Source organism: Falco biarmicus, chromosome 16, assembly GCF_023638135.1.
Source record: "Falco biarmicus isolate bFalBia1 chromosome 16, bFalBia1.pri, whole genome shotgun sequence".
NCBI classification, from domain to species: Eukaryota; Metazoa; Chordata; class Aves; order Falconiformes; family Falconidae; genus Falco; species Falco biarmicus.
Genome location: NC_079303.1, coordinates 3,253,487 through 3,376,275, shown reverse-complemented (window position 1 = coordinate 3,376,275; position 122,789 = coordinate 3,253,487). Strand labels below are relative to the sequence as shown.

At 53.4% G+C, this 122,789-nt stretch overlaps 6 protein-coding genes and 1 long non-coding RNA gene across 7 annotated transcripts; 3 read left to right on the top strand and 4 right to left on the bottom strand.

Moving 5' to 3' along the window:
• Window positions 1–1,426: 1,426 nt before the first annotated feature.
• Window positions 1,427–45,106, top strand: ITPR3 (inositol 1,4,5-trisphosphate receptor type 3). The gene is given in 59 exon segments (XM_056361615.1): window positions 1,427–1,737; window positions 9,748–9,818; window positions 13,684–13,805; window positions 16,985–17,071; window positions 17,256–17,414; window positions 17,547–17,645; window positions 17,767–17,850; window positions 18,777–18,923; window positions 19,302–19,397; window positions 20,514–20,564; window positions 21,146–21,288; window positions 21,457–21,556; window positions 21,889–22,049; window positions 22,737–22,878; window positions 23,121–23,282; window positions 23,435–23,607; window positions 23,736–23,811; window positions 23,813–23,856; window positions 24,019–24,201; window positions 24,286–24,537; window positions 24,826–24,970; window positions 25,121–25,268; window positions 25,579–25,775; window positions 25,921–26,050; window positions 26,350–26,407; window positions 26,620–26,785; window positions 26,941–27,105; window positions 27,291–27,359; window positions 27,836–27,961; window positions 28,136–28,258; window positions 28,446–28,646; window positions 29,014–29,265; window positions 29,364–29,489; window positions 29,783–29,908; window positions 30,025–30,145; window positions 30,881–31,065; window positions 31,202–31,350; window positions 31,531–31,639; window positions 31,811–31,901; window positions 32,140–32,309; window positions 32,983–33,157; window positions 33,240–33,424; window positions 33,785–33,985; window positions 34,399–34,509; window positions 34,791–34,886; window positions 35,152–35,253; window positions 35,531–35,617; window positions 36,224–36,334; window positions 36,810–37,002; window positions 38,012–38,137; window positions 38,609–38,781; window positions 38,912–39,076; window positions 39,570–39,762; window positions 40,248–40,343; window positions 40,788–40,912; window positions 41,182–41,347; window positions 42,107–42,267; window positions 42,798–42,959; window positions 43,261–45,106. Coding segments are annotated over 59 exon segments (7,995 nt in total). The 5' UTR covers window positions 1,427–1,648; the 3' UTR covers window positions 43,330–45,106.
• A 150-nt stretch (window positions 45,107–45,256) lies between these two features.
• Window positions 45,257–49,626, bottom strand: LOC130159720 (ubiquinol-cytochrome-c reductase complex assembly factor 2). Its single transcript, XM_056361616.1, has 4 exons — window positions 49,452–49,626; window positions 46,574–46,648; window positions 46,157–46,226; window positions 45,257–45,435 (listed from the first exon to the last, which is right to left on the bottom strand). Exons 1-4 carry the CDS (start codon window positions 49,587–49,589, stop codon window positions 45,341–45,343), a joined length of 378 nt encoding a protein of 125 aa, XP_056217591.1. The 5' UTR covers window positions 49,590–49,626; the 3' UTR covers window positions 45,257–45,340.
• Window positions 49,627–49,975: 349 nt separating this feature from the next.
• LOC130159921 (uncharacterized) lies at window positions 49,976–51,279 on the top strand. Its single transcript, XR_008825885.1, has 2 exons — window positions 49,976–50,117; window positions 50,148–51,279. It is a non-coding gene; the product is annotated as an uncharacterized LOC130159921 (long non-coding RNA).
• IP6K3 (inositol hexakisphosphate kinase 3) lies at window positions 51,113–61,361 on the bottom strand. Its single transcript, XM_056361981.1, has 5 exons — window positions 61,048–61,361; window positions 55,956–56,178; window positions 54,757–54,929; window positions 53,940–54,115; window positions 51,113–52,692 (listed from the first exon to the last, which is right to left on the bottom strand). The coding sequence occupies exons 1-5, from the start codon at window positions 61,244–61,246 to the stop codon at window positions 52,222–52,224; spliced, it is 1,242 nt and encodes a 413-aa protein (XP_056217956.1). The 5' UTR covers window positions 61,247–61,361; the 3' UTR covers window positions 51,113–52,221.
• An 11,650-nt stretch (window positions 61,362–73,011) lies between these two features.
• LEMD2 (LEM domain nuclear envelope protein 2) lies at window positions 73,012–86,047 on the bottom strand. The gene is made up of 9 exons (XM_056361586.1): window positions 84,449–86,047; window positions 83,083–83,123; window positions 82,300–82,375; window positions 80,951–81,027; window positions 80,221–80,300; window positions 77,705–77,850; window positions 76,563–76,664; window positions 76,369–76,471; window positions 73,012–75,193 (listed from the first exon to the last, which is right to left on the bottom strand). The coding sequence occupies exons 1-9, from the start codon at window positions 85,986–85,988 to the stop codon at window positions 75,043–75,045; spliced, it is 2,316 nt and encodes a 771-aa protein (XP_056217561.1). The 5' UTR covers window positions 85,989–86,047; the 3' UTR covers window positions 73,012–75,042.
• A 543-nt stretch (window positions 86,048–86,590) lies between these two features.
• Window positions 86,591–94,987, bottom strand: MLN (motilin). The gene is made up of 5 exons (XM_056361847.1): window positions 94,853–94,987; window positions 93,898–93,906; window positions 93,215–93,316; window positions 91,698–91,806; window positions 86,591–86,688 (listed from the first exon to the last, which is right to left on the bottom strand). The coding sequence occupies exons 1-5, from the start codon at window positions 94,970–94,972 to the stop codon at window positions 86,591–86,593; spliced, it is 438 nt and encodes a 145-aa protein (XP_056217822.1). The 5' UTR covers window positions 94,973–94,987.
• A 15,402-nt stretch (window positions 94,988–110,389) lies between these two features.
• On the top strand, window positions 110,390–116,674 carry LOC130159916 (green-sensitive opsin). Its single transcript, XM_056361978.1, has 5 exons — window positions 110,390–110,971; window positions 112,808–112,976; window positions 114,518–114,683; window positions 114,800–115,039; window positions 115,240–116,674. The coding sequence occupies exons 1-5, from the start codon at window positions 110,611–110,613 to the stop codon at window positions 115,369–115,371; spliced, it is 1,068 nt and encodes a 355-aa protein (XP_056217953.1). The 5' UTR covers window positions 110,390–110,610; the 3' UTR covers window positions 115,372–116,674.
• Window positions 116,675–122,789: the final 6,115 nt, after the last annotated feature.

The following is a 122,789-nucleotide window of genomic DNA, read 5'->3' as shown; positions in this document are numbered from 1 at the left end:
TCATGCTTTTTTTTTTTTTTCCCTCCCTGTCCGACATTGTTTTTGCAGCAGGCAAGTTTTAATTAAAGTGAGGAACTAGGGCACTTGTGCTGTCCAGAAGATGCTCTGAGGATGTGGTCCTTTTCCACCAGTGTTATATTGAGAGCCTGGAGCTGGGCTGACTGTGGAAGGGCCCCTTATGGGCTGCAGTGACTGGGTGGGCTTCGGAGGGGTGGGGGGGCTCCTTCCTGTTCCCAGCTCCCAGCGTGATGAGTGGGATGGGTGCAGCAGCACTGGGTGCTGAGTGAATCCTGCAGCACCATCAGGTTGGACAGGGCGGGGGACGGTGGCTGGGGGGTCACCCTGGCTTGGGGATGCTGCCGAGCAGGGGGGTTGGGACGATGGGGCAAAGGCACGAGGGTGACGGAGGTAGCGAGATGTGGAGCAGGCATTGGGAGCTTGGAAGTGGCAAGCTGGCAGGAGGCAGCTGGGTTTCGGGAAGCCGCAAGTGCTCGCCTGGGGCAGAAAAATCCAGTGGGAGCTGCCTTGTCCCCACCTGGGGCTTTCCCCGCTGCCGGCGCTGCAGGATGCTGGCCTGCAAGGGCTGGGGGATGCGCTGGCCGAGGGGCAGCCCTTGGGGTGGCCGTGGGGATGGGGACCTGCCGGGGGTCTGGCCCTGCTGCAAAGTGAGGAGGGGGACGAAGCGAATGGCAAGAGCAGGATCTGGGGGGGCAGCCCCGGGCAACCCTCGGGGTGGCAGTGGGGACGGGGACCTGCCGGGGTTCTGGCCCTGCTGCAAAGTGAGGAGGGGGACGAAGTGACTGGCGAGGGCAGGATCTGGGGGGGCAGGGGAGGGGCTGCGTGGGGCAGGGGCTGGTGCTGGCAGCTGGGGGCCTCAGTGTCCCTGTGCCACGCGTGGGAGGGCGCAGGAGGGGGGTAGATACATCCCCCCCGCATCGGCTGCTGGTGCCTCGGTGGGGGGCGAACACCCCCCGGACCCCCGCACCCCCAGAGCCCCGGTTGAGGACAGGTTGTAGAGACCCCCGACGGGGCGGGCTGGTGTGTGTGTGTGTGTGTGTATGTGTGTCTGTCCTGGGGCTGCCCGTGGGACCAGCATCCCCACGCGTGGGGCAACGGGGCGTCCGCCCCCCCTCCCCCAAGGCGGGAGGCGGGGAGGGGAGGGTGGGGCCTCATTTTGGGCATCCCCCCCCCCCCCTCCCCCCCGGTCCCAGGCGGCTCCGCTTCTCCTCCCAGAGCAAAAATATTTGCATGCTTTTGCGAGCAGGACTTCCTGATCGCTCTGCATTGGCTGCAGGTAGAAAGCTGGGCAGAGCCGGAGGCACGGCCGGCCGGCCACATCTCCTGCAAACCTCTCCTGGAGCTTCATCTCCCCCCCCCCACACCCCCCGCCTTCCTCCTCCTCCTCCTCCTCCCCCCCCCGCCCCGTTCCCCTGGCTCCCCTCCTGCACGGCACATGTAAAAGTTGTGCGCGGGGCTCCCGCTGCCGTCCCGCTGCCCGTTGCTGCCCGCAAGGAGCCGGGCTGGGATCGGGATCAGCCCCCCCAGCAGGGATCCGTCCCCCCGCCAGGCTCCCCTCGCCCCATGGTGGATTTCGGGACGGGAAGGTGACTTGGGGAAGCAGCGGCGCTGCGCCGGGGCCGGGGCGACCATGAATGAGATGTCAAGTTTCCTGCACATCGGGGACATCGTCTCCCTGTACGCCGAGGGCTCCGTCAACGGCTTCATCAGCACTTTGGGGTGAGTGGGACGCTCCCCTGGCTGCCCGCCAGCCAGCTCGGCCACCGGGATGGGACAGGATGGGATGGGGAGGTGGTGCTGAGAGTGAGCCCGCTGGGGAAAAGGGGCTGGAAAGCTCTGGGTGCCCACCAGTGAGCCCTGCCACCAGGATGGGATGGGATGGGACGGTGGTGCTGAGCCTGAGCCCGGTGGGGAAAAGTGGCTGGGAAGCTCTGGGTGCTGCAGCAAGGGGGGGCACAGGTGCTGGGCAGGGGAGGCTGTCTGCCCCCGGGTTCTTCTCCGACTCCAGTTGCTGCCAGGGGCAGGATGTGGCTCTGGAGGGACCCTGCAGCCCACCCGCTCCGGCAGCCTGAAACTGTTTCATAGAATCATAGAATGGTTTGGGCTGGAAGGGACCTTAAAGACAATTTAGTTCCAACCCCCCTGTCGTGGGCAGGGACACATTTTCCCCGTTAGGGGCTGGGGGAGATGAAATGGGCTTACGCAGCATGAGGGGTTGGGGGGGTGTTAAGAAGGGGTTGGGGGTGGCTGAGGGTGATGGCAGGGGCAGCCGGGGTCCCTCCTGGGGCACGGGGTCATGACAGGCTTCCAGCTCTGTCCGGTGTGGCTGCAGGCTGCTGGCCCTGGGACAGGCAGTGATGGCTCTCACTGTCCCCCCTTGGGATCCCACACATTTGGTGGTCAGCAGGAATGGCTGCAGAGCCACCAGCATGCGGGTGCCCATGGCCACCAAACGCTCCTTAGGGCTGGGGGGACCAGGGCACTGCTGGGTCCAGGCTGAGCCAGCTCCTTGCAGCCTCCTGGACATGTCAGCACGGGCGAGGGCATCTCACAGCCCCAACCCAGGGGGATGAGCGGAGAGCTCGGAGACCTGTCCTGGATCCCTTCTGTTTCCGTGCAAGCCAATGGTACCCAGGCAAAGCCAGGCCAAGACGATGCCCTTCTCCATCCTCTGGCTGCTTGCTCCCATTGGGAGCGTTTGCCCTGCGGCGCGGGCAGAGGCTGTGTCCCCACGGTGTGAGGGCTCCAGCAGGGCTGCTGGATGTCCTGGGGCACGGGTGGGTTTTTTCCTTCCGCCGAAGCAGGGACCCAAACCTTGGCCACAGCCCCAGGCGGGTGGACGTGGGGCTGTGCCAGCGTGCCTGCCCCATGCTGCATGTAGGAGAGGCTGAGCTCAGCCAGGAATGCTGGCTTGGATGGGATTCCTGGGGCAGGAGCTGCCCGGCTCTGTAATCTGCGATGAATGCACTTGCTCCCACATGCCTATGTATAACCAGAGACGTACATACCTTCGCCTACACGTGTTCGTGCATCCACCGCTGGGCACACGCAACCTCTGGCTTAATACCCACGGAAGCCTTCCTCCAACTGGCTGCGGAATGCTCCCAGAAAGGGGCTGCTGGCTGCAACCGGGTGCAGACCCAGGCCCAAAATCCCAGTGCATGCATGCATGCAGTTATACGGTGCTGGGCAAAAGGTCCTGCACGTGCAGGATGCAGCCTGTCTGTGCCCAGCCCTCCCTGGATGGGTGGGAAGACATCCCAACGGTCCTTTTTGGAGACGTCTCCCTGTAGCTGGGCTGTTCCCCCAGTGCCAGAGCCATCCCGAGGCAGGGGCTGCAGCCTTGGCAGCTCAGCGCTGAGCACCCCTCCAGCCTGTCGGTGAAATCAGGTCTGGGGGAGGCTCTGCTGGGACCCGATGCTGGTTATCAGCCCATGGAGCATGTCCCAGTGGCTCGCTGGGAGCTGAATTAAGAGCTGTGTAGACTCTTTGGGGCTCCAGTCCCTTTGCAGCTCTGGCCCTCGGGTCCCCCTTGTTGCCGGGTGCTTCTCTACATTTATAAGCATCTGAAAAAGCAGGGCTTGCCTCTTCTTGAGGCCCCAGCCCCACTTTTGCTGGCCAGCCCCACTTTCCCGGGGTGCTGCTTTCTCCAGATTGTTTCCCACCCTCTGAAATTGTTTTCCCTTGTGCCCTGCGACCTGGGAGACCCAACCACACCTTAAATCACTCCTGCGATAAGGGACTGGGTGACTCACTGAGAGTGCTTGTCGTCCCTAAACCCTCCTGCCACAGCTTGGGACCTTATTTAGTTAATTTGCAAGGCAAATAGCTCTGCCAGCCCCGGGCAAGGTGCTGTGTGCCTGGCTGAGCACCCTGCCAGGGATGCTCCTGCCATCCTTCCTTGCAGAGGGACTGGGTTTGGCTGTAGAATCACTGGGGGTCTGTGGTGGGATCCTCTGTTTGTATGGGATGATAGGTAATGTCACCAGGTGCTGGTCATAAGTGTCACGTTAAGGGATGTACCCCAACGTGCCGATGCTGTGGGGTCCATGGGGCGTCCTGGCTGATGTGGGGGTGAATGTCAACTAAATACCGATGTGGTGATGCTTACAGGCAGTGCTGTGGGGCACGGGGCTCTGCCCGTGGGCGCTCGGGATGCGCTGCTGGTGGGAGGCGCAGCGGAGTTTGGAGCCTCTTGCACCAAGCTCCTCCGCAGCCGCGTTTGCAAAATGCCTGGAGAGGCTGAGGAAAGGGAAAAAGGTCTGACAAGGGCATGGGCAGGGAGGTGGGCTACACGCGGGGGATGCTTCCTCTTGCCTGTCTCCACTGCAGCTCCTGTGGCGTGTTAAACTCATTAACCCCAGTGCTTTGTCACTGGTGGTGCCTGGCCCGGAGGCAGTGGGGCTGGGAGCCCAGCCGCTCCAGTGGCAGCATGGAGCCCTGCCCTGCTCTGGGCTGGGAAGGGTTTCATCCAGAGGACACCGGCTTCTCTGGCCACCCTCGCCTTCGGAGGGGCCGGGTACCATCGTTTGCAGGAGCTTGCCGGGCTCTTACCAGCTCCACCACAACAGCAGCAGCTTTCCCTTGAGCCCCGGCTGCATGGGGGTACCTGGGGGCTGGACTGGCTACCTGCACAGCACCAGCCAGGTGGCCCCCGGTCAGTGGAATGCCTTGAAAAGCAGCGAGGAAGCAGAAGCAGGCCCCTTATTAACACTAAGTCTCGATTTAACTTATTTTATTTTACTTTTTGAGGTGCTTTCATCCTTTTTGTACAGGGAGCTTGCTGGGGATGGCGGAGGGGGTTGGTGGCAGAGGTGGGGGGAGCCCTGCCGTCCCTGGCTGAGCCTCCTCTGCTCCCAGTCCCCCCCAAATCACACTGTCGAAGGCCCCCAAGCACAAACCCTTCCTCCTGCACATGCTGTCCGCAGCGGGTGTTTGCTTGGAAGGAGGAAAAACATCCCGCCGAAGGGTGGGGAGCACTCCTGTGCGCTCCAGTGCTGGCCTAGGTGGGGGAACGCTGAGCCAAAATATCCAAACTAGCTAAAATGCTAAAGACAGCCCAAAAGGAGGAGGTTACTTAAGCAGTCCCATGGGAAGGCAGGGCGAGAGCTGGCTGCTGGGAAGCAGCAGCACCCTGAGGTGCTGGTGGAACTGGGCTGAGGGCAGCCACGCTGCTGGTCGCATCCCTTGGCTGTGCTGCTCTGCGCCCTGGGGGTGACATGGTCTATTGGAGGAGAGGTGGGGGACAGGACGGGTGTATCAGGGGTGCCAGAAGTGGTTCTGGGGACATGGGAAGGTGCCCAGAAGGAGTTTGTGAGATGCAGGGACCCAAGGGTGGGTTGGTCTTCCCTCTTGGCTTGATTTGAGGCTACTCCTGGCTGGGAGGTGGGACAGGGCTCTGCGGGGCCGCCCGACTTGACTGCCGTGGCTTTGCTACTGCAAATTAAAGGTGTCCGAGGAGATGGCAGCTTGAAAGAGTTTGGAGCAAAAGCAGCCACCTGGGGCAGGGATGTGGGGTCGATGCTGAGCAGCAGCTTTGCCGGGGCACGGCACCCCCCGCGGGGAGGTCATATGTGCAGCTGCTTTGGTGCTTAGGGACAACTCCAGGGAGATCTGTGCTTGGGGAGAGGGAGCTTTTGGGGCTGGGGTGGGGGGGAAGAACCGCTGGTGTGGGGTGTGCTGTGGGGATCATCCAGGCAAAGCAAACCAATGGCCAAGCAGGGAAAGGAGCTCAGAGACCTTGACGTGGCTCCTGCGCCAGCGTGACGGATGGGGTGATGCTGGGAGCCCTGGGAGACATTGCTGTCATGCCTTCCCATCACATCTCATGTCCCTGAGAAGCCAGCACCAAATGGCTGGAGCCAGAGAGGAGCAGAAATGCAGTGCAGGTGCCTGTGCTTGCCAGGGAGGTGTGTGCCCCATCTCTGCCATCCCAGGGGGGTCCCAGGACCTGCCGGGAGCTCGGGGACCGGCACTGTGGGCTTGCAGCTGGGAAGGGCCGGTGGCAAACCTGCCGGAATGGCAGTTGGCTGTTTAAGGTGAAATAACACCTTTGATATCTGTAATTGTGATTGCAGGTGGATTTGCGGGGTGGAGCAGTTCAGGGAAACGCAGCTGGTTAAAGGGTAACTCCAGCATTGCCGGGTCAGGATGAACTTGTCTCTGCAGGGAGGAGAAGCACACGGGGCCAAGAACGGCTTCTTCCTCCCGGCACTGGGACGGTGGGGGAAAAGCTGTATTTTTGTGGCTGCCCTGTGTTCCCTCACTTTATTTTTATTCCTCCCTGTCGGCTCAGTGCCCATCCTGTAGCCTGAGGCAGAGGGGCTGAGCTGGCCCCATCCCCAACAGCGAGCTCTCCTCATCATCATCCTCTTCCTCACCTCCAGAGGTTGGTTGGGCTTTGTGGGGATGCTCCTGCCTGCCTTGGGGCTCCCCTTCTCCCACAGCACTGCAACCCCCCGCACCCCTGGACCATGGCGTGCTGGAGCTCCCCTCGGCATCGGCTGTGCGGCAGCCGAGGAAGGCTCCCTCCTCTTCCTCAGCCCAGGTTTGCATCGCAGGAGCAGTGCATCCCTGTCAGCCCCAGCTGGTTGCCATCGCTGGGGAAGCTCGGGGTGTCTGACCGCCGTGGATCGCAGCGCTGGATGAGCTGCTTTTCCCCTGACCTCCGGCGAAGGCTCTGCCTCGCACGAGGCCAAGCGCTCTGGCCCCGGGCCAGGGAATCACTTTGTGCTCAATATTTTAAAGCACGCAGAAAGCTCTGCTGGAAGCACAGCCATGACTTGCATGGCTTAAAGCTAACCAGATGCTTTGCCCGCGTTTTGCTGGGCTGTGGGCAGCAGGCTCATCGATGCCCAGGGTCCAGCCCCTCGTGCTCCCTGCGGGTAATGGGATAAGGCAAAGCGTGAAATTTTCATCGCTGCACCCCGCCTGTTGCTTCCCTCCTGATCTTCCTCCAGGTGCACCAACACCAGCAGCCTGTTTTCTCATTAACACCTGAGACATGAAAGCAGACCTCCGCATGCCCCACATCCTCTCGGCAGCGAGTGCCCCTGCATCCCTGCTGCTCTAATAGCAGAGGGAGCTTCCATTTGCCCCATCCCGCTGCAGTAATGCTGGTTATTAGCAGAAGCTGTCCTGGCCCCCGCAGTCACCCAGGTGACTCATGTCCACTCTGTCAGAATCCTTTTTCTTTTCCGCGATTTTTAACTGAAGAATGTTAGTCCAGAGTATCAGTTTAATAAAAGTAACACTTGGCGTTCCTGCAGAGCGTATAATCCTAGTATTAAAGATGCTGAAACTGCCATGAGATCATTAACTATAATTAAGACTTCCAGCCTGGCAGGTCACTATCTCTAATCCTGCCTGGTGGAGAGGTAACGCCGGGCACTGGGAAGCAGCAGGCGAATGCTGCAGGAAGAGCTGGTGTGGGTGGGAGGCCTCTGTGCTGTTTGCTTTGGCACTGGAAATGGGCCACGCAGGTCAGGCGCTTCCTCGGAGACCCCTTGCCATGACAATGGAGGATTTTTTATTTTTTCATGTGCGCAGGTGAGTTGGGCGCTCTGCTTTTGTAGGCACTGGTGGGAGCTGGGCACGTGCCTGGCTCCGTGAGCTGGACCCGTGGGCTGGTCAAGGCTCAGCCTTTGGTGGTCTTCGTTCCCAGGCACATCAGAAGTGTTTGTTCCTCCCTGTGTCCCATGAAAATACTAGAAATAGAAACCAAAACCACCTACAAGTGGCACCGGAGCTGGGCTGAGGCTTTGCATATGCCCTGCAGGGTGAGATGTGTGGTACATTCCCTGCCCCCAGCTGTCTCTCCTCTGGTTTTTCCCCTCTTTCCCTGTCCTCCCAAGGCTCCGCGCCCCGCAGGAGTTTGGGAACGTGCCCGACTACTTCCCTGCTGTTATGGTGCATGGAAAAGGCATTGTGTTTGGGCAGCCCTTGGTCGGGACCCCAAACCCCCCCCATGCTGCTGACCATGAGTGTTTGCAAAGCCAAGGCAATCCTGTCTGGCAAACAGCTCACTGTGTGTTTACTGAAACCTTGTGGGTTTGGGGTTTTTTGTGCAATCTTCTAGGTCTTTGCTAATTGTTTCTAAGCTTCTGCTGCCACCAAAAGCGTTACAGAAATTGCTTTTCTCTCTTTATTTGAAGTCTAAGGTTAATCTCCCCCAGCCCCTGGGAGCTTTAAAGATAAGAGGGAGCTGGTGGCGGGGGCAGTGGCAGTGCTGGGTGTTCAGAGCACCCTGTCAGCCCACGCCTCCGCTGCCAAGGACGCAGCAGCACTGGGGTCCCCCGGGGTCCCAGTCGGTCAGCACAGAGGCCAAATTCCTCTCTGTGGAGCTATTGAAAGGAATTTTCCCCTCCTCCGGAGAGTGGCTGTGCTGGGGAGACTGGATCTGTGAACAAGGGATCGGTCTCTTTTGCCAACCCTCTGCAGCGCAGCGTGTTCGTCTCCAGCAGGTTTGTGGGGGGTGTTGAGAGCCCCTTGGGGAGCAGAAGGAGCAGCATGGGCTCCGCTGTGCCCTGTGCTGCCGTGCTACATGCATGCACCTCATTTCTCTAGGCAGCATCTTCCCTCCTGTCCCAGGGACAGAGCTGCCCCCGCCATGGGTGCTCCCTGCCGGGTCCTGGGTGCATTCCTGCATCCACCCGGCTGCCTGAATTCAGCCTCCGCAGGTGGGGACACGCTTCTCACTTCCTTGCCCGTGGCAGGAGCGTAGTTTCTCTGGCTGCATCGCTTCCCAGGGGACGGGAGAAAGCGGGCGAGCGGGTACAGCCTGTCTTGCTGGAGCACCAAGTTCCCTTGAAAGCCTCCCGGGTGGTGCAGACGGGCTCCTGGTGGCCCCGGCGCCATAAGCTCCTCGGGCGATGCTCATCCCCCTGCGCTTTGGGTGCCAAGCAGAACCCCATGCCCGCGTTGTGCTTTGCTGTTCTTGGTAACTTTGAAAAGCAACATCCCTGCCATCCCGAAATGGGTCCTCAGCACCCGAGGCCAAGCCCGTGGGGTTTTGCTCAACGCTGGGAAAACAAAGAGGTGGTCAGGGAGGAGAGGCACAGCCCTTTGCATCTGATGGGCAGAGCCAGCACCCCTGATCAGATAATAATTAATAACTGGTTTTTGGGGGGCCCCTGCCACCTCCATCTGCAGCAGCTACACCCTCCGTGCCCCTGCGGGGCGAGCTGCCAGCCAGAGAAGGAGAACCATTGAATGAAAGTTGAACTCATCACATTTTTGCCAGATTAACAATGAAATAAGACTGCAGCCAGTGTGCTGTGCAGGGGAGTGGATTCGGCTCAGCCGGGAGCTGGGCAAGGCAGGATTTGCTCCAGCAGGGAGCAGGCGTCAGAGCCTCCCACACGGGTCACCGAGCAAAGAGCCCGGAGCGTGGCTGACATGGAGCATCGTGGTTCTTCGCTGCCGATTTGTATCTGTTTGCCCCAAGGGACAGGGATGGAAAATGCACGTGAAAGAAATGGACGGTGGTGAACAAGGGGTGACGTGTTCGGAGCAAGCACCCAAGAGCGGCTGCTTGCTCCGGGAGCTGAGCATTGTCGTGCTAAATATTTATAGAGTGCAAATGGGTGGGAAACAGGATGATGTTGTCGCTTTGGGCCAGGTGACAGTGGCACGGTGCTGTGGTTTGTGGTGAAGTCGCACGGCTCACTTGGGCCCCGCTGTCGTCTCATCATTTCTGACACCCTGCTTCTGGTTTTTGTCCCCACGCAGGCTGGTGGATGATCGGTGCGTGGTGGAGCCAGCCGCTGGCGACCTGGACAACCCACCCAAGAAATTTCGAGGTGAGGCTGGGACTGGGCTGGGGCAGCTCCATCACTGCCGTGAGCATCCTCAGTGACGATGCTGGCCCCGAGCATCCATGCCAGGGATGGGGAGAGGGGTCCCAGCTAGCCTGGGGCTGGGATGTGCTGCTTGTCCTTTGCAGAGGAGCTTGGAGGGTTCTGGAACAGCCTCCATAGCCTTATTTCTGTGGCTTGGCCAGACCACCTACACTCCTCTGTTGGCCTCTGGGGCTATTTATTAGAACCACCTCCATGGTGGGATGGTCCTTGGGGCCCCTTAGCCCAGCCCTAGGGAGCAGGGGTGGCTGGAAACCATCTTCTGCAGAGGTGGGTCCGACCATCCTAAAATGCAACCCTAGGGATACTGATATCCTGGGTGTCTACCACCAGGAGCCAGGGACAACAAGGGACAGACAGAGGGGCGGCTGCAGCAAGCAAACCATTTCAAGGCAAGCCTGTTAGCACTTAGCACTAATTACATCTGCTGTGCTTGGCTGCACCTCAGAGAGAGCCAGGGGATTAAGCCGCCCATTTAAGAGGCAGGCAGGGTTTAGGGAGTGATGGTGAATCCCCATCTGTCCTTGGCCCGTCAAGTTTCATGCTGTGGCGTCTCCTCCGGCGCTTGGGGCTGTGCTTGTTGTTTCCCATTTGGGCGAGGGGCAGCCCCAGGCAGAGCAGGCAGGTCCAGGCGGAAAAGAGGATGAGTCAGTGGAAGCTGGGGCGGCTCCTGGCCTGTGGAAACGGTCTGGAGAAGTTAGGACCAGTTGCTGGGAAAAGTAGCTTGTGCCTCCTGCTTCCCTGATTTCAAGCCCTGGGGCTGGCTGGCCGGGTTGCCTCAACCTTCAGGCTCCCCGGGGAGCCCTGGGGGATCACGTCTCTTGCCCTGGGGGATCACGTCTCTTGCCCTGGCATCGCATCTCTGCCCTACGCTGCACCTACCTGGGGAATGCTATTTTTGTGCCTGGCTGCACCGTGTGCTTGTCACGCTGCAAATGCAGCATCCCAGGGAGCATCCCAGTTGGGTTTGAGTGCTCCGGGGCATGGAGCTGGGAGTGTACAGAGAGCTGTGAAATTTCCCCAAACCGGTGAGCACGGTGTTGGATTTGGGGTTTGGGTTAGGGCAGCTGTTCCTTTCATCCCAGCAAATGTCATTTCAGGCCCCCTTTTAAAAAGGAATCTTTTAAAATACTGGTTTCCCACGCTGCTTTGTGCCTTCTCCTTTTTCTCAGGGTTTCTTTAACATCCCGCAGTGGGGTGCCGTGCCGGCACCCTTCCCCACGAGGGTCCCACCTGAGCAGCCAGCTGCCTCTTCATGAGAGCTGTTGCCACTAATTTGCATGTGGGGCTGATTAACAAGCTACCCGACAGCTCCCCAGAGTCCCGCACAACCCGGGGAGCCACCCTGTTCCTGGATATTGGTGGAATTTCACCTGGGGCTGGATGGAAAGAGCTGGAAACAGGACAGCCGGTGCAAGCCTTGTCCCAGCAGCCACACCATCTCCCTGCCTGGACATGGGTGGGTGTTGGATCTCTTTTCCAGGCGAAGCTTTGGGCTCGACTCAGCCCTGCTCCATGCAAACCCCTATCAGGATATCCAGCTGCTTGTTTTAATGGCCGGAAAAGTAGCAGTCTGCCTTCTCGATAGCTATCACCGCAAGGGAGGTAAAAACAACGGGCTGCTGCTGTTTCCTTGCAGCAGCGGCAAGAGGCTTAAGAGGATTTTCATGTGCTGCTGCCGTCCCCGTATCCTGCGGCCGGACCCTGCCCTATCCTGCGCTGCAGTGAGACGCATGTGGGTCACGCCGGGGTCTGGCTCGGCTTCCCGGTGGGAAACAGGACCCTTCTCCCGGAGTCAGGTCCAAATGGTTTTTTGGAAATGCCAACCTCCCCCGGGAGCCGGTCCCTGCGGTGAGGGACACAGCCGCCTGCCTTGCACCGGGGCTCAGCCCTCCGAGACACCTGGCAGTTATTTGCTTTTTTTTTGCGGTTTCTTTCCCCCGGCCAAGGCTCTTCCCAGCCCTGCGTTCAGGCACGTCAGGAAAAAAGCAAATAAACCGCTTCGATCCTGTGCTGAGCCAGCACCGTGCTGCAAAGCCAGTGGGTGGTGAGACCCCCGGTCGTGCCACTGCCCCAAGTGCCCCATGGCCCCCGCTGCGGGTTTGCGGGAGGTTTTGTCTCCGTGGCTGTGTGGGGTGGTGGCAGGTTGGCCGAGCATCGCTCTGCTGGGCTGCTCCCACCAGGCAGTGCTGACATGGGAGTTTTCCTCAACTTCCCTCTTTTCCACCCACCATCCATCCATCTTGCAAAAAAATTGTCGGTGCTCAGGCCGGTGCCAAAATCTCCGGCTTCCAGCATGAGCTTTGCTGGAGACTTTCTGTGTGCAGACGATGCTGTGCCTCAGTTTCCCTCTTTGCAAAAGAAGGCTTAATACCAAGATGGGGATGTCAGGCATCCCCTCTGGGCAGGGCGTGCTTGGAGCCAGGGGTTTGATTTACACCTCTCTCTTAATAGCTATGTTGGGTTTTTTCACTCCCCCTTAGTTTCTACTTTCTACCAGGTCCTCTTGCAGCCTAATTAGCAATTTAATGCAAACGATGTAAGGTGCTGCAGGTGGCCCAAGCATTCCTGTAGCCCTGCTCGGAGGCAGTGGGAGAAGGCAGCCAAGCATTGCAGCAGCTACACTCGGACCCCGGTGAAAAGCCCGGCGTCACGGCCTCCTTGGCACGGGATGTGCCATTAGCAAATAGACCTGTAAAACGAAATGTGAAACTTGGCCCTTTCCCAGCAGCCCAAGCCGGTGAGAACTGTGCTCTGCACTTGTTTGTTCGTCACTCCCAGGTAAATAAATACGTGCTTGCCAGCTACTTGGGACCGGGGCCAGAGATGGAAGTGATTTTTTTTTATTTTTTCTTTTCTTTTTTGTGTCTGAAGTTTCTGGGCTGCTATTTCAGGCGTAATTAGGGCGATCCAGGCTGCAGAGCCCTTCCTTCCCTCGCCCTGTACGGCTTCCAGCCCTGAACGAGGGTTTAGATGTGTCTCCTTGTCTCCAGGCATCTGCTTCTCCTGCTTCTATTCCCAAAGCATGGACCTGGCGCCTGCGCTTTCTGCCCCTCGTTCCAGCCACAGCAGCCTGGGGAAAAACAGGCAAACGGGGGCAATCTGCAGAGCAGGGGCGCAGTGCAGGTGTTTGGAGGAGCTGGGCTGCAAACCTGTGCCCTTCAGGTCCCCAAAGCGTTTCTTGTAGGGCTTGGAATGTGCTTGTTGCCGTACAGATTTCAGGAGCTCGTAGCTTCCATAACCCATAGCAGAGGCTCCCCGCGAGCGGCCGCGGGAGAACAGCAGCGTGGTGGCAAAACCGGTGGATCCCGACGGGTGTCCCGTGGGTAGCGCAGCGAGGGAGATGTGGAGACGTGTCCTGGTCTCACAGAGCCTGTGTCCTGCTGGCTTCCCTTTCTCCCAGCAGGATCTTCTCCTCCTTTGGTACAGCTGGGCTGCATCAGTGCTTTTTTCTTCCCCTGAGGTTTTCCTTCCCAAATTGCACGGCTGTTTCTGATGGAAATAGTTCTAACCACGAGTCCAAGAAGCGGAGTCACTGCTGGACTCATTATTTTCCCTGATTTGAAACTAATCCACCAGCTAATAGAAGGTGACCAGTCCCAACCACGTCTCCCTTGGACCCCCAGCGGTGGACAGGGTTGTTGGGGGGTAGCAGGACCACCTCGCAGCGATGCTGCTGGCACAGGAGCAGGACCCCGGAGGAGTCCTCTCTCCCGCCCCTCAGTGACACTGGTCCCACTGGGGACACACTGGTGGCCGGTGACTGTACGGCTGCTGCAGCCTCATTCTTGCCGTCCTCTCCTCCCAGACTGCCTCTTCAAAGTATGTCCCATGAACCGCTACTCGGCCCAGAAGCAGTACTGGAAAGCCAAGCAAACCAAGCAGGACAAGGAGAAGATCGCGGATGTGGTGCTGCTGCAGAAACTCCAGGTGAGCCGACGTGAGGGGCCATCCCCCCCAGAGTGCACAGTCCCCATGGGGTAGTTGGATGATGACATCCAAACCTCTCGCTGTGCAAATCCTGGCGTGTTTTGCTTCCCAGACAACAGCCTGCGTGGAGGCCAGGACCTGCCCTGGGTTTTGGTGTCCTTGGGGTGTCCCCCTTCGCTCAGCTCTGTTGTCTCCTGTCCCACCGCCCTCCCCTCCCCATGGACCACTAGCCACAGCCACCGTTTCTAGAGGAACGGCTCCTAGAGCTGTCAGCTCTTAATTAATCACAGTGTCTTAATAAGGGGGTTGAGACAGGAGCTCTATCAGGTGTTTTGCACTGGGGTCTGCAGGGTGGTCCCCAGAGGGGCTGGCCCCCAGGGATGCAGGCTGCACCCTGGGTTACCCTTCTTGTGCAGCGCTCTTATCCAGCCTCGGATGTGGGAGGCAATTGACCCTTGGATCCTGCCGCTGGCTCCTGACGGCTCCTTTGCTTTTGTGCCATGCCAGCACATGTGCCCTTGGCGCAGCGGGGAGCCCTGGGCAGCGCGGCGTGGCCGTACTCAGTCCACGCTGTGACAGCACAGGGCGAATACAGCAGTGACCAAGAAGCCACAGATGATTTCGTTGCTCCTGGTGCAAGGGAGATGTCCCAGGGAGGACCTGCAGAAAAGGATCCAGGGGACTGAGCTGGTGGGGAGAGGAAGGGAGAGCAGCGATGCTGCTTTTGGGATGAGAGGTGATGCCCACCTGCCTTGCCACCCTTGCTGCCGTGCCCAGCTTTTGCCGTCTCAGCCCTTCTGATGCTCCTGGTGCCGAGGAGCCCGTGGCAGAGGTGCTGTGTGAGCACAGCCCCACACACCCCGCAGCACCCAGGGGTGCCTGGCGCGGAGGAGGAAGCTGCCATGGCCAGGTCTTGCTCCAAAGGTCTGTGGAAGAGAAAGGCTCTGTTGACTTCCACGAGGTTTGGAAAAGGCCCATGTTAAACATTGCATAATCGCCTCAGCTGGCGAGGCCCGAGGATGATTCATAAAACCGAAGCTCAGGAGAGATTCATTAAATCATCTCATGAGGCTTCAAGCCCAGCCCCACCAGTCCGGGTTTGCCTTTGGGGACCGAGGTCTGATGCAGTGTCCGGACGGGGTGTCCCAGCTTGGTTCAGAGATGCCGGTCGAGGGTCAGTGCCTCCTGCTGCAACCAGCCCTGTGTGGCTGCTGGTGTGGGGAAACACTATTTCCCTGCTCCGGTTAAACTGTAACTTGTAAGGTCGACAGCTGTACTGGCCGTGACTGGACAGTGAGGCTCATTTCTGAGCCTGATTGATTGCACCTTGGTTAAGATTTGTCTTAAAGGGATTCTGTCATTTCCTTGCTCCTTTCCGCCTGCTCCTGGTGTTGCCCTTTTGGCAAATGCTCCTCCGGGTCCAGACAGAGAGCTGGGGGAGCCCGGCCAGGGAGGGGGTGCTCGGCAAAGCACTGTCCCTGCTGCTGCAAAGCCCCTGGGTGTCCTGGCAGGGCACTGGGCTCCAGGCTGGAATTTATCAGCGTCTTCCGCAGGCTGAAAACATCTTCCAGCCCATGGAGATAATTTCCTGAAGCAGATGTAGCCCGCGTCTTCAGCGGAGAAACCCTGCTCAGCTATCCACGATGCCCACGGTTACCTTTCCGAGCTTGTGCTCTTGCACTGTTGTTTTTAAGTGGGTTTAAGGCACTTTTTTCTTGTTTTCTTGGCTGACTAACTGCAGGTGCAGCCAGATGCTGTGCCAACATTCCCTCCCCGTTCTGCTGATCTCTCCCCACCCTCCCTGCACCCTCCCAGGCTGCCCACCCCCACGTGTGACCCTGACACCCCATCCTGCCGTGGCTTGGGGACAGACTTTGTCCCATCCAAGGGAACATCAGCCCCCATGGACTTGCATGCTTGGGGCAGCCAGTTCCCCCTCCCAGCCCCACTGGCTTTCGGCAAGGGAGGAGCTCAGATCTGGACGCAGATTTAGGACATTCCGCGGTGCCGGATCTCTCACCGGCGCTGTATTGCTCCATGGGGCTGTTGTTAAATTCCCAGCTCTGCAATCGGTGCAGAATTTCTTGGCAACAGGTTTGTTTTCCTGATAGCAGCAGCCACTGCCACAGGGCTCACATCCCCGGGTGGCCCCCAGAGCTGCGTGGGGACGGAGGGTTAGCTGAAGTGGTGGCAACATTCAAAAGAGCAAAGGGTGCACAAACAACGTGTGCCAGGCGTGTTCAAAGCCCCAGCATCGCCTGCTCGGGGCTCACGGATGGACTGCCCCATCCTCGCCGTGCGGAGCTGCGATTTCAGCTGGTTCCCAGTTCCTCTGCTATCAAGCGAAAGGAAGGGAAAGCAGGATGGGAAGGGGTGGATGCTCTCCCAGCTCCATCCCTTGCTGCCGTTCCCCATCCCAGCCGCGGGGGAGCTGGGCTGGCACTGCCCAGGCTGTGCCCAGGCTGGCGCCGGGGTGGTTGGCGCGCCTTCGCCGTTCCCAGACGGATCTGCTGCGGGAGCAAGTTCTTGTCTTGCTCCATGTACATCAACATCACTCTGCTGAGTGTCAGAGTGTCATGGAAAATCTCTGGGGTTTTGGAGAGAGGGACTGCAAGCAGTGCTGAGCAATTCACTGTTGGGGCATCTTAGCCCGTGGGGACCCATCCTGCTGCATCTACTGCAGCAGGTCTGGACCTGCAGCCGTCTCTGGGCACAGCACCACCGGCACAGCGCCTTTTGCTCTTTGGTCTTGGTGCTGCCAGGAGACCCCAGTCCCCACGCCCCTGCTGCAGCGGGGCTGAGATGGGTGCATTGCCCCAGTCCCTGGTTTGTGCACAGAGTCCCCTTTTGGTGCTGCCCTGTGAGACCTGCTGGGGTTTTGGGGGAATTCCAGTGCCATTTTGTCGCTGTCATAATTTTTAAATCCTCGGTTTAAAGCTTGCATGGAGTTCATACAGCTGCTCAGGGCCACACTGTGGTCCTGGGCTGAGCTTTTGGATGCTAAGGACCATAGTGTAGCTCTGGCCTGCGTTGTCTGGGGGACAGAGTGATGCTGATGCTGGATCCCAGCCCTGTCCCACCCTCCCCGTACCTGAGGGTGCGGGTGGCCTCTCTGGGACACGCTCCCGCAGAGTGAGGAGGGTGCTACTACACTCAGCTCTCCTCCTTTCGGCATTCAGCATGCGGCCCAGATGGAGCAGAAGCAGAACGAGACAGAGAACAAGAAAGTGCATGGGGACGTGGTGAAATACGGCAGCGTCATACAGGTACAGGCGCGTCTTACCCCTCCTCCGCGCTCGGCAGATGAATTTTTTTTTGGGGGGGGGATGCACAGATCCAGCACATATGAGCCAGGCAGCTGCTGGGAAGCAGCTTGTGGGAGACCTCCTGGGTACGCCCAGCCTGGGGGGCTGTACTGCTGCAGCTCACCCCAGCATTTGCTTTTTCCAGCTTCTCCACATGAAGAGCAACAAGTACCTGACGGTGAACAAGCGGCTGCCAGCCCTGCTGGAGAAAAACGCCATGAGGGTGACACTGGATGCTACCGGCAACGAGGGATCGTGGCTCTTCATCCAGCCCTTCTGGAAGCTGAGGAGCAATGGAGATAACGTGAGCGCGGGGCTGAAAAGCCCCTAAATGAAGATGTGCAGAAAGCAGCGTGCGTGCTGCCTGCCAGAGCTCAGCTCCCCACCGGCTGCCCGGTCTCATCCTCGCTCCTCCCTTTCCCACTTTGCTCCCCAGGTAGTCGTGGGAGACAAAGTCATCCTGAACCCTGTCAACGCCGGGCAGCCGCTGCACGCCAGCAACTACGAGCTTGCTGACAACGCTGGCTGCAAGGAGGTACGGCGAGGCTGGGCTGCCTCGGCATGGTCTGGCTTTTAGGGCTCGCCTGGTTGTTTTTTTTTTTTTCTTCCTTTTTTTTTTGTCCCAGGGATCTTGACCGTGCTCTCTTGCTCCTTAGGTGAACTCTGTCAATTGTAACACCAGCTGGAAAATCAACCTTTTCATGCAGTTCTGCGACCACATGGAGGAAGTGCTGAAAGGGGTAAGGAAGGAGGTTCGGCTGCTGCCGGCCACCTGGGACATGACAGGCTCCAGGGACCCACCACTGGGTCCCCTGCAGGGACAGGACATGTGAACAGCCGTTTGGCTCTGTGACAAGGGCAGAGGAAAGAGAATCCTGCCTTGAGGACCTTAATTTCTGGAAGAATTCATCAAGTGGAGAACGTAACAGCGAGCTAGAGTTGGATATTTTAGTATCCTGGCAGCAGGTACCCAGGGGGGCATGCAATTACCCTCTGCCTTATTGTATTAAATTGGCTCTCGAGGACAATACGAGGCACACATAGTACCAGCAGCGGCTTCTAGCTGCGAGGACAATTTTCGGCTGTTTAGCCGTGCAGCAGGGCTGGCTGTTGCCTGGGAAAGGAACTTTCCCTGCAGAGCTATTGTTTGGCTCTGAAGTCCTCCAGGAAGCAGCTGGATGGATATTGATTGTTATGATCTTACAGACCCTCGTCCCCAGGCGCTGCACTTATCCCCAGCTTCCCGCATGCAGTGCATCCTCCTCCCTGGGGCGTTAATGCCTTAAACACATTGGTGAGCAGAGCCTCTGCCCGCTCCAGGGGTGTAAAGTGGTGGGTTTGCACCCATTTTACATCCCGGGGAGTGGAAGCAGAGGGAAGCGAGTAAAGGGAGCGATGGCATTGCAGAGTGCGGGGTGCCCCGTGCCCGTGCAAGGTGCCTTCCCCTGGGTTCAGAGAAGCATTTGTGCTGCCAAAAGCAGGTTTTAGCACAGCTTGGGGAGGTAGGACTGGAATTGCTGATGGTGTCCTGCCATGCCATGGCTGGGAGCTGTGCCCTGCTCTGGACCGTGTGGGGGGGCAATCCCATCCTGTGGGTCGTAGGAGAAGATGCATTGGCTTGTAGGAAAACCATGTCCCTGGGTCTCACCACCATGTCCTCATCCAGGGGGATGTGGTGAGGCTCTTCCACGCCGAGCAGGAGAAGTTTCTCACCTGTGACGAGTACAAAGGCAAGCTGCACGTCTTCCTCCGCACCACCTTGAGGCAGTCGGCCACCTCGGCCACCAGCTCCAATGCCCTGTGGGAGGTGGAGGTGAGCGGGGAGGGCATGGAACGTGTGTCTGCAGGCTTTCGGGGTACCTCCGAGGGCCACTGCACTTTCACCCGGGGGGGTTTGCTAGGAGGAATGGTTATCTCTATACATTGCCATCTCTGGTAGCCTGACTGCCCTGGTGAAAGCTGGCACGGAGCTCCAGGTCTTGTGAGGGTGCTGGGAACCGTGGCTGCTGATGGATGGGTGCTGGTGTCTGTCTGAGCTCCACACCCTGAGTACATTTGCTCGTGGCCGCCTTGGAGATAGGACGGGGCTCTTATCACCAGCGTGTTTGCCTGGGGTCAGCGGAGGCTGGGAGACAGGACCGGCATCCCGGCTCCACACAGCCCCATGCACCGTCACCTCTGCTTCTCCCAGGTGGTCCACCACGACCCGTGCCGAGGGGGAGCCGGGCACTGGAACGGCTTGTACCGCTTCAAGCACCTTGCCACAGGCAACTACCTGGCAGCGGAGGTAAGGGGGTGAGCAGAGGGATGCAGAAACCTGCCCTGCCCTCAGGAGGCTGGTGCCATCCCTTGCAAAGGCAGCGCCCCCCCTTAGGCAGAGCAGCGATGCTCAGGGTGGCCTCTGGCCCCACTCCAGTTTGATTTCAGAGTTTTCCTGCCCCCAGCCTCCGCAGCTCCTCCTTGCTGGCAGGAGGCATTGGCACTGGGGCTGGGAGCATCATCCTCATTTACTTGTTTGCCAGGCTATGTTTTCCCACCGCAGTCCCCCTCCCCACGGTGCAGGGGTTCGCTCACCAAATTGCTGTTCCTGGCACCCTCCTCTTCTGGCCTGGGGGGACAGGAGGGGGTGGCCGGGGGTTTCCTCTGGGCCAAGGGGCTGTACCAGTGCAACCTCCTGGTGCGAGGGAAGCAGGAGATAATTTATCCTGCTGTCCTTGCCTGGGGAGGGTGTGGGCAAAATCTGGGCCTGGAAACACGGTCTGCCAGATTTTTTTGCTCCCATTTAAGACCAGCTCAAGGCCTCCTGATAGAGGCACAAAGAAGTTGCTGCACTTAATATGATTTATTTGGTGCTATTGAGCTGCCATGACCAAGGGCTACACCCTGCTGCCAGGGGAGCAGGCATGTGCCGGGGGGTATCTCGGTGCGCTTCCCTAGCTGGAGAAGACAACCAAAGGCAGCCCCCAAGGCCCTTTCCACCACTGTAGGATGGAAACCAGCAAATACTGGAGCTCTGAAATGACTGCTTTAAACCAAAAGACACTCAGGTGACATCATCTGCAGAGGAAAGAAGATCACAGGTTGATCCCCATCCTGGGTTGCTGCTGCCCGGCTTGTGGTGCTCACTGAGACCTCAGCCTCGAGGGATTTACAGCAAGAGCTCGTCTTGCTGCAACGCAGAGCCCCGGGTCTGCTCGCCAGGGCTCACCCTGTCCCACTCCTTGGGGACAGAGCGCTGTGCACTGGGGGGGTCACGTCCTCCAGCCCCATCTGGGCAGGTTTCCTCTCTCTGTGATGTGATCGAGGAAGGCAGGAATAGAGATAACACCCCCTGCTCAGGGTTTTGGAGGGACCGAGGGGGAGGACTGATAGCTGTCTTTCATCTCCCTCTTTAACTTTTCAGGAAAACCCAAGTTATAAAGGAGACGTGGCTGAGCCCAAAGCAGCGCCCACGGTGAGCTGTGTGCAGCCTCGCTAGCAGAAATGCTGCTGCCGCTGCCTGAAATCATGCCGTCTCTTAAAATCTGCCTGAAAGCAGGGAAATGCCCCAAAACAGAGCCCGCTGCGGGGACAGTGCTCGCACCGTGCCGCCGGGTCCTGCTTGGTGCCGAGGCTGCGGCCGGAGGCTGTCCCACCACCCAGCAGAGCATCCCCGCATCCCGCACTGTAGAGTAGTATCCCTACATCCCGCTTGTGAGAGGACCCTGCCGCAATCTGTTGGAAGGGTCCCAGTGCATGTTGGATCCCCAGGCCACGGGGAAGTGCTGGTAGAAAAGAGATTTGGACTTCCAGGGGTTTTTTTTGCCTTGTTGCTGTCGGTGAGGTTTGGAGAAGGGATGGCCTCGTAGCTCAGGTGCATCGCGCCGTGCTTGTGCTCTTGCAGCCCCTCGTGCATCGCCGCGCTGCGAGGCTCAGCCCGGCATCTGAGCAAAAGCTTCTGCTCTGAGCGTAGCCGCTGCGTGTCTCCGACGCCGTGCGCGCAGGGAGGCTGGGCTCAGCCCCGCGCCGGGCTCAGAGCCGCTTTCCCCACTGCAGGGGGGCAGCAGCCGCGCCAGCCGCAGGAACACCGGGGAGAAGATCAAATACCGGCTGGTGGCTGTGCCCCACGGCAACGACATCGCCTCGCTCTTCGAGCTGGACCCTACCACGCTGCAGAAGACGGATTCCTTTGTCCCGCGGTATGTAGAGCACATGCTGCCACAGGGGGGGTGAAATGAAGGTGGGCTCGATTGCGTGGTGTGGAATTTTGGCAAGTCTGTTCTTACAGGGGCTTTGCTGGGTGCTGGGGGGACTGGTGGGGGCTGGCGTGTCTGTGTGGGGGTCGCTCACAAGGACACGTTTTGCAGGAACTCCTACGTGAGGCTACGCCACCTCTGCACCAACACCTGGATCCAGAGCACCAACGTGCCCATTGACATCGATGAGGAGAGGCCCATTCGCCTCATGGTATGGCCCCGCTCCCTGCTCCCGTGCATGGATTTATCCCCTGTGCCCCAGTACCTCTTAGCATGCTCCTTCCCACCCATCACCCAGCCTTTATGCAGGGACTGAAATACCTTGATGATGTAAGGGGGTGGCTATACACCAGCCCAGAGCCCATCCCGGTAGCCCAGAGCCCATCCCGGTAGCCCAGAGCCCATCCCGGTAGCCCAGAGCCCATCCCATCCCTTCTGATGGGGATGAACTGAGTCACTGACTTCACCTGGGCTGGTGGCAGATGGTGTGTCATGCTTGACGTTGCCCTGTCTGTGTGATGCTGCTTTCCCGTTGTTTCCCAGCTGGGCACTTGCCCCACCAAAGAAGACAAAGAAGCTTTCGCCATCGTCTCCGTGCCCGTGTCCGAGATCCGGGACCTGGACTTTGCTAATGACGCCAGCTCAATGCTGGCCAACGTGGTGGAGAAGATGAACGAAGGTTTTCTCAGCCAGAATGACCGGAGGTAAAAAGTCATTTCCCCTGGGGGATGGGGCCATGCTGGGCTCCTCCAAGGGCTCTCCAGCATCGCTGCAGGATGGGGCCCCTGCCTGGGTCTTGGTGCCAGTGCTGTCTTGCTTTCCTGCCCACAACCCAAATCCACGCCTGCTTCTCCCAGGAGTCTGGCAAGGAAACTAGATAACGCCGCAGCCCCGCTCCAGCCCCTCCTTTGCCGCTAGAAAAATATCCGAGGGGCTGAGAGATGGCCCCTTGATAGGGGCAGCCGGGTTAGTCACGGTATTATTTTTAGGTGGGTGGGTTCGTGGTGCTTCCTGAGCAAACACAGATCCCCCGTGGGACGGAGCGAGCTGCTTCCGTCCTGCCAGCCCGCCCTGCACGGGTCCCGCAAAGGTGACTAAGGGGGCAGAGGCGTTCAGAGCAAAATCCCTGGCATGAATCATGAGCAAAGGCCCCTGGCATTTACCCAGGCACATACAGTTTTCTTGGGAACCATAGGGGCTGCAAACCTCTTGCTTCAGGGCAGCCGTTTCCCTCTAGGAGGGAGAGGAGGATCAGCCAGCAGCTTCCCTGGTGGTCTTCTGAGCCCTGAACGTGGGCTCTTTGGTCCTCCAAAATGCGCCGGCATCGTTGCAGGGACCCAAGTCTGGGTGAGCAGCCTCCCCCTGCCCACTTGCACCATGCCCCTTTGCAGGTTCGTGATCCAGCTGCTGGAGGACTTGGTGTTCTTTGTCAGCGACGTCCCCAACAATGGCCAGAATGTGCTGGACATCGTGGTGACCAAGCCCAACCGGGAGCGGCAGAAGCTGATGCGGGAGCAGAACATCCTGAAGCAGGTGAGTGGCCCTGAGACTGCATCTGAGCAAGGGCGAGGGCTTGTGGAGATGTCCTGTTCTGCCCAGGGCCACGCTGGAGGAGAGGGATCTGGAAAACCCCATGGAGGAGGTGTAGCTGGTCTCCAGCTCACGGCCCAGTGGTGCGCCAAGCCCTCCTGGCCAATACTGCTGGTGTCTGGCCATGTGTGGGGGGTGACGGTGTGGAGGGGAACACAGCACTTACCATCTCTGCTTTTGGGCAGATCTTTGGGATCCTGAAAGCCCCCTTCAAGGACAAGGGTGGGGAAGGGCCCCTGGTGCGGCTGGAAGAGCTGTCGGACCAGAAGAACGCTCCCTACCAGTACATGTTTCGGCTGTGCTACCGCGTGCTCCGACACTCCCAGGAGGACTATCGCAAGAACCAGGTGCATGGTGGATGACGGGGGGAGCCCCCATCCCACCACGTGTTGCAGAACCCGGAGGAGTTGCTGAGCTTTCGGTGGTGGGGCAGGGGGGCATTGCCGGTCTCCAACACCCAGCCCCGTGTGCTCACCCACCGCCTCTCTGCCTGCTCCAGGAGCACATTGCCAAGCAGTTTGGCATGATGCAGTCCCAGATCGGCTATGACATCCTCGCTGAGGACACCATCACGGCCCTGCTGCACAACAACCGCAAGCTGCTGGAGAAGCACATCACGAAGACGGAGGTGGAGACCTTCGTCAGCCTGGTGCGCAAGAACCGCGAGCCACGGTGCGTGTCCACAAAGGCCCCATCCCAAAGAGCTTTGTGCTGCGTGATGGGTGGGATGCGCCTGGACCAGAGGAGGAGAGACCCCCCCGGGGACCCGCCTTGCACAGCGAGTTGTCTCTGCTCTGTAGGTTTTTGGACTACCTCTCTGATCTGTGCGTCTCCAACCACATTGCCATCCCCGTCACCCAGGAACTGATCTGCAAGTTGTGTGCTGGACCCAAAGAACAGTGACATCCTCATCAAAACGGAGTGAGTAGCCAAGGGGGGAGCTTTTCCACGTCGGGGGCTTGGTGCCTGGCCCTGCCTTCCACCAGCTCCCACAATGTCTTGGTAAAACCCCCACCAGCCCTGGAGGTGCAGCCACTCTCTGTCTGTGGGAGCTTCTCCGGTTTTACCCCTGTTCTGTCCTAGGCTGAGGCCGGTGAAGGAGATGTCCCAGACCCATGAGTACCTGAGCATCGAGTACTCGGAGGAGGAGGTCTGGCTCACCTGGACGGACAAGAACAATGACCACCATGAGAAAAGCATCCGGCAGCTGGCACAGGAGGCCCGGGCTGGCAATGCCCATGATGAGAATGTCCTCAGCTACTACAGGTGACGACCCTGCGGCATCTTCTCCCCAGGTGAGGGTGTAACGGTTGCGTGGCCTCACTCCCTCTCCCCCTCGTCCTTGGGCAGGTACCAGCTGAAGCTCTTTGCCCGCATGTGTCTGGATCGCCAGTACTTGGCCATCAAGGAGATCTCCCAGCAGCTGGGTGTGGACCTGATCTTCCTCTGCATGGCAGATGAGATGCTGCCCTTCGATCTCCGGGCATCCTTCTGCCACCTCATGTTGCACGTGCACGTGGACAGGGACCCCCAGGAGCTGGTGATGCCTGTGAAGTTTGCACGGCTCTGGACTGAGATCCCCACAGCCATCACGATCAAAGAGTGAGACATGTTGGGGCGTGCAGTGGCTTTGAGGGACAGGGCAGGAGGTGGGATGGCAGATGCCATCCAGTCTAGGGATTGGCCTGACTATAGCAGGGACTGGGAGGAGGGCATTTTTGGAGTGACTTTTGTGGGTTTTGGGCTTCAGAAGGAGGTAGGCTGCATCACAGTCATGAGCATCACTTCTGCCCACGATGGCTCAGCAGCTGCCTGGCCAAGGCTCCTTCCAGGCTGGGTGTGAGCAGACTCGCTGCCATCCACCTCACTCCCACCACCTTCCCTTTGCAGCTACGACTCCAACCTCAACGTTTCACGTGATGACAAGAAGAACAAGTTTGCCAGCACCATGGAGTTCGTGGAGGACTACCTCAACAACGTGGTGAGCGAGGCAGTACCCTTCGCCAACGAGGAGAAGAACAAGCTCACCTTCGAGGTGCGAGTCCTGCCAGTGTCACTGGCACGTCGCAGGGTGCAACTGTCCCTGAGATGAGGGTGGCCGTGCTGGCACCCCTCTCCCCTGTGTTTGTTTCTCCCACTCAGCCCCGAGCATGGCGAGGTCTGGAGTTGCCTTGTCCTTCCCCAGGTCGTCAGCCTTGCCCACAACCTCATCTACTTCGGCTTCTACAGCTTCAGTGAGCTGCTGCGCCTGACGCGGACGCTGCTTGGCATCATTGACTGCGTCCAGAACCCCCAGCTGATGATGCAGGCGGTCTATAACGACGAGGTGACGGGTGAGTCCCCGCTCCGTAATCAGGCATGGTCCTGCAGGAAGGTGTTCTCCATGGCCTGACCAATGCTTTCCAGTTTTGGCTGCAAGAAAACGAGCCACTGGTTTGCTGACATGGAAGCTTTGGCTGGGTCTGCACTGGGAGGTGGGAGGTGTTGAACCCTTGGCCATGCCAGAGAAATAGCCAGTCCCTCCTGCTCGTTCTCTGATTAGTATCTCCAGCATTTCCCAGTCTTAAGTGGGTCCTTCTGCTGGTCCTCTGCCACCTCCCTTTCCATCTGCGTTAACCCTGCCCACCATGGCTGCCTCCGCAGGGAAGAATGTGCGGAGATCAATCCAGGGCGTTGGGCAGATGATGTCCACCATGGTGCTGAGCAGGAAACAGTCCATCTTCAGCCCCCCAAGCCTCAGTGCCGGGTCTGCCCCAGAGCAAGTGGACAGAGGGAGGAGCGTTGAGAGTGAGAACATTGTGGTGATGGAGACCAAGCTGAAGATCCTGGAGATCTTGCAGGTTGGAGCTGCTGGGGAGGGAGAAGCTTTGTGGAGCTGTGGGTGGGATGGGGTGGTGTGGAGAAGACATGGTTTTCTGGTGCAGAGAGACAGCTGGCATGAAGAGGGCACTCACTTTTCCTTGCTTTCTTCTTTGCTGCTGCCAGTTCATCCTGAACGTGCGGCTGGACTACAGGATCTCCTACCTGCTTTCTGTCTTCAAGAAGGAGTTTGTGGAAGTCTACCCCATGCAGGACAGCGCGGCCGATGGGACAGCTCCAGCCTTTGACTCCACAAGTAACTCTCCCACTTTGCTCCTGGTACACCTTCAACTCGGCAAACCCCGCAGGCTGGGGGGACACCGGCGGTGGGGGGTGACAGCTCCAGCAGCTCTCCGCCCACCGCTGCCGCTGCAGGGAGCGTGGCGGGGCATGGAGTTTGGGCAGATGGGATGAGGTGTCCTGTGTCCATCGTGGATGCTGGGAGCAGGGGCCAGGGAGCTGGGGCCAGGGAGCTGGGCTGGTTCCTGCAGGTTCCTGCCAAGGTACAGGGATGACTTGGGCCATCCCGTTCATCTCCCTTTCCTCTCCCTTCAGCCGCAGCCATGAACCTGGACCGGATCGGTGAGCACGCGGAAGCCATGTTCGGTGTGGGGTGAGTCCCTGCCCCCTCCAGTGCATAGTTAGCCTGGCCGTAGGGCTCTTTCTCTCCTGTCCATACTGCCGAGGCTGAAGGCTGCAGGTGATGAGGAAGATGAGGCTCTAAAGGCTACTGCAGCTGTCTGCATCAGCCCCCAGGCGGGACTGAGTGCATGCAAGCTCCCGCCTGGCTGCTTGGTGTTCCAAGCGCTTTTGTCCCGGCTTCAGGAAGACGAGCAGCATGTTGGAGGTGGATGACGAGGGAGGGAGGATGTTTCTGCGGGTTCTGATCCACCTGACGATGCACGACTACCCGCCGCTCATCTCCGGCTCCCTGCAGCTCCTCTTCAAGCACTTCAGCCAGAGGCAGGAGGTCTTGCACACCTTCAAACAGGTAACCCTGCTGGCACGCTGCTCTGGGGCACCTCTGCACCCACCCTTGGCTCTGGGTGCAGGACATGGGATGGGTCCTGGCCCCTTTCCTTGGGAAGGAGGTCTGGGAGAGGAGGGGAATGGGGTTTGTGCCTCAAACTGGGAATGTCATTGCAGGTGCAGCTCCTGATCTCAGCCCAGGATGTCGAGAACTACAAGGTGATCAAGTCAGAGCTGGACAAGCTCCGCACGATGGTGGAGAAATCGGAGCTCTGGGTGGACAAGAAGGGCAGCAGCAAAGGGGACAGCACGGTGGAGGGGAACAAGAAGGAGAAGAAAGAGGTGAGAGCCCTGAGCAAGACCCTGGAAACCGGGGTGGGAGAGGAGTGGGAGGCGAAGGTGCAGCTTGCTTCGGTCCTCTCGGTGGGCTGGAAGAGGAGGGTCGGGGGGGTCCTGCAGGGTGTAGTTATGCTCCAGGCTTTGGAGAGGTGCAGTGGGATCCTGGTGCTGTTCCTGTCCCCTTGCAGCACACTGCCGACGAGGAGGTCATTGCTCCTGGAGAGAAGAGCAGTGAGAACTACCAGATAGTCAAGGGGGTAAGTGAGACCCAGTCTTGTCCCCGGGGCTGTTCCTGGAGGCACGGCCAGCGATGTCTGCCTGGCCTGGGCTGGCGTGGGGGCACCAGCAAGAAGGGAAAGGGAGAAATCATGGAGGGGGGGGGGGGGGGGGGGGGGGGGCATGATTTCCAAGTTCTCCTGGTTCAGTAAAAACGAGTCCGAGCGAGGTCTTGTTCCTGCCAGCTCGGGAGAAGGAGGAACCCTGTTACATCCCCAGGGCTGGCGAGTGAGCCTTGTACTGGGGGGACTGGAGGACAGGGGGGGTGATGGCTACGAGGGCTCCCTGCGTGGCACTGCAAGGAGGGTTTCTGAAGGGGGGGTGCCAAGATTTGGGAGCAATGCAGGGAGCACATCTGGGTTTATGGAGGGCACATCTGGATTGCAAGCAAGCCCGTGGTGCTGGTGGCCACGCTGATGGGCTCCCAGGCTTCCCACCATGGTCCTTCTCTCCCTAGATCCTGGAGCGACTGAATAAGATGTGCGGGGTCGGAGAGCAAGTGCGCAAGAAACAGCAGCGCCTTCTGAAGAACATGGATGCCCACAAAGTGATGCTGGATCTGCTGCAGATCCCTTATGAGAAGGTGGGTGGGCAGAAGCTGGCTGGTCCTGAAGTACCCAGGGCAAGGGGTGAGGGATGCGGGGGGACCCCTGCACGGCTGGGTCCTGCGGCTGGGCAGGGCAGAAGGGGCAGCAGCCTGTCGCTGCTCTCCATCCCTCGCCAACTCTGGGTATTTCTTTTCTCTGCCCTTCCTCAGGGTGATGCCAAGATGATGGAGATCCTGAAATTCACCCACCAGTTCCTGCAGAAGTTCTGTGCTGGCAATCAGGAAAACCAGGCTCTGCTGCACAAACACCTCAACCTGTTCCTAACCCCGGGGGTAAGGAGAAGGGGCTGAAGCGTGGTTGCAGGTGGCAGCAGCAGGAGCGACTTCAAGTACCGCTCCGGGGGTCAAGAGCAAGAGATACAAAACCCAGGCGGAGACCCCAGGAGAGGAAGGGTCAGGGCAGGAGGAGAGGCTGTTCCTCGCATCCCACCGGCCTGACTCTGCTCTCCTGGTCCCGCAGCTCCTGGAGGCTGAGACGATGCAGCACATCTTCCTCAACAACTACCAGCTCTGCTCAGAGATCAATGAGACGGTGCCGCAGCACTTCATCCACTGCGTGGCCACCCACGGCCGCCACGTGCAGTACCTCGATTTCCTGCACACCATCATCAAGGCTGAGGGCAAGTACGTCAAGAAATGCCAGGACATGATCATGACTGAGGTGAGCATCTCTTCCCCCCAACCTGTGGGGCATGAGCGGGGGGTGTAGCAGGGCACGGCTCCTGGGAGGGGCACCGGTGGCTTCTGCCTTGAGGAAGAGCCTTCCCAGCCGTGTTGGCTTCTCCCTGGAGTAGGAAACATCTCCAGGAGCTTAATGCAAGGTCCAAGAGCCGATAACCATTTTGAAGTCCCACAAACTGATTTTTGATTGCACTGCAAATGCCTGGTTTTCCCTGTAAATGCACGGCCCTTTCACCCTTCGCCGGCTGCTGCCTCTCATCGCCCCGCTGCAGAGGACACCGTTTTCTGCCTTGTGAGGTTTCTGACCCTCCTTCTCTGGAGCAGTGACCACTGACCCTTCCCTGCAGCTCACCAATGCTGGGGACGATGTGGTGGTTTTCTACAATGACAAGGCTTCACTGGCCACCCTTCTGGAGATGATGACAGCGGCCAGGGATGGGGTGGAGGAGAACAGCCCTCTGATGTACCACATCTCACTGGTGGACCTGTTGGCTGCCTGCGCCGAGGGCAAGAACGTCTACACAGAGATCAAGTGCACGTCCCTGCTGCCCTTGGAGGATGTGGTGCGGGTGGTGACACATGAGGATTGCATCACGGAGGTACGGGGTGCCCAGTGAGGAGGGTGCTGGTGGCTTTACACTGATTGCCTTCTCCTGATGGTGCCTGTGAACCCGCTCCACCCCTTCCTCCCCGGCAGGTGAAGATGGCCTATGTGAACTTCGTCAACCACTGCTATGTGGACACGGAGGTAGAGATGAAGGAGATCTACACCAGCAACCACATCTGGACTCTCTTTGAGAACTTCACCCTGGACATGGCCCGGGTGCGTGGGGAGGGTTGAGTGGGAGGGACACGGCAGCGATGGCTGCTGCATCGGCTGGGGACAGGTTGGTGTCACCGAAGGTCCCTCAAAGGCTGGGGAGCGGGGCATGGGCACCACGGGGACTTGTGTAGCTGCCCCACGAGGGGCTGGGGAGCAGTCAGGACTCTCTGGTGTAGACCCAGGAGCTGGGTCACTAGCCACGTCCTTCAGCTCAGCTAGGTGCCAGCAGCATCTGGCCAGGGTGCATGCTCCCCTCGCCCTGGTGCCATCATCGTCCTCCCTCCTCCTCACAGATGTGCAAGAAGCGAGAGAAGCGCCTGCCAGACCCTACGCTGGAGAAGTATGTGCTGACGGTGGTGCTGGACACCATCAACGCATTCTTCAGCTCCCCCTTCTCGGAGAACAGCACCTCGCTGCAGGTAATAAGGCGCTGCGTGGACAGGCCATGGCCGGGGGGAGGAAAGCTCCTCATCAAGACCCTGGAAGGTCTGGATACACCTTGCGTTGATACATACCTGCCTGCTTTCTCCTCCAGACCCACCAAACCATTGTGGTGCAGCTTCTCCAGTCCACCATGAGGCTGCTGGAGTGTCCCTGGCTGCAGCAGCAGCACAAGAGCTCGGTGGAAGCCTGCATCCGCACGCTGGCCATGGTCGGTAAGGAGCTGCGCCGCAGCGATGCTCTGTTCCCCACGATCCGGGAGGATGCAGCCACCCTTGGCTGCTTCTGCTCCGGCAGCGAGCAGGAGCCGCCGTCCCTACTGCGGGTCTTGGCAGGGCACCCCAGCGAGAGGCTGCTGGCCAGGAACGGGGAGCTCTGGCTCTGGGATGTGCTTTTTTTGAGCTACATCGCCAGGGATGAGCAGGGCGGGCGTGGGGACAAGCGAAGCCTGGACTTGGTTGAGAGATCCCTGCTGGTGAAGGGCTTGGAAACAAAGCCAGCGTTTGTGGTGGTTTTCCCTTCACCAGGACTTTGCCCTCAGCCTGCTTGTGGCTGCCTGGCTCAGGAGAAGGGTTGTTTGCACTGAGTCACCGTGTGGAAAGGATTGCTCGGTGGTTAGACGCTGGGTGGGGATTTCCCTTTGTAATTTGAGGCAGGGTGCTTACAACATCTTCATGCTGGGCTTTCCCAACCCAAAACTGGCACTGGGGCCTCTTTCCATCCAAAGCTGGGCTGGTGGGGCTGTGGGCGATGTGCTGCAGCGGGGAGGGATGGATGGAAGTACTCCACCCCTCACCAGCCTGCAGGAGTTTGCTCTTCTATTTAACCCAGACCTTCTCTGCTGCAAATGAAGAGCTGGTGGAGGGGTGGCCTGAGGTGGTGTGGTGGGACCCAGCCAGTGGGCTGGGCTGGGTCATGGCTGTCTCCAACTTGGGCCCCGTCTCCTGCAGCCAAGAGCCGCTCCATCGCGCTGCCCATGGACCTGGATGCCCACGTCAGCTCCCTGCTCAACAGCAGCTCCACCAGCACTGTGCAGAGGAACACCTCCAGCTACAAGACGGCGACGCGGACCTTCCCCCGCGTCTCCACCACCCCCAACCAGTGGGACTACAAGAACATCATAGAGAAGCTGCAGGTGTGGGGCAGGGAGGTGGGGGTGGCATGGGTCGGTGCATGATAGCAAGAAGGTGCTGGCGTTGCAGGGGTCCCTCTCCCACGCTCGTGTCTCCTAGGCAGGCATTGGCCCTAAAAGTGTGTGCTGTGACTTGTAGGACATCATCAGCGCCCTGGAGGATCGCTTGAAACCACTGGTGGAGGCTGAGCTGTCTGTCCTGGTGGATGTCCTCCACCGGCCAGAGCTGCTTTTCATGGAGGGGACGGAGGCGTTTCAGCGATGCGAGAGCGGAGGGTTCCTGTCCAAGTGAGGATGCTTTGCAATTGCCCTGGGATTGCTGGGAGGGCTGCGAAGGGCTGGTGACCTTCATCCTTTGTGGGTTGTCCATCCTGGTGTGTGCCTGCAGCCTGGAGGGATGGTGGGGATGCTTCCCTCGGGGGGACCCCTGTCACTCGCGGCTGTGTGACGGTGGCTTTGCTGTACCAGGCTGGTGCAGCACACCAAGGACCTCATGGAGACGGAGGAGAAGCTGTGCATCAAGGTGCTGAGGACGCTGCAGCAGATGCTGGTGAAGAGGAACAAGTATGGCGAGAGGGTGAGCACCATGGTCCCGTGGCGTGTCCTCAGCCCCGCTCCTTGGCTGTATAGCCCCCGTTTCCCAGGCTGGCTGTGCCCTCCCCGCCGCAGCCCATGGGTGCTCAGTCTCGTTCTGCTCTAGCGCTGGCCCAGGCAATGGGAGACTCATGGTATTTATTTGTCTTGGCAGGGCAACCTGCTGCGGAAAATGCTCCTGAACAATTACCTGCAGAACAAGAAGTCCAGCTCCAAAGGGGAAATGGTGGATGCTGCTGGGGGAGGTGAGTGCCCCTCTCCTGCACCTTTCCCATCTCTCGGCGCTGCCCACACATCCCTCAAATTCCCATCTCCTGAGCTGTGATGGGATCAGGTCTGTAGCTGGTTGCCGTGCTCCTACCTCCGTGGGAGTAAAGGATTTGGGGAGGCGAAGGGATGGGACCGAGGTGCCCCTGGCAGTGATGTAGCTGTGCTCACTCTGTGCTACCACAGCATCCCATCTGCCTGTGTCCTGTCCTCCAGGCCAAGACCAGGACTGGTCCGCTATCGCTGCTGTCCAGTGCCGCCTGGACCGAGAAGGGGCCACCAAGTTGGTGGCTGACCTGATCATGAGCACCAAGAATGAGAAGATCTTCCAAGAGAGCATCCTGCTTGCCATCCGGCTGCTGGATGGAGGCAACACCGAGATCCAGGTGCTGAGCCCCAGCTGCGTGGTGGCACCGGTCCCAGGGGGATCGGGCAGCCGCGGGTCGATGGGTGCAGTGTAACGGTGCAGGCACTTGGAAGATGTTGGTGCAGGGCAGTCCTCAGCCCTGGGGTGGCCCCGGGGCAGCAGGTTTTGCCAAAATACTGTTTGGTTGCATATGTTTGCTGGCCATCCAGAGGAGGAGCTGCAGAAATCCGTCTGGCTTTGAGTTTTCCAGTTCGGTGGCTGGATGGAGCTGGAGGGCTGGATGCTGGGGAAGGGGCAGGTTGTTGCAGGTTGTTTCTGGAATAATGCTGATGCCCTCTGCCGGGTATTGCTAAAACGGCTCAGGGCTGCAGCTCCTGGGTCATCTTGAAGCCTTTATCACAGGGAGGTTGAAAAATTGTGCGTGCAAAAAAACCCCAGTGGGGTTCCAGGCTGGGGGTGCTGTTATTGCTGCTGCTCTGTCCCTGCTTAGGGTAAAGGAGAGCACAGTGGCAGGGGACGGTCCACCCCTGCACATCCAAGAGCGCTGTGATGTCCGGGGCTGTTGTATGGAAGGAAGCCTGCTCCCCAGGTTATCTTGGCCAAGGTCTTGAGTGCTGGAGGCTCAGAGGGGCAGGCAGGGACAGTTTGGACCCCGTGGGGGACACCTGAATGACTATCCTCCCTCCTCCCAGAAATCCTTTTACAACCTTATGACGAGCGACAAGAAGTCTGAGAAGTTCTTCAAAGTTTTGCACGATCGAATGAAGAAGGCACAGCAGGAGACCAAGTCTACAGTGTCTGTGAACATGAGTGACATTGGGAACAAGCCCCGTGAGGACAAAGACGAGCCTGACCCTGGCACCAAAGGTATGGGGCCGTGTCCCCTTGGTAGAGCCAATGTCTGTCTCGTTGGATAGCCCGATGCTAACGAGGTTGGGTTGCCCTCTAGGACGAGGAGACACCTTCCTGATGCCTGGCACCCCCTCCCGATACCCAATGGCCATAGGGTTTCGGAAGGGCCATGACACTGGGGAGCAGGGCCAGAACAACGAAATGGGAGTGACGGTCTTGATCATGGAGCCTATCCTGCGCTTCCTGCAGCTGCTCTGTGAGAACCACAACCGGGACCTACAGGTTGGTTATGGGGGCTGCAAGGGTCTGGGGGCCAGGACAGAGGCCATGGAACTGGGGTGTAGGATTTTTTGCCCCAGTTTTGTCCAAAAAACCCATTGCACCAGCCACTCCGTGCCTCAGTTTCCCCATCTGCAAATGCACCATCCCTTATGGATAACTTGGTATTGTGGAAGGAGCTGCCCATGGCACCACTGTGTCCGTGGGACCGAGTGCTGCTCTCGGAGGTCTGTATGTTACTGGGGTGCCCCAGCCCAATTCCCCATGGAACTGGGGCTGGAGTGGGTGTCAGGAGGGATCGGGACTGCCCCCTGGACCGGAGCGGTGCCGCTCAGCCCCGTGACGGCAGGCTTTGCTCCACAGAACTTCCTCCGGTGCCAGAACAACAAAACCAACTACAACCTGGTGTGCGAGACGCTGCAGTTCCTCGACATCATGTGCGGCAGCACCACGGGGGGGCTGGGGCTCCTGGGGCTCTACATCAACGAGTACAATGTGGCCCTCATCACCCAGACCCTGGAGACCCTGACCGAGTACTGCCAAGGGCCCTGCCACGAGAACCAGGTATCCCTGTGGTCGTTCCTGGCACGCCTGGGCTGTTCCACCTCTGATCTGGGATGCCCCAGGGAGGATCTGGGGGGGATGCGTTGGAAGGCAGCATGGACAGGGCCAGCTTTTGAGTTTAGGCTGTGAACAGGAGCAGGATGTGGGCAGCAGAGGATGCCGGGGTGCACGGGGATGCTGGGTGGGTTATGAGCTACTGCTTGGCTAGATAATACGGTGATGCGAATGGGGGTTAAATAGCAGTGGTGCAAACAGTGCCCTTTCCAGGGAGAGGGGGATCTGGGGATCCTGGGGTGATCGGGCAGGGTCAGTGCTGTGGGCAGGACTCTGTTTCAGACCTGGGCTGTGTTATGGGGTGAAGCGGGGGGGGACTGGCAGCATCCCTGGGATAACACGTTGCATTGCTCCCCCAGAGCTGCATCGTGACCCATGAGTCCAATGGGATCGACATCATCACAGCCCTCATCCTTAACGACATCAGCCCCCTCTGCAAGTACCGGATGGACCTGGTCCTGCAGCTGAAGGTAGGCAGAGCCTCCGGCTGGGATGTGTGTGTGTGTTGCTCACTGCGTGGGCTTGCTGGCCTGGCCACGGGGTGTGCTGGGGGTGAGGTGGCCGCTGTAGCGTGGACTGTGCACGTGTCAGGTCCTTGAGTGTGTGAGCACGTGGGCTTGGTGGGTCTGGGCTGGTGCATCACGGCCGTGTGAGGCTCGGATGCTTCTAGCACGGGGGAGTTACAGCTGACTGGGGCACAGGGGGTCTCAGCAGGGCACAGCTCGCCTCAGCAAGGGCTTCTCCTCACCAGGATAATGCCTCCAAGCTCCTCTTGGCCCTCATGGAGAGCAGGCACGACAGCGAAAACGCCGAGCGGATCCTCATCAGCCTCCGCCCGCAGGAACTGGTAAAGGCTGACAGTGAAAGACCCCCAGCCTTGCCCCATTGAGCCCCCCCAGCCTCCCCCCTGGCCCGTTGCTGAACCTCTTCTGCCTGTGGGTCCTGATGCAGTTTCTGGTTCGCAATCCAATAAAACCATCTCATCTGCCACGCTGCTGGTCACCTTCTGCACAGGCATCCTTACCTAATAGTTTTCCCAGAGCCATTTGTGGCCAGAGAAGGAAAACAAGGTGAGGAGATGGGGAGAATCTTACTGTCCTGCTGCCTTCCAGGTTGATGTGATTAAGAAGGCCTATCTGCAGGAGGAGGAGTGTGAAAATGCTGAGGTTTCCCCCCGGGAAGTTGGCCACAACATTTATATACTGGCGCTGCAGGTACTGAGCTGTGACAGCAGGGTCCCCGCCAGGGTGGGCTCCCTGTGCTGCCCTGGGCTCCCACTCACTGATTTACATATTTTTCTCTATATTTATCTACGTTTCCTCCAGCCAGGCTGGCCTCCTTGGGGAGGCACGGCTGGGAAATGTGCTTTTGGCTCCTGAAAAGCCACCCCCCAGCCTTGCCAGCCATCCCGCTCCCCATGCCCTGCTCCCGTGTTCACTGGTGGCTGCTCACCAGCCTGTGCTCACCTGGTTATCACTGTCCCTCTTCCAGCTGTCCCGACACAACAAGTCTCTGCAGCAGCTCCTGAAGCCGGTGAAGCGAATCCAGGAGGAAGAAGAGGAGAGCATCTCATCCATGGTACGGAGAGGCTGCGGGAACGGAGGCAGAGCCCCTCCAAGCTGCCCTGATCCTGACTGGAGGCTGGAAAGAATCTCCCACCCTTGCTGAGCCACCCTGCGTCTTGTTGTTGAAGATTTGATGGATTTTGGTATTCCCCAGGGGGACTAAAGAAGGAAAGACTTAACAGTGCCCTTGTAGCCAAAAATATAGGGTGACATCCAGCTCGCCGCAGGCACAGGCTGGTGGCCCTGGTCGGGTGCTGCTTGTGCCTTTCTCCCTTCCCCTGCAGAAAAGGAAGGGCTGAGCCCTTTGCTGTCATTTCTTGCCCATGTACCTTAGATCCCAAATGAGATTCAGCAGTAATATGATTTCCCTGGGGTTTTATGGGCATTGATTTGTAATTTGTGGATTAGCAGCATTTGGATGTAATTATTGCAGGGAATTGAATGTCTGTCACCTCGGGGAGGGCTCCTAACCCTTTAGGAAGGTTTAATTCATTTGCTTTTCCCTGAAAACCTCATCAGCTTTGGTAGATTTTGAGGAACGCTGTTGTCAGTGCAGAGCTAGAGCTGACTCCCCCCGCTGAGGCCACTCTCATCCTCTCTCCCTCTCCCCACATCCCAGCTCAGCCTCAATAACAAGCAGCTGACACAGATGCTGAAGTCGACAGCCCCAGTGCAGGAAGAAGAGGAGGATCCGCTGGCGTATTACGAGAAACACACATCCCAAATTGAGGCAAGACCCGTTAGCTGTTGGGTTGCATGTGCATGCACGTGGTCAGTGAACCCCACCTGCGCTCCAGCTGCCTCGTGCCCGGTTATTTTGCCCTATTCCCACCCTTGTGCTGGCAAAAAGCAAATGGGTCTTTTGCTGGAGGCGTTAGCAAAGCTTGTGAGGAGCTGAGGGAACAAGCTGCCTCCTGGACCCTTGCTTTTGCTGCCAGCAGCAGTGGGGATGCAGCCAGTTCAGCAGCCCCATCCTTGCTCGTCAGCATGGATCTCCTGGTGGATACCCAGCTTCCCTCTGGCACAGCCCGGGCTGCCTTTGCCAGGCCAGCTTCTAGCGTTCTAGATGAGTGGCTGGTGATATTTGGATCTGGGTGGAGTGGGAGGGAGGAGGGGAAGGCATATCTGGGTCTAGGAGAGAGGAAACCAAAGCGTGGCAGGAGCAGGATCTGACGGCACCCTCCCCTGCGCCCTGCTTCCTGCAGATTGTGCGCCTGGACCGAAGCATGGAGCAGATAATCTTCCCGGTGCCTGGCATCTGCGAGTTCCTCACCAAGGAGACCAAGTACCGGCTCTTCACCACCACAGAGCAGGACGAGCAGGGCAGCAAAGTCAGTGATTTCTTCGACCAGTCATCCTTCCTCCACAACGAGATGGAATGGCAGAAGAAGCTGCGCAGTAAGAGCAAACCAGACCTTCCCAGCGCCGGCTCCTCACGTAGCCCCTGTTGTGAAACTGGGGGGCAGCTTGGAAAGGGCTGCAAACCCTGGCAACAGCCTGGAGGTCACGTTTCTGGGCTCCTTGTGCCCCTTGCTCTCTGTAGAGCCCAACACACCCAGCAGCTTGCAGGGAGCGGAGGTTAATCAAGATCCCAGGGGTGATTTTCCTCCATGCCTGTTGGTGCAGCTCCTCAGTAGTCTGAAACGCATCTTAGAGCACATGCCCTGGGATTACGCCTGCAGGTGTTTTCCCCTAGAAAGCCCTCTCTTCATTTGTTTGCAGTTGCCTTCTCCTAGGCCAGAATCTAGAGATGATAAATAAAACTCGTTTCTCTGCACCCTGCAGACCTGCTTAGGTGCTCTCAGGGCTGCATCAGGGCGGAAATCCTGGCGTAAAATAACAGGAGCTCAATAGTCGCGCTATAAATACTGCGATGCAGCTAATGAGGAGTGCAGCAACTCTGAAAACACTTACAGATCCAGGCAAAACTATCTGAGGAATTCGGCAGGAAACAAGTTTCCAGTATGGGTGGGAAATTGCTGGCTGGGTCTCCTCTGGGACTGAGCACCAGCGCTGGAAACACAAAGACACTGTTGTTTTGAAGAATACAAGCATCGAGGCTGTAGGAGGTGGGTGATGGGGAGGAGGAGGATGAGGATGAAGCTGATCTGATTCCGAGGTGCCAGAGCAGGTCAAAGGGCTGAGAAGCCAAGAACTGTGAGCAGCAGCGTTTTGAGCTTGCAGTCCTATTTCAGCAGATGAGGAGGGAGCTTTTATTAACGTTCTTTTTTTTTTATTATTATTATTATTATTGTGATTAACATCGCTTCCTTAAGTGGGAGGCAAGGGTCCCTCCGGGCCTGCTAGCTGTAGTGAGCCGATCCCTGTGGATGTCTGGGAGGACAAAGCCTTCCCCGGCCAGCGCAAGGTTGCCTGAGGTTTGTGTGTCTGCCTCCTCTCCCTCCAGGCATGCCGCTGATGTACTGGTTCTCCCGCAGAATGACACTCTGGGGAAGCATTTCCTTCAACCTGGCTGTCTTCATCAACATAATCATTGCTTTCTTCTACCCTTACGTTGAAGCCACTTCCATGGGTAAGCGCCCCAGCATCTGCAGCTCCTCAAGATAGAAGAAAAAGCTTCCTGCACAAGCAGACCGGTCCCCTTACCCGCACGCCCCCCACCCTCAGTCTCCTCTTGACTCCTGAAGACCCCGGTGCTTTCTGCTGGTGCCAGCCCTCCCACTGCTTCCTCCTTAGGGAAAAGTCTTTTCCCCCTGGGCTGCACTTTCCCTGTTTGTAAAATGGGGGGAAGCAGCGACAGAATACGTACCTGCAAAGCCTCCGTCAGTTAGAGTGGTTTTGAGCTCTCAGATAAAAGACGTTAGGAAAACGCGTTAGTAAGAACGATCTTGGTCCATACCAGTCTTTGCAGCCAAACATAATTTCTCTTTTTCTTCCCACTGATAATCAGCACGTGAGTTTTTCTGGACAGCAGCACAGTGTCTGACTGGCAGCCCGCACTTCATCTCATGCCGTTTAATTGCTGTGGGTCTTCTCTTCCCAGGAGTGCTGGATTCCCCACTGATCTCGCTGCTTTTCTGGATGCTGATCTGCTTCTCCATCATGGCCTTGTTCACCAAGCGCTACGGCGTCAGACCGCTCCTTGTGGCACTGATTTTGCGATCCATTTATTACCTGGGGATCGGACTCACCCTGAACATACTGGGAGCTCTCAATGTAAGTTCTCTGTGCGCTGGAAAAGCAGCGTTAGCAGCCCCTGGCTCAGGAGGCTGCTGTGCATTCATGAAGTGCAGCAAACCCTGTTTCTGGTTGTTCCCTCCCCCCCCAATTTGTGCTCGTTCCCCAGCTGACCAACAAGATCGTGTTTGTGGTGAGCTTCGTGGGCAATCGTGGGACTTTCATCCGAGGCTACAAGGCCATGATCATGGATGTGGAATTTCTTTACCACGTTGGCTACATCCTGACGAGCGTCCTGGGACTCTTTGTGCACGAACTCTTCTACAGCATCCTGGTACAATACATGCAGATGTTTGGGGCACAGAGGCAGCCTGTGTGCCCTGTTAGAAGCTAGAAGGTTCCTGTGATACCTTGCAGGGGCTGACTGATAACAGCAGTGAGAACAATTCACTGTGTTCTAATCTTTGCGTAGGCTGATCTCTCTGCCTTCCGACAGTACCTATTACTGTCTCTTTCCTGGTCTTTTGCTATCTCTCTTTTTCTAATCTCTACTGTATACTTTATCTGGGTCAGCTGGGAGACAACGTGAGCTGGTGAGGGCAGAGGCAGGGGGCATGTGTCCTATTCTTGGCTTTCCTGCTGTGCATAAGTCACTTCATTCTTCTCTGCCTCCCTACAGTAAGCTGGGAAACTTAAATGCTTGATGTGAAAGTTAGTCAAGGTCTGCTGAGTGATCCAAGATCTCAGGATAAAAGGGGATATATGTAGGCCAGGCATTATCAAGAAAAGCACCCTGCAGCATTTCTTTGCTCCTGGGTCCCTTTCAGCTGTTTGACTTGATCTACCGTGAGGAGACCTTGTTTAACGTCATCAAAAGCGTGACGCGGAACGGGCGCTCCATCCTGCTGACAGCCCTCCTGGCTCTCATCCTCGTCTACCTCTTCTCCATCGTGGGCTTCTTGTTCCTGAAGGATGACTTCATCCTGGAGGTGGACCGGCTGCCGGACAGCAAAGCCAAAGGTGGTTCAGCCCTTGCCCTCGGTAGCTGCGGTGCTCGGGTCCCTTCTGCAGCTGGACCATTGCATGAGACCCGCTCCCTCCCCGCTGCAAAAGCACACGCGTGTCTGTGCATGTGCATGCATCGTGGGTTTTACACCCTTGTGCAAGCTCCTGGTAGTGCTGCTTTTGGGGCTGGCGGAGGAGACAGCCGCCTGTGCCAGCTTAGGGGCTCATGCTGCAGAGAGCAGGGCTCTAGTGCTAGGAGTGATGGCAGAGAAGGGGGTAGGCAGCTACAAAACAAAGTTTTAGCACTGCGGAGGTCTTACTGAAGCTCGAGCTGAAGATTCAAAGCCTAGAAGAGGCCAGGAGAATATGAAGCAACTTGGTTTTGAGGAGCTTGAAAGCTACAAGAAGAAGCAGTTGAAAAAAACACCCGTGATAGCAGCAAAGAGCTTTACTGAGGCAAGGTGATGCTCTGACAAGGCTGCGGTCTCTTTTACTTGCAGATGACCCCTTGGGGATGCAAAGGAACATGGAGACCTTCATGGAGTCATGCAGCAGTGACAAAATTAGCTGCTCTGCTGTGCCTACTGCCTTGGAAGGTAAGCGAGCTCATTAGAAAGGTTGACTCTGTCAGTGGCAGAGTAGGTTGGCTGCCTGGCTTGTCAGCAAGCTCAGAAAAAGCCTAGCTTTTCGAAGATGGAAACAACCAACCCACTTTCTGCACATATTAGGCAAGAGGCCTGCAAATTTTGCACTGACCCTGGCATAAAAAATAGTGAAGTAGATTCAATTTAGTCATAAAGAAAGTGGGAGCTTCGGGAGCACTCAGCCAAACACCTCCACAGCAAGAAGCAAGCTGGAGGAGCTGCTGGGAGGTTGCTGGTTGGGAGATCCACAAGGAGCACCTGCTCCCAGGAGGATTTGCCGCTGCATCACTGCAGCAAGACTTGTCCCCACAGCTCTGGACTCTTTGTGATCGTCTAGTACTTCAGCCCTGTCTGTGCTCTGAGTTTTTGCTTTTATTTCCCCCTGTGGTACTCTAGAAACAGATGCTGACCAGTGGGAACGTGCCTGTGACACGCTGCTCATGTGCATCGTCACTGTCCTGAACCATGGGCTGAGGAACGGAGGCGGCGTGGGTGACATTCTGCGGAAGCCATCGAAGGATGTGAGTTTCGGCAGCGCGTGGGATGCCTTTCTTCTACCCAGTCCTGCTGCATTTACCGCTCTGCAGCTGCCCTCCCTCCCTGGAACCCGTGATGCTTCCAGCTCTACGCCCCACACTGTCCTCCGGTGCTTTCCCCCTCTCTTCTCCTACCGCAGCCTTTATTCCTCCTCACCTGGTGCCCTCAGCCCGTGTAACAAGGCAGCGCGGCTGGAGTTGCTAGAGGAGAGGTGTGCATGGGACAGACATTTATCCCTTTCCATCCATTACAGGAATCCTTGTTTCCTGCTCGGGTTGTCTACGACCTGCTCTTCTTCTTCATTGTCATTATTATCGTCCTGAACCTCATCTTTGGGGTCATTATCGACACTTTCGCTGATCTGAGGAGCGAGAAGCAAAAGAAGGAAGAGATACTGAAGACCACCTGCTTCATATGTGGTGAGTGCTGGGGCCTCACTGGACAGGAATCGCCCCGCAGCTCTTCCTCTCTTCTAAGGCTGAGGGAGGGGAAAAAGTTTCTGCTTTTCATTTGTTTCGCAGCAAAACTTAAATCTGTTTAGCCATGGGTCACTGCAGTGTGAGGAGGCTTAAACAAGGACACAAACTGAGAGGGGAAATTATCCGTATTGTTCCTTGCCTTCTGTTAATGAGGTGTTAAACTAAACCACCACACTGCAGAAGTCTTGTGGCTGTGCATCTATCGCTCCCGAGACCATCGCTTAGCCAGTGGAAAAAAAGCACCAGATTACTAAAGAAATAATGTTCTGGAATACAGAAAATGTTCTGGAATGCTTTCAGTCATCGGAAGGCATCCAAAAAAAAAAAAAAAAGGAAAAAAGGAAAAACCCAAAAAATCTGGTTGCTTTTTTCTTAAAAAACCCAATAAATCTGGCTGCTTTTTTTCTAAAAAGATCCACTGGGTGCATTTTAGATACATAGGCAGGAAGCATAGCTAGCACTACTTTAAATAGAAGCCTCCTGAATACACAACTGGGTTATTTTCCTCCTGTTCTGGATGCTTGTTATGTGCTAAATGCCAACTAATTATTAAAAGCACTTCTTGAAAGTCACACCTGGGAGAAGATGCAATTATCTGTACTTCCCTTCACATTTGTTTGCTCGCTCACTTCTTACCTTCTCCTCCCCTCCCCATCTCCTCCCTCCACCTTCCTCTCCGTTCTTGCCTGCCTTTCCCAGGCCTGGAAAGGGACAAGTTTGACAACAAGACAGTGTCCTTTGAGGAGCATATTAAATACGAGCACAACATGTGGAACTACTTGTACTTCATAGTGCTGGTGCGAGTGAAGAACAAAACAGATTACACAGGGCCAGAGAGTTACGTGGCGCAGATGATAAAGGTACGTGTCCTCTCAGGGCAGCTCTGTTGCTGTTGCAACCTGCCTGCCCCAGGGAAATATCTGAGAACAAGGGGCTTGCCAAAGAAAAATAGTTTTGAGAAGCAGCTTTTGGAAAATACTTAGTAACGCTGCTGTGCCTTAGTTCTTTCTTAGCTGGTTATTTCCACTTCGCAATCTCAGCCAACAAGACATTGTCTATTTGATGTTTTGTACTGTGTGTTTAAGGACTAAACCAAGGGCAGAATCGAAGCAGTAGAGAATGGGACTTCAAGGTGATTTCAAGGCAAGGAGGGAGGGAAAGGAAATTAAGAAAGGAAAAACTTCTGAACTTGAGCCCAGAATGCTGTAAGAAAAAAACCAGAAGTGGGCCATTCGTGGAAAATTTGCAAAGATACAGACAAGACGAGCCTTTGAGAATGTCTTTAATCCCTAAGCACGGCCAGGCTTACTGTCAGGTCCTACCAGGTCTCTTCCCCTTCCCTCCTCCTCATCCCCTCTCCAACTCCCGTTCTCCACGGTCACCTTTCCAGAACAAGAACCTTGACTGGTTCCCCCGGATGCGAGCCATGTCACTGGTCAGCAATGAAGGGGAAGGGGAACAGAATGAGATCCGAAATCTTCAAGACAAACTCAACACAACGATGAAGCTGGTGTCCCATCTCACCTCCCAGCTGAATGAGCTGAAGGAACAGGTACTAGACACTTTTAAAAATAGGAACACCTGGCTGTAGAAACCCGCTGTCCTTACCAAAATAGACACTGATCGCAAGGAACGGGAGGCAGAACCAGACCAAGCTCAGTACAACTTCAGATACAAAGCAAAGGGCTCCTGCAGCTCTTTTTGGGGGGTCATGGACACGTGGGACATGGGCTTTTGCAGAGCTTTCTGGCAGATGCTTAGAGCAGCTGAGTCAGTCCCACGCTTGAGGAGCACGCTAGTGAAAGGAAAGGTGGCCTGGTTTCCTGCCTCACGTGTCCTTGTTTGAACTCTAGATGACAGAGCAACGGAAGCGCAGACAAAGGATGGGGTTTGTGGACGTCCAGAATACCATGAACCACTAAGACACAGAAGCAGCACTGGCTTCACCCACCGAGGGACTGCACATACGTATCAGCTAACAAGGCTGCTAATTCCTGGGTTCCACGCATGGACATCGCCGTCAGAGAGAGCCGGACCATGCAGAAGGGCTTCACAGTCAACATTTTCCTTAGAGCGCTTGTAAGCAATTCAGGAACCAGGGATTGGCCAGGATTCCTCACGATAACCTGGATCCAGATGTTACTCTAATGCCCTTGTAGGAAGATAAATTATACAGGACTTTCATTCCTCATTGCAATAACTCTTTATTTTGCAAATGTGGAGGGTTGTATCTTCATCTCCATGCGCTACATTCTGATGGCCTCCACCTTGGGTATAGTGTAACTAGCTGTAGGGCTGCAATATTTAACTTATTCCAAGAGTGGCACTAGTACACGTGGGTCTTTGCAAACCAGCCATCGTATTTGCTGTACCTGCTCCACACTGATCCCTCCCCATTTAAAGAATTCTGTTCATCACTGTGGTGCAGTAAAGACAAGCTGAACTCAAGGAGATGGATTTGTTAATTTAACTCACCAGATGAGGATGAGTATCCAAGCTTGTACTAGTGTGAACTAGTTTTTTGCCTTCTGTGGACCAAGAGTATCTGGGCAGTAGCAGTAGGAGACTGCAGGTTTACAGGAGTTCACTGTGAAAGGGGTGTCCTGTGTTTTAGTTTCATCTCTGGTGTAACATTCTACTTTTTTTTTTTTTTTTTTGTTATTGTTGTTACTTAAGAACTGAAGTGTAAATTGCCTTAACTAAATTAAATACAAAATCATGTTATAATAAAAACTTAAACATGGTAAAGAAAGCTCCCCTCCTGCGCACTCTGCTATGTAATGGGGCTGTCATAAATAGAAATACAGAACAATCCAAGGACATAAAGCCAAACCAGGGCTCTATTACCCAAGGTGCTCCACAACCAATGATCTCTGCTCCAGATGTTAAATATTAACGTAGCATGATGCTCCAGTCAGAAGATGAAGAATGCTACCATGAAGAACTACCTTGAACACCAGCCTCCTTTTCTGAAGTACTGGATTAGAGCCTGCAGCAAAGTTTCAAATTCTTTCACTACTTGCCAGGAAAACACTACAAATACATAAAAAGGAGCAGCTGTTGGTGCTGCCTGGAGCCAAGCTGAGTCCTGGCATCGCCGTGCTCTAGACACTCAGCCTTCCCAAGCCAAGCGGTGCTGTAGCCACCCCGGCTACAGCCCTGTGCCTCTGCCTCCCAAGAACAGACGCTGATGCAAGCATTAAGGCTTTAAAAAGGAATAAAAATAGGCCACAGCAACGGACTAATCACACTTGGATTTTTTTTTATGGCACTATATATACTAACACGGCATTAAAACCTATCTTTATCCCTCAGATATGCAGTAACCCATACGGAGCCTCCTCTTCATGCTGAGGGAAATCTGCACATAGCTAGCTCAACCAGCAACACACCACTGCAGCATCTCATTGAAATCTCAGTTAAACTCTTACACTGCTCCACTGCCACCGTGGTAGTCACCCTCAGTCCTCTCCTGCGTCTTCTCAAAAGGCGATGATTAAAGTTATCCCTCAATTTCCCTGATACCAGCTCTAACACACAGAAACACAAGCACAGCTGAGCTTTCACATCATCACTACTGCTATCTTCACAAGCAAATTCAAAGCTAACAAGGTTGCACCTACTTGCTCTGTGCATCTCCTGCTTGTTCCAGTTCTTGTCATACACAGGATGAGGTCTAACATCACAAAGTTCTTTCCTCTACACTACATTGCTCCAATACATTTTCAGCACAGATGCATTAAACTATGTCCTAGATTTTCAGGGGAGGGAAAAAAAAAAAAAAAAAAGAAAGAGGGGGCACAATATATGAAGGGTGTAAGGTGTAGGTCTGAACAAAAATACTGTTGCTAAGAGGAATAAATGGTTTTATTCATCATGGCAACACACAGTGCTTTAGGAATATATACAGTGGAGAATCTGGGAGTTAGCCTATCACTTTGAGTCCTCTTCAGGTTTCTTGGCATAAAACTTTTCTCGCAGTCTTCTCCATGTACCTTTTTTCATGTCTTCCATCTGTTTCAGAATGTCTGTAAAAGGAGAAAAAAAAGAGAGAGATGGGGAAAGAGGAAGAGAAACAGAAAAGCAAAGGAATGAAAGCCCTCTTATAACAGCTTTGCCTTACATATATTTTCCTTTTTTGACTTTTCATCTTAATGAATTTCTGTTTCAGGACCTGAGGCAAGTTTGTTTTCCCTTCCAATCAATTGTGTGGGGAGTCCCTTATCACTAGCAACTAATATTCCACACACTGCAATCAAAGTTAGGAACTGGAGCAGAACAAAACTGCACTAGTTTCCCATACTGCACTTAATAAATCATTTGGCTGACAGTATTTCTGCATCGTGGTATCCTGTTTTCTCTCATAGTCCAATAAAAAAGAAGAAATACTGAAGGCAATTTGAACATGGTAAAACAGAAGCTGAGGTACATTTTGGAACAATGTGGCAAATGTGCATCTCTTTCACATAGCTCCTGCTATGTGATCTCAAAAAGCCCTTACAAACCCTTTGCTGATCCTGGCCAGTGCAAAATACAATCGACTTTTCACCCTGGTAAGATTACTGAAGATCTCCTCAATTACTCCTAAACTTAGACCTCATTAAACATCCTAATATACTTGCATGGCAGTCCTATTCTGTCCTTTAGTCATGGGTATTTAGTAGAAGCGGTGCAGTGAACACCACGAAGCTTAGAACGTACTTTATCTCCTGCACTGACTTATTCTCAAATCAAGCACAGTATTGGTACCTGTTGCTAGTATCATCTTGCAATCTTCTACTGTCACTCCAGTGAAGCTCGTGTCTTTCAGGCGTGGATACTTCACAAGCAAGCAAGTAGATGAGAGAAGGAGAGAAAGACGTTACTTGCAGTGCACTTGAAAAGGTTAAAATGTCACCATACGGTAGAGTCCGAGCTCATTGTCACTCAAGCTCTAAGAGTTCTATCCATCCATACCAAGAATCTGCATTGTTCATATATGCCACAGAGGCCAAGGTGTTTGCAGCTTTCCTGGAGTGACCAAAGGCACCAGGTAGTGCTGCATCCCCCTGACCGCTCATCTGTCTGTCAGACACTCCCAGAAACACTGCTGGGACAAGGCAGCCAACTGCAGTGGGTGGTGACTCAGCCCCTAAAAGAGGGATGACGGCTAATGCCAAAGCTCACCTTGTTTTTGTAGTAGTTGGTATGGATTCTGACTAAGCTCTCGTACATTTGGTCACAGGCCTCAGGGTCAGCAATCTGGAAAGGGATAAAAGTATCACAACACTCTTATTTTAAACCTCCACAGCAAAAAACACCTCTCTTAAAGCCTGTGAGAAAGACAGCCGAGGAGCACCTTAGGTGACTTGTCAGTGCAATGCAGGACGCTGGTGACCCCTGCTATGCCGCTCCAGAATGCCGATCATTTTCTTTCCCCTCCACTTCTCACCAGCTTGGCCTACGAGAATAACGAGGCACATGATTTCCAGAATGGACCTTAAACTCCGCTCAAAAAGATTTGGCAGACCAATTGTGAATACGCAGTTAATGAGAATACTGCTAGACAGTTTTCTTCCCACATTTATTGGCTAGAGCTGTGAAATCTGCCAGACTTCTTGCTCAACGGCCACTTTCACTGCCTGTTTTATTCTAAAGCATCAAATAGGATAACATAGTAGAATGGAAGTTAGAAAATCCCGGTGCAGGCTAAAAATATTTATAACTGATTAGGGGAAAGCGGCATGAAAGACACATGAACAGCTTGTGAAGGGTAAATGTATTTCTATTTTGGTCTAGTAAGTTGGAAAGATCTTGCTAATACCTAAACCTCTGATAGGTGCCTCAGACAGGTGCACCTGCCTTGCAGAGCCATCTATTTAGCAGCGTCGATGGCACATCATCTCGTTTTTCTATTTTATTTCACAACAGGGGCCAACTCGACCAGAGTTCTGCATTGCTGCTCCATGACATCAAACATAAATGATTTAAACGGCTACACGAATAAGAATAGTATCAACAGAAACATGTCAGGATAAAATGACATGGCTCATTTGTCCTTGGGACACCAGCACAGGTTCAGCACAAGGCTGGTAATGCCTCCTCTGTGCAAACGAGGAAAATTAAGGCCAGGCTTTCGTTATTCAGTAGGTAATGGCTGCTGCAGGAGAGAGGATATAGGGACAGACAGACTGTCAGGAGTCAGCACCATCACACTGCAGGTGATCTGCAGCTTAATGTATCTTGCAGTCACATTTCAAACGACCCTCCTAATGTTTTAGTAATGATAGCAGAAATAGCTATTAAATGGGTAGCAGAAACAGTATTCCCCCACCCTGTAAAATCAGCAAATCTTATTCCATGTGAATAAAACAGACATTAGACTGATAAAGTATCCTTTATGGTTCTAATTCATTTCTCAGACGTTCCTCCTGCTGTCTGCCAGTACATTTCCCTTTGCTGTATTAAGCCTTTATACATACAAATTGACATCAGCGCTGCAGGCATCAATTTAGATTTTCAAGATGAGTGGCAGCTTTGGGATATTGTAGCCAATTGGTGCGGCATATTCAGCTGTCCCAAGCATATGAAAAAGCAATAAGCATTTTCCGAAATGTCTGCTGCAGACTATTCTGGTGACCAATATAGAATTAGGTGCTATAATGGCCCCTTGAAGTAGAAAACACATACCTGGAACAATGTTTTTATGCTAAAAAAGGGCCCATTTACATTCCACAGCAACACCTCCAAGGCTGTAAAGGTCTGCAGCCTAAGTCAAGCATTAGTTTCTCTAATGTATTTCAGCACCGAAGCCCAAACTCAAACACAATCACAACTGTAGCCAGAATCCAATTTTAAAACTGCTGCAACCTAACCATGTCAGGCAACGTTGCATTTCATGACGCACTCCGCACTGCATCACGCAATCATCCTATCCTATCATCATGGCAAGGAAAACACACTAATTAATTCAATTCCAGCACGGCGCTGACAAATTCACAATGCTTTGTATCTCACTTCTATAACCAGGGGAAGAGGGATGTCCCGAGCACGTAATGTACACGGTGCAAGAAGTGGGTATAAACCACAGCTTGTCCTACGCGAGGAACAAGGGACGTGGCTGATGGGGCTGACTCGGGCCTGTCCTGGGGGCAGCTCTGCGGGGCCTGAGGAAACCTGGAGAGACCCGGGGGCAGCTCTGCAGGGCCCAAGGAGACCGGGGGAGACACAAGGAAACCCGGGGGCAGCTCTGCAGGGCCTGAGGAAACCTGGAGACCCAGGAGCAGCTCTGCAGGGCCCGGGGAGACCTGGGGAGACACAAGGAAGCCTGGGGGCAGCTCTGCAGGGCCCAAGAAGACCTAGGGAGACACAAGGAAGCCTGGGGGCAGCTCTGCAGGGCCCGAGGAGACCTGGGGAGACACAAGGAAACCCGGGGGCAGCTCTGCAGGGCCCGAGGAGACCTGGGGAGACACAAGGAAACCCGGGGGCAGCTCTGCAGGGCCCGAGGAGACGCAGGAGCAGCTCTACAGGGCCTGGGGAGACCTGGGGAGACACAAGGAGACCTGGGGGCAGCTCTACAGGGCCTGGGGAGACCTGGGGAGACACAAGGAGACCTGGGGGCAGCTCTGCAGGGCCTGGGGAGACCTGGGGAGACCCGGGGGCAGCTCTGCAGGGCCCGAGGAGATCAAAGAGACCCTGGAGCAGCTCTACAGAGCCTGAGAAGTCCCGGGGAGACCCGGGGGCAGTTATGCAGAGGCCTGAGGAGGCCCAGGGCTGCTCTGCAGGGCCAGAGGAGACCCGGGGGCAGTTATGTGGGGCCTTGAGGAGACCCAAGGCGGCTGTGCGGGCCCTGAGGAGACCCAGGGTCACAACCTCCTCCTCAGCTCCCACCGAGCGAGCTCCGAGGCGAGGGAAGCAGCCGGTGGCCGGCACCAAACTGAGATTTGTGCCCCAAACCCTCCGCAGCCGCCTCAGAAGCGCCGTTACACCATCCCCCGCCGGAGGCCAGGAGCCAAGAGGCGCCTGCGCGGCCCAGCCCCCAGCCCCCAGCCGCCCCCGCCCTCACCTGCGTGCTCTCCCCCTCACGGAAGGCCTGCGCCACCCGCTGCCGCAGGAAGGCTCCCAGGTCCCGCTGCCGCTTCGTCTCCTCCACCGGCCATTCCTCGCAGAGCTTGAGGAACCGCCGGTACCGGCTGGCCGCCATGGCTGCCGGCGGCCCCCACGTGACCTACGGCAGGCGCGAGGGGCCGCGGCGCGCGCAGGCGCGGCGGGGCGGGCAGGGCCGGAGGGGGGGGGGGGGGGGGGGTCCGGCGCTGCCCCCCAAAAGGGGAGGCTGGAGACGGGGGAGGGAGCGAGAGGCGGCATCGTCCACCTGCCCCCCCGGCCCCGGGTGGGCTTTCAGTGAGGGCTGGGGGATCTGCCAGGCGAGGTCCGCAGGCCCAGGCTGCCACAAGGGGGTCGAGGCCTAAGGAGCGGCGCGGCCCAGGGCCCCCCGCAGCCCGGCCCCCGCTGCCCGGTGGCGCCTCACGGCCCGGCCCCGGTGGGGACCCCCCACAGCCCGGCCCCGGTGGGGACCCCCCACAGCCCGGCCCTGGTGGCACCTCACACAGCCCGGCCCAGGTGGGGGGCCCCCAGCCCAGCCCCCACCGCCCGGCCCCGGTGGGCCCACGACCCCCCTGTGCTGTTAAAAGGCAGCTGATGAGTGACCTGGTCTTGCCCATTCATTTATTAGGTTGTGATTTATTAGGTGGTTGTTTATTAGGTTGCTGTTTATTAGGTTCTGTCTGTGCTAAGGGGTCTCCCTCCCACGGCGCTGCAGGTTCCAGGCCAGGCAGCCGGCAGCGCGGCACGTAATAACTACCTAAACACTTTGTTTCTGGCCTTTTGGACTCCTAGGAAGCCCGGCCTATTTTTCCCCTTCTCCATATGGAGTATGTAAGCTTGTATGCTGGTTCAGAGCTCCTCTTCTTGACAGGCAAATGGTTAAATACTTGATAATTATGTGCTGGTGTACAAGGGGTGTGAAGGGAGGGAGGTGGGTGCCTTCTAGCACTAGTCCAACAACAGGTTGCTGTTTTCCTTCCAGGAGCGATGGTGGGTGAGGCATGAGCCACGGTGGGTGTTTTGCTCTGCTGACAAGGCGGTCTGGCTGCTGGTGTCATGCTTAGACCCTTCTTCATCCATCCCCACGCTTAGACCCTTCTTCATCCATCCCCACTTTCAGACCTGATGTCCCGGTGCACGCATCTAACAAGAGGCTGAACATCGACGCAGATGCTGAGGTGGGTCTGTGTGAAGCCCATCGGCAAAACCGTTACCACCAGCAATTGGCGCTGATTGCAGGACCATGGTGCACACGTGTGAGCCAAGGTAATTGGTGACTCAGTCCTTTCACTACCGAAGGAGAGTGTGGCTTGGTTTTATAGTCATCTGAGTTTGTGAGCAAGAAATACATAACACTGAGCAATATCCAGTAAATAATGAGGTCTTCCCAGATGGACTTTAGGCCAAGTAAAATAAGCAGCTGGGCCAGATGACTTAAATTTTCCAGCTATAAATTGTAGCAATTCACCAGCTGTCTGCAATAAAATACCAGTGAAGGAGTCTCCCTTGAGATCTGGTGTTTAAACCTGTGGAAATAACGGCTCCCTTCAAAACAAACAGCCCTAAACAAAAGATAATGTAACTTAAGGATGCTGTGGAAGTGAAAAAGAGATGAACAACAGGTGAGAGTTACTTAGACAATTTTATTTATATCCCCACTCCCCAGTAGTGGGGTTCTGTAGCTCGATTCCTTGTGTAAGGACTTCTCTTTCAGATTTCCCACACCATGCAGGAAGGAATTGTGTTTGTTTCATAATAATAAAATCTGTCCACAAAAGCTGTAAACATTATTTTGAGTCTCTTGTTACTGTCTCCTTCAAACACACACACAATATTTGTATCAAAGAATTGCTAGGTGACCTTTAGTGTCTAGTCCCTGACTCAATCTCACACTTTTTCCCCCCACTTTTTTTCTTCCTTTTTTTTTTTTTTTTTAAGCAAAAGTACCTTGATGTGACTGGTTTTTGTGACTGACATCTGACAGAATCATCGCATTCCCCTATTTCTAGCCCCTACGGAGCCCCTTGCTTAGAAAGTTTCTGAAACGTGCCCTGTTATAATCCCACAGGGATATTAAACCTTTGTGAGGTCCAGTGGTTGGTCTGAGGTCTCTCTGCTTTTACACCTTAAGCAGCACAGAACCTCCGCAGCATCTCGTACGCCCGTGTTTCAACACCTGCACTCTACAGAGAACACCTGACGGTCTTGAAGCGCTGGGCATGTGGAGCATGAATGTCAGGGTGTGCGTTTTTCCTCTCCTGCTTGTGTCTCTGTGTTCAGCCCGTAGCGTTGAGCATGAGTTGAAAGTAATGCTGCAATCTGTTCAGACCTGCCAGCTCGTTTTAATAGTCTCAGTCAAATGCAGAGTATCTCCTTAGCCCGCTTGGCTCTGTGAGTGTAGAGGTGAGCGGGTCCTATTTTATCATTAAGACTCTTTCCAGTAAGGCTTTCTTTTGGCTCACAAATAAATCAAGGACAGCAGTAAAACAAAAACGGAAAATAAATCTGATTGATTGCAGACAGAACAGATTCTTTCAGCTCTTTGCTTTTTACGCTTGAGTTCAGTAATGGCATGTAGCGGTTTTTGCGCTCTCCTAGCAAGCTGTCCATGCTCTCATTCCAAACCGTGCACGTGCCATCCAGCAGCTGTGAGGGTCCCATACAACTGACCCAATGCGGTGCTTTTCAGAGCTATCGGTCACTAGTAAATCCAGGCTATTTCACAGAATTTGTCATTTGCCTTCTGAGATATTCTGAAGGATTTTGATGAGATTCTCCAGGCCAAAAATATAGCCGTGGTCTGGCCCGTCGTAAGTCGTGTGATTGCATTTGGAACCTTTAAAAGTGGTGTGGGCAAAGTCTATCATCCGGACGTCAACTCTGGTGTGATTAGTGCTGTGTGACGAGCTGCAGTTTGTTTTTGGGAAGTGAAGGTGGTTATCCAAGGGTGCCATGTTCTCCTTCTGCTCCTGTCCATCATAAATGATGAGAAGTGAGCTGGAGTAGAACCTGTAAGAGCTTTGCTTCCTGATGACGGAAAGCAGAGCTTTTAGCCGCAGGATGATGGGCTCCAGCAGATCCGTTCGGAGGTAGTTGCCGTTGCACAGGAACTGGTGCAAGGTTTGCCTGAATCCCTCTGGTGAGAGTTTCCTGCCATAATACTTATCTTTGCAGAGAAAATGGCCAGTGTCCGCTTGGTAAACCTGGAGGAAAGAGCAACGATCCAGGTTCAGTTGTTCAGTTCTCCCAAAGCTCGAGATTTTGCCCTGATCAAAATAGTTCTGACCCAAGGTGAGGGACGGGACATAGATCCTCTGCAGTCTCGCAAAATCCAGCAGTGCTGGCAATGTACTGCAGGCTTCTCGCTGAATCCCATCTCCCGTCCTTGCTGGAGATTTAAACTATTTGATTTAAACCACTAGCGCAGATTCTTGTTGTACTGCCATAAATTACCTCTTTGTGAAACCAAATAGCTGTAAGTCATAGCCGTGTCACTAGTGATTTATTTACAGCATTTTCCCTCTGGCTATGGTAGGAGTTTGCGGTAGTACAGGAATACTCCAGCTTTGTACCTTCTCATAATATGTAATGCATGGGTAGCGATAATCTCGCTTGCTTAAACACAGAGAGACAAGATGTAGACAGAATTTTTTTTATGTGAGGCTCTGGTAACACTGAGTAAGAAATGAGGGAGTGAATTTCGAATCGGCTCACACGCCAGTTGTAATTTAAAGAATAATCTGCTCAAGAGAAGGATGTCAGAGAGCAGAAAGGGACACCGGTTTTGAACCTGGGTGTTTACGCTGCTGTATATGTGCTTTACAATCATCCTTCTCATAATTATCCTGCAGGCACAGCAGAACAACGTTTCGAAACGTGCTCAAGAAGTGTGAGTGAAAGAAATGTGTGGTTTCGGTTTCTAGGAGGAAGGGCAGTGATTCTGAGCAAGAGGAACCATCATATTTAGCGCAAAATAAAACCCTCACTCTTGCGGTGACAGGATGAGACAGCTCTGCAAAGGCACGACTGGGGCACCGGGATGCTTTTTTCGTTTTTCTTTTTTGTGCAGCAGCCAAGAGCTGAGCGTGACAGGGAAATCTGCGTTCCTGTACAGGCAGATTCTCAGCTGGGGTAAACTGGTTCCCAGCTGCTCATACTGGCGGCAGTGGGGTGGGGTGGTGCTTATGCTGCCACCGCTTGTGAAAGCAGCCAGATCTCCAGAAGTCAGCGTGGGGAAAGGGTCAGCCTGGACGTGCCATGTTCCGCACTCTTCCCTAAGCATCCTCTCCTCTTTGAGGATAGGACACACAGCTGAGCGGCCAGTTCTATTTGCTGGGAGAAGAGAATAAAACTGCTTCATTTTACACCAGCAAAGAGTCCCTTTAGGTTTCCAGCTTGGTTTCAAGCCGCCTGTTGGGCAAACACCAAAAGGACCGAGGCTTCGCCTTACCTGCATCCCGCAGATGCGAACGCCCAGCGAGGCAGAGGTGCTTTGTTCACACTTCTTGATGTGCCGGGCTTTTTTCTCCTCCGAGGCATCATCGCCATGCTGCCGGGTTCCCATCTTTAAGTCCAGGATGCAGGGATAGTTGTATTTTGATACCACATTTTCGAGTAATAGAAACTCTGAACATGAGTTAAGGGAAACCCCATACTTTTAAATTCTAATTGAAAGAGGTCTTAAATCAGAGCAACTGCTGACGCTCTCCATAATAGCTCACAACTGTAATGAGACTTTCTGAGCCAATTTTACCAACGTGTCATTGCTATAGGCCCCTTGCTGCCAATTTCAGTTAATTTACTGTGGTACAGTCCTACCAATTAAAGCACCAACAGCTCCATTCTGCAGTGACATGATAGCCCTGGGCTGTCAATCCAGCACCTTGCCTCAGCGCTGTACTCACTCCGGTGGGTGTGGGGGAAGTTGTTAAACCCTATTACTCACCTGACTGGTGGGTAATGAAGTGTAATAGGAAAATAAAAGGCAAGGCAGCTGCTAATTCCTATATAGTTGTGTTTTCAAATGTATGCCAAGGGGATCCTTGATTTATGCTGAATAGCCTTGATGGGAAGTGGGTTTTTTCCCTTTTTTTAATTTTTTTTTTTTTTTATGAACAGTGGGAGAAGATAACAGAGCAACTATATTCTGTCTTTTCCCAGAGCCTGGGCAGAAGAGGGACACATACTCCTGCAGTAAACCATACATTGATTACGGGCTGTTATTTGTAGCCAAGGCTATGCTGGAGGGGAGAGAGGAGAAAGGATACGATGAAGTTTGTTCTCATTATGCTTGGAGGACATGCGGTTCAGGTGCTGCCTGTGACAGTGCAGTCCCCAGGGGTTGTAGCTTTTTCTCTCTGGCTGGTTTCCATTTGCATCTTCCAAAAGTGAATCTGTGCGGTACTGAAGGTCTGTCCTCAATAGCACCTTCCCTGGGCAGCTAGACAAAGCACACAAAAGAACACGTTTGGTTTATAAACTCCAGAAGAGAATATTCCCTCCCCTCCTCTTTTGTAGAGCCTCAAACTTGATAAGGTAAATGTTCAGGGACTCCCAAAGAAAACATATTGATCATGTCCAACCTGCAGAGATCCTTTGTTACTCTGTAAAAGTAATTTTCAGAAAGCCAGCCATTGCTGGGTGCCAATATTTTCTTTCATTACAATTTCAAAGTGTGCTTGGCTCCTATGAAAAGTGCCATTCATAGCACCAACGACCAGGAATCTCTATTTATCTGCCTAACGGGCACAACATGGGCAAATCGTCCAACCACAGGAATGATTCCCAATTTAGAGCAGCAGCCTTCCAGGAGGGGAGGGAGGGAGCGATGAGATTTGTTCTCCTTGGAGGGTCATTCCTTGGTCTCGCTCGTCGAAAAAAACATAACTCCCATCGCATCGAAGGCAGCGGTTTCACGGCAGCGATATTGCACCCTTTAGCCGCAGCTGACCTGGGTCTTTTCTGAACCAGGCCGAGATGGAAGCGACCCGCAGAAAGCCTCTGCCGGGTCTGAGGTCACGGTGTGCTTGCAAGCACCGCCGTGCCTCTCAGAGCCAGCTCCCCCCTGGCACGAGGGCAGGATTGAACCATCCTGGAATGAGCAGTTCCCAGCAGAAGGGTGTTAGGTGCTGTGCGCTTGGTGGCCGTTCTCCTGGGGCCTCTCCTCCCTTTGGAGCCCGCTGTGCTCTGAGGGTGCAGGTTTAGAGCAGAGTTTGGGGCATGTGTTTGAGCAACAGCATCTCAGCGACTGCCAAACCTGCTCTGCCCCATCCGCGAGCTGGGGAGGAGGTGAACCACGAAGCCACCAGGCTGGGCTTTGCTTTTCCTCACCTTGGCCGGGCATTGCTTTTGCTGGCTGGGTTTTTGCTGGCCCACCAAACCCATCCCAGTTAGACCCTACCCAAAGCGACAGACAAGGACCAGGAGGAGGTTTGCAGGGAGCAGCCCGCCCATGGCAGACCCTCACCTGTCTTTGAAGGTCTTGGTGACCTGCGCGTGATTCCAGTTGACCAGCGTGTGCTCGGTGCCGGTGCTGGTGCTGGCAGCCCACTTGCATTTGTGCCATATCGTCACCGAGGAGCCGCCGATGGCGTTATCCAGGCGGCTGCAGCTCTCTGTCTGCAGGCTGGGGCTGGCGATCAGGGTCAGGTTGCCGAGGCTGTCCTTTTTGAGGTGCACAGAAACGATGCCTGGACAAAAAGGGGGGAAAAAAACAAATGAGGATGACGTTAACCCATGGGCCACCATCTGCACCAGCCCGTGGTGGTCCAGCCTTCCTGAGCGGGCTGGCGCTTAGCAGGACACCTGCCTCCTCGTGTTTTGGTGGCCTCTCACGCTGACCCCACTCTGGTTTGAGGCCAAATAAACACCATTCGTTTGAGACCCTGGGAAACAGCCACAGACTTTTCTAATGTTTCCTCCTCTCCAAGGCTCGGCTTGAAACCTGCCTCCTCTGAACGTCATGTTCCTTCATCCTCCATCCCTCCAGGCTTGGCTACACCACGAGTGACCCAGCAAAGGCCCCTGCTTTGGACCGGGAGATTCTGGTTTCTTTATGACAAAGGATTTAGGTCTCGCTTTTTAAGACAGGGCAAAGTTGGAAATGCTTTTCATCGGCAGGAAGCAAAGGGAGCGTTGGGGACAAGGACTTTTCCAAAGACAGCCAGGATGCCAAGTGTCTCCTTTAATTGGAGGGCCCCCGGGAGCAAGGGCAGAGGCATCTGCAGGGGCTGGCAGCGCTGCCTGCATATGTGACACCCTTACATTGTCTTGGTCAGGTCCTTCCCCAAGCACCAAGCACCCAAACAGCCGATGGTGGGAACAGGACCCTCACATGTCTGGTCTCCATGCACGAGGCGGGACCGTGACCGTGACCGTGACCGTGCCCATGACCGGGGATTATTACTTTCCACCCTAAGTGCTTAAAACACCACTGTGTATTTTAACATCGCAATTTTCCCTGACTCTTAACAGGAATCGCGGGGCTCGAATGCCATTCAGCCCATCACGGATTTAGCCCAGTCTCAGCGCATCCCTGCATGGGGACGGCTGCCTCCGCCTCTCAAATGACAGAGCAGGAATGGCCATGGCTCACGTACCAGACAGCTCTGACCTTTCTGAAAAAGGCTGATAACCGCAATCCTGCTCCTGCAGCCCTCTGGCAGGGCTGCCTGAGCCTTTCAAGGCAGCGGAGGCATTTTTAGAGCAGGGCCCTTTGGGGCTCTGAGGGGATGCCAGACACATGAGTCGTACCCTGCTGCTTTCAAGTCGCGCTGCAGTATGGGAGATCCAAAAGAGGATGGTCGAGGCTGTTGGACCAGCAAAACTCATCACTGGAAAGAGCCCCCCGTCAGCAACATGAGGAGCTGGGTTTTATCCAGCTGTCCCCAGGGTATCCTCACTTGGTCTGTGGGGAACTGCGGGGAGATGCTTTGCAGCAGCTTAAAGAACAAGGGAGCTCTGTTCTCCCGAGCAAAGAATTTGCCAAAGCAAATAAATATGCACGCTCCCTTCTCTCCATCTAAAGTGAGATGGTAGTAAATAAACACAGACAGAAGGATTTGCCCTCTGTGTGTGCGCAGAGCCCTGCCTGCTGAGTTTTTGCTGACTGGGAGAGGCTTTCACCGCCTGAATTGCAGGAGCCCTGTGTGTCTGCAGCCACCAGCCACCTCTGTTAGGCTCAGGGTGCCCATCCCTCCCCGGGTCCTGCACCCCATCACCCTACAGCTCCAGCTGTACTGGGACGCGCTTCCCTCCCACCCCTCTGCTCAGGTACCGCAACCATTTCTGTTCCCTTTTGCTGTAAACCCAGCATTAATGGGAACAGCGTGCCATGGCTAAACCAGCTCCTTTTGCACTGAACTGGGGGAGAAATATACACAGGCAGCTCTGCCAAGGGAGCTGGAAGCCTTAAAAAGGGGGTAAGGAATATTTTTAGCTATCTCAGTCCTGTGCTTGTGGTGATGGTGAGCACAGGGAGCTCTGTCTTCCTCAGGCTCCACTGTTACCTTCGCTGAACCCCTTTTGTAGCAAACCCCTATTACGGATAACCGAGAGCAAGCGAAATCCCTATCAGCTCGGATGCCTGCTTTGAATTTTCAGGGGAGGCAGGCAGGAGAAAAGAAAAAAAAAAAAAAAAAAAGCTAGCATATCTTCTACCTAAATCAAAGCCTTTTTATTTTTAAAAAGTCACTGCGAGGCGAATGGAGTCCTCGATTCCAAATCTAGCGCTACGCCTCAGTTACGGTGCTATAGCAGCCTGTAACCTTAAAAACTGTCCCAATTACATATCTGCAAGTCAATGGAGCTGTGCTGATTTACATAGTGCTGACAATCTGGCCCTAAAAGCGTTATATATAGCATGAAACTATAGGGTTCTTAAGTATCTTCCATTAATATGAAAATTAACGGGGAGATTTGCAATGGCGAGAATGAGCAGTTAAATTGCAAGGGAATGTGATCCTCTCACTCCTGCCAGTTGAAAACTCTTCAGAAACCTACACATCAAGCCTGAAAAATACTTTTGTTTCCTGGTGTGCTTCCCTACAGGTTTTGCATGTGTCCTGCATGTGACTTGTGTGTGCAAAACAAACCTGTTACACACGGCTACCGCCCTTCTATCTACAGCAACAAGAAAACACCTATCTGGGAGCAAAGGTGTACTTGACTTTGCTGGCATTTTAGTGTCACCAAACCCACAATCCCCCTCCTGTCCCGCACCAGTGGGGCAGCCAGCAGGTATTTACGGGTGCTGTCACCATGCTAGTGGCATCCCAGTGAGCCTCAGGAGCATTTTGCTATGTAGCTCTACCCTCACGGATTTATTTTTAAATTTACAAGTGCATTTATTTACTGCTGCGTGCAATAAGAATCTGAGCAGAAGTGGGCTTGAAAACAAGTCCAGCATCCCCTTGCAAGCTCAGCTAGGGGCAGGCAGAAGTTTGCAAGGGGCTGGCAGTGGGAAAAGCTGGTCCCAAGGTCACCAACCTGCCTGAAATGGTTAAGCGAGCGGTAGGCATTTTTCATGCAGCCAACTCGGTGTTAGATGTGAATGATGACATTTGATCAACATTGCACATAATGTCATCATTACATAATGGTCCCTGGGCCGTCCCTGCCCCCGCAGCCTAAGAATAGAGATGAGGAACATGGACACGTGTGAATGGGTGATGAAGACCTCAGAATTATTCCCCCTGATGCTCATCCTACTCATCACCCTCGTGGGAAAACGTTCCACCTCTTTAATTTGCCTGGCATTCAGGGTTGGGACGGTTACAAGCAGGGAAAAAAAAAAAAAAAAAAAAAAAAGTACGTGCCCAATGCCAAATTGGAGAATTGCTATTTAATTACCCTTCATCACAAAACTCACTGGGACTTGCAATAGAAGAGGAAAAGAAGACAAAAAGGTATTAATAACCGGGCCACCCCTGAACTGATGAGCTGGGACCGCTTAACATCTTTATTAAAGAGACGGAGCAGGGGCCAGCTCTCCAGCTCTGAACCCTGGCCCCTGCTAAAGAAAATTGCTTAGAGGAAGCCTTGTTTTCTTTCTTAAGCATCTTTTTAATATCGTCCCATAAATCTGCAAAGGCCTCTGACTTGCTGGGAAAGGGAGAGATTAGATTGGAAGCGCATCGAAAGCGCGGCTGACACTTTGAGCTCTTTTCTGTAACACTGAAGGACCAAAAGATATTTTAAGTTTTTACGTGATAGCTGAGCTTCTCGCCTGGCGCAAAAATCCAGGGTCAGGTGCTTTATGAGCAGCACAAGTCTGGCAGTAAAAGCAGAAATAGTGAGGGAATAAGAAAGGGAGGGAGGGAGGATGTCTCAAAAAAATATTAGGACCCCCTTCCCCAGACACCGAGTGCTGTTTTCCAGTAGCTAAGCTGAGAAATTCAGCTGGGAAAGTGGCTCAAGGCAAGGAGAGTTAGGGGTGGGGGAGGTGTTTGAAGAGGTGCACCAAGCTGAGGGGCAGGTGGGAGGCTTTTCCCTATCCCAGGAAATTCTTGCTTGTGGCAGGACAGCTGCCTGGCTTTGATTTTTAATTTAAGTGGTCTGTACCTCTGGTTTTCCAGAGATCAGCGCTCCCAGGAGCATTGTGGGGAGCAGGGCTTGACTGAGGCGGAGCACCCAGCACAAGTGATGCCCAGTGCATCCCTGGGCAGGCGCATCCCTGGGCTGGTGAATCCCTGGGCAGGCGCATCCCTGGGCTGGTGCATCCCTGGGCTGGTGCATCTCTCGGCTGGTGCATCCCTCGGCTGTTTTTTTCAGGCCTGGTATTTCATGGCAGTCCCAAGGATCTCTCCCCCAGCTCATGCTAGTGTCAACCCTGACCCTTTCCTTGTCCTCACCAACAACTTTGCTTCTGACACAAACCTTCACCTCCTCTTGGGTGATTCCCAATTCCCTCTTGGGAATCCTGTGGTGAACAAGACCCTCCTAGCTCCTGCTTTCCTGCACCTATTCAGTGCTGCCATTTGCATGCCATCAGGCCAGCTTATTTGGGGCCATGACCTGCAAAATCCTCAAAGCAAACACTGTTGGAAACCCCATCCTATTCCTGCCCCTTGTTCTGTGTTTTTTCTGTGTTTACCTTCCCTGTCCTGCCTCGGCACTGCCCAGGCTCTCAGTTCCCTGGGATTGTGTTCATGCTCTCAGCCTCCCTCTTGTGCCTCAGGAACAGACCAATTTCAGCCCTGTTTAAAACGAGTCCCCTGTGTTACCAAAGCCAACCACGGCACCAAGGGGATGAGCAGAAGGAAAGATCTCCCGGTGCCATCATCCAGTGCTCAACCTTTATCAGATATCACAGAGTCCCCTTCCAGCCACAGAGACCCAGGAAACTGTCCCAGTCTCACAGACCGGCCGCTGTGCCCGCTCTCACCCGGGAAAGCATCCTTGCTCAGCAAAACCTGCACAAGTGATGGGGGTCCACAGCTCAGACCCAGCCCGACCGAGCCAGCCGGTACCTCCCGCACTGCCACTAGCCCTTTATCCCGGCCTCAGGCCAGATCCTGGTGACAACAGCCCTTGGCTCCTTCCCCACCATCTCCCCTTACCTTTGTACTGGGGCGTGAACTGCCTCATGGCCAAGGGCAGCGACTCGTAGAAGCTCAGCTCCTGCAAGACCAGGGGCTTGCAGACCGTGTGCTCGTCGTACTTCATCATGCTCATGTGGCCGCCCACCTGATGGACGAAGGGCTCCAGGAGGACGGCGGTCCTGCTCTCGCTGGGGTCCAGGGGGCTCTGCCCCACCATGGTGCTGGGCGAAAGGCGGAGGGGGGCTGGCTTCCTTCAGTAGCGGCAAAGGGGGATCAGGAGCAGAGTTTGGGACATACTGTGCCAGGCCAGTTAATGCCCACTCTGGGTTCTCACCGGCGCTGTCTGAAAAACAGAGTATTGGGGGGCGTGAGAAGGGGGGACAAGCCACCGCAAAGCCACCAACTGCGCCGGCACCCTGGGGTCTGCCTGGTGGCAGCCCGTGCCACAGCCGGGGCCGGGCATCCAGGGCACAGCTGGCTGGGATGAGATCTTCAGCTTCCCCGGGACTGGCAGGGACCCGCCATCTGAAATGCAGAGTCCAGAAAAGACCCAATTTAGACCTGTTGGTGGCAAAAGAAGCAGAAGGCAGTGACCGAGAAGAGCTATCAAGTTAATGCGGTGGCCTCGTTAAAGCAGCTGGATCAGGGCATTCCTGGGGCTGGTAGTGCCAGATTATTAATACACTGTATTAACGACACCCCTTGCTGTGGACCAGCCCCAGTTTGCCTTACGAAGCGGTGTTAATGATGGTCTTAGTCTTTCCCAAGCTAAGATGTTCCTTGCAAAGAAGCTTTATTAATAAAGCCTCTGCAATTTCCCATCCCTGCGCCGTCCCTTGCCTCTTAACACTGCTGATGGGGTTAGCAATGTTTTCTGCACCTTCTAAAGGAACCTGGATTTGGGACATTCCCAGCCATTTAACACCGGGGCATCAGCAGGAGCGTTTCCTCCACCGCGCTGACACGTGGCGTGAGGATGCGTCAAACCAGCACCCAGACGGTTGGCACCCCCCGACTCCCCCCCCGCTCCCCAGCCCTGCCCTCTGCCGCAGCCCCAAGGAGAATCCAGCACCAGATCCCTTCCTGGTTGTAGCCCCCAAGAGAAATTCCTCCTTGATTTTGTCAAGTCCTGGCTCTAAAGCAGTCAAGTGGGAAAAGCACGGACGTGGACCACACCTGTGCCATACTGCCCTGGCAGCAGCACCCTGCTTTCTCTTGCAAGCACCCACCAACGCCCACTTTGCTCTTTGCAAGAAGCCCCTGGGTACCTCTTGCTCTGGTGGGCACCAGGCAGAGGAATCCCACAGCCACTGGGGAAGACAGAAAGGCGGCTGAGCTAATATTTACACCGGAGAAGCAGCCTGGCTTCATACCATCGAGGCAGTAAAACCAGAGGAGGACACTCCAGACCCCAAACTAAAAGGGATGGGATGTGTGTGTGTGGGGGAAATCATCCTTTTGAGGAGGGGTCCATGTTCCTGCAGCCCTCGGAAGGGGGTGTGCTGAGCCTGGGTTTGCCTGCCCCTGTTAGCACAGCCGACTTTCTCCTTGTTCCCCCAGCTTCAGCATAGCATCAGGAGCTTCGCATCCTATTTTTGCCAGCAAAACCCCAGCGCAGCAGGTAACGCCACCTTTGACAGATCCATCTCTCTCCAGCAGAGCCTTGAGGACGTGCTGCTGGGTGAGCGGCACCACCTCCACCCCCACCAAGCTTTACTGGGACCAGGGCAGCACCAGCACCCTCTCCTCCACCAGGAGACCCCGCCGAGGGGACGGTGGTACCTCCCTGCTCACGCCAGCGATAAACCCCCAGGTGCCCATCGTGGTTGTCTCTGGAGAAGGGCAGGCTCAGCCCCCCCACCCCGAACCAGCGCTTCCAGCCCATCCTGGGAGCTCTCACCGCTGAAACGCAGCCTGTTCCTCATCCAGCAACAAAGAGTCAAAGCTCTGCTGCGGAAATTTCCCCTTCGTGCTCCTCCTGCTGCAATTAAACCACCGAGCACACAAGCGCTCGGCGCAGGTGCCCGTTTTGTTTTTTTGCCTGGAGGAGTGGGATGAAGTGGGTTGAAGGCGGAGAAGGGGGAGAAGAAACCCACCTGCCCTCAAAACACACGGAGCAGCAGCTCCTTTACCTTCCCCCAAGGTGGGTTTATTTCCCATCCCCCCCACCCCCCCCTTTTTCTATTTTTTCATCATCAAACCACAGCTGGAGAGGAATTTCTACTCTGCAATTACCAGCCTGTACCAGCACAGGGAACAAAGCCAGGCCACTTTCATGAGTGCTTTTCAGTCGGGGAAGAAAGCAGCTCTTCAGAGCCTTTCTAGAAGTTAATAAAAGCATTTAGCATTTTGTTAAGTTGCGACAACTTTTTAAAGAGGATTTCTCCCTTGAAAGCTACAGGTTTGCTGTGGATTGTTTCTTTTTCCCTCCTGCCTTCCTTAAAAAAAAAAATAGAAAAAAAGGAGGAAAAGCAAAAAGCAAGGGAATTTGTCATAACACCTCTTTGGAGCAGAGAGCACAACACAACTTCAATCCAGTATTTATTGCTTCAGAGACAGTCCAAGGCTGAAACTTGGCTGACATAACACACTTTTACAATTCTGGCAACCTTGGCATTGCAAAGAGAGTTGGGGGGAAGAAAACCCACAATTTGATAAGGCTCTTATTGTTTTCTCTTAAGCAAAACTCAGAGCAAGATTTGCGGTGAGAGAAAGGGGTTCTTTTCATTTAGTTTTTTGTTCTGAAGCAGCTTGTCTATTTGGAGCAGATAAATGTTGCCACAAACACTTATTGAGCTGCTCTGAGCTCCTCTGAAACAAGACTCTCCTGAAATAAATCACTTCTATCGGCTCAGGTTATCATGAATGCCAAAAGATATTTACATCACTAAAAATACATGAAATTACAGATAAATCTGTGTTGTCAAAAACAAAACCAAGAACCGTGTATATTTTTCTCCTAGCTTAAAAAAATAATAAAAAAAGCAACCAGGCACTGCAGAAGATGAGTCAGAAAATATTGGGGAAGGAGAATACTTCTCTGTATAGAGAACTCCCCTCTCCAGAAAAAAAAAAAAAAAAAAAAAGAAAAAAAAACAAGAAAAAAAACAAGATACTGAAAGAGAGGAGATTTAGATGTGATATCAGGAAGAAATCTACTGTGAGTGCGGCGAGGCACAGGGTGCCCAGAGCAGCTGTGGATGCCCTATCCCCGGAAGGGTTCAAGACCAGGTTGGACGGGGCTTGGAGCCACCTGGGCTGGTGGCAAGTGTCCCTGCCCGTGGCAGGGATTGGGAATTAGATGGTCTGTAAATCCCTTCCAACCCCAACCGTTCTATCATTCTATTATTTAAAGCATTCTATTATTTCTCTGATGGCCGGGTACCGTTATCCTTTGCCCTGCTCTCATCTAGGGCCAAATGTCGAAAGAGTCAAAGCAAGTTGTCTATTCCTAACTCTAAACATCACCGAAACAAATCAAGCAGATTAAATTCTCTGATCTCTAATTAGTGCTTACTCCACCTCATCCCAAGCAGAACCGTTGTGGCTCTGAGTCTGACACACTGGGGAACAAACCGCAGGCAGCCCGGCCCCCCAGAGAACGCCCATCCCTTGGAGATAGGTGGGGTCCTCTTGGCAGAAATACTTTGGAATATTAAAAAGCAAAATCACTTTAAAACCAGGTGCCCTGTCAGCGTGCGACCATGTTCTTAGCTTTACATATCATGGTCAGCACCTTCCCCTCTGGGGGTCCTGGGTCTCCAGAGCATCCCAAAGCACCCTGAGGCAAAGCTGGGTTTCAAGCATTGCAGGGAGCTGGGGGGCTTTGTTTGTTTTTTGTTTTTTTTCTTAATTAAAAAGCAAGAAAAAACCACAGGTGTTAATTTGAAGACATCTGTACGTCTGTAGCTCTTGGTACTGGAGCTGACCTGGAATAAAAGCCAGCTCCTGCAGCGAGCACCAGCCCAGCCCCACAGCAAGGCGCGGGTGCGCTTCACAAAGCCCAGTTGCCCCATTTCCCTTCAGTCTTTGGCCTCTGCAACACCTTGGCCGTAAGGAAAATCCTACTGGTTCCAGCCCCGTGCCCATCCTGGCGGGGCTCGAAGGAGACTGGGGCTGTTTGCACAGGCAGGCAAGCTGCTGCAACCCCCAGTGTACCTTCAAATCTGCCTTTTCTGCTCTTCCCATGACCACAGCCAAAGTCAGAAAAACAGTTGCAGGGCAGCACCATGCCGGGAGCGTGAAGCTCAGCTCTCAGCAAGAAACCCAGCTCTAACCATCCTGCCATAAATCCTTACGTGCAGAAACCCTCAGCTCTTTTATCTTTCGTTTCCTTTCCTGAAATAAAATGACGTTCGTAAAGTTGATGACTGGTCCCCACGTCCCTCATGAAGAAGATGCAAAGATTCAGTTTGCTGCACTGAAGGATTTATTTGGCTGGTTTATGGGAAGCAGCGGGATCGATGGGGAGGGGTGGGAGTTGTGTTTTCCTGGGCTGGCGGGGTGCTGACAGCCCCCTGCCCACCCTCAGGGCTGGCATGGCCATCGGGAGGTGGTGCGGGGCTGGCGAGGGCTGGGCTTCCTGGTGGGACTCAGGAACGTGCCTATGGACCATGGTAGCGAGCTTGGGGCTGCCAGTAGTGCCGTGGGACAGGGGGGACACCACATCCCATGGGAAAGGGCCTGATCCTGTCACCTCTCTGCCCGATTTCTGCCTTTCACTCCACCAGACACCATCTGCCCCTCTGCTGAGCTGCCCTGCGCTTTCTGGAGATGCCACAAGCACGATGAAGAACCAAAAACCCACCAGGCTCATTTTTTGCGGACCCCAGGTTGCTCCAGAGGTTCACACCAGCCCCCACCCTGGGTGCTGGCTGTCCCCCTCGCTCCCATCCCTCCCCACAAGCCACGCTGTGCTCCGAGCTGTGCCGTGCTCGTTCATCCTGCCCGTATCCACCCTGCCCTGGAGGGTGGCCGGTGCCGATGCAGAAGCCACCCTGGACTCACCTGCTGGGTGCGTGCGGCCGGTGGGTTCTCCGTGGGGGCTCGGGGTGCTGCCTGGGCTGCGCTTCTCTGCGGCTCAAGGGTGAGAAATGAGGGAGCGGGGGGAGCCCGTGGACATTTGGGCCATCACCTGACTGCTGCCAGCGCTGGCAAGCGCTTGGTATGTCCAGCTGACTGCTGAGCTCTCCAGAGGGGAAAAACACCCCTGGGTGTTAAAGGCAAACAAAGCCGCCTGCGCGAGAGGGTTAAGGATGGGGGGAGAAGGGGCCAGCCACGTACGAGGCTTCCCAGAACACGTGGCCACACGCCGGCTCGCTTGGGCAACCTCCTCTCCAGGAAAACAACCGTTGCTTTTTTCCGGTCTGTTTTCCACTTGCAAAAGCCCCCTCCCCAGGCTGGACCCCCCTGGTGTTTATCCCCTCCCTGCGGGAACAGGCTGGGAGCTGGCAGGGAAAGGGCGGTGGGAGCAGGATGGACACCAGTTTCCCAGAGCTCCCAGCAAACAAACCTACTGGCCGTTTGCTCCCTGTGTGGGGAAAACACGCCAGGGCGACACAGGGGACAGGCGAAGGGGCTGGGATCGCTGGAGAGAGGTGGGGAGAGGGGCTGGGATGCTGTGGGACAGACTGGATCCCCAGCCTTTTTGGCAAAGAAAAGCTGTTTACGGCAAGGGGGGCAAGGCTGGGGTTTGCCCCCCCGCTGGGCAGCCGGTGAGCGGATCAGGGAGCGGAGCCCGCAGCCACCCAGCCCTGACCCTGCCAACAGCCTCGTGCAGGGAAAAACGACACCTCGGCACTTGGAAGCAGTGGGGGGAATGGAAAAGTCCCGGGGAGCTTCCTGCCAGGGCCAGATTGTCTCCTCCAGTGAGTCAAGGACAGCACATGTCCCCCCCGACCCCCTCCGGACCCCCTTCCAAACACCGGCGTCCTGCCGAGGGCAGGCATCCTCTGGACATGCCGTGCCAGCCCCGTGCATCCCAGGAATACAGGACCCGTGGGTTATTTAGGAGGCCACACGGCCCTGGCATGCCCCAGGACAAGGAGGGTGCCCACCCTCAGCCCCCCGTCCTGGGGCACCCGGGCCAGTCCCCAGCAGTAACTTGGGGACGTTACCAAAGCAGTGTCCGCGGCTGGGGCCCCGCAGGCTGCCGTGGGGAAGGTGCTGGGAGGGCTCTGCAGCAAACCAGCGGGAGGTTGGGAAGAAAATCTCACTGTGGAGATAACGATTGATGGATGTAGTAATTCTGGCTAACTGGAGAGGAGAAAGCAGGCTCGCGAAGACCAGAGGGATCGAACTGATGGTTGGGGGCAGAGGCTGAGATTAAAGGCAAGAATCAAACAAAGACCCTGATTCCTGAGCTCTGAGTTCACTCTGCTTTATGCTGGTATTTTAGCTCAGGAAAGTGCCTTTCTGTTGGTTTTTTTTTTTGGTTTTTTTTTGGTTTTTTTTAAATAAGCTAGGTTTCTGAAGGAAAAAAAAGCTGACACAGGCACTCTGCCGGGCCAGCCGCCGCACATCCCCCGCCAACAACTTCTGAACCCATCAGCCAGTCTTTGCAAAATGCAACAGAGGCATCAAAAATTCAGGGTGTAAATTCCCCAGAGGTACCTTGCCACCTTCCAGCAACAGGGTGGAACGTCTCCCGGCCACGACTCAGCTCTGCATCACCTGCGCCGTGATGGCCCTGGAGCAGCTAGAGGCCAGGGGAGAGGGCAGGCTGGGAGTAAAACATATAAGGCACGGCTCAGCATCACGGACCATCCTAGCAGCAGGAACATGCTGGTTCCCAGCAGCTGCTTCTACCTTCTCCTGTCCCCCAAGTCAGGCTGGTCTTGGTGTTTCCTCCTCCTTTTCCAGGACCGATGGGGCAGAGCAGGTCTCCACGCCAGCTCCCCCTCGCCATGCCCACCACGAGGGTGGCACAGGCAAGCAGCGCATCCCGACATCCCTTATTCTGTCCTTCACGTGCTATAGCACATCACTCCAAAAGCCCCTGAAAAGAGAAGCCAAGCCAGTATGCAATCCCCAAACACATCAGGCTTTATATCTAATCATTACTGGGCTGGTGGGAGGGGGCCGGGCCCGTGATGGGGGGGTCCCTTGGCCTCAGCGAGGCAGGACCGAGCACCCAGATTTGCCCCGTGTCCCCAGCACGGGTGTCCGGCTGCTGCAGCGCATCACCAGCGCACACCTTTCTCCTTTGCAGAAACCCATCCCGCTGGCTCTCGTATGGATTTTTAATGCACGTGTTAATTGAAGCAATCTCATTTTGATGGCGGGCGTATTGCCGGGCCGGGAGACATGTCCTTTGCAGTTATCGCTCCATTAAAACAAGCGCACGGAGGATGCCGGAGCTGAGGCCGCCAGCGGCTGCGGGGTCCCCACGCAGGCAGCCGGGCTGATTGCGGCCGCAGAGCCGCAGAGGCAATTACTCAGCCTCTTGTAGAAAGCAGAGCACTCTAAGGGGAGAGCAACCCTGTCTCATATTAAAACTATGCTAATTAGGAACTAATTACGAGCAGAAAGATATTATTACCCTCGGCTAGCCTCAGGCTGCAGCCTCAGTCCTGACTCCAAACCTTTCCCAGCCCGGCACGGACCCGGGCAGGGTGGGCACGCCGTCATTAATAAAAGCGGAGGGCAAAGCCTCGGGTGAGCCAGGGCCGCCTGGTCCCCAGCGCCTGCGCGATCTCAGCACCACCAAGCCTCATCCTGACACGACCTGTGCGGGGCCCTTCTCATATTAAAGGACTAAATTTATATCTGCAGGAGTGCCGGAATGCAACGGCGCGACGGAGGGCAGCCTTGGGCGTTAAGGAAAAACAACAAAACCTGCCGAGGACACACGCAGGGAGCCAGCGCCGACCCCGCTGTGCGGTGCCCACCCTTCCCCCCCCTGCCCAGGCGCCGGCTGTGCAGGGTTTTCCCCTTTCCACCTCCGAAGGCTTTGCACCATCCTAAAGTCTTTGCACCATCCTAAAGTCTTTGCTGCTGTTTTATTTTCTTTCTCCTCAGACAGGCAGCGGTGCCAGGACCTGCAGCCATGGCACGGTGACACCAGGACAGCCCCCCCCCGCCCCCCCTCAGCCATACAGCCAGGCTGGGTCCCTCGCCACGCGCCAGCCCCTTCGTGCTGGGTGCTGGAGCCTCATCTGCCGGCTGGCAAACACACATAACCCCTTGTTGAGCTGTCCTTGCTGCTGGTGGCACCTTTGGGACCCCAGCTGGGAGCAAGGCAGGAGCTGGTCTCCCTCAGGGAGCATGGGGACCCCCCCTCCAGACCCGTTTCTGAGCTGTTTTCCATGGAAGTGGCTCAGCTGCAAGCGCAGCCCCTGGCCAGCAGCTCCTCCCCACCCTAGGGTGCTCTGCTGTTGCTGTTTGGATCCTGAGACCTGTTTTGGAGCCGGGATGTAAACACGGAGTCTGGTCCTACACCAGGTCACCGTGAAGTGACACAGGCCAGGCGGTCTCCTCCATCAGAGGGGAGATCAGCAGAGGCTCCAGTGTCCTCCTGCCACCCGGGAGCACATCCCCAGCAAGCTGCTGCTCTGCCATGGAAAGGTGGTTTCAGAACCATGCTTCTGAGACGGGAAAACCGTATTTCAGAACGCCACAGAGAACGGGGCACCTTGGACCCGAGTGACCCACAAAGGCAGGACTGGGCTTCGCTCTCCTGCATCACAACCAGGAACAGATCCGAAGCAGCTGTGGGCACCCACGAGTAAGGTCTGCAGGGAGAAACCGTGCCAGCAGCGCACCACGGATACTGCAAAAAGAAAAGCCGGGGGGGCTTGTAGGGGGTGACTCTTAAGGGGGCATTGAGGACCCACCTGATGGCCTGAAGGGAGCCAGGCGAGGGGGCTGCTGCCTCCCTGGTGCCCAGCACGGACCGCTACCCTCTGCTACTCTTTCACATGGGTACAAATGGCACCCCAAGCCAGGACCTGGGCAGAATCAAGGAAAACTATAAAGCCCTGGAGGTACAAGCAAAAAATGTCAGTGCCCAAGTTATTTTTTTCTTCCATCTTACCAGTAAAAGGAAAGGGCGCAGCCAGAAATAGATGTATAAAGCACATCAACTTCTGGCTTCGCGGCTGGTGCCGTTGTGAGGGGTTTGGCTCCTGTGACAACGGGACATTCTTTGACTATAGCCTGTTAGGGAGGGATGGGATCCATCTCCCTAGAAGAGGCAAGGGGATCTTTGGCAGCCGGCTGGCCAGCTCGGCGAGGTGGGCTTTAAACAGAGGCACCCACGGGGAGGGGCCCAAAGCAGCGATGCTCACACCATCGCATCCACCTGGGGAACAAGCCAAGCCAAGCAGAGCAGCGATACGTATTCCTCAGCTGCATCCCATGACGAGAAGCAGAAGACCAGCCACCACAAGGGTGTGCGTGGCTACGGAGGGTCCTCTCGCACCCCTCCTGGGGAACCTGCCTGCTCGCCCGCCCCTCCGCAACACCTGTACGCCAACACACGCGGCGCCGGGAGCGACCGGGAGGAATCAGAGATCTGTGTGTGGTCACAGGGCCGTGATCTCGTTGCAGTTACAGAGACGCGATGGGACAGCTCGCACGACGGGAACGCTCCGAGGGCTGCGGTGGGGGTGGGCAGTACAGGGTCTGGCTGGAGGCTGTGGCTCGCGGAGCTCCCCAGGGTCAGAGCTGGGTCCAGTGACCTGGAGGAAGGGACAGAGCATACCCTGAGCGCATTTGCCGATGATACAGAACTGGGAGGAGCGGCTGATACCCCAGAGACCTGGACAGGCTGGAGAGCTGGCGGAGAGGAACCCAACGCAAGCCAACAAAGTCAAGTGTAGGGTCCTGCACCTGGGGAGGAACAGCCCCGTGCACCAGGTCCGTTCGTTAATATGCACAAAAATATTTTGCAACGCCTACCTGGAGACCGTTTAAACTTTAAAGGTTGAATGAAGTCACGGTGGAAATTCTGGGGCAGGCGTTAGGGAGTGATTGCTTCGGACAGGGGCCATGCCGCAGGGAAGCGCCTGCGGGCAGGACTCACTGGCCATGCTTTTGCTTCTCCGGTTCCCGTTGATCTTTCCAGGAGAACTGGCACAGCGCCCTGACTCCGCGCCCCATAAATAAGGCACAGCATCAGCTGTCATGTCAGCAGGAGACAAAACATTTAATGTGAAAAGCTTTAAATGGAAGCAGGAAATGAAAAGATAAAGGGCAAATTTTATTTTAGATTCCTTGTTGGTACATATTTTCATTTCTGACAGTAAGGGGATGCGATGGCTTTATCAGCTCACCGTTGGAGAATTTATTTATAGAAACTTAATACTTTGCAAGAAAGTGGGAGGGGGGTGTTAGCGACTCTGGTTGAGCAAATGCAAGTTGTAAGGAGAGCAGGGCAGGGGGATGAAGAACCCAGCTATTCCCTCTTCTCTGAATAGACCCGGGGTTCTGGGAAAACTGCTGGAACCACAGAAATTATCAATACAGCGCGTACAGAGCAAGCAGGAGCTCAGCAGCACGCGTGGCCCGGCTGCTGTCAAGATAGCAAATGAAAGAAGGGACGCGGTGAGAAGACTTATCACAGAAAACATCATGGCAGCTTGGTTGAAAGCAAACATCCTCTGGCACATGTAATTACACCAAACCGAAGACTATTTCCTAACCTTGAATATATTTCAGCTGTAACTTAGCAACCCAAGCCGGGTGAAAGCTTCTGAACAGGAATGCAGGTTGAGAGGAGAGATTTAGCCTCGCATTCCCTTTTGTTCCCATACCTCAGCAACAGCTCCGCGCCAGGGAGGGGGCCAGCTCCCACCAGAGCCACAGCAGCCACGGAGCCGACCTCCTTCCGCGCCGGTGGAAATCTCCCCCTTTGTCATCCAGACCTACGTTACGAGATTTTAATGAAAAGACTGAACACGAGTGAGTCAACCGTGTCCACAGAAGTTACACAACGATGATTCATGGACTACTCCACGCCATTTCACGAGTAGACTTTGAGGAGTTGAAACTCGTGGTAGCGCATGTTGTGAGTCACTGACACTCAGGTGAGAGGAACTGAAAACACTCAAGGAGTTGGACCCTGAGGACAACTCAGACTTGTCATCAAGATGTGCTTACGTGTCTTCTACTCTCCAGGCCACCTTGGAAACCTTGAGGACCTGGTAAAATTTTAGTCCAAGTCTTGACTTTCTGCCCTTCTCCTTGACATAAATACCCACCCTTTCACCGTGCTTTACAATAACGTGGCTTGAAGCCTTGGGACACAAGGAGGGGAGCGATGTGTCCAGTGACAGCAGCCTGGGAGCAAGGGACATCCATCCCGCTCCAGCATCGTATCCAGCACTTCCCTCATTGCTTCTCAGTCAACCTGTACCATCACCTGGCACTTCGCATCATGTCCCAAAAACCAGGTGAGCTAACCGCGGCCCCAGGATGCCATGGCACGCAGGATCAGCGGCGTGGCCCAGCGTCGAGATTCTCTGCAGCAGCTGTTGACTTCAGACACCCGACGTGTGCAGAACTGCCTTCCAGAGAACAAGCGCAACAACACGAGGCTTGAGGCACTCCGGCTCCGTTACCACAGCCTTATTGCACCATCCCATTCCCTGCTTTAAATAACTCCTTTAGTACGGGCCACAGAAATACCGATCAACCCGCTGAACTAATATTTAGTTTCACAACCCTCCAAGCTGTCAATCTCGACAAAAACGCAGCTAAACAAGCTAACTGCTTTTCGTACGTACCTCTGCTGGGCGCCAGCTATTCCCAAAACACAGATTCAAGTTGCAAGCAAACACTCGAGACCGCTGGCTATTGCGCTGAGATCACTGAGCATCACAAGGATCCACGTCGTCTCATTAGGCTGTCATGCAATCCCCGTGCCATCTTCAATCTTATTCTTAGAAACTGCGAGCTCCCGTGGGAAGGATCTATTTGATCTCCCTGAGCGAAAGCACTTGGAACAATTTGTGACTCCTCAATAAAAATAAAGGTAACAAATCATTTGTAATAAATTTATTTGATATAGTGATTTACAGAGCCGAACATATAAACAGCACCAAGCCAGTGAAAATTGTTCTACAAAAACGAGTTTAATACAAAAAGATGACTGCAATGCCTGACTCTTCACTTCTGGATTTGGACGGGTAAAAAAAGCTAACCCAAACCCCACAAATATTTTAGAAAGGCTTAAGAGTGTAGGCACCGGTGTTTGCAAAAATTGCTACGGCAGCAGTGATGACCTTGTTACAAAATTTCAGAAGAATCAAGGCTGCCTTCACTTTATTCCCTATTTTATTAACAGTGGAAAAAGCTGGTCTTGAAGACAGCTGTTGAGTGTCCTCTTGTGTTCAAACACCCTACCTCTGCAACCGAAAAGAAAACATGGGGTAAGAGTCAACTGCCCTCCCCGTGTTTTGTTCCTGGAGAAATCTGCGCTCTCCGCTCGTTCTGGTTGAAGACCCCCAGCAGGAGGTACGGAAGGAGTCTGGCGGCCCTTCCGCAGCAGCCTGCGGGGCACACGGGTGGAACCCCCCCCCAGAGCCAGCAGCGGGGCAGAGAAGTGCAGACTTCACACCGGGAGGTGAGCAGGGACCGGCCCAGGGAACCCACCTTGTACATGGCCAGCCTGCCGAGCGGGGAGCAGGGCTCCGGCAGCCGTCCTAAGCCAACCCAGAGCCTCGAGAGGAAGCTTTCCGTGCATCCAGCGTCAGATGAATGCAAGCATTCACGCTGTACCTGTGATGCTAAGGAGAACAACATCCACTCGTTGCATGGGTTCAAATCACCGCTGGCTTCTCTCTGCAGGTTTTACGAGCTTATGCCAGAAATTAATTTGGTCCCTGCTGCCTTAGCGGTGAGCTGGACAGTTGTTTAACAACATCAGGAAGAGCAGATTAGCAGTATCTCTGCCTAGCCTAAACTGCCACACACTGATGCCATTTTCTTTGAAACAAACACTGGTTTGCTGGACATAAAAAGAAACTTAAGTAACCAAACAGTTATAGATACGAAATATGATGCTTGCGGCACAAACAGAGGATTTGATCGCTGCTCCTCGCGCCTATTGTGAGGCTGCAGGAACATTGACTTGGCAATCCCTGTATCGACACTCCACACATGGTACATCTCTGCTCTGACACACGGCACACACATTGCAGCTGCCCAGGATAAACACATACATTCAGCCCTAAACAGCCTTTCCAAAGCTGCTCTTTAATAGAAAGCAGTCCCTTTGGCTAGAGCCACAAGAAAGCGCTTTTGGAAGCTTCCTACATCCTTTATTTCCCCACCCCCCCCACCCCCCAGAAATCATAAAGCACACAGACTTAAAAAAAAAAAAAGAAAGAAGTAAAAAAAAAAAAAAAAGGCAAAAAAAAAGCGCGTAACAGCGTCACAACCACTCTTCCATCCTGCCAAGGCACATCAGACTGCCCTCCCTCTAGGACAACCTTCACCCCACTTTTCCCCCCTCTCCCCCATTTTTAAAGGGTGAAGCCAACACAAACATTTCCTCGCCAGGAAGAAGCAAGTGCTTTCTTTGTATGATAAAAACAAATTCTAATAAAATGCATCTTAACTGCCACCCTAATGTTTCCATGGGAAATGTTAATCTTTAAACACATTCCCTGATGGATGTTGCCACCAGTCAGCCTTTGCAGAACTGAGGTCAAATTTTGAACACCTAAACTTTACAGAGATCTTAAGCCCCTCAATATTAAGTATGCGTTTATTTTTTCTTTTTTAAAAGAGTTGTTCTAGGTTTCCTTGCCTATGGAAGCCAGATATCTACTGTAAGGCTAACTTTGGTGCCATTCTGGCTTCCCACCAGCTCAAGTCCATTTTCCTTCCAAGCCAATGTTATTGCCCTGAATTTCTGTGTGTGAAGATTTTCAGAAAGAAGAGCAAACAGATACGTGCAATCCCCAACCCCAGGAGATTAGGACCATGACCTGCTCTTTCCCACCACCAGAGAAGGGGCTGTCCCCTTGCAGAGGTCCACAGCGACAGTTGCTCAACTTCTGCTCCTCTTCAGTGCTCTGAATCAGAGAGGTAAGAAGGCTGAGTCCATCTCCACACAAGCATATCTTCTCCTGCTACTCTGTGCGATTCTGTCTGAATCCGTGACTCATTTGAAGCCAGGAAGTCCACAGCTCTCTCCCAGACCCGTTTCATTTTTTTTCTGCAAGAGAAACAGCAAGAAAAAGAAAATAAATTAGAATCATATCTTCATTGTGCTTTCCTGCTCAGAGCAATTGTGGCTGCTGATCAAGCTGCCGCCAGCTGCCTCCTGTTCCCTGCGCAGACAGTAAAGGAGATTAAGCCAGAATTCTGGTTTAGAGGCGATTTCAGGCCAGGACATGAAAACACAGGTCCCACATGGGGGAGCGGATGAGACCCACTGTCAGTACCAGTAACTGATGACTACCCTGGAATTTCAAGCTCAATTTGTATCGCAAAGGGACTCGATCAGCCAGTTGCCCTCACCCTTCCTGCATGCAGAGAGATCTCAGATGAGGGAGGACAAACTGAAGTTCACTCCAGTTTTGAATCAGCATCTAGTATTTGTGGGCACCACACACACAGACATTGGTTCACAACAGCTGAAACTACCACTAGTAGGAAAAGGAATTTTGTGACTGATAAAGGGTGAGGATGCTGAAGAGACTGCAGCACAGGTAGCGTTCTGTGCCATCAGGAGAACAAAGTAGCTCCATTTAACCAAAACACAAGAAACATTCCTGCAGAGGCGAGCAAGCAGCACACAAACCACAGAGCACCAGGCTGCAGCTCTCTGGCCCCATCACCATGGAGCAACGATCTCGACCACCATTTCTTTCTGAAAAAGCGCCAAATCCAGCCAGCTTACATCTCCTTTCCAAGCTGCCCAACTCAAACTGGTAACTGTCCAGGCAGCAACATACACAACCACTTCAGAAGAGCCTCCCAGTACCCTGGTTAGCTCACGGGAACACGGGACCTGTCAGGAGAATAAGGTATGACGACTGAGAAAGAGGATAGCATCCTACACACGTTAGAAGGTGGTGAGAAAATGAGATGCTCCATGCCCAAGCAAAGCAAAATCCAATTACTGTTTGATAGAACAATGACAATACACCTGTGTGACTGCACAAAATATCAGCCCGAGGACTGTCACATTAATCTGCAGCAGGTTAAGACACAGCCTGAGTTATGTCAAAATCCTTTATAAACTGAAAGGCCAGACAGACTCTCCTTGCAGTCCAGCTTCCCATCAATTGTCTGCTCGTGGTCCGCTGCCCTGTATACTGCATTTTTTTAGCTGAGCTGAATAACATCACGCGGACAGCCCTCCTTAATGAATAACATTCAGCTCACCTGCTCTGAGGAGGGATGAGGCTGTCCCGAACGTGGAAAATGCCGACATAGGGGTAACGCTCCAAATTCCGTTCCCATTCCTTATAGTGATCCTGAACAACAGCTGGAGAGCAGGAGGACAAAACAGTGTGAGACCTCAGCATCGCAGAGGGGAGAACAGGGCTACTTGCATTTACAGAACTGTTGGATTTTACCTATGATCTTCTTCACCATTTCATACATAGCTTGTTCCTCTTCCTCCATCTTCCGCCAGCGATACCTAAGGAAGATCAGGATCGCCCAAAGAGTTACCAGACCTAGAGGAACAAAAACAAATGGAATCCAATAACTGACAGACATGTACTTGCTGGATGCTAGCAGTTTTATTTCCAACACTGCCTCTCCCCAGAGGCAGCTTTCTCTCCCAGGCCCGTTTGGAACTGAATCCAACCAATTCATTTTGTTCACCAGTGCAACTGTGCTCTGCAAAAGCCTCGGTGCTGACAACACCTGCAGCAGAAAAGCACATGTGCACGTGGGGAATGGGGGTTGGAAGGCCTCATCACAGAGTTCCGCCCCCCACCCCAACCAGAAACCTCAGCGCAACCACAGGGCTTCAATTCTCTAAGTCCCAGAGCTATCTCTTTGCTAGAGGCCTCCCCCACAATAATCACTTAGGAAGACTGTCAAGCTTCACTGCTCCGAAGATAGCTGCTTGATAAGGAAATAAAGCCTGGGGCTCCAGCACCAGACAAAAATTCAGGAGATCTATATTGAAGGTTTAGCATTGACAAATGCCCCCCCTTACGACATAAGCTAACTCTACTATCTCAGTCTCTACAATAAACATAACTATCCCCTTTCACCCCCACCTTGTCTGGCTAGATTATAAACTCTCCTAGTCAACACTCATCTCCCGTTATCACCTCACTCAGTAAGACCTCTGCCTCAGCTAGGGCATGACAGACTATTCCAATAAAGCTTCTAACACTGGAATGCTACAAGTCATTATTAAAGAGGCTACAAGACTCTGCAGCTTCGTGCAAGAAAAGAAGGAAAACCCAAATCTTTTAGGTAGGTTAACATACTTACTTTGCAGACCATAGTAATGGGTACTTGAGGAATACCCAGAGAGCTAATCAGCTTGCTGATATAAAGTGTTAAGCACTCTCAGCACAAGAGCAGGTCTACAGGTCTCCCTCTGCTGCCAGAACAAAGGTTAATTAGAAATTAACTCATCAAAAGATTTATCTCACCACTGCTAGTAATTTCATATGGCTGAGAGAATGTGTGCGCACGCACGAGATCATCTCTGGCTAGCAAGGGGAGAAGCTGATCATTAGTATCAGTGACTTACTCCAGAAAAACAGGAAAAGGTTCGTGATGGCAGTGACCATTGCCCGACGGAAACGGCAGCCAAGCCCCATCTGAGGATGGGCCGACTCGAGACAGAACACTTCCTCCACTTTGGTAACTGGTTCCGAAAGGTCTCTGCCTTTTAACCTGATGGGAAGAGGCAGAAAATCTTCACTGAAGAGAGCAGACACTCCAACTGCAGTCTTTAATCAAGACAGAGAGAACAAACAGACTGCAGATGCAGTAACTCGTTCTGTGCACCACATCGAAAATACACCAACGTCCTTGCAGCTCCTCTTTCCAGAACATTTCGGGACTGGCTGCTTAGCGAGGAATGGATATGGCTTTAGAAAAGGCAGCAGGGCTGGAACTCCCACTGGTAAACCAAAGTCTCCCTCTGCAGCCTCTCTGACAGCACCTCTCAGCGTGCAGAAGATTAAACTTTAAATTGGATTCCCACCTCCCAGCACAGAGAAATGGAAATGTTTACTGAGTCACTCATCAGCAATTGCAGAGAGAGCAGTTGAGGGAGACTGCGAATGTCCGTGGAGGTTGCGCTGTTTTCCTCCGTACGGATGAGGATATCAGTTTAGCTAGAAAAGTGACAAGGCATCAACTGTATCTGCAGTGAGAACAGACACGCCCTCGGAAAGCATCCACGGCAAAATCGATAACACAGCCTCCTGCAAAATCACTTCTACACACCTGCTGTGCTATCCGACATGCTTTTAACTCACTTCTTTATACACAGATGTACACTGATGTGGTCTCCTTATTAGATACTCTCAGCCAACAGGCATCAAGTAATTCAGTGAGAGCCATCAGACTCAGAGGAATTGGACTACAGGGGATTTTATTTTTTTTTTTTCAGCTACTATCTAATTCTATGTTTACAATGAATAACCTATTAGACAAAGACATTTTCTCAATACACTAGGGCACAGCTCACAAGCTGCTGACAGCTTGGGTTGGGTTACTGGATTCTAATTGAAGCTGGAGACACGCAGTTGTTTCCCACCCCCTTGTCTTATTTACAACCCAAATTCCATGAAAATACTTAAAACATGCAGCAGAATTGCCCGGTGCAGAGCTCATTTTCAGTTCTGCCTCTCAGACTAGCACCTAGAAAAATAATCTCATGTAGTGTTTCCTAAAAATGCCACCCGCAGGTTTTTAAGAATGCAGAACTCTCATTCTGCACGCTAGGCGGACTTGGTGAAAGCGGATCCATTCGGTGAACAGCCGGCAGAGTTGCTAATTATGAAAATAAAAAAATGGGAGTATATTGTATCACACAGCTCCTGACACGAGCAGTGCTCCCGTATAAAAACATGAACTTGAAAACTCTGGATTGCAGCCCACCTACAAATCCAAACCTGCCACTAAGGAAACTATGTCCTGTCCTGGGAATTTGCCACACACCAATAATCAAAGCAGTAGACGTTGTCTCATCCTTAGATCACAGCAGCAGCAGCAGAATTATTTATTATTTTTTTTTAGAGAAAAATCGAGCAGTGGGAATTCATACAAGCTATGCCCACCAACTCCAACGTTACTACTGTTACAATTCATTTAATCAGAGATACATTTAGCAATGTTAAAACGCAAACAAAAAATGCAGACGAGTTAACACAGACTAGAGGCAGCCTATGCTTCCTGGAGGAAGATAATGATGTCTGCAGACTCTGGATAACAGTCTTTCATTAGGTTATGGCTTGAATGTTGTATTTTTTACCTGAAAAAACTACTCTTTTTGCCATTTCTCACATACTGAAGAGACCACTAGCCAAGAAACCCAAGAGAAAAAAGCACCACGGATGACCGATCAACACCCTGCATAGTCAGTCAAGCCATTCATTTCACCATGTACTGTGTGTTCTGCCAGAAAGACAATGACACTAAAGAAAAGATAACACTCAACAATCCCTTTTCCTCTCCTCCTCACCAGGACTTGCCGCAAAGGATCCCAAAGCATGGGTGGTGTTACCTATTGAAGGCAGTGCTTTGCTGTCCAATAAATCCTTCGGTCAAAGGAGGCAGTTTGACACGATACTGACACTCTGTCTCCAATAATGGTACTGAAGAAAAGTTATCTTGGGAAAAGTGACTACATGGGCAAGTTTAATACGCGTGCTGTAGTTGCAGGACTGGGGGCAGGACACTGACCACCACTTCTAAACCTCGCAGGAGGAACAACACGACTGTTGATAGCTGTAAGTAGCCCTGACCTCAGATTTACACCTCATCAGCAAGACAGCACGTTCATGAACGCGATGTCCCCCAGCGCAAAGGCTGGGAAAGAGACTCCCAAGGAATGAGCTCAGTTGCCAGTTTTTGCTGCAGAGCTGTACTTTTCGTTTGGAAGCTTGCCCAGCAAGCACTGACAAAGCCAATCCCAGATTATCTTCTGAAATCTACCAGCGTACGGGAGCTTTTAGGGCACACCACAGAGGATGTCAAATTACCTATCGGCCAACACCAAGAAACGTATCTTTGACACAGCGGGCTTCCACTTACCATATTCCTAAATCCTTGTTACTGTTTAGTATCCAGTGCAGGGCAGCGTCAAACTTCTGTGGGGAGCTACTAGTTACATTCTGTTCAGAAGAATCCATAAGAAGATTAGTTCTCCATTCATTTAAAATACCAAATAACATTTTTTTGTAACAGGAGTGAGAGAATTCATTCCGTATGGTCTGTCCCTAGGTTAATTCTTATCATAATTCTGCAAAATGGAGGAAGGAGAACTAAATCTGAAGGTCTGTCTGGACTAAAGTCTTCTGACTACAGTAGATGATGCATGAAGCACTTGGTGAAATAACACTATCCCAGACTGTTAAGACTAACCACTAAATACAACATAATCTTACTGACAGTTTACCATGAAAGAAATGGAATGCTAGATCAAAGCAGTCTGTCTTCTGACACTTTGGGATATAGAAAAATCCTTCTTCTGCCCAGCCCTCAATCCAGGGAAATTTCTGGTTTCAGAAGACTGATGACTACGGTGAAACAACAAACCATTAAGTTAGATTTACAGGGGCTGAATCAGAGATGTAGGAGAAGATTATTTTCAAAAGAACTGCTGAGAACAGGACTGGCCAAAGGGGAAGCCAGAGATATGGGAACGAATCAAAACAGGATGGGGAAGTAAAACAGATGGTGAATTGCCTTAGTATCTATTATTTATTGCCTTATAAGAGACTAAGCACTATGTTATAACAATAGCTGTTCACAGCCTACTCACCACCACGTGATCCCTCGCTTCACTAACCCAAACGCATTTGCTTTTTAGATTCTCAGGGTTTCCGCATTCAAAATTACCTGGTAAAAAAGTCAGGAAGAAATAATGTTTTGAAAAAAAGCCCTTGATCAGTTCAGAAATACACTGAACTGTCTGGAAATGCTATCCTTTAAAATCGCCTGTAGCTCTGGGCAAAATGATTACAAGGTAAGATTTATACCGTAGGCAGATAAGATTATGACTATTAATAAAATGCTCAGCCACTGCATATAGGTTGGGTAAGGGCAATCAAACCTCATGCTTCAGTGTGTGAGCTACTCAACACAGAACGGGGGTGGGGTGGGGCGAGAAACACTGTTTCTCCCCCTGGCAGAGTACATAACCACCTTTCCGGCCTAACACCCTGCAGAGGGGCTCCTTCCATCAGGTATCAAAGACTGTGGTTTTGGAGTTAATGATCAGCATTCAAAATGCTTCTAGGGAGCCTAAATCGCAGCTCTACTCTTTACCCAGGCAGAGAAATGCTGGCGAGGAACTAAATCTTCTAAATCTTGCTTCACAAAGTTGACTAAACAAATGTGCTGAGAGACTGTGGAAACCTGGTGGAAATTCTGCAGCTGCCAAAGCCTGATCTGAAAAGATTTAGACATTCTGTGAAGCTTAAGTATCCAAAGGCTTCAGTCTTGTTGAGGTCTGAAATCTAGAAAACAGAACTTAAGCACTTTTACTGATTAACACTGCTATACATCTTGCTGAGCAAGTTTCTGCTCATACACTGAAATTTCTAGCTGCCTCCTCCACCACAAAATACTAGTTACGGACCAGATTTCTCATACATAATAGAGCCTGGCTGAACTAATGCGCTCTGCTAGCTCCTCAGCTAAGACAGCTTGGCTTACTCTGTACTGAGAAAAAACTGAGAGCACTACATAATCAGCCGCCCCATTTCAGCAGAGAGCTGGCAATTTCTTAAGTCACTTTGACTTTATTTGTAAGAACACATCAGCTTACACTTACTGGCTCTGAGTGTCTTGAAGACAATCTCAAGATGCTGGTAGAAAAGAACCATAAAACTGAATTTTTCTACCTCAAACTCCCAATATATCAAGTGTAAATAAGGACCACTCCGCAAGAGCACAGTGATACGAGTGCATTAGCTAAGCACTATTCAGAATAAAAATAAACACATCTTTTTCTATTTTTCTATTACCTGACTTTCTCTGAGCTCTTCAAGTGGAACTGACTGTTCCATAAACTACTCTCTTCCAACTGAGGTTAAAAACATCCAGACAGCTGGGAGAGGCAGTTTGCTGAACGCCAGTAAGTTTTTTGTAACAACAATTGGAACTTACCCGCTTGTATGGACAAGTAGTTATACAGCTCGTGCAGCACATTCATTATTATGTCCTTCTGTTTAGCTTGACAGAACTGAAAGTCAGAAACAGGTAACACACATGAATAGACCAGCAGCAACAGGACAGCAGTCAGACTAGTTAAAAATACCAAACCCAAATGCCAGCAGTGGGGTTTGGCTCAGTCACGCACCACTAGTTCAAATTAAACTTACCCACCGCAAACAGCTACAGTTTCTGAGTCAAAAACAAGCTAGGGCACCCTCCAAAAGCGCCACTGATGCCCACAGCCCAGACTGCACCTCCAGACAACCCCTCTGACTGACCACGGATGGGATTCTTTGCCTCCAGAACATCACAGGAGACTTAACCGTAACTCTAATCCAAAACGAAATTGTCTCTCTCCTAATACTACAGGATGATAAAAGAAACCGGGCTGTACAGACGTTTTATCATGGAGTTCAGGGAATTAGGTGGATTAAATCTTGTATTGTTAAAGCCGAACACAGCTTTATTGCAAACCAATATCACTTCTGTTACAACTATTAAAGAAACTGATTCACATAATTGGGAATTTAAATTTTTATCTTTTGGAGTCTCGTATACAGTCCTAATTTAATCTGGCCCATTAATTCCAACTCATCAAGCCACATTTTTTCTGTAAGACGATAGAACTAATTATTTTACAGTGATACTGATATTGTTGGAAGTTACCTAGAATAATTACTCTTCTGAGAGAATCCCCCATCCACAATACTTGAAGATAAATAAATATATGCTTACATCATCCGTTCTTTTGTCACAATCCACAGGCAAGAGATTAACTATGAGAGAGAAGGGGAGGGTGAGTTAGCCGGCTGCAAAACAAGAGCTTTGATCAAGAAAGTAATTAGCTTTTTAAAAGAAGGTTCTGCTTTAAAGGCTGATTCTGCTATTCCTAATCTCATTCTACGTGGTACCTTGCTATGCAAATAACGCATTCAAAGCACTGCTTTGGTAGGCAGCACTGAAAGCAAAACAAATAAAATGGGCACAAGTGCTGAATTCTGTTCAGCTGGAAAGTAAAAACTGAACGTTTTAACAGCTCCTGTTTAAGTAGATGTTTCACGCTCTTTAACTATCCCCTGCTTCACACTGATCTTTTACAATCTAGCAATGCCACTTGCTGCACGCCACGGTCACCTGAAATATCATGGCGGTAACAGGGATTTAAATCAAGCCTCCTCAAGGCAAAAGCAGAGGATTTATTTTATTTGGAGCTGTTAGCTCTGCAGATGATGGCCTCTGGTTAACAGCTCCCTCCCGCCCCGACAATTGGATCCACACCGGCCACCGGTCCACCATGCAGTACTTTCCAGCGATCTTAACTCCCCGAGAATTCAAAGAATTTGCAGTTGTGCTGCAAGATTTCTTGCTTCAAAATGCCACGGGTTTCAAAAATGTCTAACAAAGTTGTAAAGGGTGCATCAGAAATTCAGTGACATTGGACAGTTTTATCCCGACTTTGAGAAAGGAGGAAACAGCTTCCCCAGCCCATGCACAGCACACAGACACCTACGGGCACCGTGTGCCGAGTTTAAGGACTTTTCACCTTCCCAACCACATCCCAAACCTCCTCTTCTTTCAGTTCAAAGCCATGAGATGACAATATTTCCACCTGTTCTAGCTGGGGAACTCTGCTTTGAAAACCAGCTGATGGGGAAGCCCCTTTTTATTTCTCATCAAAGCTCTGCCACGCTTGAAGTACCAATTCAACCGCCGCACTTCGCACGTGGCCAGGATAAAGGCCACGGAGGGCTGTGCTGTGCCGGGGCTAACAGTAAAAACACGCAACCGGCAATTACACAGATGTTATGTTACACAATGGACAATCATAAAATACATCCTTGGCCTAGCAGGAATGTCACTCTCCATAAAACCCATGATTTTGAAGAACCGAAGGCCAAACTCAGTTGAAAAAAAAGCACACACTTGGCTTAACTTTCCATGACTAACAAGGTTTCCCATGGGCAAGGGGAGATGGAAATGGGGCCAGAAACGGAGACGTTATGGCAATGAGGATGATAAATGCGATGGCAGTAATAAAGGCAAAGAGGAAAAGAAAGGTAAAGAATAAAGCTTAAAAGCAGGACGAAATCAGTACACGTACAGTTCTCCTCTCTCTTGTCAAGCCAGCCTGACCCCATCATCTTCACCATGAGGATGCCCAGGAAAATCATGAGCAGCACAAAGCTGGCGAGGCAAAGGAACTGGGAGAGGTAGTACTCGAGGCCTTTGGCCTTTCCCTCCGTCTGCTGCTTGGGGGTCGACCGCAACAAGCGAGGGCGGGAGGTCACTCCCTGTCCTGCTCCCGACCTGTCCCACCAGCTCCCCGAGGTCAGCCCCGCATCGCCTGCAGCCCTCCACGGGAACCGCCGGATCAGGCCCCCCCCCCACCCGCTGGGGTTCAGCTCCCTGTCCGCCTCCTTCCGAGCACTGGAAGCCAAATCCTCTTTCCCTCTCCCAAAGTGGTGACTCAAGCCCCCATGTCCCCCCGAGGCGCCCCAGTGGGTGCTGGGTGTCACCTCGCTTTCCCGCCGCCACAAGCTGTTAGAGGGGAGCCCCTTCCTCTCCCCTGCTGTCTCCCACTGGGCTCGGGAGCTCTGCCCCCCAGTTCCTCCTCCCGACGTGCCCCAGTAGCTCCTGGATTTCAGAGGCCCGCTCTCATCGCTGGGAAGGGGTTTGGGGCCGAGCCCCGCACTCCTGCCTGCGGAGGTACCCCAGGAGGACGCGGAGCTCAGCCCCCCGACCCCATCCAGGGATGTCCCCGACGCAGCCCTGACGCCAAACCCCCCACTTCTCTCTGCGGACGGGCTCCACTGGGATGTGGTGCTCGACCCCCGAAACCTGTCCAGGGATGGCCTCAACCCAGTGCCCAGCCCCCCACTTCTCTCTGCTGACATGTCCCACTGCAACGAGGAGCCTGCGCCCCGAAACCCATCCCGGGATGGCTCCAGCCCAGCGCTGAGCTCTGAGCTCCTCTCGCTAAACGTGTTCCACTGGGACGTGGAGCTCAGCCCCCCGAACCCATCTGGGGACACCCCCAACCCAGCGCTGAGCCCCCTGCTGCGCCCTGCAGATGCGCCCCACTGCGAAGGGGTGCTCAGCCCCCCATGCCCATCCAGGGACGCCCCCAGCCCGGCCCCTCCACCTCTCTCCACAGACGTCCCCCACTGCGCTGAGGTGCTGAGCCCCCCAAAGCTGTCCCGGGACAGGCCTCCCTCAGCGCTGGTGCCCAGGCCTCCGCCGCGGCCCGGGGGGGACCCGCGGGAGTCCCCCCAGGCCAGCCCACCACCCTCCCCAGACGTCCCCCAGCGGGACGCGGGCTGTTGTCCCCCTCCTTCCTCTTCCTCCTCATCCTCCTCCTCATCCTCCTCCTCATCCTCCTCCTCACTGTCGCGGGCGGCCCCGACGGCGCTGAGGTCGAAGCCGGCGCGCTGCCGCGAAGGCGAGGCCTGTTGCGGCCTGGCGGGGGTGCGGGCCGGGCTGGGCGGCGCGCCGCGGCCCCTGCGCTTGGCCGCCGCCACCTCGGCTCGCAGGCAGCCCAGCTTCTTAATGTAGACCTTGCGGGTGGTGGCGGTGATGGGCCCCGGCCGGTAACCGAGCGCGATCAGCTCCTTCCGGAGCTCCGCGTCTGTCAGCTCCGCCATGGCCGCGGCGCTGACACCAGGCCCCGCCGGAAGCGCTCCGCGAGTAGGGAAGCGCGGCCGCCATCTTGGGAGGGGCCCGCCTCACGGGCGCGGGCCGCCATCTTGGGAAGGGCAAACGCGGCGCTAAGGCGCCATGTTGATACGGGAGGCGAGGAGTAAGCGCCATATTGAGAAGGTCGAGGGTAAAGCGCGGCTTCCCGGACCCCGTTCCCGCCATCTTGTGAAGGCAGGCTGGCTGCTTCCGCCATGTTGGGGAGGTCCGCGGCCCTCGCAGAGGGGCAATGGTGTCGGGCGAGAGCTGTTGCTCATCTCAGGAGAGAGGAAAGGGAGAGAAATGGAGAAAGCGAAGGGCAAAAGCACCCGCAGCATCTGGGGCCAGCCAGTGTCACTGCCCCATCGCTCTGTGGGACCCCATTCAGGAGCAAGCAGGAGGGTTGAGCACCTCTCACCTCACCCTAACCAAGCTACACCGATGTGCTGACACCTTTAGGGACATTTATGAGGAGAAAGAAGTGTCTTTCCCACCCCCACCCCCCCAACACACACACGTTTTCCTCAGCCCTGTCACCGCTGCCAAGTTACAGTTGTTTAACTGGCACCAATCAAGCAGGCTGGAGCTTTGCCACCGCTTTCGGCAGGATCAGGATAAGGGTCCTCAGGATGTTTGCCGGGGAAGGAGGTTCCCTGCATACTTTGCAGCCTAAAAAGGCAAAAGCAGGCATTGACTTGAAAATTTATTTTGGCAAGGCAGTGATGTACAGTAATTGCTTTTTCCTGCTGCCGCCTATAAAGAAAGTAATGAAAGCAGCTGAAATACTGTGGCGTAATATCAGAATTTAATTAAAGATAATGAAAAAGTAGTGATGAATGCATGCAGACTGTCTGCGCATCGCCGTTTTTATGATTGACACATGATACCGGAGTGGTGGAAACTTCATGGTCCCTCAGGAGCGGGACCTGCAGAAAGTGGGAGCCAGAGGGGTCTCCGGGAAAGCTCAGCGTGGATCCACCCCACCGCTTGCTACCATGAGGCTGGAAATGCTAAACTGTGCCTTCATGGCATAAAAACTTCTTTAGGGATACCCCTCCTTTCACGCTTACTTTGCTGCTGTGCCCTTCTTGTTTAGGCCACCAGACAAAGCTCGCCTCGCTTCGCAAGAAAGCAGCAACAAGATGCTGAGATTTGTTAATCTGGTTAGCAACAACAAATATGTACTTAGTAGAGGCCAGGGAGCCCGTTAAAAGAGCATACTCAGTTCCGATGGGAAGTGTGAATGTGCTAAGCCAAGCCTCCCCTGCTCACTAACTGGAAAGCACGACTGACAGCTAATAATTTAAAGCCATGTCTAATGTGAATACAGAATTAGAATATGCTCTTAGTACACAGTTGCTATAAGCTCACAGCTTTCAGTTTGGAGAAGCTCTGCCTAGACATGCAGATGTATGCTGGCATCTAAGCCTGCGCTCATACAAGCCCATGAATGAAGTGAACTCCTCTTGCTTTGGAGAAAATGAACAACAGCAAAAAAAAAAACCAAACCCAAACAAGGAACCCAGCTCACCCTTTTCAACTTCTTGTATTTCTGGGGGTCAGGGAAGTTACACCACGACAGAGTTTGGCCCAGCAGCCTCAGTGCATGAGCTTCAGAGGGGAGAACATAGGAGTGAGTGGTGGTGGAGAACTGGAAGGCTGGGGAAAAGCTGCAATTCCTTTGCAGAAGGGAGGCTGGTGGTGCTGATGTTCAGCAGGAACAGATGCCTCTTCTTTGTGGAGGGAAATCCACGGCCCCTGTCCCTTTCTCCCTAGAAAGAGAACCCTTGGGAGCATCCCTGCCTTCCCTGGGAAGGTATCTGGACACCTTGGAGAAGCCAACAGAAGACAGCCCTCTGTCTCTCAGACATGACGGAGCCTATATTCCCATGGACAGTCCCCTATTTGTTCCCATCATCCTCTCCACAGTGTTGCTGGTGAGGCTGGTGATGGATTTTCTGCCTTTTGCAGCCCCTTTGTCATCCTCACAGCTCTGGGCAGCGGCAAAGGCTGCTGGGGCGAGCACAGGCCTGCTGATGCTGCAGATGGGCTGTGATGCTCAGAGATGCTCAACTGTGAAAAGCCAGTTTCCAAGCCCACGGCGTAGCTCTTAAATATCTTGGCTGTAAATATCCTGAGCTGGATGTGGGAAGATGGGACAGTGAGGAGGGGACAGCCTCCACCTTCCCTGCTAGTTCAGAAGCTGCCTTAGACCTACTGGCAGTGACTCAGATATCAAACGAGAAGAGCAGGCGTGCCATGCCGTCTGCTTCTCCTCTGGAAGTATGAAGACAAGACTGGTGTAAGCAGAGGGGAAGAAATAGATCTGCACCATCTTCATAAGGTGCCTGAAGGGGGGAGCGTGCTGCACCCCGAAAAACATGGGCAGCAGATGAACCCTTCCACCCCTGATTGACGGGCTGCTGGAAAAAACCCGCCATCCCACCCCCTCGTCTTATCCCATGGCATTTGGACGACAGTCCTGCATATGTCACTGGGGAAGTGTCAAATCTTACTTAGGAGCCGACTGTGCCGATTTAACACCCTGTCACTCACAGCCACGGCACAGGTGTGACCCAAGAACACTGCTTCTCATCCTCCTGATCGTATGTCACGTCCTCAGCCTGCTGAGCTTCTTATTAGGTTAAAAAGTCAGTGCCGATTTCATTCTTTTCTCTCCCTATTCTCCTTTCCCTGCTTCTTTCCCCCAACTGCGTGCCTGCTCATCCTGCCACAACACTCTTGTCTGGTTTCTGGAGCAGGAAGATCTTCCTACCTGCTTGCAGGCATGGAGCTCGGTGCGGCTGGCTGCCAGAGCAGCCTTCCAAAGCACTGGAGATACAGATCTGTCCTGCAACGGGGAGACCACTTTCCTTCTTAACAAGAGCTATAGCCCTGACAGTGGGAGTCATGCCTGGGCTCCATCCATCTTCTCCTTCCAGCAGAAGAGCGTCTGCTTCTTTCCCACCACTCAGGCCCCTGCGTGGGGAAGGAATTTAATTCCAAAAGCTGAAGGCCCCCTTGTACTTCGTTGTGTATTTGGACGGCAACAGTTGTTGCTACAGGACAGCACGGGGGGGTCGTATGGTCACTGTCACAACCAGCCATACATCCCTGAGCTCATTTATCGCTGGGTCAACTGGGAAGAGCCATTGGCAGAACCAGTGGCCAGGGTAAAAGCAGGCCTTTGCTGCTGCAGCTCGTCTGGGTCCAAGCGTTAAGAGGAGGGGGAGATATCCCTGCGAAGTCACATTGGTGGATCTCCTCGTGGAAATATCTGCAGCATCAGCCTCACCATCACTCTGGTGGGAAAGGGTCCAGGAAGCAAATCCAAGAGGCTCACATTTACTTTTTCTCGCTGCCACTGGGAAACTTTCCTTCCTCGATGGCACAGGGGACCGATCAGCCTGGAAAACGACTTGAGTGAAAGAGCTGAACAAAACGGCATGCTAGGGAGACAACTCTGACCTGCCGCTGAGCTTATGTAGGGTTTTTAGGAGCAGTTTGTTCCTCAAGGGGAAATTTTCCTTGTTTTCCTACAGCTGGGCAAAATTAAACCTGGGATAAAGGTCTGGGTCTTTCAGAAATAACAAGTCAACACACCCCCTTTGAAGCAAAGGGGTTTGCCTCTGATCTTGCTGGGCGCTGGTGTCAATGTGATGCAGCTCTGCTGGTGATTTCCATCCTAGATCTTCCATGGCTATCACTCCACTGCAGACGGATCTGCACTAGCTGAGCTCCTATAGCCCAGCAATACATGCAGTCGCTTTCACTTTCAGCCTAATGGAATGTATAATTTTCTATCTTCCTCCCGCTCAGACTCATTTATAGTAATTTCATAGCTCAACCTGCCTCAGCAATAATCCCTGCAAACTTTGAGTTACACTGAGCTGATCAGTCCACGGACTAGAAGTGTGCCTTTGAATCAAATGTTAAAGCTGGAATCTGTTCCATGTATACACTGAGAGATTTCTTTTCTCCCAAGGGATGGCTTGCAGCAGAGAACGTACCGGGAGAGTTGTTCTAGCACAAACACAGCTATTTAAATGAGCCACAGTGAGAACAGAAATTGTGTTAGGTTGGGAGGATAAAATTGGACTGAAATTGGATATATTCACATACATACCATTGCTCTCATCTGTCCTTACTTTACATATGTTGGATTTCCTGCCAATATAAAGGAGCAGCTCTAAAATAAACCAAAGGTATGTAAATGGAGAGCAGTATGTTCCCGTGGAATTACGATTTCACCTCTAGGTTTGTTTGAGAGACAGAAATAAGGCCAGAGCTCTGTGTTGTTTCACACACGCTGTGCCTGTTCGCATCATAGTGACCGGAGAGATGCTCCCCACAAAATTATTTAGATTTATATTGCCTGGGTGAGTAAGAGGGCGTTAAGGGTGCAGGTAGGAACTGTAAATCAGGGCTCCTGCTTTCTCCTAGCAGTGTGGGAGAGAGTGTCCTCCCACCTCCAGAGCAGGGAGCCTGGTTAGGGACACCCAGGTCACCCACCCAACATTCCTCAGTGTACACTTGTGTCACCGGTTAGGAGATCCAGTAAACATTTGCCTCAGTTTCCCCGCATTGCCAAAAGGGAGAGCTGAAACTCGTTAGCCCACAAAGATTAATTACTCTGGCTTTACAACATGCTTTGCACTGCTCAGAAGGACGGTGATGTTCTCTAGAACTGGAAACCCTCCCTCTCTTCTTTCCCACACTCGCTGCTTGCCATCTGGCTGAGAGGCATGCAGAACAGGCGACACAAATCCTCCATTTAATTATACTGCGCATTTTATTATCTCACCTCAGATTTTGTTGTTAATCTCTTTTACAGATTTCGTTTACATAAGTGGAGTCTTTTAGCTTCAGCAAGCTACAGTGCTTTCCCTTCTGATTCTGCAGATATCAGTCAGCTAAAAAGAAAAGAAAGGCAAGAACAAGTGTCCTTAAATTTGTCATTCAGTCTTTCCTAGGCTTTATATACCATTTCCTTCTCCTCAGCTCCCCAGCTAAAAAGCTAGAAGGCAAACTCCCACAGGGACAGCGAGGACCCTCTGGTTTGGGACACTTAAGTGCAGGTAACGCAAAGGTCCAGAGCCAACACTCGTGAGACCCATTCCACCACTCCTCAAGTCTGCAGGCAGGAAGAGCTGCATAACTTACTGCCCCTGGGTATTTTCTGTTTCATTCCTATATGCTAAAAGCCAAGCCTAGAGCTGGATTTATTAGCACTCAACACCTTGAATTGCAGCTAATTCTAGCTGTAATTAAGTGTTAGTGTTAAGCCCCTGTGCAGGGAGCAAGATGTTCAGATCTGACTGCAGGTGCTGAGCTGCCTCGCAGGTGTAGCTTGCGTTATCAGCTCTGTTGGAAATTGCACCCTGAAGACTGAGGACTTTCGGGAGGAGGAGTAGGGAAGTGGCAAGCAGTGCCAAGGAGAGCTGCTGGGAAGTGTTGCAATGCTGCTAACAGTCAATATCAGCTCTAGGGCACAGACAGCACCCTAAGAGAGTGAATAACCTTCCCAGAAGAGTGTGTACATGAGAGCGGGTGGGGTATCTGAGGACTCTGTAAAGTGAGCAAACACGACACAAAAGCCCTTCTGAGGAATATAAATATCTTCATGATGATAAGCTGGTGAGAGGAGGGAAAGGCAGAAATCAACCTCCTGACAGTACCGTCTGGGGTGTCCTGTAACGTCTCTGCTAGCAGTTTCTCCAGGACATCTTGGTATTTTTCCAGCTGCCTTGGGGTGAGCCACATCCCAGCTCTGACAGGATCAGCTAGCTGTGGAGGAAGCCAGTAAAGCCAAGGGAAAGCTGAGGAGAGCGGAGGGAGGCAGGCTGGGGTGCTTTGACCCCACTTTGCTCAGGTCAGTAGAGGATCTGGGGCTGATCTGAAGGAATGAGGATGATCCTTATACGGGGAAAGGAAACATTTTGAAGTCAATGCAATTTTGTGCTCTTCAGGGTGCCAAAGTTTTCATGCATTGCATCATCTATGGGCTGACTCAGAAACACAGATAAAGGTACCTCCTGGCAACAGAGACTATGAAGAAGAAAATAATTTCTGAACCTTATAATCCTCCACTATCTCACACCTTGACCCTTCAAGCCATCAGCTTTACTGATGCTGGTGAAGCACCCTGCCTTAGTAAAGGCTGAGGACGAGGCATCATCCCGCCTCCAGACTGACTGATTTTGAGCCAGCTGTAGCTCAGATGTACCCGAAGTAAACAGAGTTGTTCCAGCCATGGCTGGAGGCACAGGAGGGCTTGTGGTTGCAGCAGGGAGGGGTGTTAGACGCTGGGATGTGCCATTTATTTAATGCTTTGAACTGTGAATCCTTGCTGTTTAAATCCTATTATTGATTGTTGGTGCACCACATTTGCAGTAGTTGCACACTAACCTGTGTCTTGGCCAAATTCCAGTCTAGCCAGTCCTCCTGCCTGTCCCGCTCAGTCTCTCCCGCAGTTTGGGGTGGACCTACTGCTCCTTTTGCTGGCAGAGAGAATGGCCGAGCTCACCGCAGGAGTGGCTGCACGGACAGGGCAAAGAGTTCCCTGTATTCAAGTGGAAAAGCACAATTTTCAGACTTGGGTAACCAGGTAAACATGCCTTTGAGGGCTTAGACTGGCACTTTAATCCATAAAATTGGCAATTTTCTGCTCTGCATACAGACTTCGAGGGGGTGCAGCTGTATGGACCCAAGTTTATAAATAAGGTCTTGCCAGTGCAGAGGACTGTGAGATCGGGGGTGACACCAGACAGCTAATCTGGAGCTGGGTGACAAAGTGACAAGTTAAACCCAGAGCTGAAGCAGAGCTGCAAATTCCTGCCTCGCAGTTGGCTGGTGTTCAATGAACGGCAAAGACAGACCTCATGTTGTTTCCATCCTCCTAAGGGAGAAGCCAGGTGGGTCTGGGGGGTGACCAAGCTGCTGAATGTCCAAGATAATTTATAGGATGGAGGTAAAACCTTTCTCTGATGCAACCTTGCTCAGCTGCCTGGCAGGGCTGCCAGGAGATGGGTGATACTCCTTTATATTTGACTGTGAGCTCCTGGTAACACCCACTGTCTTCTCACACAGCACCACCAAACACTCTGCAGTAGCCAGGCCCTGTGGGCTAACTCCTGGGCTACTTGTCCCCCTGTGTGTCCTCATGGGCTCCTCAGAGTCGCATGGTTCACCGTACCTGGATGGTCCTGACCTTGTTGACATCTGCACCAGACTGCTCAGAGGAGCCTTTCTCTTCCAGCTGCTGCAGTAAGGCTAGAGATTTTTTTTTTCCGCGCTCCTTTGTTCCTCTTGTTCTCCTGAAATCTCCCAGCTGAGAGCAGATGGGGCAGCGATGCTGGGACGCAGCACTGCACGGGTACCAAACCTGCTGTGCACCATATCGACAGCGTGATGCCCAGCAGCCAGGAAGGAGCCTGTGGAGCTGGACACAAAGCCAGAGGGACTGGGGGTCTGACCGCTGCCAGCAGCCAATGCAGCATCCTTCCTCAGGGCCACAGCTCACCGGCAAGGGACCCATCAACTGTGGTGGGCACGGCTTCAGGGACTGTAATTCTGACTCCGCAAAGTTGAGTGTGAGGTCAGGTTACAGGATCGAACGTAAAGACCTGTAGCAAACATGACACTCGTAGACAACACCATCAGCAGGACATGGTAGCCAAGTAAACTGACCTTACAGAGCTATTCCAGAGCCTCGTCCTGGCTCTCTTCTGTAGCAGCAGCAATGAAGTTCAAGAAAAGCCTGCACAGCCTCACTGCAAATGCAGAGCTCTGCGCAGACATTATGCAGTAACCAGCCTTTCTTGCAGGTCTGTGATGTCAGCCCTTTCCCATCTGTGGGGCTAAACTTGGCTTCTGGACCCTCCCTTTCTTCCCAGCCCAAAGAGAAAAGCCAAAGTTGCTTTGGGATATGACAAACGTGGCAGGACACATAAAATGCAGCAAAGGCTGTGCTCAGTGTCAAACTGACTGCTTGCTGTGCACTTTCTTTGGTTTGAATGTGTGCTCAGAGGAGGAGAGGCAGCCTTTGGAAGGCTGATTTCACCCACATACATTCAGAAGACCCTCAATCACTAGCAGACACGCAGCTACAAGAGTTGTGGTGTATGAACAATTGATCTGGGGACCGTGCGTGGGTCTCATCATCATCATCAAGGAGGCTGAAGGATGACTGTACTCCCCACAAAAGGCAATTGCTATCCAGCAAGTAGATAGGTGTTGGAAACAAGATTTCTCTCCAGTATGAATGGGTTGTGTCATGCGGGGGAAGCTCACTTTGGCTGTGTTTAAGAAGATGCAGTCTCTGAGGCTGCCTGCCTGACACCTTTCAACAGTATTAGTTTCACATCAAAAGAAAAAAAAACATTCTCCTCTTTGCACATCCCAGTGGTGACAACCATCTGGAGGATGGTTAATTATTTGTTACAACAAAAAGACCCATCAGTATGGTGATGGGAGGCTGCAGCTTCTTTATAAAAATTACAGCCACTAGCATGGAGGAAAGAAAAATGAGACCCACAAGTCAAAGATGATAGCCCTTCACAGGTCTTTTAGTTCTTACGTAAAGGAGCCCAGGCTCTCCTTTTCTAGTCTCACATCTTAAAAGTTGTCTCTGCCCTCTACCATAGCCCTTAGCTTTGGGAAGAGCGAGGGACTGCTGCTATCATCCTATCTCCTCTTTGAACAGAAGGGGCAGCTGATGGAAACAACAGCGGCACGGTGTGCCCTGCCAGAGCTTGGGGGATAAGGGAGGAAGAAACACTTTCCCCGGTTTATTCAGGGCTCCAGCCCCTGCAGGACATTTCTTATGGGTTACCTCCTGCATCTTCTGGAAGTTGCTCTGGGTGAAAAAGGGCACAAAGCCTTCAGTTTGTTCAGCCAGCATGGACACCGTGTACACCAAGAGCAAACTGGCCGGCGCCACCTTTGAAACCATCGTGAGAGCCTGAACAACACAGGAAAGAAGATAGCAGGGTGATAGCGGAGAGGGCCATTTGACAAGATATCCCTTTGGCTTTTGATCAGCTGCAATCCAATTTATTCATCAGCTAACTAGAGGTATATTTACTCTTCCAGTTGCTCATGAGCTGAGAATAGAAGTGGCTTGACTGACAATTCTCCTCTCAAATGCTTTTCTGTAAACAGATTTGTTCTCGAGCAATATCTCCAGAGACTTCAAGCCCAGCCCTTCAACACTGTTAAAGACTCCCTCTGTTCTGCAAGCTTTAGCCCTCCAGCTGTACTGGTTTAAGACCCGTGCACATCCAGAGCAAAATGCTCCCATCAATCCCACTGATAGCAAGGGAGACAGAGTGATGCTGCAAGAGAGAAAAACCTTAAGACAGCTGTTTTGTTAAATTTTGTTTTCATATTCCTCACCCGTGAAAACCTTCCTTGATGGACTGAAGCCTTCAGTAAGCCTCACTGGGTCCAAGAGAGCTGGGAAGGGCATTTGCCGGTCCGGCTCTACAAAAACCTAGTATAAAGGGCTTTAAGAACTACCTTTGGAAGTGATTTAACAGCAACTTCACGTCAGAAGAGGACTTACGTAAACATTAAATGTTCTCTTTAAATATTAAAATATTCTCTCTGGACGAATTTAATGAAGTCTGGTCCCACAGCTTAACTACTCCACCTGATTGGAGCCTGATCTTTAATTAGTTTCAGAAACCTCTTGATTTGGATGTTATTGAAAAGACATTGTTAGGTCAGATTTGACCCCTAGATTAGATTTCCCATAAATATCAGCAAGTATTGAACTGAAGACCAGTGGAAGTTAATAAATATTCCCTTTCTGTAGCACTTGCCAGTCACATCTCCCCGCTGCATGCCAGGCCAGGAGAGGGCTGGCAGTGAGTGAAGGTGGCTGTAGCCCCTCTCTCCCCCCCCCCTTGGCACTGCTTAGGTGCCATCCCCACCCCTGCCCACCTACACTGGGTCATCAAAGCCATCACTGCACTGGGGCATCACCCTGGGTGACCCAGCTAGAGGCACCATTTGCTGCAGCGATCAAAAGAGGCTTTCTCAGGCTCTCCCCTTGTAATACAACATATTGATACGCATGTGTGCTGACAACATGGTGTTATCTCAGTAGCATCAGTCTTTTGTGCCTTTTCATTTATTTTATCACTGCAGTAAAATACTGCCATATACAAAGAAATAAACCCAGTCACCTCCTTCATCTGTTATTGTTGGTCCCTTTGTGAATTGATTTGCTCCCTCTCCCCCCAGAGGAACACTCCCACACATTACTCCAGTCAAAAAATGTCATTTCTGAATGTCCCTTCCTTATTTTGTAAGCAGGACATGTCTTTCAGACCTGAGATCTCTAGCTCAATGCCTCTCCAGGCAGATATGAGCTTTGTTGTTAGTGAATTTGCTTCCTGGCTACAAAGAGAAAGTACAAAGCAGGAAGATCCCAAGTTCAACATCAGCACAACAAAGTACTGCTGTCGCATGAGGCTGGGTGCAGCGCTGCCCAGTCCTGCTCGCACCTGCGTAAAATGAGGTGAAAAGCCAGTTTGGGGGCAGGAGGGGTGAACATCCACGTAGTACTGTCGTGAGCATAGTGACAAGACAGTATGCTTATCTACAGACTGTCTTCCAAAAAAATCAAGTAATTACTGTCAATAGGAACTGTCTGTGACTCATTTTCTGTCTGTTCAAAGCAGCTCCTCAAGCGCAGAGGGCACCCAGGGCTCCCCGTGCCTCTGTAGCATGCTTCGGTGTCTGGTGGGTACTCATGACAAGCAGGGAGGCAGGAGCTGGTGGAATCGATGCTCCTATGATGGGGAACGAGCAGAAAGCACTTTTTCCCTTGTTTAAGCATCGATTTTGTTCCCTCCTCCTTGTTAGAGCTCTCTACTGAAACCAACGTGTGCTGGTAACACCGGTGCCTGTCTGAGCACCCATGCTATGCCCACTCCACTGAGCTCACAAGTGGGAGTGGAGACCAAGCACCTACCTGGTGAGCACAGCCATGGGGTGCTGCAGGTCAGACCTCTTCTTGCTCCTGTTCACGCCTGGACGCTCCTGCTGGCTTTCCCACCCTGTGTAGAAGCACACAGGCAGTGGTGTCCAACGACTTACCTGTGCAGCTGCCCACGCTCCAGCAGAGCTGGTGAAAAACTCCTGGCCTGCATGGAAACAGGTTTGCCAGACAGGGAACATGGTTATCTGCATTGGATTTTTAAGAGTTTCTCATTTCCAGGAAGACCCCCTTTCCTCCCTCCCCAAGATGGCAGCTGTTCTCGGTGGCTCCCACAGCTGGGCAGGTTCCCTAAGGCAGATGCCTCAGTTTCCCTATCAATAAGATGGAGAAATTCATCTCTCCCAGCTTGTCTTTTTAGATCATGAGCCCTGCAGGATAAAGCTTTTATGATGTGAGTGCACCAGCAGAAAAATAATGCCTGTGTCTTATAATGGAATGCTAGAATGGTTCAGGTTGGAAGGGGCCTTAAAGACCATCTCGATGCCACCCCCTGCCATGGGCAGGGACACCTGCCACCAGCCCAGGTGGTTCCAAGCCCCATCCAACCTGGTCTTGAACCGTGCCAGGGATGGGGCACCCACAGCTGCTCTGGGAACCCTGTGCCAGCGCCTCACCACTCTCACAGTGAAGGGTTTCGTCCTAATATCTAACCAACATCTGCCCTCTTTTCAGTGTAAAGCCACCCCCCCTTGTCCTGTCACTACATGCCCTTGTAAGAAGTCCCTCCCCAGCTTTCTTGTCGGCCCCTTTAAGTGCTGGAAGGTGCTATAAGGTCTCCCTGGAGCCTTCTCCAGGCTGAACAGCCCCACCTCTGCCAGCCAGTCTCCACGGAGAGGTGCTCCAGCCCTCTGACCACCTGTGTGGCCTCCTCTGGAGTCATTCCAACAGGTCCATGTCCTTCTTGTGCTGGGGCCCCAGAGCAGGATGCAGCACTGCCGGTGGGAGCAGAGGGGGACAATCCCCTCCCTCAACCTGCTGGCCACGCTGCTGGCGACGCAGCCCAGGATTCGGTTGGTGCACTGGGCTGCAAGTGCACGTTGCCGGGTCACGTTGAGCTTCTCGTCCACCAACACCCCCAAGCCCTTCTCCTCGGGGCTGCTCCCGATCCATTCTCCATTCTCTGCCCAGCCTGTCTTTGTGCTTGGCATCGCCCCCACCCACGTGCAGGACCTTGCACTTGGCCTTGGTGCACTCCATGAGGGTCGCACGAGCCCACCTCCCCAGCCTGTCAGGGTCCCTCTGGTGGCATCCCTTCCCTCCAGCGTGTTGACCACACCATTTAGCTCGGTGTCACAGTGAACTGGCCGAGGGTGCGCTCGATCCCACTGCCCGTGTCGCTGGCAAAGGTGTTGAACAGCGCCGGTCCCAGTACGGACCCTGAGGAACACCACTCGCCACTGGTCTCTGCTTGGCCATGGCACAGCTCTTCTGAGCACGACCATCCAGCCAATTCCTCACCCACCGAGTGGTCCATCCATCAAACTCATCTCTCTGCAGCTTAGAGACAAGGATGTCAAGTGGGACAGCGTCCAATGCTTTGCACAAGTCTGGGTGGATGACACCAGTTGCTCTTCCCTCATCCACCAGCGCTGTAACCCCATTGTAGGAGGCCACCAGGTTTGTCAGGCACGATTTGCCCTTCGTGAAGCCACGCTGGCTGTCACCAGCCACCTCCTTATTTTCTGTGTGCCTTAGCACAGTTTCCAGGAGGATCTGCTCCATGGTCCTGCTGGGCACAGAGGTGAGACTGACCAGCCTGTAGTTCCCTGGGTCTTCCTTTTTTCCCTTTTTTCAAAAATGGGGGTTACATTTCCCCTTTTCCAGTCAGCGAGAGCTTCACTGGACTGCCACGACTTGTCAATTACAATGGATATCTTAATTACGGTGTCTTAATTATATTTCTACTGCAATGTGGACAAATCATGATAATAACAATGTTGCCACAAAATAAGCAAAATGCAGAATGACGTTTGACACACCTTCATTACAAAACCCATAGATTTATAGCAATAAATCCCCTGGAAGGATCTAGAGCTAATATATAAATTAGAGCTAGAGCTGTAATAAATAAAAATATAGATACTAAATCTATCACCAAAGAGCTTTATAAACTGAGTAGACAAGTGGGGAGTTATCAAAGCAGTCCAGGGGATTTATCTGGCCATTTTGAGTCTTCACATGGCCCCTTTTACCAGCCCATTTTACCATCATAACTGAGCATCTCTCAGCCCTGGACGCAGCAATCCGCCTCAGGGACACGGACCTGCGCAGTGACATCTCTCTCCAGACAAACGAGGTGCAGAGAGAGCGAGTGACTTGTGTAAGATCTCATCTTTGCTCTCCCAAGAGCATCAAACAGGCACCGGTGCTGGAGGGTTTGGGATCAGGCCAGAAACGTCCTGGTGCTTCTCACAGACGAGTGGCGACACGCGAGGAAACCCAAGCGCAACCAGGCGAGATGCAAGAGCAAAAAATGAGTCGGGGAAGCGATGAAATCCTCCTGCATCAAATGGCTTTACAGGGTATTATAGCAAGGGTGTGCAGCGGCATTCCTGCCCGGCTGGTTGCGAGTTAAGCACTAGCACTATTTGCCGAAACCGAGGGGGGAAGCACTATTTCCCAAGCCTGTGAAATGACTTTTCTCACCCAGCTCCATCACAGCTAGTCAATACAACGTGTACACACTGCGCTGTGCGTTGGGCCTCACAAGGGACTTGCTGCTGTCACTACAGGCAATAATGTTCAGTTTGGACCAGAGCCCTCCTTAAAAAACGTGGCAGTCACTAGGATGCTTCCCAAATCCCTGCGCATCTACTGCGGCTTATCACCAGGCAGCAAAGTGGTCCTGGCTATAAAACTTCCAGACAGGTCAACACAGTTTTTCTCCCTGGGACCACATGTATGTGTGCTGGTGGAAGGGACATTACATGACAGGTGATTTCCCACCCCCACCCCTTCGCTAAAGAATTTCTGCAAAGCCCATTTGACACCGGTTCTCATTTTAATTGACTTTTCCAGGGTTTTTTTGCATGGTTATGATGGATGCAGCTGACGAGTCAGCAGATGGTGTTGGGAAGTGACAAATTAATTACCAAGAAAGGTCACTTTTTCAAAACACTAAACTTTCCCATGTCTTGTCCCCTTTTACCTCAAAAATGTGGCTGGCTGGCAGGTTTCCCATCCATCTGCGATGAAGCTTTCGGCACTGGAAAGGACAACCTTTAAAATAAAAAGAGGAGAGGAAAATTAATCATATCTGTATTAGCTGCATGCTGTCTGCCAGGTTCATCTCTTAATTATGCAAGAGTACTCAAAAAAGAAAAGGAAACAGAGAGCTGAAAATAAGGGACCTGACTCCAAGACTTCTCCAGTGGAAGCACCAGAGTGGGTGGGAGCAACAGGCACCTTCTTGCTCTAGGTTTTCCCAGTCCATACAAGCAGCTTTTGGCCTGTCCCCATAAATGAAAATAAAAATCACAGCTGGAAATCTCACTACCTAGCATTATAGTGCAAAACCTCCGTCCTGCTGCAGTCCCTGCAACAATTCACAAGATGCAGGTGCCTGAAACTCTCCTCTTTTTATTAAGCAAAATTGCAGCAGAGGTTAGAAGCTTAACAAAAACATGATGTGCAAAATGGAGTTGCTCGCAGTTCTGCTTGTACCTAACGTTAAACATTTGCCATAATTGGGAGTAATTTCAACAGGAAACTGGCAGTAGAAGTAAAGTCCATTAAGCCATGTATCAATTGCAATGTCAAGGAATCAAGGGAAAATGAGCTCCCTGTGCCAGCGACACTGAGCATTTGTCTCCATGTCCTGTACTTTTCCCTCCAAGTCGCTCTGTGCTCGGGGTATTTTGGCAAGTGGGTTGCATAAAAAACAGGAGATAGAAGCCAACATGAGTCTGAAGCTGAATTTCAGCCCTAGGCTAACGCAGCGGGTGGAGAACACGTAGGGGGAGAGCGTGAAGGATTGAAATCCTGCTCTGCTGCTCCACCTGGCTCTTGGTCAGGCATTGGGGTGCCCCCCAGCAAAGCTCCCAGTTTCAGGGTGAGTGTCAGAGCCAGAGCACTAGCCCTGACAGCCACCGTGGTCCAAATCCCCTTCTTTTCATCCATATCCAACAGCCTCCTTGGATGGGGCTGGCACATGTGAGGAGAGAGGACGCGGCTTTGTACGTGCCCAGTTTGCTCTCACAGCCCCACCAGCCCCACATCAGCCACCAGGCTTGGAGGAAAAAAAAACCAAACCCACAAAAAAACCTGTCCCCCAACCCCAGCTCCCCTTCCCGATCCTCACAGGAATATCTACCTCACCCCACTCGCATCAAATGGAGTCGGATGGGTCAAAAACCTGGCGCGTGCTCTGCTGAACCGAACGTCTGCAGTCACACAGCTGAAGTCGACGTGGGGAAGGAGTTCATCTCAGGCTCCCTGCTTTGCAAGTAGGAGCAGAAAGCTTTCTCACAGCCCAGGCACCATCCTCCAGCTGCTGGCTCTGCATGGACGCGTTACAGATTTAGCAGGCGCTGCCGTCTGTGGCTGCTGAACGTTCCTAATGAATAAAGCACCGGTGGCAAATTTTAATGCAGTTTTCAAAATATTAACGCTAGATAAATATTTGAAGAATCACAGGCTTAAAACACATGTTAATTTGCAGCATAAATATTTTAAGGGAGCAGACTTCCCCCTCCCATCCCCACGCTTCGCCTGGTGCCCACTTTAATTTCTCCCCACTGCTCGGCAGTGTAATTCACGGCTGCGTGAGTATCGATAGCAAGGATTTAACTCCTGCTGACTCCCCAAAACAGTTCACCCTCCTGGTTCTAGCAGCAAATCATGCTTTCTTAGATTAATGGGGAAGTTTTCTCGCCTTGATTCTCTCTCCTCCCACTCTGCCTGGTTCCTACAGCCAACCCAGAGCCTGCAGGCTCTTGCTGATGGCAGTGAGCTCTGGTTATGGTGCAGGTCAGACATGGGGAAGGGGAAGGTTTGGATGTACAGCACAGGGTATGGAGCATCCCACTGCTCAGCTTTCAGAGGCAGCAATCTCCGTTTCACCTGCAAATGCAATGCTCAGTAACTCTTCAGCACCAGCATCTCCAAGAGACCCCAGATGGAGCAGCATCTTTGCAGCAGACCCACCTCCAGCAGGATTGCACCGATTTACATCCTCAGCATCCTCACTGCAACATTGCAACACACCTGCAAGAGCATCCCCCAGGCATTTAAAACCTGACAAATGAGTGCCAGACCCTGTAACACCAAAGCCTCCCTGGAAACCAGGCTTGAGGTGACCCGAAGTGGACACCTCAAAACTGGGGACCACCTGGAAATTCTGTCTGCTGCCCCAGTTTCTTGATGGAAGGACAAAAGAAAGAAGAGAATGTGTATTTCTGGACATAGCCTGGATGGATTTAACTTCTCTACCAGTGATGGAAGAGACAGGCACTGGCCAAAGTGTCTTACCCTGTAACAATTGCCTTCCATTGGAATAAAAAAAAAAAAAAAGAAAGAAGAAAAAAAGAATTTAAAAAAGTCCCCCCCCTTTTTTTTTTTAATAAAATAGATTTCTGAGCTTATAAAAACTTTCTGGTCTTTCAAACAAGGGAAAAAATAAACAAGAAAAAAATGTTTTCTTGCTTTGTTTTTCTTCATTTTTGGTCACTCCTTTGCCACTCTCTCCCCAGTCTGGAACAAGTGAAGAGAGAAAGGAGAGGAGGTGAGAAAACAAGATGGGATGCATCTCATCTGTTTCCATTTTGGTTTTCAAATCCAAAGCACCGGGTTTGCACTTGAAGGTTCAGGAATATTTTTAGGAATGGTAGGAAAACAGAGTTTCATGCACAGCAAGGAGCTGCGGCTGGCTGCTGTCCCCCTTGCCCCTGCTGCCCTGGCTCCTGGGACCCTGCAGACGCAGGGCTTGGTGGGTGGTGACCATGGGAGACCCTGCCTGCATCTGATAAGCTGAGTCCTGAGGCTCTGAGGCAGGAAAATCACTTAGCGTTTCAGAAAAGGAGCTCCCTACCCCACTCACAGGGAATATTTATTAGATTTGATGAAAGAGCAATTTAGCCTTTACACACATCAGGCACCCACTGACCTTTTATTTTCTTATTACCTCCTTTTACCCCCCCTGCTGTTCCCATATCAAACAACAATATATCAGGTTAAGCATAGCAAGACGAAACGCTAAGGCGCTAAGAAGTGCATTAAATTGCTGCTTTGCAGGGCCGCTTGCACTGTCAAGTCAGCAAGAGGATGATGTATGACATTCTTGCTCACACATGGGACGCAAAATTCAGTCCTGTGGTCACCGCCGCAGCTGAAGTTTGCGGGTAAACCCCGTCTCGCTGCAGAAGGCAGCGGCTGTTTTGCTGAGAAGGGGAGGTAAGAGCAGTCCAGATCCAACCACCAGCAATTGCAGTTGTTGCCCATGGAAATTATCTGTCCCTGGGAGAACTGTAGCATGAAAAGGCATTGCTGTGCTCAATGTTGCCAGCTCCCAAGAGATTTCCTGATACAGTGGACTGGATTATGTTGGATGCCCAGGATTTATCAGGGCTTTCAATGGAGAGTCGCCCTTCTCATTCCAGAAACCCTCAGCAGTTAATAGCAGTTTATCTGCAACAGGGGAGAAGAGTTTGCTGCTGCTTTGTCTCCTTTCAGGCTTTCAAGGCACCAATTCATTCTGCAAGGCAACAAGGAAACGGGGTCAGATGCCTTCGGGGCGAAAAAGAGACAGTGCACATGGCAAGTCAGTGTGCTCACTGCCGAGCGTTCCTCATGGAAGAAACCTGGTGATCAGCGAAACAGCGGCACATCCATCCCAGCTGGGACGTGGGGCTGGGAAAACCAAATGGAAAACCCTGACAACAGCAGAAAGATCTGCAGAGACATTTGGGTCTGTCCAACCGAGTCTGGTTCCAGCACAGGATTCAAATCTGGTAAAATGCCTTATTAATCCATGGATATTTTGTTTAGGTGATGAATAGCAAAGCCTCCCAGCCACAAAGGCTTTAGAGAGCTACACAGTAAAGACTGGTAATTTAGGAGAATAAATATTAGTGAAAGGAGCACAGAAATCAAACATTTTTCCTGCCATTGCTTTGCTCATCTGTGCAGGGCCGTTGCATTTACCTCTCTTCTAATACCACGTGGGGTGTCGGAGCTCCTGGGCAGGATTCAAGGGTTCGTGCAAAGATGCAACCTCTGTGTGAGCAATGCAGAGGCTGGAGGGAGCACACGCCACGTGTGGAAAGGAAAAAGGGGCAGCAAGTGGGAAGGGAGCAGGAACTGCAGAAGAAAAGGGTCGTGGTACCAGTGTGGGGGATTCAACATGCAATAGGGAGCGATGCGAACCCTCCGCTGGTTTCAGTGGCTGCAGGTCAAACCCTGAGCAGCACAACCCAGAGCCAGCATCGTTATATAAAGGGATGGGGAGAAGCCCGGGGTGGGCTGGATGGAAGAAATGAATCCAATTACAGGATGAAGGGCAAAGGGAGAGAAAGGACACGTTTGGTCTGCAGCAAATCCCTAGAAGGCTTTAAGGCAGGGACAACAAGAAAAGGACAAAAATTAACTGCAGTGCAGGACACCCAGCCATCACCAAGAGGAACAGTGATCTCAAAATGGGACAAAAGGCAGGGGATGGGGCTCTTCAGCTGGCTGAGAGCATGGCCAGGGCAGTGATGTGAAGGATCCTTCCCAGGATACCCAAGGTACCACCAGGACATGGCTTTTCTGAAAGCTCGAACATCAGGTTGACTGTTCATGGTCTTGTAGGGACACTGGGAGAAGCAGCCAGCCCAGCACCAGGGAACAGCCCTGCTGGAAAGCAGAGAACAAGCAAGCAACCCCCAAATTTCCTCTGTGCTGTTTCTGAAAAGATTATAACCCGGCTGGCCATGTCACAGCAGTCTGCAGGCTCCCACAGAGAAAAGCAAGGGCTCTGCACTACAAATGAAAAAAAAATTTAAAAAAACTTGACCCAGTTACGACAAAACGAAACAGCATGTATAAAGCAGAGGGCTACCAACATCCACAATAAGGCCCTCAGGAATAACAGGGTTCAACTTCAAATGAGATTTACAAATTAAAAATAAAAGAGCTGGATTATTTCGATTTGCTTAAACCCCCTTTTCTGACTGCTCAGCCGTCCTCAAAGCTGGGCCGCGGCGGGTGCTGCCGGACACTGCAGAACGAAGGTGGCAGTGCTATGCTTTTGCATCCCTCTGGAACTGAATGAAAGCCTTTTTTTTTTTTTTTTTTTTTTTTTTGCCTCTCTGACTCTACAGTTAAACACCTGCCACTAGTCGAACAAAGCAGAGCTTGGAGAGAAGAGCGGGACACAGGTCCCTGACTCCCAGCTCTCCCTGTTAACTCCTGCCTAACACCTACCTGGTTCAAATAGCCCAGAACAAAATCCAGCAAGGGGTTGACTGCGGTTTGCCAGACAGGAAGATCTCACAGGAGCAGACAGCATCTTCTCCGTTGCATTGGCCATCACCCTCGTCAGAAGATGGCTTGCTCCCTTGCACAGCTGCTAACATATAGAGAAATGTGCTTGTGCTGCCCAGATTTGCTGGGCTGTGCTGGCTGCTCATCCCGTGGTGCTGCGTGGCCGGTGAGACCGTCTTGCAAACCTGCCTACTCTGCTACAGCCCTGGTTTGTCACTTAGTTTAAAGTGTTGACAGCACCACACGGAGTGGTGCAGGTTCACAGCTGAGCCAGGATTGCTCAGCTCCTTGGCAGGAAAATGACAGGTCCCAAAGACTTTCTCTCTCTCCAAGGAAATCCTACGATGCTTGTAGAGATGTTACCTGGATCAGCAGCAGGAGGAAAAGCCTGGGAGGTGACAGGGACCTGCTTGCTTGCAAATACCATGCACATGAGATGAGGTTGGCAGTGGTGAAGCTCTCCCCACTTCACAGCTGCCTTCTAGTGCTGGTGTACCCACCCCCCATGAGGCCATACCGGTGGGGAGAGTCTGGAGAAGGAGCTGTGATAGGAAACCTCCACAGGAAACAGGAGCTGGGGTTCCTCCTGCCCAAACCTTGCGGGTGCTGTGAGCAAGGCAGGAGACAGGCTTCCGTGCGCCCTTATTTTTGGGACAGAAATCAAGGGCATGGTAGAAAGAACCTCCCCGTGCAGCAGCAGATCCTTGTCCTGGCTGCGCGCAAGCGTGCAAGCCCGGAGGAGCAGCAGGCAGCCAGCCCCGGCGCCGTGGCTGTCGGCAGAGGGCACGGCTGCCTTCTCAAAACCACCAGCCATGGCCCGGTTAATCCCTGCTGGGGAATGAACGGCCCACCGAACCAAATTGTAAATACAGCTGTGTCCTCCTTCTCCCTGCCACACATTTAAATCTATTTGATCCACTCTAATGGATTGATCTACAAGTTTGTGCACACACATCCTGCTTTGGACGGGGCGGCTGGCAGCGCCTTGCCCATCATGACCTGTCAGCTCCACTCAGCCTCACCTCCGCCGGGGAATGAATCCAATTACAGGATAAAGGGGTTTTTTTTCCCCTCCATATGGTCTCTATAACGCTCCAGCTTTATCTTTCTTTAACCCCTTTCCTGGTGAGGAGCTCACAAGCCCGCTGTAAGCGGCTCAGCGCAGCAGCCACTCGTGGGTGCTATCTGATATGGGGAAACAAGGGTCTTCCCAGGGCAGGGGGGGTACTGGGAGGCACCACACTATTTGCACCTTCCCCCCCCCCCCTCTTCTCCTGCACACTGGGGAGGAACGAGACCCTCCAGGATGGAGATTCAGGGCAGCACGTGACAAAACTCACCAGAAGCGCAAAAGCGATCTCAGCACCGTTCTGCGTTCAGCGCCGGTGCTCATGGCCACGGTTCAAGGCCCTGTGCATTAGTCCATCACCAGAATCTAAGCACAGATGTTTGCTTCGTGGCTGATTTCTTTTGCTTTTGCATTCCTCTGCACCTTGCTCTGCAAGGCATTCCCTGGGTGCCCTTGGGCAAGTGGCTCCTGTGTCTTTGCCCGAGCAGCAAAGGCGCAGGGCTGGGGAGAGGCACGGCAAGGGGCTCCCAGCTGCCACCGTTGTGGGAAGCCCACCTCCCCCGGCACAGCCGCCTGCATTGCTCTGCCTGTCGCTCGAACCCAGCGAACCAACCGTATCAGCTCGGTACAAGTTCGTTATTTGATTATCATTATCATTTCTTGCTTTACACAGGACAGGAAAGCTCAGAGCAGCTCAGGGCTCCGTCACGCAACGTGCGGACAAACAATGAATAAGAGACAGGCTCATCTCAAAGAGCTTAGCAAAGCAAAAAGCAAAAAAAAAAACCTGCAAAGGGGAAGAAAACCCTTCCTTTTCGTAAGGACAGGCACAAAGAGAGCAAGCCTCTCCTCTCACATTAAACGGGGCCTGAATTTTTCTATTGCCGCCTTTGTCGTAGAGCCAGCATAGAAAACAACTGAGAGCTCTTTGGGAGACAGCCCATAAAGTTCCCCTGCTAAGAGACGCCAAATTAAAGCCATCACTTTCCATTTCTGTGACAGAGACGCAGAGGGAACCGAGGTTGCATTCAGGACACGTCCTGGAGGAACCAGCTATCCTCTCTGGTGTCATTTTCCTGCACTGAGTTTATTCGAGGCCTCCGGCATTGCTCCGGCTATCACTGACCTGCGGAGAGCTCTAAATCCACCGGCCTCCGGGTATCGCCCAAAACACCGGCTTCAGCTCCTGGGGGAGGAATGCCGGGAAGGGGCAGCCCCCTGGTAGCGTGGCAGAGGTGACATGGGCTTACCTGCTCCATATTCAGCTCCAAAAAAAAGGGGAAGGGTCCCAGTCCTAAGCTAGTTGAAGGTCAGGTGAAAGTCCTCATGGTCCAGTTGTTGGCAGTCCTCTGTATGAAAAATTCCTGGGTACCACACACGGAGCCAAATCCACGCCACACCTTAGCTGGAAAAATGAGTGGAGAAGGTCCTTTGATAAAGGAAAAAAATCTCTGTGCCAAAAATACTGCTGAGCCTTTCCCCCACCAGCCAAAACAGACGGTCGTTTCACCTCTCCTCTTCATAGCTGTGCCTCATTTGTAGAGCTCTTTACTCTTTAGGAGAAGACAGGACACCACAAAGATGTGGCAGAAAGTCTCACAGAGGTGGGAGGTGAACATTACTTTCTGGGAGATGAAAATTAACTTTCCCATGAGATAACAATGTTCACATACAAAACCCTGGAGAAACACCAAAGCTTTCAGGCGCTGCTGGCACTGACAGCCAGGTCCAAGCCTTTTGGAGGTGGACCATCATAGTGAAATCTTTTAGCTGAAAAGAGTTGCTTTCCACCATGAAAGTTGGGAGGGACACACTGGAATTGAGGTGCACGTCTGCTTACGTGCGTTAGCTTTTCTGGGTTCTCCTTTAACATTCAACTAATTCAGCAAAAATGTGCTCAACTTTTGTACATCCAGAAGCCTGACTATGGCCAGGAGAGGCATGAAGTACCTCCAGGGAAAGTGTTACCATGGGGCTTCTCCACAAGAAGCTCTTCCCTTCAAGGAGGACCTAGACTGGGGATTTCACAACCAGTGGTTTCACAGGACATGCAGCGAGATACTTCTGAGAGGCACAGAGATCCCGTAGGGAGTCCTCATCCCAGGGCACCTGAGGCTGATGTGACCCACTTATTCTCACCGTGTCCTAGTTCTGCTCCTCTTGGATCTCTGCAGATGGATCAACGGGTTGGCGATTAGGACATCATTCATCCCATCCACACCCCTTAGCCTTCCGCTCCGGTCCTGTAGCTCTGAGACACTCCAGTCTTGCAGAAGACCTCATCTCATCCAGCAAAACAGTGTTGACTTTTTCCATCCACCTTGTCTTGGTGGAGGGCAGCAGTGAGAAGGAGGCTAACGGCTTACCGCATTAACAGATCAGGGCCATTAACGCCACCAGATGTCAGAGATTAATGGAAGAGCTCCACTAAGGCGCCTTAGGCAGGTCTTCTGGAGAAGGAGCACCCATGACCCAGAAGGAAGAAGTGGGGAAAGAGCTTGGATGAGATGGAGCATTGGTGCTCCAAGCTGGCACCGACCTCGCTGAGAAGGGTTTCACAGTCTCGTGTGTGCTGGGATGGGAATCCCACACCCCATACTGAGTGCTGGGGACTGGGAGAAGCTTCTTTCCATCCTGCTTGCTCTCCCAGTGTGGCTCCCAGGCTGGTGCTGGTCCCTCTGCCCTATCTCTGGAGGGAATTCAGGGTGTCAGCGTTGTTAAGACTTTAACTTCCCTCCTCCTGGGCATCCAGGCACTGCTTCTCCAGCAAGTAGTGACACTTGGTCAGTCTGGTTTTTAGAGCTGTGGCTAAGGACCTTCCCTAAACCCCACCAATCCTCACCAAGCTGCAACCCAGATGGGTGTCAAACTTGCTGGGATGGGGAGGAGGCTCTGGTGGGAAACGCTCACGAGGAGCTCCCTGGGAGACAGGGACCTGCAGGGCTGATCATGCAGCGTTCATCCCTGATCCCTACCCTCTCCTATCCTTCCGTTGATCCCTGGAGGATCAGGTGAATAATGTAAATCCTTCAGCCCAGAGAGGAGGAAATTCAGCCCTTTGCACTGTAGCACAACCAGGGTGCACAATTCAGGGAGTCATACAGCCAAGAGATCTGCCCCCAAAATGCCACGTGGACCAAGACTGCAGCCTTCAGGATGGGAAGCAGTTTCCCCTCTTGCTTTTGCCCTCCTCCGTGCTCAGAAGTGACCCTTGGCCATATCAGCAGAGCCCAGTTTTGCTCTGACCAGGACCTGTACCCCTACCAGGCAGCACCCACGCTGAATCAGGCACCCACAGCACAGAGCAGCCAAACAGCCAGAGCTGAGCCAACGGCTCAGACCTGCAGAGCTCCATCCAGTCTTCCCCCAGTGACCTCCCCAAGGTCAGTGGGGCAGAGCTGGGCACTCCCCAGTTCCCAAATACTCCCATGGAGTCCTTCAGCCACCCAGGGACACCCCAAAGGCTATGACCCACAGTGGACACAAGCACTGACCCATTTCCCCATCAATCGCCCAAAGCAGTCGCTTCCCAAGTCACCGCTGCTCCTCCTACCTTTGCCCCTCTTCCAAAGGGCTCCCCACCCCATCCCTTCCTCCTCCCAACTCTTTAAACAATATTAAACGCTTAATGGCAATTAATACGCTTTAATGCAGGTTTTGGGGCCAACTGGCTGCTTAGAGGGTGCTTAAACCATCAACCCTTCTCAATCCCGTTGCCCTTGTCATACAAAGTTAGCCGAGCCCCTAATCCAGCCTCCCCCCGCGCTCCCTCGAGGAGGCCGAGGGGTATAAAACCTCCCTGGCACGCGGGCACCGCCAGCCCTCGACACGGAGCAGGGGTAGCGCACCACCTCCTGTCCCCTCGGGATTTACCATTCTTAATTTATTTTTTGGATTGGGGGGCGGGAATTTTTCCACATTGGGGGGCGGGGGCTTTCCTTTATTTATTTATTTATTTATTAATTTGGGGTTAAAGCAAAACTCATTACGAAACCAAAGCATTTGATTTTTAACAAACTTTTAAAAGCAAAGCAACTGCCGTAACCTCGGCAGGATGAACGGGACGGAAGGTATCAATTTTTATGTGCCTATGTCCAACAAGACAGGGGTGGTGCGAAGCCCCTTTGAGTACCCCCAGTACTACCTAGCCGAGCCCTGGAAATACCGCATCGTGTGTTGCTACATCTTCTTCCTCATCTCCACGGGTTTGCCCATCAACCTCCTCACCCTCCTGGTCACCTTCAAACACAAGAAGCTCCGGCAGCCACTCAACTACATCTTGGTCAACTTGGCGGTGGCTGACCTCTTCATGGCTTGTTTTGGCTTCACCGTCACCTTCTACACTGCCTGGAACGGCTACTTCGTCTTCGGCCCCATTGGCTGTGCCGTGGAGGGCTTCTTCGCCACGCTGGGAGGTAAGGGCTGCAGGGTGGGAGCTTGGGCCATGCTTCTTCAAGGCTCTGGGAGCCCAGTTCCTTCCCTTCATCATGCCAGCAGGACAACTGCGATGCGCAGAGCATCTCACCCATCTCGCACACTGCTGCCGCGTCTCGGCTCGTTGCATGAGGCAGAACTCGCCATGCAAGGTGCTGCTTCCCTGCCGCTTAAAGACAGGGATAAACCCAGAAATTTATGCAAGTTGGGTCTTGATACCAAGAAGCATCCATCTCATGGCTAGCTGGGCTGCTGCAAGGAACTGAACCCCCAGGGAGAGATCCTTGTTTGCAGGATCAGAACTGGGGTCATCTGGCCGCACTGGTCAGCGTGTGTTCAGGGGGTCTCACGCCAAGGTTGCGGGGCTATCAGAGACCTGCTGGGGATGACCACATCGTGTCCCTGAATTAAGGCCAAACGTCTTTGCCAAAAGGCTTCCCTTTCTGGGAAAAGGTGAAGCATTGAGAGGGGTTTAAAGGGGGAAGAGATATCCCTTGGGAGAGAGACCACTCAGGAGAGGGACCCCATAGAAGAGGTACAGGCGTGGAGAGGATGAGTTCAAGATAAGGAGAAGCTTCCCTAGGGGCAAAGGGAAGACGCAGCAGCTCCTAAGGAGAAGAGAAGAGCAGCAGCATGGAGGGGAAGGAAGATTCGGGGTTGCACAGAGCTGGGGTAACCAGGCCCGCACTTTGCAGCAGTTTCTCAGCTCTGTCCCAGTTGCACCTGATTTGGGTGCCCTTGGGTGCTTCCTTATTTCATTTCTCAGGGACACGGGAGCCGCTAACGCTTCACCCTGCAGAAAGCCCCCATGCGAAACAGGGAAAATTCATTTTGCACCCCATGCCCACGCAGCCAGCCGGGCCCACACGACACCTCGTGATGGATCTGACAACTGTTAATCCTTGTTGTAGAGATCCATAACCACCACAAGGATGTCCCTATTTTTCCCCTTAAATGGGGCAATTTCCTGCAATGACGCTGATCTGGGGGAAAATAAAAAAGAAAAAAAATAATTCTGCCAAGGAAAAGGAGAACTAAATGTCCTGATCCAAGCCAAGGACCAAGGAAGGGCTTGGTCTTGGGGTCTTGAAGATCATATGAGACTGCACCATTTCTGCTTGAGTGAGCCGGTGGGCTTTCAGGCAGCATTATTTGCCCTTCCAATGTTTGTATCTAGTAAAGAACAAGGAGGCTCCTGTTTGCAGGGAAGAAAGTTTGATGGGAAGCAGTCACCGTGCGAGCAGCGGGTCTCCAGCGAATCCTAGCACAGGGTGTAGTTATCAGCAGATTATCACAGCTGGGGGCATTAGCAGGCTTACAGCACCGACTAAACGCTCCCAATCCCCTGAAGTTTAATTATCCCTTATAAATACATGTGCACGCATGCCCACCCACACTGCCTCCCCCACACGCCTCCCCCTGGATCCAGCCCTGGCGGAAGACTCATGAAATACACATTTAAAGGCATCAACAGGTTTGGACGCATCTGGCATCTTTGTCGGAAATTGTGCTTCCTCACGCCGAGGTGGAATTCACCCCCCTTGATTTTTAAATTATTTACAAAAACCCGTGATGCTCCCCTCCTCCATCACCAGCATCCCACTGCGGCACAGACACTCCCCTCAGCTCCCAGACCTTTTGCACATTCCAGCCGGGAGATTTTCAGTTATTGAGTAGGATGCTGGTTATCCCTCACCGATCCCCATCTCCTCAGCTCCCTCTGCTCTTCGCTGCAACCACAAGACCACGAAGGGAAGGCCAAACCCAGAGGAGCTCTTACCACCACCATACGCTCTCTTTTTCTCTCCCTCCCTCAGGCCAAGTTGCCCTGTGGTCCCTGGTTGTCTTGGCGATCGAGCGCTACATCGTGGTCTGCAAGCCCATGGGGAACTTTCGCTTCTCTGCAAGCCATGCCATGATGGGCATCGCTTTTACCTGGGTAATGGCCTTCTCCTGTGCTGCTCCACCCCTCTTTGGCTGGTCCAGGTGAGTCCAAGGATGCTCAGCGGCAGCCCCAGCTGCTGGACAAGCACCCCGGTGGGACAGGACATGAAATTCCCCCAGGCTCCAGCTGAGAGGGGCAATGGGGCAAGTCAGAACAGGAATGGGACCTCAGCTGTCAGTCTTGGTGTCCCCTAACCACAGGCAGCCAGAGGCTCAGCACCTCCAGCTGCAGTTGCCCTTCGTGCTCCCTGCACGTTCTGCTGAGAAAGAGACACTTCGATGGGCACAACTTGTCTCACCCATGCTGCAAAGAGCCCATCTCTCTCTGCAGACCATAAAGAGCATTTGGACAACCAGACCAGCAGGCAAGGCTGCTCAGGGGAGGTGAAACGCCGTGCTGATGTGCTTCCACCCCAGCATTGCTTCTGGGAGCCCTGCAGCACCTTTCCCAGCACAGCCCCACTCTGCCCGTGAGCCTGTCTGTCCTGCTTCTGGCACCACAGCACATTTCAGCTCCCCCCGGCAAACGCGTGGCTCAGGCACAGCAACCCCTCAGTCCCTGTCCCTACTCCAGCCCCATAACCCCTGAGGAGTACCGTGCAGCCACACGCTGCCACTCACCTCTGTGTGGGGCGAGGGGCAGGGCCTGAGGGATGAGAGAGCAAAGACTCAGGATTTGGGGGTGAAACAGAGGCAACGCTGGCTGTTTGAGCCACATGCTGCTCACTAGGCTCCAGCGAGTGTGTCCTCCAGGCAGCTGAAGCCCACGTCTGGCTCTCACGTGCACCCACATCCCCAGCCAGGAGCTGATGCAGCAGCCAAAGGCCACCCGGAGCATAAGGGAGGAGCTGAGGAGATGGAGGTGATCTCACTAATGCTGCAGCTCCAGCCCCTCCTGACACCCCCCCCTGCAGAGCTGCCCTGTGGGGTTATAGCAAGGCCCTACCAGCCCTTCGAGCACATGCAGGAGGTGGCTTGGGGGCAGCAAAGTCCCTTCAGTGTCCACCTGCAATGAGGCATAGCCAGATGGTCCCTCTCCAGCCTTGAGCTGGGATCCCTGCCCAGGCAGCCGGTCCTTGGCTCCGAAGCAGACCTGCGCTGCATCCCTTTGAGCCAGGGCCCCTCCAAACCCAGGCTGCGCATCCCTCCACCCTGTGCAGCAGCAGGGACAAAGCCCTCAAGAACTTGGACCCACCAAGCTGGCAACTCATCCCCGCTCGGCATCCCTCCATCGGCAGAGGGAGAGCAGGTGGCTCCTGGCAGGCAAGTGCTCAGCCACGTAGGAAGGAAATAAATAGCCCGTTCCCCGTGGGAGGGAGAGAGCATCACAACAAACTGATGCTACGTGCCCAAGGGCAACACGTCGGCATGGCTCGTGCTGGCCCCAAAGGAGCCGTGCGCGGCAGAGCCAGCGAGGCTGGGTGCACGGGGCACAGGGGAGAGCCCAGGGACAAGCTCACCCAAAACACACATGCTGCTCTTCAAGCATCCCCCATCCCCGAGAAATTCGGTCCCCAGGTTGAGCCCCTCCTGTTGCCCCCAGGGAAGGTCCTGCTGAAGATCCTAACCTTTCTCACTGGCAGATACATGCCGGAGGGGATGCAGTGTTCCTGCGGCCCCGACTACTACACCCACAACCCTGATTACCACAACGAGTCCTACGTCCTCTACATGTTTGTCATCCACTTCATCATCCCGGTCATCGTCATTTTCTTCTCCTACGGGCGCCTCATTTGCAAAGTCCGAGAGGTAACTTTGGGAGGGGATGAATGGGCACCGACCGGGTGGGCAGCTCGGGCCGGAAAGGGGAGGTGGTCCAAGGGTGGAAAGCTGCGGGGTGCCCCTCACCACCCCCCTGTTTGCAGGCAGCTGCCCAGCAGCAGGAATCAGCCACGACACAGAAGGCCGAGAAGGAGGTGACACGGATGGTGATCCTCATGGTGCTGGGGTTTATGCTGGCCTGGACACCCTACGCCGTGGTGGCATTCTGGATCTTCACCAACAAGGGAGCAGACTTCACCGCCACGCTCATGTCAGTGCCTGCCTTCTTCTCCAAGAGCTCCTCTCTCTACAACCCCATCATCTACGTCCTCATGAACAAACAGGTGAGATGCCCCGTGTTGCGCAGGGTGAGCCTCTCCCTTGGCTCCCCAGCACATCTGGGGCCACTGCAGGCACCTTGCAGTCTCCCAGAAGAGGATGAATCTCAGCCTGGAGGGGAGCAGCAAGCTCAGGGCCGTTGGGGTCTCAGCACATCCCTGCTGGCCCCCGATGCCATTGTTCTCCATTTCTCTCCCCTCTTCAGTTCCGTAACTGCATGATCACCACAATCTGCTGTGGCAAGAACCCCTTTGGGGATGAAGACGTCTCCTCCACCGTATCCCAGAGCAAGACCGAGGTCTCCTCTGTCTCCTCCAGCCAAGTATCACCTGCATAGACCATGGACAGTTTGAACTGGGGTATCCCCCTGAGCTCGGGGACCGAGACAGACACCCACACACCTACAGTCTCATTCCACACAGTCACTCCCTTGCGCACCAACACCTCCCCAGCACGAGAAGTTAGCTGTGCACATACTGCGGTAGCTTCCCCACCATGCACAGGGCCCCAGGCATGTCGCTGGGACATCCCCGCACCCACTGGTGCAGACAGGGCACACTGAGCCCTTCCACACTGACGCAGCCCCTTGCAGGGGAGCCCAGGTCCATCCCCCAGCTCCCAGGAGCTGGTCAGATTTTGGGGACTGTCCCTACCCACCCCAAGCACCAGCAAACCCCCCTGCTTTGTTCACATCATGTTAAAACAGCAGTGGCCAGTCGAAAACCCCAAACTGCAATATTTTCCTCCCCGCTGCCCTGAAACGCGCTCCCTGCTAGCATCCCCTTTCCCTGGCGCTCAAGGGAGTGTTGCAGAAGCATTCGGCCCTCATTTGGAAAAAACCTAAGCATCCTGACAAAGCACCATTGCAAAAAGCCCAGAAGCAGGAACCCGTGGCTGGAGTGGTCCCGGCTGCCCCTCACCAGCGCCCGAGCCTGGGGCTCGCTGGAGCTGCGCACCCCAGTGCCGGCACAGCCGATGGAAATCAATACCCGTAGTCTTTATAAATCAATATAACAAATGGAGCTGTGAGCAGGCTTCGCTTCAAGCCTGACTCCCTGTATCCCCAAGACAACACTGTAGATATATTTTTTTGTCTTGGAACCTGTAAATATTTGCTCACATACTTTGAAGTCTCTATTTTTCTCAGCCCTTTCCTTTCTCCTCCTCCTCCCTACTCCAAGGCAGAGAAACTGTCTTTCACGTCTGCTCCTGCCAGCTGGACACGTACGGCCAACCTTGGAGGGTGGGACTGGTACCCGAGCGCTTTCCTGTACATATTTTATAAATAAATAATACCGTGTCAGCACAAGGACTTCTACAGTCAAGAAGCAGGCATTAAAAAATAAGAAATAAACAGAAGCAGCAGAGAAAAAAATATACAGACGCTCAGTCCTTGTCCTTTGTATTGGGCTGCGCTGACAAGGTGCTGGTGTCCAGCTGAGCCAACTCGATGCTGCTGTCGGAGGCACAAGCCCAAAGCTGTCCCCAAAGCCATGGGAAGGGGGATACGTGCATTAAACCAGCCTGGATCACAGAGGGGAGAGCAGTGACAATCCCCAGCAAGGTGACAGCCCCATTAGCCGGAGCACCGAAGGGTTTTAGAGGCAAACCGACACACAGACAAGGCACAGGGCAGCCGGTGTCACAGCTTGTACCACGGCCCTTGCTGCCCAGCCTACCCCCAGCCATCATTTTTTTTGTCCTTCAATATTTAAGTATCCCCCACGTAGCCTTAAATAAAGATTCAGCAGAGAGCTTTTTGCAGAGTTCAAGTTCCCCTCCCCGCGAGGCCCTTTGAGTCAGCATCGTTAAGGAATTGGCAGAGTCAGGGAAAAATTGTTCCCTGTGTCAGTGAATTTGTTACCGAGCTGGCTGGAGAGTGATCCCGAGCGCATTCCCTGGGATCTCGCCCCACCACCCTCCCCACTCAGCCCATGCCCCCTGTCAGGCATTTTTCCTCCTTTTTTGGTCCAAAGCAACCAAAAATGGTGGGAAACCCAAGGCTCATCCTGGGATGGAAACGCAGGAATAGAAACCACCTTTCCCCGAACCATCCTGGGGAGGGGGGCAGGATGCTGCCCCTAGCCCCAGCTCTCCAGGCACCCTCCTGCCTCAGCACCCACCAAGACTGCACCCGCATCCATCCAAACCCTGGGGTCCTGGCTGTGGTCACCACAGGAGCAGGTCTCAGCACCACTCCTGCACCAGCAGCTGCACTGAATAATTCATGGCCCACTCCCCGGCCTGGTCTCGGGAGCCTCCTTTTCCTTGCCTACAAAGCAACAAGGCCATTTCCTTTTGTTCTTTGAAGCGAGGGAGAAGCAGAGGAGCGGAGGCACCGGGGCGCTTTTATAGCGAGTGATTGAACGCACCACGCGCCAAGGAGCCCTCCTCGGCATCGCTTATCTCACCCCCTAGACTTTGGAGGGCAATAAATTACGGGAACACAACCCTCCATAACCACACGTCCCAATCCGAGCACGGTGCCTGGCTGTGTAATCCCACACACTTTTTTTTTTTTTTTTTAAATGCTGCAGTTATAGTTGAGGGCTGCTCGCCTTTTGTTGCCGTGCAGCGCTGCTGGGAGAATTCACAACGATGTAGCAGACCCTGGAGGGAGATAACACCCCGTGATCCCTAACAGGGAGCTCTGGCAAGCTGAGGACCACCTCGGGGCTTTGCAGCTGAATTTCCCACGGGTGTGAGAGGGATGGAGCAGAGCACCCCGGCCCCACGGTGCTGCGGCACGCTGGGCAGCTGCAGATACTGGCAGCAGCGCCAGCAGTGATGCCTTCTGGCCACCCCACTCGTGCTCACTGCTGCGCCAGATGTGTCACTGCCCATGACACCGTGGCAGATGAGCAAAATCATCTGTTTGCAAAGCCAGTGGAGGTTACGGGCACCCGGCTTGCCCCTGCAGCCCCGGGGATGTTTTGCAAAGGGAATTGTCTCCAGCAGAATAGTTTTACCTCCTTGATGCGTCTACCCCGCTGCAAGAAGCCCTCTCCAGGTGGATGCTGCCTGGACAGGCTGCGTGCCCACCGTGTCCTGAGCGTGGCTGCTGATGCTCTTGGAGGTGCAGCTCCAAGTCATCCACGATGCAAAGGAGAAGCTGCTTTATTTGGAGTAGAGGCTGCAGGTGGGAATAAAATAAACCCACCCCAAGAGAGCAACTCCCTGCTTCTGCCTTCAGCCCCTCTCCACCCCTCAGAGGGGGTCCCGCAGCAGCAGCTCACCAATCCTTGAAAAAATCCCTACAAAAAAATTAAAACATCCAAGTTGCAGCACTTGGTTTCTCCAAAACCATAGGGGTAGGGGAGGAGTGCAGCAACCAGTCAACCTGCAGCCAAAAGCTAAAACCTCACCCAGCCCTCACTGATCCAACCTTTCTCTAGCAGAAAGCATCTCCTTGAAGGGTTTTTCTTCTTTGTCATATCCCCCCCCCCCCCTTGTTTTAAACACTGGTTTTTGGAGATATGAAGTCATAATTTTCTTGCAACTGCCTGCCAGGCCATGCTCCCCTCATTTTTCAAATCCAGGGGCTTTTAAAGATGTTCTTTATCGATCCAACACTTATTTATATGCGAACAATAGGAGAAGATGGTTAGTTCAGTTATTAAATTTAGAGCGCTGACAAAAGCAATCAGAAGATATATCACTTAATAGGAGATTAAGAGGGAAGCAGCAGGAGCCCAGATTCCTGACCCAGTGTTTCAGATTGTTTTATACACGTGTACCTAGGCATTTATCACTAACTGATTTTGCAACAGCTCATCTAATCTCAGTTCTAAAGGCTTTTGTGCGGGCTGCAAAGGGGATTATCCTGTCCAGGGGCATCTCCCAGCAGAGGGAAGCCCAGGGCTGGGGGCTGCAGCCAAACTGGGGAGTACGATGGGCAAGGGAAGAGCTTGAGCTGGGTCTCCCCATCCTCAGCGAGGCAGAGGCTGGGCACCAGCTGCTTGCCACCCCTGGTGTGAGGAAGGCATGCCCAGCCTCTTCCTCAGCTCAGCCTGCAGTGTCTGCATGGCCCAGGTCCCTGCGGCAAGCTGAGGGGCTGCGCAGGATTCGACCTGTCCCCATCCCAGAAAGCCAGTGCCACATGTGTCGCTCCTCACCCTCTCTGCCAGGATCGTGGTGTGCTGTCACCGCTGCTGGTGCAAGTAAATCAATATTTCCCATAATTTGGAAAGGCAGACACATGGGAACCCAATTTCAAGATCCCTCAGCTCATTTTCACACAGTTAAGCTTTAATCCACCTTCATTATCTTTCCTTTTCACTAAAGCTCCTCATATTACAAGGACAAGGCATCCAGTGACAATTACTTGTTTTTTAAAATTTTATGAACTTCGTGTATGGATTGTATCTGGGCATAGCGGGCCAGCTTGGCATACCTATGAAATAACCATTCAATTAAATAACTTGGGTTAAGTAATAAAGTTAAATAAGTTCAATAATAAAGCTACCCTTCCAGAGCCCTTGGGCAACCTACACCTTCCCCCACCTGCGCTAGCTCTAAGGAACTGGGAGATGCCCAAACCCAGCCCCAAGGTCTTACCTTTGGGAAAAAACAAACAAACAAAAAAACCCCCACAACACAACCCAACAAAAACACATTCAGGAGTTTTCTTTCCACTTTCCCATAAATACATTGGTATTTTCAGCCACTTCTTGCTTGCCATCAGCAAAGATCATTCCAGCATCACTCATTCATAGCAGATAATTGCACACAGAGCAGGTACCGGCACCTTCTCCAGCACCACTGGCCTGAGGTTGCTCAGCAGCCCCTAGCTGCTACCACCTAAATTCACATGCAATTGAGGAAAGCAGCCAGCCAGCCAGGAAGCCCAGACAGCTGGAACTGTGGGCCCAAAGGGCATTTCAGTGTCTAATTCTTATCCCCACTGCAGCTGGGATCGCTCCTCCTTACCCGAGTATTGCCATCATCTGTTTTAGGAAAACTGCAGTAATTGGCTCAATTCATTTTAAATCAGTTATCGTTTGTGCAAGCAGCAGTCAGGGGAAAAGCAGCTTGCAGTTAATGACATCCCTAATTTGGAGACATCCGCAGGGATGAGGAGGGAGATGTCAGCAAGGGGCCGTGCCCTGGTCCTTGCCCTGCAGCGGCTGTGCGAGTCCCCTGAAGCTGCAGGGCACAGACTGAGATTCTGCACCGAGACACTGAGACGGGCGCGGGGTGCAAGGCTGCAAGGTTTGAGATGGAGCCCTGGCCTGGTGCTGTGCCGTACAGCACTCATCCTGCCCCAGGGCTGATCCCCTTCAGGCTGGGACATTGCTTTCTGGGGTTTCTCCTGGGATGTATTTATCATGTCTGAGTGCAGCAGCAGCAGCCAGGATGCCGAAGGGTATGGCTCCGACCATTTGTCTCTGCCAAAGGAAAAACACCTCCTTGTCCGGCTGCTCCAGCAGCTCTGGAAACAACAAGATTAAGATTAAAAATTCCCCCCTTCCCTCTCTGCCATCACACTCACAGCGCTAGGGGGTCCAAATCCCACCCCAACCCCTCTCCGGAGCGCACAGACCCTGGTACCATGGGAGGAAACTGTCCCTCAGTGGAAAAGCTGTGGGGGTTACAGCTTAGGAGAGACCAAGATTTCCCCTGCCAGTGCCAGGGGTACATTGCACAGCCCCAACAGCCACCCCTCCATGAGGCTAAACCCAGGGAGACCCAGGCAGTGTTTGCCCCCCCCAGGAGGGTGCACGAGCACCCACATTTGTGCCACTTCCCAGCACGGACACCCCCAGCCTGTGCAGACTCCTTGAATCCATCACCGCTGCCTGTGTCACATTAGCAGCAATAAAAAGATTCAAACAGCAATTCCTTACTTTTATGAACAAATGGCCCTGGATGGATGATTCAGGCAGCATTCAATTCCCAGCAAGAAAGTGTCAGCAAAACCCAGCCTCTTTCATGTAGGTGGATAACTGCAAATAAAAGTAGGGAATTATTAGCACTTAATACTTGGTGGGTTTTTTTACTCCCTAGTGCTCTTCTCTGGTAGATGCCAAGCACTTTAAATAAATTAACAGGCAGGGGGGCCCTTGCTGAGGGGAGAGGCACAGACTGCAGCAATGGCTCCAGACATTGAGACCATCCCCATCCCGCTCTCAGGGCTCTCCTCCAGCCTCCCTTTCCTCCTCCCATCTTCTCCCCCTCCCCCCATGCCTCCCCTCCCCACCCCTGCCCTCCCACTCACAGCTCCCGTGGGAGCCTGGGGTCCCCTCAGTGGCACAAGCCCCCAGCCCCAGGGGGGTCAGGGCAGCTTCTCCACGAAGCTGGGGCTGCTGGTGGCTGTGAACGGCCACGGGGGGACATGCGCCAGCCTCCTCCAGACTCGATTTCTCCTTCATCGAGATCGCCTATATTTTTCTTGTTCATCAGACTGACAAATGGGCAGAAAAGAGACTTCTGGCTATTTCCTGCGCAAGCTGCCCACTCCTCCTCTCCCCTTGGCGATAACCGAGAGCTGAAAAAGCAGGAATAGCATATAAATTTTCTCCTTCCTTTAATAAATACCTCTATTACCTGGCGCTTTCTCCCAGCTCTTTCCCGCTGGCTACTGCGGGCTCCTTCTTGCTTGGTGCCTTGCTGCCCGCCAGGCAGATGTGATAAACGGGAATTCTCACTTGGATGGGGAATAAAGAGCAGGACAGAAGCAGGATGGTGGCAAAGGGCTGGAGGCAGCGCGGGAGGGGAGGAACCTCTCTCTGGGGTCTGGCTGCAGCTTTGCATCATCACACGGGGAGCCAGGCAAATTAATTTATTAGGGAAGGTGGGGCTGGGGTTTGTCTGACTGCATGGCAGCAGATCATGTCCTCTCTTTGGATACCCTTCCCTGGTCCCAAGGAGGAGGGGTGGAGACTGGGGGGATTCCCACAGTCCCTGGGGACCCCAGTGCTACAGGGGCAGCTGGGCTTGTCCCAGCACCTTGAGGTGGGCCTGAGGTTTAATGCAAGAAGGCAATAAGGACAAATGATGCTTAAAACCTTGCAGGATGGCGCAGGGGGAGCAGAAGGGTTTGATGGTGGAGGGAAAGCCATCACATAAGTGATTCACACTGTGGTCAGCAGGGAAAGCTGTCTCCTGAGGCAGCTTCTTTCTGCTTGGGAGCCAAAGTGATGCAGGTGGCTTCTGCTGGAAAAATGCTGATGGCAGAGAAAGCTATGATGTTTCAGGAGAGGTGAAACACCTGTCTGTCACCCCTGCAGAAGGCTTCTGGCATGGGGAGAAAGCAGGGGACCCAAAGGAAAAGGCATCGTTGGGGTAGGGGATACAAGTGTGGACCCCACACCCATGTTAGAACAGCTCCATCCAGCTCTGGGCCTCTGGAGAGCCCACGCTGGCACAGCTGGGCTGGCAGGGGATGGTTTCTTGGCAGCACCGCAGCTGAGCGGCCTCCTCCTGCAAACCCAGGGTGCCCCGAGCTCCCAGCTCCACGTATCTCCCTTCTGCTGGGGGCATGGAGCAGGAGAGGAGAGATGCCCCCGACTCATCTGCAGTGCAATCGGTAGCATTCAGATGACATAAAGCATGCAAAAAAGCCATACAAATACAGAAGCTATGCAAAGCGAGCTGCAGACCTCAGGGCACAGGGCAATCGGTGACTTCCAGCAAGGTGGGAGCATCCTTGCAGTGGAGACCCCCACGGGTGTCGCTTGGCATCAGCACAGCTCTGCAGGCACCGCTGCATCTCCGCCGCCCAGAGCCCCCTGCCCAGGATACAGCAGCACCACG

Excerpts from the sequence above, each read along its gene's own strand:
- LOC130159720 (XM_056361616.1), bottom strand. The coding sequence starts at position 49,589 with ATGGCGGCCAGCCGGTACCGGCGGTTCCTCAAGCTCTGCGAGGAATGG. Across the intron at positions 46,649-49,451 it reads GTGAGGGGGAGAGCACGCAG|ATTGCTGACCCTGAGGCCTG; the intron begins GTGAGGGCGGGG and ends ATCCCTTTCCAG. Across the intron at positions 46,227-46,573 it reads CCAACTACTACAAAAACAAG|TATCCACGCCTGAAAGACAC; the intron begins GTGAGCTTTGGC and ends TTGCTTGTGAAG.
- IP6K3 (XM_056361981.1), bottom strand. The coding sequence starts at position 61,246 with ATGGTGGGGCAGAGCCCCCTGGACCCCAGCGAGAGCAGGACCGCCGTC. Across the intron at positions 56,179-61,047 it reads GTTCACGCCCCAGTACAAAG|GCATCGTTTCTGTGCACCTC; the intron begins GTAAGGGGAGAT and ends CTTTTTGTCCAG. Across the intron at positions 54,116-54,756 it reads TAATGAGAACAAACTTCATC|AGTTTCTATTACTCGAAAAT; the intron begins GTATCCTTTCTC and ends ACTCATGTTCAG.
- LEMD2 (XM_056361586.1), bottom strand. The coding sequence starts at position 85,988 with ATGGCGGAGCTGACAGACGCGGAGCTCCGGAAGGAGCTGATCGCGCTC. Across the intron at positions 82,376-83,082 it reads GTGACAAAAGAACGGATGAT|TTCTGTCAAGCTAAACAGAA; the intron begins GTAAGCATATAT and ends TCTGACTTTCAG. Across the intron at positions 81,028-82,299 it reads CTACTTGTCCATACAAGCGG|GTAATTTTGAATGCGGAAAC; the intron begins GTAAGTTCCAAT and ends CTTTTTTACCAG.
- MLN (XM_056361847.1), bottom strand. The coding sequence starts at position 94,972 with ATGGTTTCAAAGGTGGCGCCGGCCAGTTTGCTCTTGGTGTACACGGTG. Across the intron at positions 91,807-93,214 it reads ACAAGGTCAGGACCATCCAG|CTAGCTGATCCTGTCAGAGC; the intron begins GTACGGTGAACC and ends CTTCCTCCACAG. Across the intron at positions 86,689-91,697 it reads GTTACAGGACACCCCAGACG|GCTGCAAAGTATGCAGGGAA; the intron begins GTACTGTCAGGA and ends TTGCCTTTTTAG.
- LOC130159916 (XM_056361978.1), top strand. The coding sequence starts at position 110,611 with ATGAACGGGACGGAAGGTATCAATTTTTATGTGCCTATGTCCAACAAG. Across the intron at positions 110,972-112,807 it reads CTTCTTCGCCACGCTGGGAG|GCCAAGTTGCCCTGTGGTCC; the intron begins GTAAGGGCTGCA and ends TCCCTCCCTCAG. Across the intron at positions 115,040-115,239 it reads ACGTCCTCATGAACAAACAG|TTCCGTAACTGCATGATCAC; the intron begins GTGAGATGCCCC and ends TCCCCTCTTCAG.